The sequence below is a fragment of the Chelmon rostratus genome, chromosome 5 (genome assembly GCF_017976325.1).
Source record: "Chelmon rostratus isolate fCheRos1 chromosome 5, fCheRos1.pri, whole genome shotgun sequence".
NCBI classification, from domain to species: Eukaryota; Metazoa; Chordata; class Actinopteri; order Chaetodontiformes; family Chaetodontidae; genus Chelmon; species Chelmon rostratus.
Genome location: NC_055662.1, coordinates 12,430,383 through 12,574,561, shown reverse-complemented (window position 1 = coordinate 12,574,561; position 144,179 = coordinate 12,430,383). Strand labels below are relative to the sequence as shown.

Below are 144,179 nucleotides of genomic sequence, written 5' to 3'. Positions count from 1 at the left end.
GTTTGCTTTAATTTATTTAAATGCATAATGAATTAGCCAACTAGCAAATAATCTTAATTAATTTGGATAAATATGTGGTGCTAAATTTAGTGTAGTGATTAAAAATGCATCTTTGGCCCAGGTGTAGCTGCTTTGCCTGGGCAGTAATCCGTGATGCTAAAGCAGTTACAGCACAATAGTCTTTATGAACTTCATGCACTGATATAAACATTTGGTCCTGCTGTATATTAGCCTCATGTCCTCCCAGGAGGTAAAAGGCTGCAGCACCAGGATAAAGGTCACCTGTCAGCAAATAATTCTTATGTGAAAAAAAAACCTGTGCAACACTGCAAAGTTGCTAAGTGAACGTGTGTGTGTGTGTTTGTGTGTGCTGGCATGCTAGATTTAATTCCTAATGTGTGAAATCAGTGCACAATAAAAAATGCTTCTCCCATCAGCCAGTCTCCGGCTTTCAGAAACTACCGCCCCCCTCCTTCGTGTTTGTTATAAAATGAATTTGAGGCAGTGGTGCAACTGGACGCCAAACTGCTCCATCCCAGACTGCCAGGCGACAACAGTAGTGTGGGCTGCAGGTCCAGAATTTTGTGGAAAATCAACTATACCTGCCAATTAGAAGTCTGAGTGGCCACAATAAGCAGCCTTGAGTCAAGGTTTCTGACAGCAGGCACAGGATGACGCAGCACTTCAGACAGAGAGGTAATTAGCCACAGAGGAACAACAGACCACCAGGAGAGCTTCAAGAAGAGCTGCCAGCCCTCTCTCCTATATGCAGTGCAATTTGACGACAGTCGGCTGATGTGATGGTCTGATTGGTCTTCTTGCACCCTCAAGTGGTGCAACACTGGCAATGCAGGAGAGAGAAGACAGGGCAGCTGATGTTTGTTCATTATGGCAAGACTATAACACCAACACCACGTGGCTTTAGAAAGTGAGAAATACGAGAGCTGTGACTGTAAGACTGAGACATCAAGTTGCTTTTCAATTAATTGTGATTAATAACTGATACTGTTGGGGTTTTAGCAAAATGATTCTACTGTTATGTGCTCTTCAATGCTCACATACCACCTGAAAACCATGATGGATGAATAAATGAAGCTTTTATAATTGTGTCATGTATACAACTTGGCCCAACTGACACTGGCTTTCAAACACCATAACTTCATATAAGCTGGATCTAGAGGGCTGCATAGAACTTTTTGTTCTACAAATCAGTCAAGGATCCAACTCAATTAAAACCCTCAAACCTTCTATGTGTACAACAATAGCCATAAATCACTGGCAATTTTTTAAAAAACACAGTGGAGAAATCAGAGTAAAGACTAATCAAAAAGTCTTTGTCTCCTTTTTTTCTTCTCCAGGCTTTTAAAACACTTAAAACTTAAACTATTAAACTATTCCATTTTTTTTTATCATCTGCTCGCCAATATATTTTAGAGTTTTGTAGAGCAATTTCACAGAAAATTAGTTCACTTAAATCATCATTGTACAGTTCAAAAGAAAATTGGATTCATCTTCCACTGCAGCTCACACAGTCTGCGTTACTCCCGAACGCTGTTGAATCTGACAACCTCAGTGGCCAGAGGAGGAATACCAGTTCTCAGCTGTGCAAATGAAAGGTCTTTGATCTTCTACGTCCTATGTAAAATCCTATAAAATCCCAATGTAAAATATTAATAAAAACAAAATGCAATCTAGCCGTTTCCTCTGACGTGTTCTCTGCTCTTTCACTTTCCCATCACAGATTTGTCCTGCTGGTGAAATCAAGTCCTGCTTTTCAACCTTTAGACCAGTAATACCCAACCAGGGGTACTCCCTGGGGTGTCCATCTGCAGCTATCAGGGGGTTCAAAACTGGAAAAAAAAAGAAAGTCTAGAGTCTAAATATTGACACGTATTCCAGGATCATGTTTTCACAGGTGTAGATATGGATCCACCTCATCCATCACATCTGTTGAAGGTGTAGGACAAAGCGACCCCTGAGCTCATCCGATTCAATCGCCAAAAAAAGTTGTGTGAGTCACTGCTTTAGGCCACTGCTGCTTTATATTGGTTACAAATTATACAACAGGAAGAAGGGGAGGAAATGAAATATGTTTTGCTTCTTTGGTTCTTACATTGAGAGGCAGGATGAATGGTCAGTAATCCGAACTGTCCCCTGAGAGCAGGATATTACATAAGCTGTCTATAAAAGCCAATGATATATGGCTTTAACACAGCGTATAAACTCCAACATTAACAATCAATGTGTTCCTCACTTCCAAATATTCACAGCAACAGCTCATATTTCCACATTGATCATTGATGACTTTTACAAATCCTGGCCCTCAAAAGATGCTGAGCAGACAGGAATGACAGATCACCTCGTCCGCAAAGCTCAGCTCACGTAATGCATCACATCATGGACACCGGAGGGTGGAGGTGTGTGGCGAGCCTGTAATAAGCTGACACATTGCTTCAGTGAACATGGCAGGAAGCGAATGCTGGACTGCCAAGCCAAATACACTCAGACCCCCTATCAGTTTATGGATGTAATGGATCCAGCGGGCAGACGGAGCCCGTTGGCCTCCGGCGGCCCTTTGGATGTGCCATGGCACATAAGGAACTGCGCGGAGCCAGTGTGTGCATGCAAGGAGGGTCAGGCTTTTTGAGAGAGCTGAGGCATGAAAACAGTACAACCATTCAGACGGCTCACAGAGGAGAGATGAAGAGAGAATGAGCAGGTCTTTATGGGGCAACAGCAGGAAAATGCCTGTTATATAACAATAACACCATATGATGGCAAGCACTGTACAGTCTCCGGGTAACTGGTGCATGCTGATGGTCTCCCTCTCTAGGACAAAAGCCTCTTTTTTTTGTTTCGGAACAATGAGATTTTAATTGTTTTCATATGTTTATATCCACTGTTGGAAATGTCTAACTTTTCTTGGTCCTACTGATGAATGAGATGATTTCCTCTGTGTGTTTGCCTCAGCGTGTCTGTCAACAGCTGTGTACAGTCACAACTTCCATTGCACTAATTATGTCAGTCATCTATCATGTATCTAAAGCAGAGTCAGGTTTTAGCCAATTCAAAACATTCAAGCATTACATGATTGAGCTCCCTTTCTGACTGCAGCAGTTTATCTTCATTAAATTCAATCTTTAAACAGTTGTTGTTTGAAATAGTAGTTTGATAAAAAAAAAAAAACAATCCCAGTTCGGTGGTGGACTTTGAGTTGGGATTGTTGTGTAAAGTTTCTGAAAATCATTATCCAATTTTTCTCTTATTCTTTCTCTCTGTTTTTTATTTCCATGTAAATTATCTATTCAAATGCAGCAACATATTCCATAATTGCCCCATAATTAAATTGGGGCTGCCAGAATTGACCAGATTAAGGCCAGAAATGGAACTAGTCATTTCTGGTGTCCCGTGGTGGTCTGAATGTTGTATGAGAGGCTTTTCTGTCATGCAAAACCAAAACCAAATGCCTTAATTTTTGAGATGGAAGCGCGCAAATGTAAAACTGTCAAAAATTGTCACAGTGTCTCAGCTTTTGGCAGCTTACTGATAACTCAACAATTAAAAATACTGGCATCAGCATTAGCCATCCAAAAAAAAGAGAAACAATCAGCTGATGAATCTCTCATGATAAAAAAAAGTTGGGGGACAGCTTCGTAAATGACATGACAAGTGGCCGGAGCGTACAGAGCGAAGGTCAGGGAGGATTAAAGATGGATGAGGAACCAGAGTCAGTCGATATGAGCCGAAGGTGCCAAAGGTGTCGGCTACTCAGGTGTCGCTGGCCGGCCGTGTGAAGAGAGAGCAGAGAACAGGAGATCAACAGCTGTGCAGGTATCAGATCACCTGGTGGAAAGACACATTCAGCTCCGTACCTGCACAAGACAACAGGTAAGACCTCTGTCCTGTACAAGGGCGTTTTTTGAGTAAGTTATGGCTACTTTGAAATGCTGTAGGTGAATATGTTGTTTTTTCATGCTGGTAAGTTTTGAGATTTTGATCTATGTTGCTCCCATAATGTGTCTTCTTTTAGACTAGTTGAAAGAAACATTCAAAATACACAGTTTATTTTAGCTCAGATTTCTGTCCTGGGCATTAACCCAAATGAGCACATGCTTAATAGATAATGCTGTGTTTGCATATTTAAAGAGAACATTTTAGGAAACATAAAAAACGAATTGTCTTAATGTAAGTCATAAACTAGGGAAGTTTCACGGGGATATCTATTTCTTAAAATTTTTACATCCCCTTAAGTAAAAGAGCTGAGTACTTCTTTTCTGAATTCTTGTTGTGCTGACGTTCTGGTAGAAACTGCAGAGGTTTCTTCTGTTTCCAGCCATCAAAAGGATGCAAGCAAGAAAGGCTCTGGCAGCTGCAGTAGAGTGCTTCAAATGAACATTTTGGGGAGTTATGACAACCTTCAAGACAATATGCTGCATTGGCAGTGCAGAAGCACACATTTCTTAACCACACAAGTCCTATAGTTCTTGCTATTTGCCATCTGAAGCTGAAGTGCACTCGTGCATACACAGGCTGCTGATCTCAGGACATGGCTGTCTGCCTGCTGCCTCCTGTCCCAGATGCACTCAGCCCAGCAGATGACATGGCCACAGATGAAGCGATTAGGTTACAGATAGTGTAAGTCGCCGACAGGCTGCCGAGAAAACAATGGAGGCTTGTTAGCTTACAGTGAATAAGATCAGCGTCATCTTAATTCAGTTTCCCCAGGGTGGATTTATCTTGGTTTTAGCACATGAGGCCCAGGTGGGAGGATTTCGTGCCTGACTCTATTCACTGACCACAGTGCACAATGCACGTTCATCTGTAAACTCTGATCTCACCTCTTTATATCATCCTCGCCAGACTGAATTTTACCCCATGTCCTCTGTTCACTCTGACATTTCTATTTCTCCCCCCGATTTAATTTAATTCCTTTGCATTTAGTTATTGTATAGCACTTTACATTACAGTTCAGTAATAAGGTAATAATGGGGTAAAGTAATCCCGGTTTAGACCATTGAATCGCTGCCACGCCTCTGACTTTTTCCCATCCCGAAGTTCTACATTACACATGTAAAAGCACCACAAATTTCTGCATGTTAGCCTGTTGTTACCATGCTCTAGCTGATATTTTCTGCTCCATATAGCATGAATTTTTCTCCACCATTATTACCCTCATGTTTTGCTTCTTTATTAGCCTCTCGCAAAAATGAATGTTATTATTAGAACAGTCGGGCCAAAGCTCAGGTGCTCATAAATGCAAGTGATTGAAAGGCATTGTCTGACATTTTGGAAAACACACTTACGTGCTTTCTTGTCGAGAGTTAGATGAGACGATCGATGCCACTCTGCATTAAGAATGAAGCGAGGGGAGGGAGATAATTAGCCTATAGCTTAGCAGACAGACTAGAGGAAAGGGGAAACAGCTAGCCTGGCCCAAAAAGTTGCCAAACCGTAAAACCACAAACCTTTAAGGAGGTATTAAACAAATGGAACATATTAATTAGTGGAGGTGGTAGGCACGTCATGAAAGTGGTTTCAATCTTCTCACCTAACTTTCTGTCTATTCCTTACAAAGTGAATGCCCTTCATTACTTTGTCACCAAATTGTAGTGCAACATGCTGCTGATCATTGTGTGCTGAAGTCTACATGTTGCCGTTTCTGTCTGTGCTGATGCGCAGGTGCATCTGCATCCTGATCTGTATCAGAATCAATGAGAAGAATCAGGAGAAACAGCGAGACTCTCCTTCAGGATCTCTTCTACAGAGGGGTCCACGGAGGAGACCGAGACACTCCTGTAAGAGTCCAGCCCACATGTGTCAGCTCAACGGCTTTATCCATGTTTTTTTAAACTCTTTAACTCTTCTAGAGTTCATCATTAGTGTGAATATTACGTAACTGAACATCCTGTTTTCATGGATTGAAAGAGCTTTATTTTTTACAGATCCCAGCTCAGCCTGGTAGAGATGCTAAAATGATCCACTCCATCGCCAGTCTGATCAGAGCGAAGAGCAAACTCCTCCTCCTCGAAAACCCTGACACTGTGGAGATCTACAAGGTCAGCTTTCCGAACAGCGTGATGCTCTAACTTTTTACAGGTTGAGAGCTCAAATTTGAACTTGCAGCATGGAGGAATTTCTAACGGGGTGATGGAACAGATTTTATTTTCCCTCTACATCTTACCTGTGACACTCAGAATACATAAAGTAAAGACTAGTATTGATTGTTTTTATGAACATCCCAAATAACCTGTGTGTTGAAATGTGTGGATCTGTGTCCAGAAAGCAAAGCTGTCTCTCAGTTAGTGGAGCAAAAGAATCACTCACAGACATAATAATCTGCACACTTAAAACAGAACTTAAGGCTTAAATAATGCCTGATGATGTAAGAGAGATTCACCACTTTGATGATTGTACCCAACATAGCTGGATGATTCAACAGCCCGTCCTACCAGAGGTGCTAAAGATGACATTTACCTCCCAGCCATCACAGCGAAGGTGTCGAGTCTAAACTCAATCAAAGGGGCTCTGAGTCAGTCCTGTCCTTACCTGTACGACAAAAGAAGAGGATCTTTCTCCTCGGTTGCCTCTCAGAGAACTGGAGGTCCCCCCGGAAAACAGGTAATCTGGATAGCTTTCAGTGAAATTGTATGGAAAGTTCTTTTCGAAGTCAAACATCTTTGCTCTTTCCACCGTCTTCTCTCTTCACATCAGAGTAACCTGAAGGCACGTAAAGAGGCGAAGAAATCCAATGTCACAGTGACAATGATCTACCTGGGACAAGGTCATCGGGGGTCAGGGTTGGGGTCCAGCCAGGATGACCTGAAGGTAATGCAGCAGGTCAATGGAGGGGAGAACATCTGTGTCTTCAAGGGCCTGGTGACTCCAGGAGGTAAGGAAATTTAAAGCGTGCAAAAGAACATTTAGCTTTTTTTTTTTTACCTTTTTTTAAAAATCTGTCTGTCTTTGTTTTGCGAGTCATTTTTCGAAAACGGAAAAATGGACGCGTTCTCCCTCATTAATCCCTGAATAATTGAGTGAAATTAAAGGTGTTAAAACTGCTCCCTCTTTTCACACGTTTAATTACTCATCTGCCCTCAAAGTAGCATTGTAAAAAGGGTGATGAGGACGTCAGCCTGAGGCGGTAGCTGAGCTGAACAAGAGCAGGAAGCTGGTGTGAGACCTGACAGACTACCATCACGTAAAAAAAAAAACTCAAGACGAGTTATTTCATCTTTGCAGCTGGCACATGTTGATGCCGTCACTGCAGGCAGGCAGACACCATGTCGGACAAGAAAGAGGTTATGGTTTTCTGCTTGGAGCTGCCGGTGTGATCTGTTTACCAAATCTTCTGCAGCAGAGTGAGATGAAGGAGCAAAACAAAGGAGGAGACAATGCGTGGAGATGCACATTGCAAACCAGACTGTATAGGATTTATATTGATTTTTATTGAATCAATTGGACACTATGTGCTGTACTATCCACTACATCCATAAACAGTCCTACAGTGGCACGTGGCTTTGGTGTGAGGAGTGTTCGCTGGAATTCATTTTTAAAGAAGAAACAGCCGCTACAGGAAAGACTTTGACAGGCTGCTCTGAGGATTATTCAGAAATGCTGTTTCTGGGAAGAGATGTTGTTGTTGAATTTTGTTATTGGATGTCATCTTTCAGTGCTGTGAGCACCACAAACAAAATTACTTTCCCCCTAATTGTATTGGGGTTGAAACGCAAAGCTGAGGGAAGGATGTGTCACGAACTGAACGAATCAAACATAAGCTGTCTGTGTGCAGAGATAAAGTAGCGGTGAAGGTGAGGGACAAAATGTGCTCGTCGTAATGTGGGTGAATGAGACCTTTAAAGTCTGGACATTGAATTCAGAATTTTTTTGATTACCCTCTCTCTCATTTCTCCAGACAGTAACAATTGCTGTCTGTCTGGAGATGGTGTACAAATGAATAAAAATGACGGCAGAGCGACATAACAGTCTTGCCTTTGAGTCTTACTCCATCGATTGCTCCTAAATGGGACTTGAGAGAGTCTGATTTTGATCTTGATGTGGTTTGTTTTTATCATAATATGGCATACTAAGAGAAAAAAAAGAAAAGAAAGAAGTAAACACTCCCAATTACAAACCACCTTATGTTTGTTTTTTGGCTTCATTTTCATCATAATTTTACCTTTTCAGGCCTCTAATTCGAAATAAAGCAATCTTAGAGGAGAGCATCACTCTTTGGCTGCAGATTCTCAGGGCTCATGACATAATGCAGCACAGGTTTTCATGTATGAACGCATCATTATATCCGCAATAAATCCTCAAGCTGAACTGGTGATTCTGAATCATAATTTTCACTAGATCAGTAGATTTTTGGCACTTGAGCTCATCTCCCTGGTGACTGAAATGACTACTGTGAGCTTCACAGTGAAATACAGCATGTCCATGTCACAGATGATCACAGACACAATCAGGATGTGATAACTCGGTTGCAAATGGGTGATTGCATTGCTGTTAACAATCTAATCAGTGCTTATACAGGTCTGCATATACGAATTTCTACCTTGCAGGGAGCCCCTATTAAGGGTTTTCAAGCATTTGGTAATATCTCCTTGTGTCTTTCAGAGCAGTTCCAGTTTGTCTCTCAGAGACACAGAGGTTACCCCTTCAGCGCTACCTTGTACGTTAACGGCATGATGGTGGCCAGAATCAGCTCCTGCTGCGAGTACCGCTACGCTCCCGGCTTCCAGCAGGGCAGAAAGAGCTGCTTCAGGTTGACTTGGCTGGCTGGTGGGACACCCTGTTACAGGTCAGATTCCGTCCTCTGGGAGATGGACGGCACAGCACTGGCAGAAAATGAGAAATTAGCTCCAGTCAAAAAAGATTGGGTGAGCCCACTGCTCTGCAGGCAGAATGCATTGTGGGTCGACAGAGGAGGAAAAAGGATGCATATTGCATGACATGAGGGAATGATGTTGGTAGTGGTACAAGGGAGGAAATGTGAGTCATGATGAAAGCACATTTTTCATTTTTTCAGATGTACGAGTCTCCGAAACAAATACAGCTCCTGCCAGCAGCTGAACAACGGCACAAAGGAGAATTTAATTCTCCCTCTAGAGCGGAGCCCTGGCAATGGTACAAAGCCTGGCAATGAGTGTCTCAATTTTCCATTTCTTCCTAAAGCTTATTCATCAGCAGTTTCTGACATTAGGCCCAGTCCTTGATTTTAATAGACTAGTTTAAAGACAAAATGTCCCACAAAGCATTTGTTTCTTTCTTTCATTTTGTCTCTTACCGTCTCCAACGCAGGCACCACTGAGTCACGTCCATCATCGCCTCTGTTTATCCCAGCCAAACCAGAGGAGAAATTAGCGAGGAGAACAAGAAAACACATCAAGGAAGGAGGCGGTGGAGGAACTACAGACAGCGAAGACCCCGCCGTGGCTGGAATTAAAGAGACCTCCAAGAAGAAAAGACGCAAGGGTCAAACTAATCAGAAAGAGAGCAAAGGCAAGACAGCTGGAAATGAGAGAGAAGAGGGACGAGACAGCAAGGGCTCGGAGGTCTCGTGGAGGTCACCGGCGTCAGGAAAACGTAAAGACCAGGCGTCGTCCGCCAGTCGAGAGCGGAGAGCAACCAGTAATGTCACAGCGCTGCAGACAGAGCAGCAGCGATCGAACAAGACAAGCAGAGTCCTCGGTGAGCAATGTGTCATTCCTGTATGAGACGACGGAAAGATAGAGGAGGGTAAAATCTGCCAGATACAGATGACCTTCAATTCATCCGCATGTGGTGTTTCCATTTAATCGTCTTTGTGGGGGGAAAAAAAATGGGAAAGAACAAGAGTGTTTCTTTTTAAAGATTCATTGCAGGATGGGGAAGCACTGACTAAGCAGAGCGGAGAGAAACAGAAGGACCTGGGGTCAAATGGGAAAAACAGAGATGGGGAAAGACTGAAGGACTTCTGTGAAGAATGTGTGGAAATGAGCGCCGCGTTGGAGCGCCGCCCAAACAAACACAACTGGTTCAAGGCAAACAGTGAGTAAAGAAACCGCAGCACAGTAGGAACGAGCTGGAATCCCCCTGGAGTGCCGTAACTGATTTACATAATACACTTTAGCAGAAAATGTTGAAGTTGCAATAAAGTGATGCATTGAACAATGTCTGCTTGAAGGAAGATGGATGACGTGTGGGAGAGGTTATGCAGACATTGTTCACACAGACACAAACACACACACACACACACACACACACACACACACACACGCCGGCATGCATAAATCTCACAGCAGCAGATGCCTCCTCTCTATTGAACACGAATGCTCAAACTGAATTTTTGATTTCATTACTTGCCTCCTCACATCAACAGTCAGCATCAATATATCTGTGTGCACTTGGCTTCAGGAGAGACAGTTTTATTGCGTCTGTGTTGTTTTTCTGTTTTTTTTTCTTCTCTCTGCATGCCAAGTTCTGGAAAGGTGCCGGCTCCAGAAGAGACTGTCATCGCGCCTCAACGCTCCAGGCTCAGACGTGAAGCACAGTGCAGAAAGTGACACGGTCCCGCAGTCTGATGGAGAGCCAGAGGAGAGAGAGGACACGGCCAGCCAGAGTACTGGCGAGGACGAGCCCGTTAAAGAACAAGACCTGCAGGCGCAGGTGCGTGTACAACACAAATTACTGTGGTGAATCTGTTCTGGCCAGGAACGCTCTTGGCATTTAAGCACTGGCAAAAGTCCTTGAAGTACCCACATTCCTGCATTATGAGTTAAAATGGGTAATTTAATTGCCAAATTATATAATAAACTGTTAATAGAAAAACAATTTGTCTTTTAAAGGGATACATTCCCCATTAATGTCAAGTAGTTATTCGGTTTCAGCCATAATAGGAAAATTCTAATTATAAAACAATTTTCCACAGTGACACTGCAGAAATGATGTTGTGACTGGAAGGGCACCCAGAGAGCGATATGTTTCCAAAACTGTTCACGTCAAAAGGTGGCTGTGCCTAGCTGAAGCCTCATTATCCCAGCTGAGCATTTATCACATGCTTCTAAATATTTCACATGCTAAACATACATTTGCAGAATCATAAAGCACTTCATTATCATGTGCGCATTCGACTCGCTGTTCAGCCCTAGGATTTAGGTTTCTATAGCCACATCTTGGAGTCATCAGCAGTGTTCATCTGTCCCATGAGTTGGATCAGCCCCAAAACTGAATAGGTTCATCTTTGGGCCCGTGCTGCACGCCTCCACCAGGTTTCACAAAAATCGGGCCAGTAGTTTTTCTGTAATCCTGCTGACCAACAAACAAACACAGACAAATAGAATAGGTAGTAAGGATGAAAAAGTGAAAATTCAAGATGCAAATGTCATCCATTCACATTTTAGCATTTAGATAAGATGCAGCTTAAAGGGGATAAATCCCTATTTCAGTGTCAGTGTGTGATTAAAACTCAAAAATATCAAATTTACTTCAGTAACAGGAAATGTAACATTTATTTGGCTGATAAAAAGTTGACTAATTCACAAAACAATCATTGTAACCTAAAGGCCTGCTCCATTATCAGGAGGTTAATTCGCATGTGGTTTGTGACAAATGGTGACTGAGTTTTATCTGGGACAGGCAGCCGTTTGGCTCGGCCCTGCCCCTCACGATGAAAGAGCTTCCAACGGTGCCTGAAAAATTCCTCAAGGTCTGGCAAAGTGGCACAGCGGTTGTGGCCGACAGCCAGGCCATATGTCTTTCTGGACTCTCACCGCGTCTCCGTGTTGAGAAAATCTGCGCCACCTGTCCCGCTCCTGTCTCGTTCCCCGGCCAGCGACGCATTCTGGAGCTGTGCTGCTCTCGCACACAAACGGAAAATACTTAATGTTTACAGGGCTCTGCTCTCAGGGCAGTGATGCAAAATGTATTTCTGAGTGAGGGGAAAATATTTATTTGTCTGAGCTATGAGATGGGATTTCTCTGCTCCACGAGAACCTGCTGTCTGGCGATTGAGGAGAACTAGAAGTTGTGTTTTTGTTTTCCAATGTATTTGTTGGTTTTTTCACAATAAATCTCTTGTAAAAGTTTACACACAAAACCCTGCGATAGGTGACTTTCAAGATAATTAATAAACTGCTCCCGTATTTAAAAAAAAGAAAGAAAACCCTCTGTATCCTCCCCTTGGTGACAAGTTTTTCCATGGCTAAGCAGTTATAAGGACTTTTAAACCAACATCTACACACAGTGTTTAGCCTGAAGTCAGCATAAAATGATCTTTTTATTTTCACCTGACAGTCTGAACTCAGGTGGAAATAGTCCAAGGGTAAATGGTGGAGGGCAACCCAACAGATTTAATGTCAGATATAGTTTGTATGACCTTTTCCCAGAATTTTTTTTTACAGTTTTGGAAAGCTCCAAAAGCCAGTGGAATAATGTGACTTCCTCTAAGTCACATTTAATACACAAAGGATTATTATTATCAAAGCGATGTAGCAGGGAGGGAGTTATGTATGATCACATGATCCATTTAAATTCAATCAGTTTAATTATCTTTGTGCATCCTCATGTGGGAGATCATTTCCCACCAGGATTATAGAACTGAAAAAGCATCATAAATAAACAGAAAATCTTCATCTTGTAAGATGTTTCTCACTCCAACAGCATTTTAGTTTGCTCTACTGCTTCCGGTCTTATGAAGTCTTTTTTTGGGTAAACTTAGAGTGATAAGAAAACCTTTTGGACATCTTAAGTAGAGCGTCTACTGACATCTTGCACCAAGCCAATCCTGATGCGAAACACTTTGCTTGGTTTGTAACTGTAGCTCGACGCCATGATGACGGTGCTGAGCACATCAGACGAGGTGGAGCAGCTGGTTCTGAGGAACACGGACCTGACAGACGACCTTCTGCTGAGCCTCGCGGGGGCCCTCAAGAGCAGCCCGTCCGAGGTCACGCTGCTCAACCTCAACCTCAACCTCATTGGCCCGTACGGCGCTCACATCCTGCTGGACGTTCTGAGAGCGAAGCCCCAGGTCGAAGGCTTACAGTAAGTCCAAGCATGGCTGGCATGCCGAAACCCTGAGAAAGATGAACAATCACTCGGAGAACACGCTGAATAACAAGCCGGAACATCAGCCGCTTAAAAGTGCTCTAATATGACTTTTGAAAAGAACATAACAAAACCAAAGAGACAGTAAAGAGATGCCGCTAATCCAAGGACAGCCTCATCAGTGTGGTATAAAATCTTAACCTCTCACAGTTGAATCACACAATCCATCTGTTTTATGTGAACAAGAAATGCCACCTGTGCCTTACCTTCCTGAGTTATGCTCCTTTTCCCCATGAAATGCAGTAAATATGCGGGCGCTTGTCTTTGTGACATTTGCTCAGAGACATATTGACAGAAGTAGAGACTTCCAGTGCATGCTGACATGTGTGAGGCAGCGAGAGCACAGCTGCTCATCACATACAGGACAGAAGAACAGTGCGGCCCCAGGAGGAAAGTTTGAGACTTGCTGTGAGCAGTTGCCAGGCAACCGGTGGAGAATCCAGGAAGTTACAGGGTCTCACCCTAGAATAAGTCTCATAAATGACCCTTGTTGTTGATTAAACAAACCATTCCTTTAAAGGTATACTATGCAGGATTTCCCCCAAGAAATATTGTGTGTGTGTGGTGGTGTATTCATCTGCAGAGACCCTGCCCTCCACCAGCATTTTCTTATGCTCTTCTATATTTTTTTTGTGGTTGGGATGTTTCTGGGCTGCAAACTTTGGGCAGTGGGTGTGTAGCTCCCCCCAGCCAATAACAGCGGGCTTTACAAAAAGGTTGTGACCAGGTGCCAGACAGTGCGCAGCACACATCTGAGACAAAGCTTGGAAAATGTTGGACAAAGCGGTGGAAAAACGCAAATGTAGCGAGGTGAAATGCTGAGTGGATGAAGCTTGTTCCAAAAGGAGAAAGGTGAAAGGGTGAATCTGGGGCCGGCTTTCACCTGCTGGCGGGAATTGAATGAGAGGAATGCGATGAAGAGCAATGCAGAGTTGGCCTGTTAGGCACGTGGTAGGCGCTGGTGATTAGCTTAGTTTGCTTGCTTAAGTGTTGGCTTTTTATTACACAAATGTAGTTTTCCTAGAATAGCAGCTTGCAGTGGATGTAAAGCCTCAGAGCTGCAGAGCAAGCACATACAAAACTTACTATAAGTTAAACTAAACTAAATTAATGCTTAAAAAAAAATAAATCTTAAAATCAAATGCATAATGCATACCCTCTGAAATGAGCAGTTCATGGAGGGATCAAAATCTCTGGTAATCTGTGGTTACCACTTCTTTCTCTCTCCACAGCTTGTTTGGAAACAAACTGCGTGACCATGGAGTGCTGGCCCTGCTGAATGGAATAGCTGAACTGCAGGAGCAAACGGCGAGAGCTGCTGCCGCCATCCAACAGGCGATGCTTTTCCCATCGGAGCAGAGCGTGCTCCTGCAGCTCCCCAGTGGATGGAGCTCCTTCAGGGGTTTTGCACTTTTAGAACTGGATATTGGGGGAAATGGCCTGAGCAGCGACGGGGTAAAGGTGTTAGCATCATATCTGAGGCACCACTCGTATCTTCGGTACTTAGGGCTGGCGCAGACCAGCGGCGCAGATCTAGCGGCGTGGAAGGACCTTTTCGACAGCCTCAAGGGCAGCGGCTCATTGACTCAGGTCATCCTGGACGAGAACAACTTGGGAGACCCCGGGGTCAGGCTGCTGGCCGACACGCTGAAAGAAAACATGAGCCTGCGACAGGTGGATCTGGACGGGAACGGCATCAGCGACGTGGGAGGCAACGACATCATGTGGGCGCTGCTGTGCAGGACGCAGTTCCCGCTGAGGCATCTGAGCCTGCAGGAGAACAACATCAGCGCAGGGCTGATGAGCAGGATACAGGAAGAGGTAAAATGTAAATGAATCCTGCAGGAGTGGGAGAATCCACTCCCAAACCACGAGAACCTATGTAACATAATAAACACAGCACTGACTTGAGAACTTCTTTGTTTACATTCTGAGGTCAGGACGGAAAAAAAATGACTCATTTGACTTGTTGGACCTTCAAACACTCACACAAAGATCTCTCCTTCCTATGACTGGGTGGCCCTGCGAGCAAACGCTGCATCTGAGTTTAGCCCAGGCAGGTAGTGTAGGAGGCATGTTTGCTTTAGGGCTGCACTGTGGTCTGGATGCATTTTCAAAGAGATCTCAATAAACTGAACCTTTCTTCTTTGTGGTGAGGTTACATCTTCACCTTGAGGGTTTTTTTTCTTCTTCTTCTTCTTCTTCCCACCACCGCTACCCCTCATGACTCCACACCTCCTACTTTGCTAAAACTGACTTTGGCACTGACTTTGAATAATTTCCTGCCTCCCGACAAAAAAGAAACCACGGTGATTCATTCCACCCACAGTATTTACAGGTCATGGATGGCTTACTCACGACCCCCTCCCCTCCGCCTTCCCCTGCCAAACATTTCAGTAGCCATCGACAGATCCCCTTTCTCCACTTCTACAAATCAAAAGAGAGTTATGGACGGCTAAGCCATGCCACGTCAACTACCCTCATTTTGTCATTCTTGTCTCTTCATGTCCTACACAGGGCTTCTATTCACAATCTAAGCATGAAGAGGGGGTGAAGAAAAACTAGGGCAAACTCGTCTGAATTTTGAGGCCGTCATCTCATTGTTCTATCAACACCGACATTCTGAGAATAACTGTACCTGTGATCAAAGCTTGTCAAAGTGGCAATTATCTCCTCCTCTCAGGGCTGCCAGTAGTGATTCTGCTGAAACCAATCCCTCTATATTTCATCTGCAGTCTTTGCGAATTCCTTTCTGTGGAGCCCAGATAAAGACGCTCTTCGAAGTCCCGGGAGGATGACAGATAAATGAGACTGGCGCACCTGAAGATTACATCTGCAGAAGTCATCCCTCTCTGCCGTATCAGACTGAATAAGCTTCTATTTGCGGTGTTGTGGCGGCGTGCATTTAAAACTCCGTACAGCAAAGAAAAGATGTCTCTGCGGCTCGGGGCGTCTTATTTTGTTAGGTCAATTCTTAGCATCCAAAGTCTTGCAGACAAGACAGGAAAGAGTTTCTTATCAGCGATAAAAAGAGTCAAAGTTTCTTCTCTCTTTCTGCTGCTGATCTTTGAAGATCTCAACAGCCGCATTCGTAGCAGATTGAACACAAAACTAAGTGGTACACCATCATGCCCGGCTGAGCACAAGCTGGCAAACAAGAGCTACACTGTAATTCACAGACTCCTTCGATAAGGACTTTGTGCTTCTCTGTTACAAGTGAAGCTCAGATCAGTGACCCCATTGTCCGTCTGTTACCGTTATCGGTATTTGGCCTGAAACAAATCCTTCAGTGTAACAAGCTACTTTCAGTTGCTCTTCCAAAAACATGGCCTTCAATCATAGAAGCTCAATCTGTTAGGAATTTACAGGTTTGCTCGAGAAGCAGTTTCCCCCTTTCAGGCCTTTGTGAGCCACTGTGTTGTATCTCCTGTTGCGTCAGCTCCACAGTCACACGGCGCATCGCTACAACTGCAGGATCTACTGTTGTACAGCCCCGAAATAATCAGGTTAAACACATCGCTCATCAATGTTCTGCTGATTAAAGCAGATCTATATGTCTAATAGGTGAATTACTACTGAAAGGAAGTATAGATGCATCTTATCCACTGATATACAGGGTTCACACAGCCGACGCTGTGCTGGGAGGAGAGTAGAGAGTGGAAAGTCCTGGGATTTGAGTTTCTTGATTGTGACTTTGGGCAAAAACAAAACAAATGAAGTGAACAATGGCTACTTACCCTCATGGGAAGTTCAGTGATTCAGACTTCCTTTAAGTTTCCTGGGCAGGGTGATGCAATTTATTTCCACTTGCAGCCTATGAAGGACAGTGTCTTTGTAGCTCGCAGGGCATTAACTTTTCATGCCTTTGTAATCGTGCGCCTCAGAACGAATCACCTCTCAAGTGAATCTCAAGGGACGGCGGTGTCAGCCTGTCAGTCTTTACCAACTGAAAAGAACTCAGAGCAATCCCTGTGGCCCCCCCACCTCCTGTTGATGCTCTAGAAAGTATAAGCCATTCTCCTGTACTGTTCCCTGTTTCTTCACCATGTTAACTGTGTCCAATAGGAACAAGCTCATACGCATCACACACAACACACGCAGCGTTACACATGGAGGACACACCATAGCACATGACCCCAGGCACCGCCGCAACTCATTCATCACGCTGCTTCCATCTGGTCTTGGATACGGATCCCTGGAAACCGTGTCCCCTCTGCCATGGCATCACTCAACAAAACACACCGGTAGCTGTCGTGCGTGTAGGTGCTATGTGTGCAGTTATGTATGCATTAGTGTGGGCGATGTCTTTCATGTGTGTTGTGATGTATAATGCATTTATGTACCTTGTATTTATATGAGACTCTGTACAGACTTTGGCAACAAATTCACTTGGAAAAGGACAATAAAGACTATCTATCTATCTATCTATCTATCTATCTATCTATCTATCTATCTATCTATCTATAAAATCTATCATTCTATCGTTCTATCGTTACATCTCTATATGTGCATAAAGAACTACCTCTAAAGGGTATCTGGGACAAAAAACAGCCTTCATGGAGACGCTGTAGACAAGGTTGTATTTCAATGCATTTCCGCACAGAGAACAGCAGTACATTGATGCTTCTATACTGCGTCATTTCAACATCAACACCAACATCAACACCAAAGCCTGCTGGGACTGACTGGATCCACTTGGAGTGTTTGTGCCATGAGAACAGTCTGAGTCAGTGTATGACGTGAGGGAATGGGTGGGCAGGGGTGTATGTGTGCGTACAGCGGGCCCGCTTTCAGCCCACATGTAGAAAGCCAGGTGCTGTGTTTGTGTTTACGGAAGCCCGTGGGCGGCGGACCTCTGTCAGAACAGTGAACCCTCTGTTGGGTCCATTAAAGCTCTGCACTGACCGCAGGCACTCCCTGATTTGTTTTGTCTAGTCTGTCCAAATCAGATGTTACTTGTGCAGGTTGATCAATTGGAGGCCGTTTGTTATTAATTCAGTTTTTTTTTTTTTTCACATGGAGACTTGCTGCGAGCCCTGAAACATGGTCTGGCTCTGTGGCTGGCTAAATAGAATCACTCTGCCAGTTGATGCGGATGGAAAGCTAATCATGTAAGTTACAGAGCTCGCGGATGGCTGCGATGCGTTCTCCACTAACAGCAGTATTAAGATCTTTGTCTTCATCTGCTGAACTGCTGCAGTAAACAGCGAGAGAGGAGCAGGAAGTTGATGTTGGCTCACGCTCGCTGCGCGCGGCGTAGCAGAGGATGAATGTGGAAAGGCCTGGCTGAGGATGAGAGCGAAGGGCTTTGGATTTGTGAGATGTAGCGCCGCAGTGAAATCTCATAGTGGGGCCTCACCATAACAGATCTCCTTTTATTGTCCAGAATAGGAGAGAAATTTATAGACTGGATACCGCTGTGATGATGACGCATGCAAAGCTACGGTTACAGTGGCCGTACAGTTTGAGTGGTGTTTTATAGTCGTACTGGTGGGTCAGCCAACAGCATTTAAACCACTGGTTCCCAATTTAGAGCAAAATAAAGGGCTCATGAGATGATTAAGGGGACAGGAAATAATTAAAAACATATTTTGCTATGCAAAATTATGTTGTTTTTATAAACATTTGCTATTTTCTTGAGAAAAGCTGGACAGTTTTGTCACTTTAGGCTTCTTAAAATTATTAAACTAAAGGAATCTGAGAAGGGAAAATAACTTGTGGTCTAACACATATTAAACCTATATGACAAGGGGATTACATGTTTCTTCAGTTGATGTTCACACAAGAAAAAAAGTTGGGCAGAATTTGTTTAACTGCACAACCAAAAAACACTAATGAGTAAATGAGTAAAGGGGGTAATCAGTGAGGAGCGTCCGTTGAGTCTAATGCAATAGTCCTTAAACTCTTCAGATTATAAACAACTGTATACTCAGTGCACCCTTCATTGCCAAATTCTCTATAGTATGTGACACAGCATTGTGATGACGCTGAATGAAAAGTTTTGGAGTCCGCTCCTCGAACAATGGCTCCTGCTGCTGTTTGACATTTGGCAGAAAGAGCAGCTTTTCAATATGGATTATTCATCAGCGGTTTGATCCTCCACTCAAATGTCACCACAACAATGCCTCTGACTTGGCAGCAGCGTCTGTCTTTCTGCAGCTCTGCGGGGTAAGGAATTGGCAATAATTACCACATCTAATGTGGCCTTCAGAACGATTCAGACTCTGTGTTCTTTTGCTTTTCAGATTATTATTATTATTGCCATTTTATTGAGAAGTAAGGAAAGAAATGAGAATCTTGGCTCACCACATCACTGAAATATCGTGCTTTATGCTCTGACCCATTAAGTATTCTAAAGTTGTAAAGATCCCTAACACATTCATTTATGAACTCCTGCAGACTAACAGATGACTGATGGATGTAACAGACCTGTGGCCACAAAGAAAACATCAAATGCAGCTTGACCTCAAAACACATGTATGGACCCTCATGAAACCTTGATTTGAGCCGTGAAGTTTATTGTTCATTGTTTCTTTCTTAAGGAAGAATTTCGTTGTATATTTCCTGTATGCATTGCTGCCAGTCTTATAACTAAAAACAGATATCTGCATATGAAAGCAGAATCTGCAGGCATGGGAAAGATCTTGTTATCGGAAGCATCCTGGTTTCCATTTGTAGTCTGTTTGTAGTCTGAGCAGCACCGACCAATCACATTTGAGTGGGCTTTGGTTGCATGCAGGTAAACAGTCTGTGCGGAGAGGAAAAGGGAAATGCAATCTTTAAACCCATCGCCTATCATCTGACAACAATTTAGGTTTTTGTTAGCTTTTTAAAAAATAAATCTGCGTTCACATGCAGATATCTGTTTGTAGACAATAGCTGAAATGTCATCATCGGGTCTCAAGTTGCTAACTGGACTACACAATGATCAGCGCACAGAAGAGGAAGTCTTGCGTAAGAGGCTAAACTGTCACCAGACGATAGCCGATGGGTTCCAAGGCTGCTGTTTGTCTGATCAGCTGTTTTTGCTTACAACACAAATCTTATTGTGTAAATGATTTGTTGTTGAAAACATGACAAGCAGCACCTTCAAAAATTTGCTAATATAGTATATAAAACTTTCAAGAAACACCTTGTCGATATTGACTGTCTTTCTCCCGACTTGTTTTGTCCAACTTAACAGTCAAAATCCCAAAAGATATTTAGTTTTAAATCAAGAACCAGTGAATATTGGTTATTTGTACTATAAAAACAATCAACAATTAACTATCAATCTGTCACCGGTTAATTTTCTATCCATCTTTTTCAGCTCTAATGCATTTGTTCATTGGAGCTTGTGGCTTGTCAGTTGAGATCAGTAACGGTTATGCAACCATTAAACCTATTTAAAACATCCCTGCAGTTAGAGGTTATACTGTTCCATCCCGAGGCAGCGACATAATGGAAACAGATAGAAACAATTATATCACTCTAATTTGGTCTTACCCAACAAGAGTGAATAGACTTTTTCTCTAAATTTCCTGTTGTAATGTATGGTATGGGTAAACACAGCACCAGGGCTTGCCCTTATTGGATCCAGCTGTGCCTGGACAGAGGTTGATGCATTCAGCTGGCCCCAATTCCCAGAGACATGGGAGTAAAACAAAAGACTCTGTGTTTATCCGACAAGAAATTCGATCACTGGAGCATGACATGAAAGGATGCATTTTCAAAGTCCATATTTCGAGGCCTGTTATAGAAATAGAAAAGAGAGAGGGATAACCTAAAATGATCACAATCCCCTCAGGTCTTTTAACTAATCTCAAAAATACAGCCACAGTCAATGGAATAAATCACCGCAATACTTGGACTGTGCACAACCAAATGTTGCTCACAAATGATGGGACTGCTTTATCATTAAAGATGATTCATTTGCATATGGTATAGGGACACTATTACATTGACACTGTCTGTCTGCAGGAAAATCCTCCAATTTCCTGCAGACACTGAACTTCTAATATCCATCGTAATGTCGGGGTATACAGGCCAGCTGACTTCTATTACCCACCACTGGTCTGGAGTAAAAACAGTCACAGCGCCTATCCACACCTGTCAATGGTTATAGACGGGTTCCAGGATGGCAGTCATATGTGATGAGTGGAAGAAAATCAACTCATAAAACACTAATAGAAAAACTTGCCTCCGGATCTCTTTAAAAAAAAAAAAAAACTCTGTTTAATTTCTCTTTCCACCAGAGCTTTCATGGTTTCCATGAAACTGTCTGTTGGCCTCGATTGAGAGTGGAGGAAAGACTTTGTTCGGATTGGAAAGAGACTCTTGCTGAACCGCTGTCAGGTAGGGAATCAGTGATAAAACTGCACGCTCCTGCCCTGAGGCATGTCTTCCCATACGCCAGCATGGAAAGGCCCCTCAAACCTTTTGGTGTCGAGGACCACCAGCATATGTAGCAGACCCAAAACCCCTGTGTGCCCCAAGGAACCAGATCTGGGAAGTAACAATTACATAGGTTTCTACAGCCTATGTTACATAGGAAGGGATGGACACTGACAGCCATGACTGACCCCCTTCCTTCAATCGTTGTGCACCAAAGTATGAGTCTGGTGATATTCTATATTTTATTATTGTCAACCAATTCCATGAAAAACACAAGTGTCTGTGCTTATTCCACTCTGCCATTGTTGTCCAAAAACTATTAAAAGCACATCACCAAGCCACACATTTGCACTGTATGATATAGTCCCAGACAAATTTACCCCTGCTGAGTAACATTTAATAATACTAAATGATCCTGTTCTTCAACGTTTGCATATTCAGTACAAATAGATTTAGACAGACAATAGACACTTGGAACTGAGTGTCATACAGTCACGAACACATTGCTGGTTTTGGGTCTTTTGTGGAACTTACGGGATTTTTCCAGGGTTATCCTTCAAGTCAACGAATTTAGAAAAAATTACATAAGTGATTCAACATTTTGGGAAATGTGCTTGTTTGATTTCTTCCAGAGAGTTAGATGAAAAGGTTGCTACAGCTCTCATGTTGGCTGAGCTATAACCAGCAGGTGATTAGCTTATCTTAGCATAAAGATTAGACAAAGAAGCAAAATCCACCTTTAAGGCTCACTAATTAACATTTTGTGTCCTTTTTGTTTAATCCGTACAAAAACTGAAGTGTAAAAAGGACAAGTTGTGGTTTTATGGGGAGGTGTTTGCAAGACTTGGTGAAGTGACTTCCTTGCCTTCCTGAAAGCCACAACATGTCCTTTTTACACTTCAGCTTCTGTACAGATTTAACAAATGCGTTAATTAGTGATTTACTAGCTTACAAAATCTGAAAAAATGTGTTTCCTTTGGAAAAAGCCAGACTAGCTGTTTCCCCCAGTTCCCAGTGTTTATGCTAAACTAAGCTAACCAGCTGCTGGCTGTGGCATCATAATATTTACATGACATGAGAGCGGCGTCAATCTTCTCATCTAACTCTCGACGAGGAAGCATATAAGCATATTTCGAAAAATGTTTAACTGCAGATATTCCTCTAAACTGCTCCTCTTCTTACTTGGACCCCACTGGCATCCCTACAAGACCACTTTGCAGTCCCTGGGCCACAGTTTGAGGACCGCATCCATAAGCTGCTGCAATAACCATTACAAACCCCATGAAACATTACACCCCAGATTGGAGATCTTCCTCCGTGCTCTTCCACAGGCCGAGAGGACACTGCCCTTCTTGTCCGCCAACTAAAACTTGCGGTAACAAAAGCTCACATCCGACGTAGCTCAGACAGGTACATGGGAAGTATTCTTTCAAGGTGGTGAGCTCCCTTCCTTCCTGGCCCTGAGAGGACGAGCTGTGAGGGGGCTCTGTGCGAGGAGGAGGGATCCAGTTGCAGGCAGCTGAATCGGTGCTCTGTTGGGTCTCCACTGGACACTGTCATAGCGTGTTTGCTGAAGGCGGGTCAATGAGGACTTTCTTTGGCAGAGGAATTTCACAGCACACGACAGCACACAAACACACTCCTGCACACACACACACACACACACACACACTGGAAGCAGTGCTGTCCTGCAACCCAGATCTCCGCTGCTCTGGTGAGAACGGAAGTGGATGTTGGTGAAGCAGGAGGTGAAGGAAGGCTGTCACAAAAAGCTGCTCTACTGGTTTAACTTTTCACTTGATGAAATGAATTGGTCAATTGTTCTAGCAGAAATACGTCCTTCGAATTATATCACAGTTTGGTGGAACATGGTGGAACTACATTTTCATCTGTCTCTAAGTTAAAGTTTAAAACCATCCCTCTCATTTTAATTCATACATGCCCATTGTCACAAATCTCAATTTGCCTTAAGGGGGTTTGCAATCTGTACAGCATATGATGCCTCTATCATTAGACCCTCCATTTGAATAAGGAAAAGGTCCCCACAAAACCCTTTTAACAGGGAAAGATGGAAGAAACAGAGGAGGAACAGAGGAAGGATCCCTCTCCCAGACTTTCAATAGATAAAAAAAAGGGAAAAAAATAACAATACACAGAAATTTAAAAAAAAAGATGCGTGTGGACTGAAATTAAATATATTTAAGAAAGAGACAGTTTGTTGGTGAGGCGATTACATGAAGGTTCTTTATCGTGATTAGGCTTCACCTATACTGATGATACAAGGACGAACACTGCTCTGATACCAAGGACATGTCCTGTGTTTCTGGCTCCAATAATTTCAGGTTTTTGTAACGCAGTTTCTACTGGAGTGTGCCCAAGAAATTATCTTATTGCAAAACTAAACGTCGACACTCGTGTCTACGGGTAACAAGGAGTATTTGACAGTATGTTAAAAATATGTGGTAACTTAGAAATACGATGCTAAAGTTTGACCACAAGAGAGTAGTAACGAATTTGATAAAACAATCTCAGCTCAAGATCCACTTACTTGCTTGCTGTGGAGCTTTTGAATGCAAACAGAGCAAAGTCTGCAGATTTTTTTTTTTTGGTGTTTGGTAAAGTTTGCAGCAGGGGGCGTGGGGGGACCTGAGGGACCCTCAGTATTTCTAAAGATCTTGCTGCGGCCCTGAACGCAAGCTTGTACTCACTAATTTCTTACCACATGATGAGCAGCTACACACACGGCACATGTTGCACTCCCACATGCAAATCCGACAGGGTCCCCGAAAAGACACACCTCCAGCTGAAGCAGCGCTGCACCGTCTCTGCTGCAAATCTGCTTCCCTGGATGTCAGCTGAGGGCGACAGAGGGAGGTGTTCCCCCTTCCCGGTTCTCAAGATTTTCCTCAGTCCACAATAAACTTTCATTTTGGGAAGTCGACTCACACACATACACACACACTCACACACACACTCACACAGCGGAGGTCGTCATCCTGTCCTGCAGCGGGAGAGAAAGCCGGACGCGGCTTCACTTCACGTTCACATTGTACGTTCACAAAACGCGCGAAAGGAGGACGGAGAAGACGCAGGAAGCGCACAGGTGGAGCTCTCCGGAGCGTCTTTTTTGATTTTTTTTTTTTTTTTACTATCATTCGCTGTCATCTCGTGGAAGATCACTACAGGGACAAGAAGAGACAAGACAATGAGAGAGAGCAGCCTTCTCGCTGCCGGTCCATCCCGCAGTGTTTGACTTGCTGTCTTCTGTTTTTGCTGCACGTTCACTCCTCAAAGCGACACCTGGAATGGGAAAAGTTGATCTGCCTCGTCTGGACCGCAGCAACAACTCCCGAGAAAGAATGAAGTAACCGCTATGGAGCCGGACAATGCCCCGCACTCCAAACTCAAAACCACTGGAGTCGGGGGGTGAGTCGATACACTTTCAAGTCCAAAGAAAATAACTTTCCCCCCCTCAGGTTCAGAATGATTCGTGTGCTCGTGAACATCACCTGCGTGTGATTAAGCGTGTCACGTGCATTTGACATTGATTTTGGTGTAAAGCCGCTCGCAGCATCGATGGGAGTTGTGCGCCGCTGAGCTGCATCATGAGAAGTAACACAAACGTAAAAGTTCACGTTTGAGAAACTTGGGCAGCTCGACACTTGGACAGGTGGTGTAGTTTAAAAGGTTGCAGGGAAGCTTGTGGAAACGATTTTCTGGGCTCTTCAGACAGTTCAGTGGAAGCCAGTGTAGCCTGCTGCACTGTTCCTTGGAGTTGTGTCTCTGAAGCTTGTATTAGAATGAGCTGCCAGATGATCTGGGACTGATTTGAGGGAGATGTATGAGAGGAGGAGACCTCTCCTCCTCCTCTTCCTCCTCCTCCCCTTTGTCTCTCCTCCCAGCTGTGCATCTCACTCAGCTGGTTGGCCCTGCTGTCCCAATGGGAGGGGAAATAGAAGTTAAAATGTTGCATCATATAACCCTGGTGGACTCATGAGAGAGGGGGGGGGGGGGGGGGTCTGCTAATGTCACTGTGAGTGCAGTGAATGGGATGCAAAGAGGAGGCCGGGTAAGCTTTAAAAGCTCCAACCAGCAGTCAGCGTGTCAGTGTTTGACCAGTGGCTTCCTGCGGCCCTCTGGAAAACCACTAATGCAAAAGATGTCCTGTAACTGGCGGCGTTATGGCACTTGTCTCCGAGCCTGGTTCGCTTCAAACACCGCTCGCTCGACAGGCGTCCAGTTCCATCCGCTGCATACAGCCGAGTTATTACCTCTAAGAGTGCAAAAAAATGACATTATGACAATGACAATACGAGTCCACACACATCAGAGGTAATTTAACACCTTTGCAGCAGGGATGCTGGCATCTCTACACGTGAGCTGCCAGCATCCCTGTCATCGCTTGTCTTGAGAGAGAAAGGTCGCAGAAACATCAGTGGTCTTAAATTGGCTGTTACTGGCTGATGTGGGATGATGAATGTCACAGTTGTCATGTGAAAAGAGTTGATCTAATGGTCTTTTGCTCTGTGCCTTTTTACAGCCACACACACACACACACACACACACACACACACAAAAACAACAACTTTCAAAACCAGCATCCTGCAATTTTCTTTCACTTTTCACATGAATTGGAGGTTTGAAGGTGATGCAGTGTTTTTTTTTTTTTCCGGCTTGCCAGCGGTGGTCCTGTGGGAGCGCTCACTTAGCCCTGCTGAGCACTAGCTTATCTGGTCAGGCAGCAAGATAAGACAAAGCTTGTTGACTTGAAACGGATGTTAGACTCTTTGAACAGTGCAGAGCTGCTGCCCTCCTGCAGCAGGTCTCATCACCGTGGGAGGTGGAAATACAGGAGTTTATGGCTTTTAAATAGCGTTGTAACAGTTTACTGATTGCTAAAATAATCAGGCCCATCTGCTGGGTACAGCTTCAAAGATGCAAAAATGGTCTTGTCTTTTGATGGGAAGGCATCATTGCTTTCAACGCCTAAACAATCAGCTATTAATGAACTGTAAAGAAACGTCTCCTCGATGATCTGTAGCCTACCTCGACTATCTGCCATAATTGCTTCCAACCCTTTTGTCTTTCTCTGCAGGAGAGTTCTGATTCTTTGGACTATACTCTGTTGCACCTGCTCTCTAAGGCTAGCACAAGCACAAGGTAAGCACACTTCACGACAAGGATGGCCGAATGTTTGCTTTTCTTGTTACACAGAGACATTATTGAGCAGGCAGTGTCTGGAATGTGCCTCACAAGCAGGGGCTGAAAGAGGAAATTAAAATTGATTTATAGGAGGTTAGAGTGACACTTCCAGATTTGTCCTGTGCACTACACCTCAGTGAGACTGTCCAGATCCTAGATGAGGTGATATCAGCGGTAGAACACAAAATGGATAAGGTAAAAATTGCCCCTTGGGCCCCTTGTGCACATATTTATCCTTGTTATCCAGGGATTATCTATGACCGAAGTGATCAGCATCCTCGTTTTCCATCTTAGTCAGCTGTACCTCTATCAGCATCGCCAAAAACTCTGATTCAGTGTGATTATTCTTCCCTGGAAAGCATCTCAAGTCTTCGTTAGGAATTGGCTGCTCCTCTTCCCCTTTTTCCATCAGGAGGATGGGACGCTTGAACTGTTTTAGCTGAAAATGGCACACGTCCCTCAGAATATAGATTTCAAGTCAGGGCACATTCATGCAAATGTAGCATCAGAGGCAGTATGTTGCCATTTTTGCATTAAGTAGGGTATTTGTTGTACATTGCCCAAAGTGTGAGAAACACACACTCTGAACACTGTATTATTCGATTTAAGTGGAAACCTTTTACAATTCTCTCATAAAGGTTTCCAAGGCGTTACATGACCCATCAGCCCTGACTCCCAAAGGCTTCTCTGCTAAGTTAAAGTGCACTCTGTCTCATGTTGACTCGCACTCAGCCGCGTCTTGATGCCTGATGCAGTTAGCTTTCTGCTACGCGCGTTAAAGACCTTTCAGATTTTTCAGATCTCATTCAATCAGAGCTCTCGCCAGTTTCTAGATGCCGTCTGATCATGTAAGCCACTGCACTCAGTGATAACTGCTTCTGCCAATTGCTGCTTGATATTTTCCTCCAGTGATGACTGCTGAGTGCCTAGAGACCTAGGTTTTTTTTTACGCAAGGACCTACTCATTTGCAAACTCTCTCTCTCAGATTCCAGCGAGACTATAAATGTGTTCCTTGATGAAGCAGAGTGCCTGGGAAAACAGCTCTGCTGGTATTAAAACCTGCAGACAGCTCTTGCGTCATTTGCAGGATAAATACTCTTTGCTTTCTACTCGTTTCATGAGAAGATGACTCGCAGTGAAAGCCAAGCATATGGAAAGTGACTGTGCAATCACAAGCTATTGTACTGTTTGTTTGATTGTTGCTGGTCACACTCCAGTTTATTCAAGGCCAAATCCGGGACGGGTGTTCTTGCACCATTTTCTCTGCGGTTCTTCGACATGGGCTGTTACTTCTACATGTACTGTAGTTGCCACACAGGTGTCACATTTCACCAGCAGGGTCAGGGCCTGATCAAGGTCAGCCACAGTGCAGCATCCCTGCAGCAGATTCAGACCCAGATGGTGGCTCATCTGTCAGTGCTGGGAATCAAACCAGCAACCCTGTGGTTACTGCTCCCCCCCACACACCACTTTCACCTTGAAGAGAGAAACAGTCTAAATAATATACATAGACCCTGGAAATGCACTCACTGACCTAAGGAATTGTGCCCCATTGCTCATTCCAATCATCCATTTCAGTGTATCATGGAAAAAGTTTTCTTTGGTCATATCTGCTGCCCAGTCGATGCATTCATGTGCTGAGTCAGAGGCCAGCAATTCACTCCCTGTTTCTTGAGAAGGAGTGAAACCCAAAAACATCTTTGGGTGCCGAGTTCACTTCACTAGAAACACAGGGTTGTATTGAATGCTAAGAACCAGTTGTGCTGCGTGGTGTCAGCGCTTTTCCTGAATGAACAAATGAAGTGTCTCTACTAGAGGATTTTTACTGTGAAGCAGCTGCAGGAAATGTTTTATTGACGGTGTGCCGATATTGGACATGAATTAATCTGTGCACTTGCCTTCTTTCTGAGAACAGTGTGTTCTTTTTAGCTGTGTCTTCACGAAGTGTTATGCTCTGTTTTCTTTGTGTTTTCAGTTTACCAGCTTGCCTTCCTACCATTATGAATGGTGAACGTAATTCCTCATCCAGCACTTCATTTTAGCCTTGCACACATTTGTTTTGCATTAAAGGACAGTTCTCTTGGATATATATGTAAGCTACATTGCACGGACTGGGAGGATTGACGTACTGTGTTCTGGATATACTGATTGGTCAGGGATGATCAGCTCTTCTTTATTTTCCAACCTTGCTAAACCAAACAAAAAAGCTTTTGTTTGACATAACTGATGACTTGCACCGGTGTCTAACAATAGACAATAGTATGATATTGGGAACATTTCCAGTCTGTTTTGATGTTCGAACCAAAACCAGATTTAGCTGCCTGAGTGTGCTGAATGTTATGCTTGCATAAATAATAACCCAGATTTAGCATGACCTTGGTGCTGTTGTTTCAGTGGTTCTTGGCCTGGGATTTGGGAAACCGTGTTGCGTTTATGGATTGCAAAGACCATCGTTTTTTGGAGTTGAGAGATGATTTAGAGGCTAAAACTTTTTTCACCTCCAATTTTAGTTTTTGTGAAATACTGAATTATGTCAATTCAGGATCACAACCTAGAGAGGCATAACATTTTGTTATAAATGATATATATGTTGTCATTTCTCTCGTTGTACTGCGATGGGTGGTCACCAATAGCTAAAGCGATATTTCAAGTGAGAAGGCTGAGAACTACTCTTGTTCAAAAATGTGCATTTATTGTAAAGAATACTTAAGTGAAATAAAGGCTGGTTCTTGCTACAGTGAAATGTGGATTCAATTAAAGTCTTATATTCTGTAAAGGCGGAACCCAATTTGAAGCCATATACAGAACAACACTATAATGTGTGAAAATTAGCCACAGTTTCCTCCAGTGAGATGCAAGTGGCGATTAAAAACCTGCAGGAAACGCTGCAGTATGTTTACATGAGCTTGGACCCTGTCAGGGCCATCATGTTAAATCCATCATGTTTAATCAACAGACATTACCAGATAAAGTGAGATGGCTTTTCTGTCTCTGCAGGAATGCACCTCTTCAAACCCCACCACTGTCCTCTCCGGGGACCCGTTGAGCCTCCGTTTCCAGAGAGCGCTCTAATTAAGACTGATGTAACCATTACATAATTGGCGGCAATCCCCAAAACTGGATGTTGATGTGTGGCCCTATCGGAAATTTTATGCAGCCTTTTTAATTGCGTTTTGCTGCAGGATTTCCATTAGTCTAACTTTAAACTTGTGAACTCCCGGCCAGGCATCAGAACATAATTATCACTTATACTACTGCGCTATTGTTTTTTCAGTTTATGCTTTGCAAATCAGTGCACCACAGAGGGAGGTTGTTAATAGGTGCCTTACACAAATTAATATGGTATTGTCTTTTAAATAGCTTATTAAGTGCACATACCATAAAGTGAAATGTGTTATGCAATTAGCTTTTTTCTTTTTCCCTTTTTATCATCACATTTATATATTCGTTTTCCTTTTATGCTCCTCTGTAAAGCCCTTTGAGGGTGATGCCTTTGCCAAAGTGTTGAATTAAAGTTACTTTGGGGAAAGGCAGAGCATGTACACTTTCTGCTGTGTTGTATAAGCTTATGGATCATGATATCATGGTTTTTTGAAAAGTTAGTTCTTGTTCAGTATGTCTAGATGCTACAGAGCTGATAGTCACTGACTTCTCTCTCTTTTGTTTCTCTGAAGATGTGGATGTTCTGCAGCAGCTTGGGCTCTCTGGGCGAAGGGCAGCCGGGTCGCCATCTTCAGGTGCTCGACCCATCCCTAATGGCATCATCCCCTTCAAGTCTGGGGTCATCCTCACCCCGAGGGCACGTATCCAGGTGCCTCTGCGCACCGTTATCCCTGATACCTACACCTCCACCAATCTTTCCCTGATCCTCAGCCTGTCTGTTCATCGCATCAACAGCGCTTTTCTCTTCTCGGTTCTGTCCAAGAAGAGGAAAGTGCAGCTCGGAGTGCAGTTCATACCGGGGAAGGTCCTGGTACACCTGGGGCAGAGGAGCTCTGTGAGTTTCGACTACGATGTCCACGATGGCCAGTGGCACAGTCTGGCCTTGGACATCCAAGGCCACCGGGTGTTCTTACACACCTCTTGCGGAAAGGAAAGTGTACACGCAGATTTACGATCCAAAAAAGAGGAGACCCTGGATGCAGGTGGCTCCTTCCTGCTGGGCAAAATGAACCACAGCTCGGTGCCGTTTGAAGGTGCCATCTGTCAGTTTGACATTTATCCCTCTGCTAAGGCAGCTCATAACTATTGTGATTACATTAAGAAACATTGCAGAGAAGCCGACACATATCGGCCCGCGTTTCCACCCCTGCTACCTCTATTTTCCACAGACCCAAACATTACTGTCACTCATGTAACTCCGCCGTCACTGGCGGAGGCATCCAAAAACGCCCAGAGACCTTCTTTGGCCTTCACTGAGGAAAGCACCAGGACTACGTTTCTTGTTCCAACTGACCGCTTGCCGATGCTGAATGAAACATCTGTGTATCAGACCGGGAGCGCTCCAAAACCCGGTGCTGTGTCTGTTTCTCCAACGGTTCGTCCAGGGCTGGAAAGTCCGCTTAAATTTCCGACTCAAACAGCTACTACATCTCTTAGGATCAGCGTGACACCACAAAACCCCAAACCAACCTCACACGGCAGTGCCAGAAAGAACACAAAGCAAGGAGATGCTAATTCTCAGAAACCTTCTGTTGAAAGTGTGGATTTACCTGCTCCCACCGGACCGTCGGACACAAAGCCAAACCCCCAGACCACAGCTGCTTTCACACAGGGGTCCCCTTCAAACGCCTACCTTTCCCATGAACGACAGTTGACCACAGTAGCTTCAAAGAGACCTGAGCCAAAAGTGACCAGTGTGCAGGATGTCAAACCCACCTGGCTTCTTCCAGTCACTCCAGCTGCAACAGATGGCTTACAAACATTTGACCTGGAACCGACCCAGTTCTCGCTGCTGGCTGGACCACCTGGACTAAAGGGAGAACCAGGACCGCCGGTGAGTGTGTGAGCTCGAAAGAAACACAGCACCTTTGAGCCACAATAGGTGCTCCTTTGTGTGTTTATCTCATCGCATGCTTACAGTCTAGTCTTTTGCTGTTTATTTTATGAGTAAGTAGCTTATGGATTAGAGCCTTTGAATTGAAATAGATGCACATTCCTTTGCTTCAGGCCAATTTCCTAATACATCTTTGGATCACGACAATATACAAGTGTGAGACTATTGTTTAAAAGTTGTTTTTTCCATCCTTTGATGTGCGGAACTGCTGCTGACATGCCTCGTGTTTTTGCGGTTTTGTGAATCACCAATCACACCAATCATCTCTCAAGTGTTTGCTCATGTGACAGTAGTGTGTCAGCCGTGTTTATGATTCAGAAGTGCTCTGTTGCCGCCTCCTCAGTTTTTTCTTTCCCGACCTGCATGAAATCTTGGCATGTGGAGCCCTGCCAAATTGCAGCTGCGGTAGAAATAGTCAGGTTCATAGTTGGCCTTCGCCAGTTCGTGTTTGTCTGAGTGAAGGGGCTGGCGGTGAGGCGTTAGATTCCTCTGAGGGGGAGTGTGACTGCTCAGAGAATGGATACTTTTAAAGCAGGGTCAAAGGTAAAAACGGATTAAGCGCTTGCACACAATTAACCATTTAGAGTACAATTTAAAAGGCTATTATATATTAGATATTCAGGCAATTCTTTATTTCCATTAGTAAGAGCTGCAGTCTTTTTTCTCATTTTAAGCACCACAGACTGTCATGGTGGTCACAGTGTTCTGTGACATGCAGGAATTGTAGGAAATGGAAATTTGTCTTTTAGTCAGATACATCACAGTTTTTTTTTAAGTTCAATTAAACTTGTAATTCTTTGCTTTTAAAGTTCAGAGCAAAGTGTTAGAGACGAACGTATTTCAGGTTGTCATTGGTGGACCCGCGTCGACGGTCGACCGTGTACATTCACACTGACCACGTGGTCCTGACAGGCAGCGCTCCTCTGTCGAACACAAGATGGTTACCCACATTTTCCATTGTTAAAGGAACTTCTCTGTCTCGTATTAGGTCACGCTGGACCAGAAGGAATGCTTTAAGTAAAGCTTTCCTGCTTTGGCAATAAGGGAAACCGCAGCTCTGCATGCCCCTGAAGCAGCTCGTTTTTATGAGAGAGGCGTAACCGATGCCGAGGCCTCTCGCCATCCTGTTGCTTGCTAATGTTTGAGTACGAAGTACAGAGCAGATTGCTGAGTCAGGTATAAAATCCAAATGATTTTCAGGCAATCCTGTGTTCTGTTCTTTAGTGATGACTGGGAGCACGTTGTGGAGTTTTTGATCCTCTCTGCTGTGATTAGGGTTGACGTTAGCGGGCCGTGGACTGTTTAACAGGGCAGCTGCTTACAAGAGCAGGAATGTCTTTGATAGTATACACGACAGAGTCGACCGCAGCGTGTCAGCTCTGATAGATAAGAAAAGTGCTGATGAATACTTCAGTCCTGAAGGTGGGAGGACTGACGACTTGATAATCAAGAAAGGTCCTCAGTTTAGTACTAGAGACTATTTGCAGGTGTAATACTCGTTACGTATCCACAGATAAAAGTCTTAAGGTTCTTGGAGCTCCTAAACATACTCATTATGGAGGTCTTCCTCAAAACACCTTTTGGGATTCCTGTAGGCTGTCGACACATGATCAGCACTGTGTAGGGATTCACTGATATCAAATCAGGCCATTGTCTTACAGATGCTGACCTTGTTAACCAGATCTGGTATCAGCCAGATGTGACCAATCCACAATTAAGCACAGTTTCTGTCACGTCCTTGTAATTTCATTTACATTTATTGACTCACGGCCAGCAGCTGACGCTGCTCAGTAATCCCAGGCTCATGCAGTGAGGCATGCAGGCTTTTAATTTGGCTAAAAGAGAGCACCTGTAGTGGTTCGGCACTCTGCATCGGCAAGTACCTTGAGGTGAGGTATTATTGCAGTTGGTATTGTGAGAGGAAAAATTGGATTGGTGCATACTTTTCCACCCTTTTGAATTTCTGTTTTTGCATTGGAGAGAGGTGCTATCTTGACAGTTGAGCATCACTAGGATTTTACACCTTGTCTCTGCGAGCTGAAATGATTTGATTTTTACTCTCGCTTTGCTGCTGACAGAGTAACGACAGAGGAAAGCATCAGAGTCTTCAGAGATAAAGTAGTTGTCATGTTTGAAAATAAGTGTGTTGGATTTCTTTCACTTGAATTGAATAGTTATTTGTGACAAAACAAGCTCAAGCCCAAGTCTGACTTGACCCTAGAGTATAACGTCATGAATATTTATTGTTTGTGAACTGTGTAAATTCTATAAAGATGTGAGCTCTAGTGTTGTGTTGCCTTGCCGCCACCTTACAGCTCGTTCTGCTTATCATGTGTGGACAGCCTGATGGCTGCAGTCTAAAGGCTCTAAAGGTTGCTGAAAGCCCCTTGGCTGAAAGAGTATAATTATAGCTGCTGGTCCTGTCCGAATCAGACAAAAGTGCTCTATACGTCTGCCATTATTACAGTAGCCCAATTTCAGTTGGACTGCCTCGAGCTGTTAAGGAACATTTCTTTTTCCTCCTTCTTCAAACTTGTGGAGCCATGGGAAAATAAGTAACAAATCTGAACATCTCAAGCAAACTCAGGTTCCTCAAATTGACCCCTCATTAGATTTGACCTTTCAGAGCTTTGCTAATCCATGTATGAAATTGTTTTAAAGCTAGCTGATGCCCATAATTAATGTGATTGGCTGTGGCTGGAACCAGCGCCGACCTCCCTGCCAGTACAATGAGTCAGACTTACAGTCCATGCGCTGTGGTGGTTTTGGGCGGAAATCATATTGGCTGCAGGGGGACAGAGCTGCTCTAGTCTCTAACAAGACACCCTCATGCATGCCAGCATCTCACTGACAGCTCTGCAACTCTCAGCTAACGTCATTAAATGTGTAATAATAATAAAAAAAAGCTCAAGATGTGTTTGTTGAATGTTGCGCCTGAGTGACTTTTACACCATTTTTACTCTGAACACTTGAAATTCTCTTTTACTGTTCAAGGCTGTTCAAAAGGCTGCAACTCTTATTTCCTCCTTTGTATTTCTAGATCTGTCCCTCTGTCCCTGACATCTTTTATCTTTCTTCTTTTCAGGGCCTTCAAGGACTTCCTGGGTTGCCAGGAAAGCCAGGGAAGAGAGGCCCAAGGGTGAGTGTCTCCCAACCAGGGACAAGTTTCATATCTACCTTCCCACAGTTCCTCTTTTTTCCACTACTCAATCCCCGTCCTGTGTATTACAGTGCACCTTAATGATGCCTTGATTATGTCTGATCTTAGATTACGCCACTAGCACTGCACTGATATGGAGGACCTTTGAGCATTTTGATCAAGCACGCACTGACATCTTTGGATTACGGAGCATTATTCAGCCAGACTTGGTTTGCTTTGGCTCTGGGTTTGATCAAGCTGTGCTTCTCCGCTGCCAAGGTCCATTTGTAAAGCTGGAGAGCAAACAGCCATGAGCTACAAAGCTGTCGGTTGCCAATGTAAAATTAATCGAACACATACGATAGGTATCAGATGAAAATGAAAAAATAAGGTAACTTGCGCGAGTGTACCATGTACTGTGTTTCCAGACCAAGTACGTTCTATCCCATACATAAGCAGTAACACTGCTTGAATTAGGCACAAGTCCTAAATTAACATCGGCAAATGCTTCTCGTGTATGCTGGTGCCATATCTCAGTCTACAACTGTGAGCTCCTGGTGGAACCACATGGAGTGAGTGCAGCTGTTATTTTAAGCTCATGTTTTCATAAGAAATACAAGAAGAGAGAAAACACGAGGAGATGATTTGTCCCAAGGGACGGTTTGTTATTTTGATTTATATCTAACTGATGGTTGTGTATGTAGTTGCCGGCCTTTAAGCTGCCTCTCCGCCGCCCTCATTTGAGAATGATTGAAGCAGAAGTTGAACTTCGCATTACAGTGAGCGCCGGGCTGGAATAAGTATGCTAGAGGTAGGACTTAAGGCAGTGAAGAAATGGAGGGATACCCAGTTTGGTTGCTCTTTTGCAGAGCTCCCGTCGCAGCACTCCTGCAGAGTGCTTGTGCTACTGAGGAGTGAGCGCATTAGCTACCTGCCGCAGCCCGTGAGACCGTGCCCCGCGGTCAGGCCTCAGAGGGGTGGGCTGTGTGGGAACCCAATCTCTTTAAACAAGGAAGAAAGAGGGCTTTGTCCCCATCTTATTAAAGGCATTTAAGACCCTGTCTGGAGCTCAGCGGCTCTATCCAGTAGTACACTAAACTCTATAGAGTTCATTCATCATCAAGCTCTTGAGACCCAACTGCAGGCCACGCTGAGTCAAAGCAAAAAAAAAAAAAAAAAAAACCCAACCAGAGGGTACAGTTCAGGTTTTACTGATTGTTTTCCTGAACCAACAGAATTTTCCCAGATAGATCACATGATTAGACAGAAATACCTCACAGCTGTGATCTACGGGAAGCTCTACAGTGGACTCCGGTCTGGGCATAGCTTTACAAACACAAGTAATTAAAGTGACATTCATCGTGGTGGATGATTTTATGCTTCCATATGCAGAAAGTTGATGAACAGTAACTTGCATAATGCTTGAGAAGTTGTCTTTTTGTTTGCTTCCCAATAATTTGTTTTTAAAAGGTTGCTTTAAGGTATATTCCTTAAGCTAAAGTCCTCCTGTATTATAACTTTTTTTGGGGATTCACAGGTAAATCAAGGTTTGTTTGATAAATGCTAATGCATAATTGATGTGCGTAAACAGAATAGTGCCAAATCAGAATTTTGCTAGTGTGTTTGGGACAACACAGCAACCTATAAGCCTTCATTCAGCTGCACCTTTTAAGTCAGATATAGAGCAAGGTGCAACTCATGACGTTCCCATTGCACTGAACGTGTGCAGAGTGTGACCTGTGTGGGTATTCTGACTCATCACAAAGGCTTTCCAGCAGCGGGGATGACAGCGCACCATTAGGGCTTTACCTCTCTGACAGTAAGGTGTCATGTCTGACTGCGCAGACAGTCTCACTGCTGCTACCGCCGGTCGGCATCTCTCACACATGAGAGCTTCCACGTTCCCTGACACAGCCACGAGCCCGGCAGAGCGCCGGAGTTCACCCGGCCCTGAAGGGGAGGCTTGAGAGCGGATCAAAGGGGGCTTTGTGCAGAGAAAGGGACCTGCCAGTGTGCAGTCAGCATGCGCCGCTGGGTTTCTGTGAAATTGAAAACATTTGCATAATTTCTGTCTTTGCCTGTGGCTGATTGGTGCAGAAAACTGAACTGATTTATGTGTGTTTTAAAATGTAGATTATTCTGAAATGAATTGCGTGTGTGGGCATGAATGAGCAGTCTCTCAGAGGCTTGATTGGGTTTTTCTCCGTCATCATTGCTTACAGACGTTTCCACCATTGCTTGTACTTAAGCTAATGGGGAGCACGTTCAGAGAGTTAAGTGGCAGGGGGTCCACAGAGGATGCCAGCAGTCAGTTTGTTCATCACTGTAGAGTTGTTCCTGTGCAATGACTGGGAGCATTTGTAGCTCTCTACATATGTCAACCTGGAAACAAGTTTCCATGTAATGCACTGTAACACACTGGCCATTTAATCCCAGCCGATGAAAATATTTCCATGTGCTTCTCTCAGTATTCGGGTGGGTCGACCTACCACATACCAGCTCTGGTGCAAAGAAGGTAATGCACTTTATATTACACGCAGCAGCAACAATAGTTTGTTTTAAATAAGTGCCTCAAATAAAAGAGTCCCACTTTCAGAAACATGATTAGGATTCAAAAGCAGTCAAGAAAAGGCAGATTCTCTTTGTCTCATGAAACAACTGTTTAAATCGCCAGAAAAACTAATAAGTTATGTCATTTACTAAGCAAAAATGGCAGACACTTGCAGGTTGAAGCTTTTTTTAAAATATGTGCATTTCCGGACTTTGGGCTGATTTTGCCCGAGCTTTTGACTTTACAATGAATCGATTGATCGGAAAATGATTGGCAGATTGATCGTTAAGAAAACAATGGCTAGTTGCAACCCCAGTCGCACTGCTGGCCACACCGTTTCTCAGCTGGATCAGTGATCTTAGGGATGCAATCGGCACTTACAGCTTTCACACACCAGGGCTGTGATGAATAAGTGGCATGAAAGCCTGAAATACTCACCTGCGAATATTTTGCTTTAAAACTGTTCATACTGGCAGGTTGCAATAAAGGTTGCGACCTGCCACAGACGTGATTGGCTCATGCAAAAGAAAAATTGACCTTAATTCATGACAAAAACAACAGCTTGAATGATACAGTATTGATGGGTGAATTAATCACTTGTGAGGCCCGTGAGTTAGCAACACCAAAGTTCTTGCCGAAATGGAATAAATAAGAGTTAAGATCCTTTAAATGTGCATTATATGGAATAATCTTCAGGCAAAAGACGTAGTGTTTCCTTCCGTGCAGTCCAGTGAAGGTGTTAGCGGGTCTGTTCAGGGTTAACAGCCAATAAAAACAGTAGCTCCACGTGTCACTCCTGTAAAAGTCATTGGCCCACATCGTAAACCTGGTCACAGCTCTGGCATACAGGTGCTCTTCATCTGCAGGCCTCAGGTATGTGTGTGTGTGTCTGTGTGTGTTTGCGTATGTGCTGACCTGGCTTTCCATTAAACCCAATGCGTATGTTTGTGTTTTTTTTGCCTGGTCTCTAATTTGTTCCTCGTCAGTCACCCTTCGAAATAATTAAGAAAAGAGGTACTTCATTCCTCTTCTCACCCACGCCAAGCTGAACGGACAAAGAGACTCACTCTCCCCAGTACGCTCGTCTCCATCGGGATAACACCCGCCCACCTTGTCATCAGCGCCGTGCCTCCTCACCTTGTGTTCAGCGGGAATGCAATTTGTAATTTTCTGTCCTGACCTCCCTTTTTCTCTGCGTCTCCTCCTCCCTTCGCTTCCTATCTGAAGATAATGACTTCCATACGTTTTAATATCGAGCGAGGGAAAAGGGGAATGCTCTGCATGGAGGAGGAGGAGGAAATCTGTAGATGAGCTTCTGTTAAGTGTCTCCATATGCCCGGCAGTGAGCGCCTGCGAGGGGAGAGGTCTGGCCAGTTTGAGGGGAGGGGAGCCGCCTGGGTTGTTCCACTCCTCTCTGCAGTCTGATAATGGAAGCGCAGATAAATAACAGAGACGGGCTGGATCACCCGACTGTACACTTACACCTTTTGGCCTCCCCCGTCTGTTTGACTCAGAGTAATCCTATCCTCACTTTCACCTCCAGCTCCGGGGAAAAGGTCTCACAACCCACGGAAAGTCTGAACAAGTCGAAGAAGGGGCTGAAGATACAGTAGCTTCCTGTTCGGGCCATCTGAACATGTTTCAAGGCTTTCAATTCGGCTGGGGAAGATTTTCCATGCTCAGCACTTCGCTCCACACAGTTGAGGTGAAGACTCCTCACTCGGATGCCTCAGGAAGCTGTGGCTTTATTTTTCCAAACAATCCCTCTTCGCAGCTCGCTTGAATTTATCGTCCCTTCAGCCAGAAGAAGCAGATTTTGTCCCGTCGTTCTCCGCTCCTGCACGTCTTCCCGCACGGCCTGCCTTGCAGGAGATAGTCCGTTTTGATAAAGCGTTTGGCACAGATGGTGTAAGGGATGAGTGGCCTTCACTTTGTGGGACCCCAGAAACCAGTGGAAAAGTGTGGGGATGAGGAAAATCACATCCATATGTCACAACTTGGACAGGCAGGCAGACAGACAGGAGACGCAGTATGTCTCACAGAGCACCTACACATAAACAGGGCAACCATGACCTGTCCCTCAACACAAACAAGCAGCGGACAGGAAGTAATGTGTGAATGCACGTCTGAATATCGAACATATAGTACTAACCCAGCCCCCTTCGCTGTGAAGCGGAGGCCTGGTCGATAACCCCCGATGATCACCTTTACTCTGTGTCTTCTTAATCACGTGTGTCTCTGTTTTCAGGGTCCTACTGGCCCACATGGAAACCCTGGTCACCCTGGACCTTCTGGAGTGAAGGTACGACATCGGCAAATAAGTGGTTTTGTGTCAAATGTTTGTAATATGCACAGGAATGAGAGGATCCAGATCATTTTTAATGCTGTCAGCCAAAGTGTTGATGACACAGTCCATGATCCCAGATCCCTCTAGCAAAAGTAACACAGCACTGCAGCTTGCTCCAAATTAGTTGACAGGTATTTTAATACAGAGACTAACACAAGACAACACTTCTACACTTATATATGCTGTGTTTATATATTTTTGTCAGCTAATCCCATGAAAAATTACTGTGTTAATCCACGGTTGAAAATAGTTCCCTACAAATACACATTTTCCTGCTGTCTGAGTTGCAGTTTTCTAAAAACTACAGCGTCCAGCTGGTTTAGAAAATTGCTTCAGCAGCTATATATCTGTGGCCTGTTGTTAAGGATTTATGTCTTCAGTAGGAACTACAGGGTTTGGGGCTGAGAGCCACAGACCGAGTAGAGAAGCCTGAAAGCACTGAGAGATGGACTTACCGCACTGTTTGTTTTGGTCTTTTCATGGGATTTGTTGAGTAAGAGAAATACAGAATAACAGCCGCCCTTCTTGATGCTGTAAGTAGTTTGTTTACATCGAAAACACAGCGGGCAAGCTGGTCTGTGTTTTCAGCTGTGACGAACTGACAGAATGCTCTGTCATGGTCATGTTAAACTCTAAAAACAATGTGATTGCATATTCCTGTAATTTATGTGGTCAAAAAATGGACATTAAATGGTGGGTGTGTCACTCAACTAGTACTGTCTGCCTTCTCAACACAATGCCGGATCCTCAAAGTGGACTTTTAGATATGGGCAGGCAAGTAGGAATCCCGCCTAGATATATGGTAGAGCTTTTTTATGGTACATAAACCCTCTTGTGGTCCAGATAACTGATGTACGAGGGCATTTAAACAACAAAACAAATTTGATCAAGTATTTTTTGTGGTATTTCTGCTTCCTCCGATGTTTGTTTGTGATTGTACTTGGTTTGCATGTCTGAGGCCAGCTCCTCTTGGCTTCACAGCGCAGCTACTCTCTCCTCTTAAAAAGCCATTTGTTTCCCTTCAGGAGAGAACAGCAGTTTTAAGTCTTTTTGACTCCTTCATTTGCTTGACAACCGTCTGTGTTCCAGCTGATTTGAATTGTCAACAGAGAGGGCTGCTTAGCTCCATAATATGCCAGTCTGATATCACAAAGGAGTCTGTATGTTCGACTTTGCTGGAATGAAACAGAAAATTGCTCATATTTCAAGTCTGCACATAATCCATTTGAATGCATTGAAATTCAGCATTTTCCACAGTGTCTTTAAACATTAAAAAAAACATAATTGATACCACACTTTGGCCTGCCTCAACCAGGGAAAAACATAACTCTTATATCGCACATATGTATTACTGGAGCCGAACCAAACCTGGCCCGGTTTGACCCATTTGCCCGCAAACCTCAAACAGCGGACAGCTCGGTCTGGCGCAGCTCTCCGCTTTAAGAAAAATGAACAAGCCGGATGAAAACATGCTGTGTTTCAGCTGAATTTTGTTTTGAAAATGTGACTTCATCTGGATGTAATGATGATAAATTGAGACAAGATGATGTTCAATTTACTACTGCTGTAAATGGCTTAACATTAGGCTTAAAAATTACACGAATGAAGGTGTAAGATACGCCTATTATCAGTGGAACGTACACATGCTCATTAGCGTCTTGAGCTTTCAGTAGAAATGACCTCATTTAGCTCCTTTTTGAGTTTGAACTCCTCAGAGGATGTCGTTGGAATTAAAACCTTTCAGACAGTGAAAAGACACAGTGTTAGTGTGTGGATGTAGCTCTTGGCTGGAGTTGCACTCCTGATTCTGCTTTAAAAAAAAGAAAGAAAAAAAATTCCCACAAAGGCTTCTTACTGGAAAGATGGAGGATTAAACAGGCTCATAGTGGAGATGGGAACTGCTGTCATACTTTCACCAGTGACCCAGAAATGACTGAACTGCTGCCCTTCGAGAGGTCCGGGAAAAAAAAATGTCTATTGCTCCTTAAAAAAAGGAGTGTCGGCTTAAGGACTGCAGCAAAGTGAGTCACAATACAGGACTCTCTGTGCCCAGACGTCAGTTTGGTAAATGAATATATCAGAGCACTTGCAATCAGCTGATAACAGCTGGATTACAGTCCAGCCAAGTCAGCGCTGCTGCATTCTTCTCCAGATTCTTGTTTCTTTATATGATAAGCACTAACACAGGAAATGATCTATTTCTCCGTGGACCTCTCGCTTTATAATTGCACAGATAACTGAGCCGCTCTTTCACCAGTGCGATTGGCTGTCGAATGCTGACCCAGACTGCACTGACAGGATTCCCACTGCCCGAAAAGGGAGAAGAATGTACGCGATCACTCCCCATCACTTCTCGCCGGCTTGGTCCCCGGAGGGCATAAATAGACTGCGCGTTTGTGTAAATACAACTGCTAGACCCACCAATAAGTTGTATGAACTCATTACTACTCGATAGTGTAAATGCAAACAGCAGACTCCTCTGCGCCGTCCGAAGTGGAATGCAGGAAATATGCAGTGAACGCTGTTGCGGAATAGGATGTACTTGCGCCTACTGCGATGAAAAGTGTCTCTAAAAGTATGAAAGAGAAAATGTTCTTTGTTTTTATGTTCTAGGGACAAAAAGGAGATCACGGACTGTCCCCTGGCCAAGCCCCAAAAGGACAAAAAGTATGCATATTGTCATCTGTCATAGATCTACCCACTTATTAGCAGATATTCATGCAAATTATGTTGGCGTATGACCCAGTTTGTCCTTTCTTTAGGGAGAGCCGGGTGTCATCGGCCCCCCTGGACTGCCTGGCCAAGATGGACGAAAGGTAGAAAATCTGATTTGTCTCACAAACTCAAACAAGTGTTTGTGTGTAAATCTACGAGGAAGTAACTGATTTCCGTCGGATATCGCTGGCGCTGTTCCATATGTGTGTGGGGGTCTGCTCTTTCTCTGTTTTAAAACTGTTCCCAACGTAAATCTGACACCGTGAATGAGCGAGTAACCGAAGAATATCGAGGATTACTAAATCACACGAGTACGCTCAACCCTGTCCCGCTGTTAGCTGCCTTTAAGGGGGGTTCTGTGAAACTGCAGTGTTTAGAGGGTCCGGCCAAACGTGGATGTTTGAGCTCTTGTTTGGAAAGCAGCCTCAACATAATGCAGGCGTCGAGGAGCACACCTGTGTTCTGGCCCCCATGTGGGCTGAAACACCAAAGGCTTGAATATCTGGGCTGTTACATCATCGGCATCACAGGCCTCCAAAATGATGAAGGCACTTGAGGAGGAGAGCTGAAGTTTACTGAGTAAAAACACAAGTCTTACATGCTTCCTCCAAATGCATGTTGCGTCACTGGCTCGCTGGAGAACAGTTCTTCTAAAAAGTAGGACAAGTTATGAATGCGGTTTCTGTGATCTCGTCCCGCTCTGGATTGTTAGTCGACATTATCTGACTTTTCGACATACCGCTGAGCTGGGTTATCCTGACAGAGAGTGATGGTTAGCAGCAGAGCGTTCTTCGTGGCCTTGTGCATTTTATCCTTGGCCTTTTGCCAAAGCCTGTTATCCCACTCACAGTAATTACACATCTCAAGTAGACCAGAGCCTGCTGGCTTTCCTGCGATGCAGAGTGTGAAAATGACATAGTGCTCTGTAACCGGCTGGCTTTGTTTTAAGACAATATTTTTGCTTTAGTTTTTCTTTTTTTTCTTTTTTTTTTGACGTATGAATACTCATTTTGGTGATTGCGACACATTTTAATCAGTGTATCATAAAACGTATCTGCTTCCATTAAAGCTTAAGTTGCTGATACTCTATATGTTTGTTATTGTCAACAACTCACATGAAAAGCCCATAAGCAGCAATGTGGCGCTCTCAATACTCCCCACCTTCCCTATCCTGTCTGTAGCTGCACGCCTATTGATTCCCACCGAAAATGGAAATCATTAAAACAACTCACACATGCTTTATCTCATTTTCAAGCAATTTCTTAAAGCAGGTAGGCACTAGTGTCGCAGACAGGAGTAAATAGTGCACTTGTTGGACTATTTTCAGCTGCGGATTGATACACATTTGATGCTTTCGTGAGTATTTACAGCAGCAGGATGGCGGCAGGATTCATTCAAAATGAAGTACAGAGCCCACGTCATCATAACGAAGGAACATGTGTAACATTTGGCCCATCGCTGTTGTCCACGTTATTCCCAGGACTGTGATGCCTTGCGTGAACCGCTGCTGCGACGTCCAGTTATTTGTTTCGTAGAACTGGTGTCTGCAAGAGCTGTCAGGATGCCACGGGCGTGCTTCCTTTTTTTAAATAGGTTTTTGGGAAATGGGTGTTCAGAACAGAGCCAGTGGACGAGATGTTTCACACTGCTTGTAGTTTCACTCCAATCACCAGCAACACAACTTGAATGTTTGCTCGCTGTCTGTAGCGATGGTGGTGATTTCAACCAACAGCAGACTTCAATGTGCATTCATTTGCATTACAAATAAATCCACAAAAGTTCTCCACTGAGGCCCAAATGTATGAAATTCATTTATCAGCTTTTCAAGCAGGGGGTACCCACCCTACTTACTTGGCAGGGAATCTCTGAGGTTTAGATCAGGATGGTACTTCGTATGGTGTTCAAATAAATGCAAATTTCTTTTCAGCCGGTTTTCTCTCTGGATAAAATGAGAACGAAGAGGGGAAACTTTACAAAGGGCCTAACTGCTGAGTTACCTGACCTTTTGCAGCAACATCTGTTTAGAAAAACAAAGTCATAAAAGCTTGTGGAAAAAAATCCTCAGACAGGGCTTCTTCTAAATTACACTCGGCAGTTTATCATCACACTTCTCCTTTTGCGGTCTGCTGTCAGAATCACACTCTGCTGAAGATAGAAAGAAACAAAAGCTGTGCATCAGTGCAGCGAAAGGTAAAAGTAAGGCCAGGTTTTGAATGCCCGAAGAATGCTAATTAGAAAAAGACTGTCACAAAATAGAAAACCTTTGTAAGCAATTTTCTCTCCCACTTACACACACATATACACACCCCTTGTCCTCATTTGGGACACAATAGTGCGAGTGCAATAATGCCTTGGCAGGCGCTCCAACAAACCGTTATGCAATCGAGCAGCGCTGACTGTGAAAAACCATCTGGTGTGCTCAAGGTTCCTCCGTTCAGTGTAGTAGTGGGGAGGACCCCAGCTCGGAGAAACAGGACCTCTTCGCGCCTGTGAGTCATGGAACGTGGAGTCATGGGAAAAAGCTGATTGTCCTCCTGCTGATTTATGGTGATTGAGGATCTTGGCTGGGCGTGGACCGGCGTCCTGGCAGATCCCCTTTTCAGTTCAGGTGGGGTTCTGGTCCCTCTGATCAAGTCTGTGTTAACCTTAAATACGCTCCAGCCCCGCAAGTGACTGCTGACAGCCATACAGAGCATTAAAACACAGTTTGTATCCAGCTAATAAAGACGCGGCAATCAGCTTGGCTCTGCTGAAAGCCACCACACACCTCATTGCTTGCAGCTGTTCTTAACTCTTTTTTTTTTTTTTCGATCATACTCCGGCACTGGAAGCCAAAAAGCACAGGGCACTTTTGTATTCAAATTACACTGAAATTCCACCGATGAAGCCCGAGGTTCGTTCTCTTCTCCGTTCCTTGTCAGACCAGCCAGTAAAATGACCTGCCGCTGCTTTATGGACCCTTTTCGCTGAGTTCTGTGCTCAGTCCCTGGCCAGCTGCCAGAGAAAGCCTTTCTCACTGTGGGAAATGTGTAAAGATGTAATGGGGAGGTTGCCTGGGAGTCAGTCAGTGGTCTGCACTGTAAAGTCAGAAGAGACCCGTGTGTGTGCGCGTGTCTTTCTAACCAAAATACTCCGATGAGCGGAGTGCCTCTTACATGGCCAGCTCTGATCATGGCACGCTGGAACGGCTCTCAGCTTTTTATTAGCTGTGCGGCCCTCAACATTTTTCCCTCCTGCTCCTCAGCTTTCTACGAAAGTGCTCTCATACCTTTTTATTTGCTGAGTCTGATTCGTCCAAGAAAGGAGTGTGAGGCCTGCCAGGTGGGAATATGTTTTTGTGTTACAGTAATAATAAAAATCTATGGAAGGCACAACATTATTTTGCTACTTATTCTGTAAGCAGGGGAGACGACGCTGCTGCTGCTGCTGCAGCACTTTGCCTGTTGGCTGCAGGGTCGATCCGGTGTGAGTTACACTAATTAAAACTGCTCTTCATAGAAAGGGAGAACTAATGGAGAATGTGACCCGTTGCCATCTTTGTGTCACACGATGGATTTGCAGAGCTATGAAAGCTGTCCAGTTTTTTTGAGCCCACTTACAAGACACATGCAGATACCCATGCACAAGGACAGACTTCCTTTCTCTACTTTTACTATGCTCAGCTGTATCGGCCTTGCTGGAAGGCCCAGACACATTCTTTTGTCTTCCCGTGGCTGCAGTGCTCTGGCTCCAGCAGGAGACTCATCTGCTCCCAGAAACCCTGTCAGGTATTTCCAACTCCTGTCAGTCGATAAATACACAAATAATCACCAACGAGGAGTTTGATAGAACTGAAGCGTAACGGCGTCTGATTGAATCACTGCGGCCGCTGGACCAGCATCTGGCTTCGCTCGTCCAAAAGCTGCAGGGGAAGTGACAGAAAATTAGAATCTTTTAAAAAATAGTTGCCTTTCAAAGTGAGCTAGTTCTTTCCTTCCCTGCAAGGACGTTTTATTGGACTCAGGAACAAGCTCCGGCCATTTGTAAAAGATCAGCTCAGGGGTGTTTTTCATCTCTGTTTCACTTCCTGTCGATGTTTTGAGGATCAGTTCTCACATCATGATGGCATCAGAGGCATGACATTGTCGTGATGTGTTTTCTGAAATCTTCCACTGGCATGTTATTAATGTACTTCTGTGAGTTAAGATGATACACGGGACCAATATTGGCCTTTGATCAACTTGGGATGTCAGCCTGCCAGCATGATTTTACTTAACAGCTTCAGGCATGTCAGTCTCACTCTGCCTCAGCCTCTCAACCCTGCCTGACCCACCGGTGGGTCCATCATTATTAACTCACGTTGTGCGGCCGAACGATTTTCAAACCCAAAAAATCTCATTTGAAATTCTTAATATGGCTCCAGACCTTTTAGCTTTGAATGTTTTATTGATAGTGAGCCCTAGATCAGCTTAAATGATGTATTAAGAGAAGCAGATACAGATTACTGTACTCTGTATATAGTATGTGGTGTTTTAACACAAATTAGAATGTTTTTTTTCCAATAAAGGGGAAATATAAAAAGAAAAAAGATATGAAATGGGGGGATATGATAAGCAAAATTATCTGCCGACAGAGCAGGAAAATTTTGTTTAACAAGATTTTTAAAGCAAGTAAAAATAAGTAGTCTCAAAGAACCCACAGTTAACTTAAAAGTAAAGTAAAAATATTTGTCTGGATACAAAAAAGTTTGACTTAAACAAAGCAGTTTTGTACTTATTATTATGTGCTGTAACAAAAAACCAAACCAGATATAACATGTTAGTTAGTGACAGTTGGTGCACATAGGTGGAGTTTTCAGACTTTTGATGGAGCCAGGCTAGCTGTTTCCCCCTGTTTCCAGTGTTTGTGCTAAGCTAAGCTAACTGTCTGCTGGCTGTAGCATTATATTTAGCAGACAGACACGAGAGCGGTGGTGTCAGTCATCTGTCTCTCAGCAAGGAAGTGGAGAAACGTATTTTCCAAAATGTGGAGCTGTACCTTTAAGGGAAATTTAAGGTGGAAAATCGAGGTTTAAGAGGCTGTGACCCACATTTCAGAGTTTTTATTAGCATGTGCTGGCATCACACTGCATCCTGAGAGGTGTTTCAGAAATTTTAGCAGATTGCTAATGATTATTTTTTCACATAAAAAAAAGCAACTAATTTTAACAAACTAATTATCAGCACAAACAAAAGGACTGTGACAGTAGTGAAACTGGCCTCATCCTGAGGAATTCAGTTCCATTGACCTTCCTCATCACTGTCAAAAAGTCCTGCATAAAGTCATTGAAGTAGTCAAGTTGAGTCCTGCTTTCCATCAGGCCTACCGACTGTCTCGCAGGCCGTTCACAGAAGGACATTTTAATCCTGCTGTACACACTCTGGCCGCAGGCCTGAGGGTGCTCGGTGTGGGTCTCTTGATGTCAACTTGCTTGTTTACACAGAGCTTTTTGCATCAGCCTCTGGAAGGCCAGGCTTTACTTGTTCTGCTGCTGACAGGCCAACACAGCTGGTGGCTAATCATTTCACACTTGTGGGGATAGATGTGTTCTTCCCTCAGAGATAACTACACATGACTCTATCTGCACTCGATTGTGAAAAGATGAATACATTTCGTAGCCAGCTGGCATGCTCATTTGAGACGACGAGGCATTAAGGTGACCATTAATTACCCTTTTGGGATTCACTTGTTCCCGTCTAATTGGTTTACTGGTTTAATTAATGCAAGATTGTTCTGAATTGTGTTGTCAGAGTGCAGCGGTGGCAATAATTAGACAAACTCATGGGCAAGCAGCTGTGCTGAAACAATAAATAAAAACGCCATTGTTCTTGGGTAGAAATCGTAAAGAAGTGTTTTATTCAGGGTTAACCAGCCAATGCTGCTGATAAGTGGTCTATTACTTTCACAGCTATTAAGTTTGTCTTTGCCGTGAACCCTTTTAAGCGAAACCCTCCGGCTCTTTATTTAGTTATTTTATTGAACATTTTATAAGGAAACAAAGTCGAGTCCTCTAGAGGCAATTGGGAAATCGCTCAACATAATTTCAGGCCCTGCGGTGTTGACGGAGATGCTCTTGAGCACAAGGTGATAAACTTTCTAACAACAAGAATTAGATTAAATTTGACCATTGACTTAATATTTTCTACCCAAGACCAACATAATCTCTTTCTCTAAAGAGCATCATTTAGCATTCGCTGCGGCTTTGTGATCAGAATTTCAATAAGATGCGGTGGTGTAGTATTTTCCCTTTGACTTGTGTGCAAGATTCTAACTTAATGTTTCTCTATCAACAGGGACAGAAAGGTCACGCTGGTCCTTCTGGTCTCCCAGGTGAACCTGTGAGTACTTTATGGCAACAGTTTGATGTGTCATGTGTGATGCACAATATGTAGAATTTCCTTCTCAATATCTTCACCAGTCCACCACCAATTTGTAATGTCACTCCTCTTTGTAGTGCCCCCTTTAGGTCATTAAGTATAACGGGAAATTGCTAGAATGCTATTTATGCATGCTACTCTGACAATCCATCCAGTTGAGTCTGAGGCGAGGTGAACCAAGGAGCACCGGTGAATCTCACGGTGTCTGAGTGTTTTTTATCATAAGAGATAAAAACGATCATGACTCAAGCAGAGAGGATTGTCTGAACCGCAGAAGTGGCATCTGAAACACAAGCGAAATGTGATTTCTCTGGTTCCTCTGACACAATCCCTCCTCCGTCGCTTTGAAGTCTTATCATGCTGACTAAATCCACTACATGCTGTTTGTCTGTCTGATGGCTGCACTGTGCGTCAGCTGTATGTCAGCGTATGTTTACTCATTGAATGGAGGAGCCAAGGGTCCACGGAGACGGTTCCCATAAGGCTCCAGCATGTCTTTCCATTTATAGTTACAAAACAAGAGAAAGGGAGGGAACGACAGGGAGAAGTTATTAACACGAACTCATCGGGATGTTAAAAAGGAGGTGTGGGACTGGTGGAGAATTACAGTTCGAGAGGGGAGACATCAGACGTGAGCTGTTCTGGAATCTTGGCGGGAATAGAGGAGGAGAGATTTTTGGCAGAGGTACAAGTGGGCTAAATAGTTTGGACACCCCTAGGTCATTCCTCTTCCTCCTTCTCCTCCTCCTTCTCTCCCTTCTTCCTGAGCCCAAATCCTGTGTGCTATCTTTTAGAGGAATGTGCTGTGTCACAGCGCAAAAACAAACAAAAAAAAGAAGTAGGAAACTTTTCCTGTGTCCTGCGGTACTCCCCAGAGACGACGCTCTCTGTTTTGAGTGGAAAATTACTCAAAGGGCACATGGTTTAACATGCAGGACGGTCAGATATGATTGGCCCTTTCAGTGCATTCTGGAGCTTGTCACTGTTGTTAGTGAGCTCGATCTTATTGTTTTCTAATCCAGTAACTGGCGACACCTTGTGCCGGAAACACATTGTTCACTGAAGGCACTCATAATTAATTTGGTGGAACTTGTAATGCGTAAGTTATAATGTATAAGTTATCATTATAAATTGGAACGAATATCAAACCTCACGTTTGCTTTCTCAGCATTGTGTGCAACAAAGGTGTTGAATGAATTTTTTGTCAGAAATCGTTAAAGTACTATGTACTCCACTATATTTACCCTGTTATTTTACTGTATTGTCTAAATTCTTAGGCGAAATGTATTGACTATACAGTTCCTTCAAAAATTCCTACAGTGGAACAAAAAAAGTTTCCATGGCACATAGTTGCAGAAATCCCTGATGTGCAACTCTGTCAGATGATGCTAAACTTTCCAAATCTTGATCTCACTATCAACTAAAACGTGAGTGTCTGTTATGGGAAGACGTGAATGAGTAAACAGGGAGCGAGTTCCCGACACAGCCCGTGTTTACATTGCTTGTCAGTCTTCTTCCCTGCCTTTAACTAGCACGTTTCTGCATTTCTTGGCACGCTACTGCCACCAACAGTCCATCAGTGGAACAGCGTGGTTTGCATGCACAAAACGTTATCACCCTCCGCAGCTGGCAGGTGCTCGTGCATACTTGTGTGTCCTTGTGCTGGTTTCCTTACAATACAGGAACAAAACATGTACCTTAATAAAACATAACATTTTGACCGTGGTCATCTCAATCAGTATTCTGTTCAAAAAGCCCATAATTTCTTGCATACCTTCACTAACTAATCCTCTTTTACTCGTCCCATACACGTAGAGTTAAACCTTCCTCTCGGGGGGAAGCATTTGGTTTGAATGATCATGTATTATACTGTGCTGCTGATGAGGATAAACATTAAGTGGGAACTGTGATCACAGTAGTCTGAGCAGCATGTGGCTGGACCGCGACAGCTCTTAACTGTCGGATTAATCGAGCAGTTAGAGCTGCGATGTCTGCGGCAGCGCCTCTTTCTTTAGGACACTGACTAAACAAAAGGTCTTTAGTGAAAAGTTATGAGATTTAAATTCCTGTATAGGACCAGTTGACTGGTGTTTATGACTTTATAAACAGTGCTTGTTTTCAGTTTTTATTATCTTTCTTAGCTTCTTATTATTGCAATCAGAGAGGCCCCAGCAGAAAAAAGACCTTTTTCCTACTGCTTCCCTCCCTCTATCCTTCAGTCCTTTCTCCCCTCTTTCCCCCTCTTTTAGTCTCTTGGCCTCCTCTGGTGCTGATTTCTCTTCTGTCTCTCTCTCCACAGGGTGAACGGGGAGATGATGGAAGCCCTGGGGCCAAAGGCTATCCTGGCAGGCAGGTGCAGTAAATCTAGTGTTGCGGTGCTGGTTGAGCAGGGCCACACACACACACACACCATCACAGAGACACACACTCACACACAAAGGACGATAAAACAATAAATGGAGGCTGGGATGTCATCTCTATTGTGGATTCAGCTTTTTGAAATATTTTAGCCTTCTTAATAAATCAAATTTGAGCCAGTAATTTTTGCTTACTGTCAGAATGATGAATAAAATGGGAATTGTAGGGGGAACACCGAAGCCATGTATTTTTTCTGTAAAGATATTGAACGGTGGCAAAAAAAAAAAATAAAAATGCCATCGGCATCTCAAATGCCAGCCTCAGAAAACCTAATCTAGTAAATCCAAATAAAAAGTTTGTAGCAGCTGAGTGGAGGGGGAAAAGGCCTCAGAAAGAGCGACAAACAGCTCCAAGCTGGCGAGAAGCACCTGTGGTGGAATGTCAGCGACCTGCCCCTGGTCTAGAGGGGGAATAAAATGTCAAAAGGTTTCCATAGCGAGCACCACTCCGAAGAAAGAGAAGGTAATAAAAGTGTGACTAATGCCACAGCTCCCTGGGTACAAATAAGCTTCCACTGTCCTTCCAAACTGTGAGCGTCACTCTTTGCCCCACTTCTGGGAATAGTGTTTAACTTAAGAAGTCAAAGCTGGGAAGCATTAGGGATTCTCTGCATTTAAAATCTGTTTCCTCTTAGCTTTAAGCAAATTTCAACTCCACAAGCAGCTGGACAACTACTCGCTCGCTGGCGCTTCCTGAATGTTTATGATACCGTAGAGTTCAGGCACGGGTCTCACTGTTTGCCTCCGTGCTCCAGTGCACTCACTCCGTCTGCACTCTGATCCCTATAGACACTTAGTGGTGTGTGATGGATTAGGTTTTAGCACCCCCTACCATCTGTGGGCTGTGAATCACCAGGGCTGTCGGTTTATGTCAAGGCGTCGCGCTTTGCCGTGGGGACGTCTCCTGAGCTGAGACTTGATCTATATAGTTGCAGGGGGAGATTTTCTGCACCGATGGATTTGCTGGCAGCGTCTCTGAGAAATTGATGCGAACGCTGCTCAAGTGTTAATACAGCAAACGCCAGCCAAGACGCTATTTTGAATTTTTAAAGGGATGCAAAAATCAGTATAAGCTCGATGCTTATCATCAAGTATTGAGAAGTTTTAATCTGATTAGATATAACATTTTTTTCCCAGTTTAGAAATTTCACAGAGACACAGATGAAGTTCTGCTGCTGTTTGTAACCGCAGAAATATCTTTTGTCATCTGTTACATTCAGGGTTTACCCGGGCCTGTAGGGAAAATGGGGCCAAAAGGAGTGAGGGTAAGTAGATATTGGGAAAAAATAACAGCTTTGTTTTTGTTAAATGTAAACTTTTTAAGGCAGTATGCTTGGTGTTTTGAAAGTAAATACTGCACATCTCATGCTGGAAAGTGTTTAAAGCACCCTCAGAATGGCTCTGTTCACTTGTATTTCATGTTCATGTCACGCAGCCTCACTCAGCTTCCATTGAAGGCCACAGGGCAGAGAGGCATGACTCTTCTCTGTATAGTAAAGCTTTTTGAACTTTCACTTCCTTAAACGACCTGTGAAATGCCTCCTTAATGAAATACCAAACCAGTGTGGGTACATAAAAAGGCCATGCCATAAACACCACTTGTCCACCCTTGTTAACTCCATGATGATGATGACAGATGGTGCTGTATTTAAAGTGCTGAATGAACTCTGGCTCTCTTTAAATCACTTTCGTGCTTGCTGTTCTTGTTAATGTCAGCCAAATATCATAAAAATATACTGCTCTGTTGCAGAGCATAGCCATAATGCGTTCGGATGGAAGCTTCTCATTAAATGTCATTGGAATTTCTGTTTCTGCCCTTTTCGCCACTTTTTCCCCCTTTTTTCCGCCGAGCAGGTCTAGCGCGAGAGATCTTCAGAGATCCCTGATGTGAGGGTATGTGCCCTTGGACTACATCGTGGAAGCCAGCACCATGCAGTCCATGGGCATATACACTTGCCTCAAGGCTTGGCTCTTCAGTGCCGCTCCACTGTATCAAAAAGCCTGCGGTGCAGTAACAGATCAAAGCATCGCGGCTGAAGACGCTTTTAGACGTGTGTTAGTGGTGTTTGCATCAGTTCTTCACCATGTCCATCCTCTTTGCTCAGTCTCATTGTGCACCCGTGTCCACCTTCTTTTGCTTCTCCATCTATCTTTGCCTTATCTGTTCCTCCCCTCCGTCTTTTATTCATCTCTCTAGGGTCACATTGGCCTCCCTGGGCTTTTTGGCTTTCCTGGTCCTGATGGCGAGAGAGTGAGTATTAGCGACTGTGAGAGAAAATGCCTACCGGGTTGAATTATATGACGAGGAAATAGAAATAGATTTCATTCTCAAAGCACTGCAGGCACACTTCTCCCAATCACTATTATAAGCCCAACGTAGTACAAGTTCCCTTGTTCTGTAAATGGATCAAGCCAGGGGGCAAAGATGACCTACATCCCAAACCTCTCTACTGCCTTGGCTAAGGTTAAAATGTAGGAAGTGGATTTGGGTTTACTTAAACCCAGCCAGGACTCAAATCCCCATGAACCTCCAGGGCAGTGGATGAAAACAGTGGCACCAAATCACTCAGGGCTTTGAGATCTGTTTTTCGTTTTTAGCCACGCTACCCAAGTGGCCTTCAGTGCATCAGTCAGTTGATCCAACACTTAAGGCAAAACATGCCGCAAACATTGGGATGGATTTCCATGAAGTTCGGTACAAGCATTTTCGGCCTGAGAGGAGGAATCCCAGTTACTTTGGTAATTCCTTGACTTTCATTTAGTGTCAGTAATGACAGGTCAAAATTTCCTCTATGCCAGGATAGTCCTAAAACTGACAACTGAATTCTGTCAGCTGCGGCTGTGCTTTAAAATTGATGTGGACTTGGCATGCTACAAGGCTAACGTGCTAAGATTACGGTTATAAGATGCATGTGTTTCTGCATCGTCCCTCTCATGCTGACCCTTTTACCAACTCTTCGAAGCATTTGAGGAGATATTGACCATAAAACAAGGATGTATTCTCTGTGGCGTCACCCATACGTGACCCATTGTGAATCTCAGTGATTCCATCTTGGCAGTGTTGCAGTGTTCCTCACCCCTGACTAATCCAAAAATGGGCACAGAGGTGGAGTGTGGGTGGAGCTGAAGTGGCTGAATGAAGCCTGCCTTGCTGAAACCTAGCGGCTAGCTGTCACTCAAAGTGGCCTTGCCCATAATTATGCCTAACTTTAAGCCTTTTAATTTAAACAAGTGAATTATTTAAAGAAAATCACCCCCCATACAGGAAATTAGAGACCAGTACTGTTTTTTGTACCAGGCAGTTTACTCGGCTGTAAAGGTGGGCATTTTAATATGGGGTCTGTGGGGAGGAACTCGCGTTTGGAGCCAGCCTCAAGTGGCCATTTGTGTCCTTGTTCTCTTGGGTACACTGTTATAAACTGCATGCCATCACCGTTGTGTTATTGGAAACAAATACATTCATTTTAAGACAACGGATAGTAATAACTTATTCATCAGCAAATTAGCGTGCTAATGTAGCATCCAGCTCAAAGCACAGCTTTAAGTGAAGTGCAGCTGAGGCTGACAGAGAACAGTTTAGTCTGATGAAAGCTGAGGCACGATGTAGAAGTTAAACCTGAACCTGACAAGCCGAGTCTGAAATGTCTTAAATGGCCGTCCTACAGAAGATGATAAACTATTTTGAACTGAAACACGAAAAAACAATTTCAGCTCAAGGTCCATTTATTATTTCTTCTGATCACATTACGTGGTCTTCATCAACAATGTTCAAATTTGCATTTTTTTTCTGATCACTTTGAGGACTCCTCATCCACTTTAACTTAAAAGTTATTTATTCTCTGTTGAAGACCATGCTGTGACATTACTGAAAGTTCAAGAAGAGCTACTAAAGGGCCCTTTGAGATTGTTTTGTCAGCTCAAGAATGAACTTTGAGGCTCAGTGTTTTCATTTTTGCCTCGCTGGTAGTTTTCTGTTGTGAAAGAGCAGCTGTGTGGCTACAGACTGTTTTACATTATGCACTTTTATCTCTCCTTTAGATCCTTATCCATCTCTCTCTCTCTCTCTCAACTCTGTTTTCTTTCCTGTTTCCAGGGAATTCCTGGCGTTCATGGGAAGAAGGGCAAGATGGGTAGGCCGGTAAAGTTTTCTCTCAACATACTTCTCAGAGAACATTTTTAATGCAGCCTCATGAAAGTGAGGGTGTATTGTCTTGATCTATGGACTCTTTTTGTAGTGTAGAGCTACTTTAAAGTGTATTAAATGACCATTGCTCTGGCTCTAGTCCTAGTCTTAGCTGCAAGCCTGCAAAAGAAAAGTTGTGGTAGCTTCCACAATGGCACAGTGATGCTGGTGATTACTGCAGGGGTTGTTATAAGGGGAGAAATATGAAGCTTAAACAGTGCAGCTGAATGTACTGGAGACACAAATGTTCATGTGTCAGTCAGACCCCTTTTTAAAATCAGAAATTACTGCGCTCATATTAAAGCGATTGACTCCTCTGACATCTATAAATCCTGTTTGATTAACTTTCTCTGGCTGAAGCTCATTAGGAAACATTGTATGTTGTACAGTGCGCTTAGTACTGTGCTTGTTTTGCATTAGACTGATATGATAATGTGATGTGTCAGTTGTGGGTTTGGCTCTCTGGAGTCTCTACCCACAGATCAGGGAAGTCTATCGTCATTGGCGCCTGGAAGGAAATATCCCAGCTCTCCAGGCTTACATGGAAAATACTAAAACTGCACACAACCACTTGTGCAAATCTGATATTTTCCCATGCCTAGTCTGGTTGTACAAGTTGTTTTTTTTATGTGTGTATATTATTATGCCGTAACGGCCAGTGACACAGACTGAGGCTGGAAAATATGCTAATAAAGGCCAAGTCATGATCAAGCCATTTCTCTTCCTCTGTGGTGAAAAGTGAGGTCAGTCATTTTACGCAAGAGCTTTTTTTCTGTCCTGAATCAGCAGTAACGGCGTTTAACAAAATCTGGAAAGACGCACAAGAGAAGTTAGCGTGTTTGATCCGGCAGAGATGCATGAGATTCATCCCAGAGCCTCACTTGAGCCACAAGAAAGCGAATTCGGAGATTGCGTTCTGTGGCGATTAGCACCTCCTCTTTCTTCACGAATGGAAAGTAGGAAAGAAGTTTTTTTGTGTTATATTTTGCACACAGCAGACTGGCAGGACTTCCTTTGGACAGATCACATAATGAGAAGAGTCTCGCCAGCCTCCCTGAACGTTGTTGTCAGTATAAGAACAAAGACTTGCATGTGTTTCTGATCAAACCAAGTCAGTTATTGGAAAAGACGCATTTCTGCACATTTCCTGTGGGTTTCATGTTCCATCAATTACCGCTTGTTACTTTTATTCACGTTTGCATTTGTTGCCACACAAACAATCCGATCTCTGACATCTCTTGAAGTCTTCATACTTTGATTTGATGCTTTCCTCTCTGTCTGTCGACAGATAGCGAGGGATCTCTCCTCCGTCCTGCCATTTATCGTTTGTCTAAGCATAGCGTTCGCCTCCTGTGGGCGAGAGCTGAGCCGTGATCTGTGCGGCGGGCTGCATGTTGACCTTGGCGCGCTGACAAGCACACGTTGAGCGTGTGGCCTCGCGGCTGCATCACGTCTCTTGTTCTGCCTCCATAATGGAATTACTAGCACCAAGCGAAAAAAAAAAAAAAAGATGCAGTCAGCAGTTCCTGGGCCAAGCAGCTTTATTCAGCCATTTAGACAAGTCCTGAGGGTTTGGTTCGCGGGTTGCTGAGTGCAGCGCACGCACACACAGACACTCGGTCGCTCGGAAACACTCAGCCATGGAATTTCCTGCCGGTCTCCCAGGAATGAAGCACTGGGAGCACATTTGATGGGATTTGCTTGGCTTGACTCTGCAAAATTCTGTTTTGGGAAACACTTTGGGGGTCTGAGGATAGAGGGTGTCCTGTGCTGTACAGATCGTAAAGCCCCTTGAGACAAATTTGTCATTTTTGATCTTTAGCTATTGGAATAAAATAGACTTGACTATTTTTGCTGTGATAACTTCAACTGACAAACCATGTGACATAACAGCCTCTGATTCCCCCCTCTGGTTACATGACTGTCCTGTCTCTTTGTGTGCTCAGGGGTTTCCTGGTGACTTTGGAGAGAGGGGACCTCCCGGCCCTGATGGGAACCCAGTAAGTGAAATGATGTAGCTAAATACACCCTCCACTTCATTTTTAGCGCTGTGCAGTTCATCCCGTGTGGCCCTGATGTCCACACATTACACCTGACCGAGATTTCGCCAGATTTCAGACGTCATGTTGCACATCTCTCAATTAAATGCAGCACAGTGTGCTCCACAAGAAATGAAAAAAAAACAGTCATAAGGCGGGTGCAAAAAGTAAACACGATACAAAGAAATGCTACTACATCACTTGACTTTCTTTTGTCTCCGTCCAGTTATTCTATTTCTGAGAAATTCACAGTCGGAGCTTATTGTCATGTTGTTTTACAGAAAGAACATTTTATCCCTGCACAAGACTGACTTTGGGGCAAGTCCAGTAACTCATTCACCCGTCATAATCCATACTGATATGAGAGCAACATCAGCAGTTTCACTCACCTCTCCACTTGCTTTTGCTTGACCCTCACCGCTCGTGATTGACGGGGTCACTGTTGGATTGTGATTGGCTGACCTCCGAGAGCCTCCTCCAGGCCTCATTTCCTCTGCCTCCAGAGGGAAGAGGGGACGTTCCATTTGGCTGAATTCATCTCCTTTCATTCATGGAGAAATAGAGGAGGCGACAGGAAGGCCGCGCTGGGCTGTGTGTCATCCATCTCTCTGTTGGACGCGTAGCCCGGAGAGGATGTAGGCATGGCGCGTGGCTGCGGGGTCGATCATTTAGACAACAAGCCTCTCTGTGTGTCAGGTGCCAAGCGTGGAGAAACACAGTACTCTAGGCGAACAGTGGAGGAAAACACGAGTAAACAAACAAATATAGAAGTGCTGTATGCTTTCATGCGTATCTTCACCTACACCTCTATCTGCCTGAGCTTGTGACGCATCTTTTATTTATCTCTCTTTTTTTGTGCTCTTAGGGTGAGCTGGGAGCTCCCGGCCCATGTGGCGTCCCCGGTCTTATTGTGAGTGTATCCTTCCCACTGATTTCTTTATATTTTGTGGTTTATACACTTTAGTTCCTGTGCAGTCTTTGTCACTTTAACTCCCCCTTTGTGTTTTCTTTCTTTTGGAAAGCAGCTTGTAACTACTGTGCCCTCAGTTGCTATTCTTGTACATCTCTTCCACATCTTCCTGTTGAGACGCTCAGCTCAAAACTAGTGAAAACCCATCCTGAAAGCCAAAAGCTGGCATCGAATGTCAGGTTGACTTACTATTGCCCAATCAGATGACTGTGATTTGAATCAAATTTAATCTACATTTAACATTTGAGATGTCAGCCACTGACACACCAGAGCAAATGTTGAAATTTAATTATCATTTAAGGCTTTGAGGATTTATTCTGATGTGCAGCGATCTAAGTGTATGTTTTTTTGGCGGGGTGTTTGCAGGGAGACATGGGCCCTGTTGGTATTATGGGATTACCAGGACCACCAGGACTCAAGGTGAGTGATGCGTCTTTTTTAGTTCCGTCTCCACCTGGGTTTGATATGGACACGATTTGAATGGGGTACATTTTTGGTAATTTACGGTTGTTCATAACCAGAATGTCATCAAGTCACGGTTCAGCTCGCTTTGACAGACGTGTGGTTGTCATTCCACAGCGTGAGTGTGTCAATCTTAGTGAACATGGAGACATACACTGCCTGCTCAGTAATCATCTTTTAAATGTTGCTTTGCTTGCAAGGGAGTACCTGGGAACCCAGGGGAGCCAGGACTGAAAGGTGATAAGGTGATCTGCATATGTCTTTCTCAGTCTACTAACCTGTTTACAAGATTATTGGAGGTGACACAAATTAGTATTTGTGACTCCTGAGAGAGCTAACAGATAGCACAAAGCGCGTGTGGTGCATGTTAACCGAATAGTTTTTATTTTTATTTTTACAATCATTCGATGTTGTTTCTTTGTGTTTTCTCAGGGGGATGTTGGCTTATCAGGAGAGCCAGGAGAGTGTGGATTCCAAGGGGACAAGGTAGGTGTGTGTTTGTTTGTGTTGTGGTACAGCAGGTCATCCATAAATAATAAGGATGGGGTTTTGGATGCCAGGCTGCTCCTGTTTACATGTCCCGCAGCAAGACCCTGAACCCCAGATTGCTTCCGATGATTAGACCAGTGTCCTGCTTTGCATTTGTGTGCACTGAGGAATGAGACCTTTTGGAAAGCGCTTTGTTCTGCTCTCTAAAAGTGCTGTAGAAGTGCAGTCCTTTTACCACGTCTTTAATTCCCATCATAGAGGTACAGTTGGCGTGTCTCTCTATCTAATCAGCATGTATGCGACTTTGTTTTTTTACATTTGACCTACGTTTGTCTTGGCTTGTTTCCACTGAGCTGGGTTTTTTTGTCACAGGGTGTCCGTGGCTCACCTGGGTTGCAGGGTCCTCGTGGAAAACCTGGACCACAGGTACTTTTTATCTTCCATTCAAACACCAGTCAAGAACAGAGTCCACTGATGAGCTTTTATTAAGAGATTTATAGACGCAGCTTCTGTAAAATTTTGTTGTGAAGGCTCTTTACTTTTTTTTTCTCAGCTGCTTCATATAAGAATTTTGTCGTAGTCTACAGTAAGACTTTGGATGCACTTCGATAAAAATGCTGGTGCTCCTGAAGAGAAATGGGTGGAAGTCGTAAGATGTGCACAAAAGCAGACTTTGGCCAAAGAATATGAATGAATTCACTGAAGAGGAGTTTTTGCTGAGATAAGAACTCATTCACTGGTAGTTGAACTGTGGGTTTTCTATTGAGCTCTGACTGTCTGACAGCATTTTTTTTCTAGTAATCATTATGGATTTTCCATGTTTTTTAGGAGTCTGTTCACACTGATATAGGCTCATAAAAATAACATGAATTTGTAAGAAAGTTAAAACATTAAATAATATAATAATAATAGTAATAATAATAATAATAATAATAATAAATTATTATATATTAACGTAATTTTTGGCCATTTGAAAGTCCGGCCCCTGCAGTGACAAATGTAGTAGAGGGACGCTGGTTTAAGGTGTGTCCTGATCGAGCTGTGGTATTAACACAACAAAAATTTAGGCTATGGTATTGACAGTTTGGTTGAAGTCATTTTGACGTTTCTGATCTGTGTGATAACAAGATCTTCTGTGACGTTTCTCAGGGCAAACCTGGTGAAAAGGGCCCTGACGGGTGTCCTGGCCCTCCTGGCCCAGAGGTAGGAGAGATTATACTTACTCAGAGTTATATTTGACTGATGTTATTCCATCATTGTACAGTATATGTTAGTACAACACTGTGCTGCTCAAGTATGCTTCTGTGTGGTGATGAAGCTGTGGTTCGTTTCCTGTTACGTCCACAGGGCTTTCCAGGTGACATTGGCCCACCGGGAAAAAACGGCCCCGAAGGACCCAAAGTTAGTAGAGTGACATTAACGCTTCACGTATGAATTGTCAGTGAGTAGAGACGAAGTGAAGGTTCACTCTCAGCCTTTCATCCACAGGGAAAGCAAGGGACAAGAGGTTTGCCTGGTCCAAGAGGGACACCTGGACTTCAGGTTGGGTTTGACGTAATATATTTTGAAAATGAATAAAAGATACAAGCAGCTTGCCCCCCCTTGACCTGTTGTGACAATTTGTTTGTCAGGGTGATGAGGGACCAGTTGGGCCAGCTGGACCCGCTGGACTCGAGGTGAGTGATGATTGGATAAGCCCTGCAGCTCAAGACCGGTTAGAGAATACAATAACACAATTATCTTTTAAGATCCACACAGAACACCGCAGTATTTTTCTTCTGCACAAGTGCACCATGTGTTTCTACCTAAATGTAACCTTAGAGGAGTAACTGTGTCCTACTATGACCAGTAAGTCCTTTGGCTGACTGACATCTCTATTGTTCTAAAGCTGTTTTGAGAGACTTCCTATTGGACGCTGCATGCTCATATTACCAGATCGGTCAGCAAATTGCTATGCTCTTTTCTATCATAAGAAGCACACACTCACAAACAAAAACAACTGCCTTTAAATGTGAAACCAAAATGCACAGCTGTATCAGATGACTGAAAAAAAAAACCCCAACATAAAATCAGTTTCTTTGAATTCTTTTGGCAAAATCCACTCATCTTTTCTTCCCTTTAAACAAAACTATGACGTGCTTACGGAGGCACCCACCAATGAGTCTTCATTCATTCATTTTTAGCCAGCCAGCGACAGCATGGCACGTCAGTGTGTCTTCTGGTGATGCTGTGATGATGAGTGTGCAAAAAAAGCATTTTAACCTAAATCCTGACAGTGATTCATTATACTGGTATCTGCTCAGGAGGTCAGATGTGAAATAAAAGCTATTGAATTGATGGACACTATGAAATATGTCTTTCAAATCTCAAATCTCCACTGTACTTCAATTTACACTCTCAATTATTAGCATCATTAGCACCCGAACGTGGAGCGGAGTGGCTATAGAGGCCTTGCAAGACAAACTTAGGGCTTAATAAGAGACAAATTGGATGGTTTTGAGCTGTACTGCAGTATAGATAAAAGTCCACAGTAACAGTCTCGTTCCAAAAAAAGTGTTTGCTTGGAGTCATCCCAGGCTAAACAATAGAGAGGACTTTTCCAATGAAACTCTCTATTTTCTGTGTTGGTTGACTCCAGTCTGCCATCTCCCAAAAGTGTAACCCACAAGCGATTACTGAAAACAAACACAAATGACCCAATGACTTGTGTGAGTAATAAGAAGCCTTTGATGCTGCAAACGGCTCTTTGTTTTATGGATCATTAAGTTTCTTAAAGGGGCTGTTTTTGTTTTGGAATCAGTCGCTGCTTTGTTTTTGCGCCTCGACCTCTCGGGGGACGGCACACTCACAGACTGCACCTTTTGCAGGAGACATAGTGTTTAAAGTTTGCTGTGTGGAGCTGCAGTGCACTTCTCTGTGTCATTTTTGCTTTCTGTTCAGGGCAGGCCTGGGAGGCAGGGATTCCCTGGACTGACAGGCCCAGATGGACTCAAGGTCAGACCTAATAGTCGCATGTCCACCGCTGAAACACTGTCATCCTTAACCGAACGTTCTCCGCGGCTTTCTTTCGCGATAATCGAAATGAATGAAAATGTGTAAATTCGATGTTAATTCTCCGCTTCCGCAGGGGAACGGGCCTCTGAGCACATTTCAACTGATTTTGACTAAAACGAAAGGCACGACTAAGTTTGTGATGTGCTAATTGTCTGCTTTGCTGTAGGGCGAGACCGGGATAACTGGCGAGGTCGGAAAGCTTGGCGAGAGGGTAAAGACTTTTCTCCCTCTCTTTGCTGATTTCTGTCTGATGTTCACTGTGTGTGTGTGTGTGTGTGTGTGTGTGTGTGTGTGTGTGTGTGTGTGTGTGTGTGTGTGTGTGTGTGTGTGTGTGTCTGTCTGTTTTGTTGGAGTCCCAGAGCTGTGCAGCCTATTATGAGAAATCTAACTTCAATAGAACTAATAAGAGACAGTTAAGACAGCATGTTCTCTCTCCTTCAGGGACTGCCTGGCTTTGTCGGGCCTGTCGGAGAGACGGGCATCGCCGGAGAAAAGGTTAGCAGGCTCTCAGTTTGTCACAGTTGGCGAGGTTTGCAATTTGTTGTTGAAAACAATACGTTAATTGCAGCGAATTTGATAGCTGATTAGTTGTTTAAGTCATCTGTCAGCACTGCTGTCGGCTTCTCAAAAGTGCAGATTTGCTACTTTTCTCAGCATTATGTCATTGTGAATTTAATAGCCTCGAGTTTTGGACCATATTTTCTCTCACTGTGACACTGTGACTGAAATCAATTAATCTACAAAAGTATTAGACAGAAGAATGTATAATGAAAATAATCATTAGCTACTTGTTATGTTGCTCTAATCGTGGCCTGTGGTTCCTCAGGGGGATCGAGGGAAAACGGGCGCCCCCGGGCCACTAGGTGAATCTGGGCCGATGGTAAGGAGTAAGTCTGGACCCCGTCTCTCGTACCAAGGGGCATTCAATTCTAGATATATAAGGGATGGGGGTGTGATATGTGTGTAGAGACTGAGTGGTTAAACAGTTATCAGGTAGATAATGTGCAGCCACCCAGATTTGTCTGAAATCTGAGAGCTTATTTATGATTTCTTTGATATACCCCATCGATATCATTTGAGTAATGTTGTATCCATCAGGGTCACACTGGAATACCTGGAGAGACGGGGCCACCTGGACCGCAAGGGATCCCAGTGAGTTTTCCATTATCACTGTCACAGCTCCATGTGCTTTGATACACAAGGTTAATATTTGTGATACTTTTGGAAGGAAAACTAGCTGGCGAGAGGTGTGGTCAGACAGTGATGTCACCAGGAAGTGCACTGCGCCACGAGAGAAATTCAGCGAAAACAAACTTCCAGCTCGTGTTCAGTCACACTTTAACAGAAATCCATTATTGACTCAATATAGCCTCTGTGGAGACTCTGACAGAGCAGCCTTCCATAACTAACATTATATTAAAAAACTGAACTGCTGAGTTAAAATAGGCAGTTAGAAAAAAAGAGAGTAGTCCATGGCAGCTCTAATGGTGTTTCCTATTTTTTCACACAAATTCAGGGGCCACCTGGTTCACGGGGGTCCATCGGCATCAGAGGACCCAAAGGCAGGAGGGTAAGTAACTGAAATCTGTGTTGTAAGATTATGTGACCATTAGATAGCACATAGCTATTATCTATTGTCAAACACAATGCCAAAACAATTCAATCTGCACCCAGTTCATGGAATTAGCGATTGGCTGCTCCACCGGAACGTGCATTGCAGTGATTTGTTGTTGCATATTTTCGGTTCGAACAGATGATGATCGGCGTGTTCACAGACAATCTCTGAAAAGTGCTGCTTTAACCTTGGTACGCTCTGCGCCTCAGCCCATCTGAAAGATGAAAAGTTAGTGTGAGAAAAGGCGTGTTTGGTGTGAGATCTGTGTTCATTTCGCCCGAGTCGCCTGAGTTGGCAGCCCCACTGGTCCAGCAGTCTGACTGAAACTGCAAGACTAAAGACATTCCCATCAGCCTCAGCTGTACTTTGGGTTTAGTGTTAATTAGCAAATGTTAGCATGCTGACATGCCAAACTAAGATGGTGAACATGGTAAACCAACCAAACTGGTAGCAGCATAGTAGCCTCGTCATTGTGGGTGTGTTACCATGCTAGCTTCAGCATTGAGCTAACATGACTGTTTTAAGTCTTGTTTTATATTTGCTGGTAGGTCTTGAAAATGCTGTATGGATAATCATGTATTTTATATCCTCAGCAGCAGCAACAATAGTTTAGTTGGAATTAATGGAAAAAGACCTGTGTAATGTTACTGTAGTTAACATGAGCAGTGATGATCACCTTCACTGAAGAGACCACGAAGGAGCACAATGTAGAGATCCACCTCCAACCACCCACAGATAATTAAATCTCCTATAACCAACCTTTAAGAAATAAGAAATATACTACTGTAAATCTCCACATAGGAACAAGTTGAATCTAAATATGTATAAGATTCATGGAGATATTCCCAACATGTTGCCACGTACTTTACAACACCCTGCACTTTCTATGCACGCACATGTACGTGTGTTGCTTTGTCTGCCAGCTCGGGATAATGTTCTCTGGCTTTTCCATAATTGCGCTTTCTACTTTTGGAAAATAGCCCTCGGTTGCACAGCAGTATCATTGAACTGAAATGAATAATTGATCTAACATGAATAAGTGGTATAATTAAGGCATTTCATTCTGTGGATTGGTTTTACACGGCTCCCCTGATATCACAAGCAGTCACAAATGTAATATTTAATAAGTATAATAGCTGGAAATTACATCAAGGCTTTGGAATATAGAATTAGGACGATTAAACACCAGTCTCCTTATTACACTGTCTGAAGTCATTCCCAGTCAACAAGAATGGGGACAAACCAGTAACAACCTTTTCCTGCACCGAGTGTTTTCTATATAAAATTGTGATATTACCTCCAAAAAACAGAATACTAGTTTTATTGTGCTGGAAACATTTTATTTTGGTTTGTTTGTGTTCCTGAAAGCAATATTTGTAGCACAATAAATGAATCTAAGAAAAGGATTCTAAGAAAAGGGGTGAAAACTATTTGGAGGATGTGTCCAATCCAGTTACTTCACTTTTTGTTTCCTCTCGTATCTTGTTCAGTTTCTAAATTTTACTTCGAGGGGATTTAGTCATACTTCAGCATCATGTCACCCCGTCATTGAGTTTGGTTTTAAAGTGACTCACTCACACACTGAATTTAAGCAACTTTTCTATGCTAATGTGATGCATTTCTTCTCACGTATGCAAGCGAGTCATTACCATCATTTTATCTCAGGGTGTCAAGTAAAAAGCACTAAAATGCATGCTCTTTAAAAGAAAGCCAGGGAAAATGTGTGAGCTTCCTGCTCATGTGCCCGTTCAGGTTGAATGGATCTCAAAAACTAATAATGGAGGGATGGAAAATGTCTACATTATAAAACATGTCAATTTTAATAAGTCTTTTAAAAAAAGGCAATACATTGACAGAATTTCAGATTTCCCCATGCAGTCTCACCTGTCAGGTGCTTTTTCAAGATTCTGACATGACAATACCTTAAAACAACAATAACAAACTGTATTTGGCTCTGGCTCGGTTCGGATCACTTACATGAACAAGCAGCAAAAGACACAGTCAATCCTTTACTGCTTAACGACAGCGAATGCAATTTTAATGGCAAGGATGAATCAGCTAGAGGATTTGTGACCTTTTCCCAAGGCGCCTTTACAATAACTCCAGTGTGCGGGCGGTACCACCGTGTGTGATCGTGGAAAGATGGGGACAAAGTCTACACAGTGTGGATTGGGCAGGCTTCGGAGCTAATTCGTCGATGCCAAGTATTTGCAAAATCGCCACAAACTTTGATGATGCCTCTCCAGTGTGGGCTAAACCACAGTGCACAATGAAAGCAAGAAAACTGCCTCCCAGTCTCCACTAAATAGGGATGACTGAAATGGAGATTAAGTGCCTTAATTTATTGACTTAATATGTCAAGCAACATGTGCCTCAGGCCTGTGAAAGGCCAGATTTTCCAAAGCTGTACATCAGTGACTACATTTATTTCTTTGTATAGGGTCTGAGGGGTCCTGATGGCCCTTTGGGGGACAAAGGGTCTGCTGGAGGAAAGGTGAGCACATGGTCATAGGTCTCAGTTTTAGCTCAAGCTTATGGCTATTTATTGATAATGTTGCTTCATGTGCAGAACTGCCTTAGAACAATGCCTGGCTTACAACTTCCTAATTGTTCACATCAAATGTCTGTAATCAAAATGTCCCAAGTTTCTGTGACGTAGGGGAAAAAAAAAAAAATCTGAATAACTTTTACAAGCAGCTTTGTTCAGCAGAATGTAATTATTAGCTATTTTTAACATCTAAAGAATCTTTAGAGGACACTCTTTGTTAACTAGAAATCTAACAAGAGGACCTTAAATCAAAGAGTCTTAAAATATTGATGGTGCTGGTAGGGCCTGGCAGGCGGGAACATTTTGACTCTGGGGGATTTCAGAAAGCTCAGCTAACTAAGTTGGATGTTTTCTTTGCAGGGCCCTGATGGTCCACCAGGAAAATTGGGCCTCCCCGGGGAGACGGTAAGGAAAATTGGGCTTCTTTACTTTCCCCTTGTAACAGCACTGGAAGAAGTATTTGAAAATTGGCTCAAGTTAAAGCAGCAACATAAAAATGTGAAAAAAAGTCCATTACAGGTCAAAGTCCTGCATTTAAAGTCTTACTGAAGTAAAAGTATGTAAGTATTATCAGCAGAATGCATGGAAAGTGTCAACTTGGCATCAAAAAAGGCATCATTTTACTGTTGTTGCTGATTGAAGTGCAGCTCATGTTGCCTGCTGTACGTGCTGCCCATCTACAGCAATTCATTCTATGCTTTATATTTAACTATTGTAGCTGTCAAACAAATGCAGGGAGTTAGAAGTATAAACTTGCACAAAATGGAAACACTCAGCTTAAGTATAGATATTGCAAAACTGTACTTACATCCAGTGCTTGAGTAAATGTATTTAGTTACTTTGGACCACTGGTTTCCATTTGCTGTCGTTTGTGAAGGAAGACGGCCAAACGTTCACTCGCTCCAGTCTCTCAAATGTGATTTGCTGCTTGTCTCTGTTTGCTATCATTGTAAATTCAATCTCCGGGATGTGGAGTGTCTTTGGGACAAAGAAAAATCAATTTGAAGATACATAAATATGTAATTTGAAGAGCGCCTTGGGCTCCCTCAACTTGTGATTGTTATTTTGAACTGTTTTTTTTTTCAGTTGAAGACTAAACAATTAAAGTATTTGTGATTGACAGATAATAAAAATAATCATTACTCGCAGGTGTATATTTAACCATCCCTGTGTTCTCTTGTCTTTTTGTTCTCATGTAAAACCTTAAGGAGGATATAAGAGCACATAAGAGCCCGAGTCTTACGCTGACTATGCCTGTTTAACCCTCCATAACAACTAGTCCTGTGCTGTTAGGGTAGAACTTATTGTTCCATGTGTGTCGTTGTGCTGCAGGGAAAGCTCGGTGAGCCAGGTGAAGCCGGGCCTAAGGGATTTCCAGTAAGTGATTGGGGCTAACAAAGGTCTCTTTTAGGTCAGTCTTGATTTTTGGGGTGGACTCATTTTGGGGAACAGTGGTGGATCAGAGAGGCTTATGTGGCACACTGTTACTCTAGTGGGTGTTTTATCGTTTCGACATGTGTATGAATCGCGCGTGTGTGTGTGTGTGTGTTGTAAATGGCTGTTTTGTTTTCAGGGTGTTCAAGGACCCTCGGGACCTCCAGGAGCCAAAGGAATTGCAGGAGAGCCAGTGAGTTTAATAGTTGCCTGCATGAATGTTGGATCCATATTTGAGAATCAGCCTCATTATTAAAGACCTAAAATGTTTTTCTCTGTGTCTCATGTAAAATTTGGTTTTGCAAGTTTTGCAGAATCTCTTAAAGTGGCTTTAGACAGAAACTAGTGTCTCATTATTGTGTAATGACCTGTGGCTCTCCAGCGCCTACTGTGCACCTTTCTTCTGCATATAAACTCTGAATTTCCATTTTGACACCTTTTTATTCAGTGCTTTCTAGAAACCCATATCCTGGTCAAAAAGCCCTTAACAACCTAATCCTCTTTCTCTCATTCTGCCCGAGTCTCGCCGACACAAGCAGAGAAGCAGAGAGTCTGAGACAATTTGATTTACACCATCTCCTTCTTGGAGAGGCAGCTTTATTGTAGCCTGAATGTGTCTCTATAACAGCAGGCCTGTTTCCATCACTCGCAGGAGCTTTGGCTCGGTCTTTTGAAGACTCTTAGCCCTGCAGATTAACTTATCTCCACGAATCCACACTTTCTGCCTGGTTCTTATTTATTCTCTCATTTTTCCTCTTTTACTGTCACTTTCAGAGGTGTTTGTCCAAGATTAGAAAGTACTCTTAACCTTTTTATGGATGCCTCTGCTTTTCCGCAGGGACCAGCAGGGCCACCGGGAACGATTGGGCCGCTGGGGGAGATGGGGCCGAGGGTGAGTTTGATCACACAGCTGGTGTAAAAACTCCAACTGACTTTTACGTTAGCACTGAATACTGAAGGCTGTGACTGCTCTCGACAGGGGCCGCCGGGCAAGGCTGGGGAGAGAGGACTGGCCGGCGAACCTGGAGAGAAGGTGAAGATGGCGATATTGAGACATTGGACTGGTGGATGAGTACTCACATTTGTGTTTTACACACTGAATGTTTGTGTGGAGTGACGACACCACCGCAGCCTTCGGTGCAGTAAATGGGTGGAGCACCTCCTACTCTGTGGAATTATATGTGGCGCTCAATCCTGCTCATTTTCAGCAATAAGATACAGATACATTATTTATTTTGCAGAAAAAATTATCATCACACAAAACATTTGTTTTTAGCTCAATAAATGTGTTTGTGTGTTCGCTATTATCCACATAAGCACGCAATAAGAAGCTTTGCGCCCTTTCAAACTCTTGGAGATTCACTCACGGGGGTCTCTCGCTTGCTCTCTAAACGTCTCTGCTCCGTGCACCCAAAGGCCCTGTTCACACCTCGCGTTAACAAGCGTCTTGAGTGATGCAATCACAAGTGGAGAGCTATAAGTACAGGTGTGACTGCAACCAAGAGGCACTGAGGACACATTGAGATCCGATCGCTCAGGTTGTCTGAGCCACATATGGCCACGTTCTTTCAGCAGTTCGTACGTGAATGTGTCCTGTTCCACACTGATGGACTACTCTACTGATGTCCTCTACGAAAAAGGGACAATAACAACAGGCAAAATGGATTGATTTCCATTTGGCTCACTGTATCATAAATTACATGTTTGGGCTCTCTTACCTGCCGGGATTAGCAGCATTTGTTTGTGAACACACTGTCTATTTCATCTAGCTTTAAACTGGAAGGCTTGAGTCAGTCATTTTTGATTGGCTGTTTGTCTCCAGTCAGATTGCAGGTTGCATTACTGGTTTCTGGAGAAGCAGTGGGAGACTGATAAGTAACTGCTATTAGCTAAGTTTAGAAGTTCGCTACCCGCCTACTGAGATAGCTATGTAGAGACTAGCTACTTAGTGTGGCTGTGGTGTGCCTACATGCGATTGTCCCAGTGCTTCTACCCTACAGAGTCATCATTAATCCTACTAGCAGTTGTATTGGAAAGAAAACAGCCAATCACAAATCAGCTACTCTAGTTTTCCACAAACTGCAGCAAAGTAAAACTGAGGTTATTGAACTTATGTGGATATCAAATTATATTATTGTTTTCTCCACAAAATATAGTGTATGTGCTTTAAAAAATGTTTTTCTGTACTCAAAATGTCCATTTTGACACTCAGGATTTAAAGTAAAGCCATATTAGTCTGCATTACTAAGTAGGCATCACTGGTAGAACAACTGTGGCGGAGGCAAAGGTTGCACATGAAGAGGTACAACACATCACTAATGGCTTAACCTTCATGTTCTACTCCTGACAGGGTGCCATTGGTCTACCTGGCAACATCGGGGAGCAGGGTTTGATTGGCCAGAGAGTGAGTATCCTGTGTTTTCTTTCTGTGCTGGATATATTTTGGCAAAGCCTTAAAATTCCTCAAAAGTGAACACGTCACTTGCAACTCAGAGTAAACCAAGCGGTAAATTTGTTTTCAAAATGGGCTGTTTTGTCAGTGTTTGGCTTGCTCCTCATCTGTTTTTGCTTCCTGTGATTACGGTCCTACTGTAACACCAAAACGGATTGCAGCCGTCATATTTTTATGATGTTTCTAACAGGGTGAGCCAGGCATTGATGGGGAGGCTGGAACAAGTGGGCCTGATGGAGCCAAGGCAAGTTCAAAAAGACATGCTGTGACTTCAGATTTGATTTATTCATCACTTGGAAAAAAAAAAAATGTATAGTCAAAGGAAAAACATCGCTTCAAGACGTTGGCCAGTAATCAAACTGTCGTCAATAACCATGGATTAATTCTTTCCTGCAGCTTTACGTCTGCGAACCCAGTGAACTATCCTGTTTACTGTAGCAGCTAATTGTAATCAGATCAAGCCAAGTATTGTTTGTGAGATACTGGCCTTTGTACAGCTGGAGCTGCATTGTGTTGACGCTCAGTGAAAACAGAAAGCGGCGCTATTTTAAGAGCTCTTAAATCTGCCGAGTATTGTGTCAGGAAAAAAAGAAAACTAATATGGAAAGCACAAAAAGCCCGCCGATTCTGGAGAGCCAAATGGCTGGAGCTACGGCCGAAAACCCCACAAGCGACTTTTGGCTTGGAGAAGGTGTGCACCGAGCGTAAGAATGGAATCAACCTGAGAGTGTGGTCAGCTCTGTGCTGCACAGGACGTTTTCTGTTAGTCAGGAGAGTAAACTACTTTGAGTGCTTCTTGGCCACAGGACAGCTCCTGGATGGAAAACGGCAGCTCAAGAGGGATTTCCAGCTTGTGCTGTTAACTGTTATGGGAATGAAAACCAGCGCATTGTCATGCTTCATTGTCGTATTGGTAAAATTGGGTAAAATAAAAGTTCAGCAAATAATCAGAGGATTATAACAATTACTGAATGACTCCTTCCAGCAGTAGGTAGCAAGTCAAATACCTGATTATTGTTTCCAGGCTTTGATAGAGTATTAAATGAGTCTGTGTTACTGTATATCTGCAGTATCAGCTGTTTCTTCAGAGAGGAGCCGTGTTTGTATCTTAATAAACCTCCATTAGGTTGTGACAGTAAGGCTGGGTTGAGCAACAAGGTGGATGCAGGACAGTAGAAGCTATTGAGAATTCAATGTGATTTCACACTGAGGGGGGCATGTTGGGGGAGGTGAATATAACAGTGTTGTAGCAATAGATGCTGGATTAATTACAATAAGAGCTAAGCAAACATTATTTTTCCACTGTCCACATGCTGAAGTGTCTAATGGTTTTGAAGTGATGCTGGTAAGTGCTCCGTCATTTTACTGCAAGAGCTCGAGTGCAGCCTTGATGCCGTTCCCTAGAATATTCAGCAGGGGGGACAGCATGGCACTGGTTCTCATCCTGCTTCTCAGTCTCTGTAAGGAATTATCACTCGTCTTCTCCTGCTCCTGGTGTCCACGGTGTTCCTAAGGGCTCAATTCTTAGTCCCGTCTTGTTTTTTTTTATTTATATTTTCCCATTAGCTTTCACGCTTTTGTCTCTTACCCTTATTACAGGCAGGCCTTGCTACTGTACACCCTTTCCTTAAACCACCCAGTTGGATATCTTGGCTGTCTACAAAACTGCTTGCCTGCTGCGAAGGCTCGGCTGCTCAGCAGTTTCTTTCAGGAAAATTGCACCAAAACTAAAGTTCTGATAATGCAGCATCAGCTGTACCTCTGAGCCTCGGCCCACTTTCAGGCAACAAGTGATGCTCAGAGAGTGTCAAGTCCCTGTGACATTCTTTTTTAATCTTGGAAATATTACCAAATTACAGCCTCTTGTGTCTCTCAGAGGAATCAGTCGTGCTTTTGTGTCATTCTGGCTAAACTCCTGGAAGCCTCTGTTTACATGCCGCAGCGGTCACTGTAGAAACTGAAGCTACTTCAGAATGCAGCAGACTTTAATGCAGAGCCAGCTGTAAGACTTGGATCTCCCCTGTCTTGGCCTCACATCTTTGTGGGGTGTGAATACTGGATTTTATGTAGAACTTGTTATATTACCAGAACCAAACTCTGACTCAGAGACTCTCACTGACTCTACTGTTTCACTGTAAAAATATAGGTGACCAAGCTTTTGTCGCTGTTTTGCAATATGCTTGAGTGCTTGGGTCAGGTTATAATGTGGAATATCATTAGCAGTGTATGAAATTTAGTGAAGGTAGTATACCATTTATGTATTTCTTTATTTTCAACTTGTGAAACACTAATGTTTGTATTGCATATAAATAATAATGTTTCCAGTCTGAATATTTTATTCAAATGTGTTCCTGCCTAAGGTTGCCTGTGACTGCGCTACAATAGTCCAAGAATATTCTAACTCGGCTGAATGATCACCTTTTTCATTGGACTCGTACGATTCCTCTCAGGGTGACAAGGGGGATGCTGGTCCAGAGGGCGCTGGAGGAGACAGGGGTGAAATCGGTCTGAAAGGAAAGGAAGGACTCCCTGGGCCTCCTGGACTGGTGGGCGTGAGGGTGAGTGTCAGGGCAGCCGACTCCTAATTCCATTCAGTTCCCATGAAAAGGCAGCTCTTTTTGTCCACTTACAACCTGCTTCGATTTTCTTTTACCAGGGGCAGGAGGGCAAACCTGGCAAAATTGGAGAAAGAGGAAAACCAGGAGAAAAGGTTTGTCAGTTCACTTGCTTGGAGCTAAAATACACCTCCCATTCTTCAGTGTTTGTCAGTTTGTTCTCGTACAAAGGCTTGAATAGCTCTCTGCTGTAGTGTTAAACAATAAGCACTGGAAACGCTCATCAAATAGACTTTCAGTATTAAATGTTTGAAGTTTGCGCACTCACTGCATACCTGCTCATTTATGGCCTTTCTCCAGGGGAGCAAGGGTCACCAAGGTCACCTGGGTGAGATCGGGCCAATCGGAGAGCAGGGAGAGATGGGGTTCGTCGGACAGAAGGGAGCGAGAGGAACCATCGGGCCAGTGGTAAGACACCCACAGATGGTCTGTGGAGGACTTGCTCGGTGCTTGCTGGATGTGTGCTAAATGTATGCATCCCCCTAGGGAGCTCCGGGGAGAATGGGCCAACAAGGAGATCCGGGCATATCAGGTTACGAGGTGAGCACTTCTTCATAAATACTGATGGAGTAATACGTTTCATTTCAGGATGCGAGGAAGGTGAGGGACCTACAGCACCTCCAAAACCTTACAAAAGTAGTTAATCTGCTGTCTTTTTTATGTTAATGCCACAATATAATAATGGGCAAAGCAAGTCAGTTACCTTGTTGCTATGTATGTTACCTGATGAAGGTGGGATGTCCAAACACCATAGCTGTATTCAGTGAATCAGTTTGAAGTCTGTTCGGTGTGGGCGGGTTCTTCTTCTTGACATTATCTCTATATTTCTCCCCGACCTGTGTTTGAAAAGCCTGGAGGGATTTTTGGAAGGTGTTTCATCTACATTTCATACAGAACATCACTGAATGACACTATTGACGTGTGAGTAGATACAGCGCTTTTATTGCCGTAGTGTTGTTGAGTCATGTAGGCTGAATCTCATTTGCTGGTGTTTCGTGCTTCCTCTCCTCTCCACTCCACGGCGTGGGGACTCCTCTCTCGTACTCTGATGTGTCAGCAACTCCTTGTGTAGTTTTGGTTCATTGCTTTTTGTTTTGGAGCGCAGGTCAAATCGCTGGTCTGTCTTCGGCCAACGACTTGTGAGGGATATGAACCAGGCAAAAGTTTTAAATCTTTTATTTTTTATTGATTAATGGCACTGTGAATAGAGGTAAAAGCAGTTTTAATTAGTTTTTCTCTTAAATCTGACCACTAGAGGGCAGAGAGTAGACACCAAAACAACTTAATGTGCTATGGAGGCCATAGGACAAATCCTGCAAAGCTAAATAAATAAATAGAAGTTGAATAGCAAAAACAGAATAATGTGTCATTTTCTAACAAGCCATGCTCGCTAGCAGCTCGCTAAATGTGCCTCTCCTCTATCTAACCACGGCAATGAAGACACTTAATGGGTCTGAGTTCAACGGCCGGGGTGGTGGTGAAGCTTTCCATTTGCACTGGATTTTTAACAACAAGCTTTCTCTGTCTTTTGTACGAAAGAGAAACTGGCAGTGTTACTGGTCCGTACCTGTGTGTGCACACAACACTGTAGACTCAGGACGAGATTGGAGTTGAGAAATCGATCATTGCAGATTTAACACTACGGCATAATCAAATTGCTGACACGCATAAGCATGACTTGATTGATGAATCACAGAATTGCGTTCTCCGTGGCAACGGAAGATGAAGCGAAGATTGATGACACTGTTGCACCTACAGAAGTTTCAGCCCTCTCTGTCTCTACCTCAGTGGAAATGTGTGTGCCTCTGCGCTGTGAAGAATATTTCACACGGCAAACTGGAGTGAAGGTTTGGAGGTTACATCCGTGAAATGAGCCACAAACTCTTTTTCTTGTCATAGGGTCACATGGGACCGCAGGGCCCCCTGGGACCTCCAGGGCCAAAAGGTGAAAAGGTACATTCCCACACTTATTTGCTGTCCTTTACCACAGTCTGCACCTTGATTGCGTCTAATGAGCTCTGGGGGCCTGTAATGGTCGAATTACTTAACAATGTAAAAGTGCCTTGCGCCTCATTGTCTTTGAGTGCACGGTCAGTCTTTCTGATGCTCTGGAACTTCAGTTGTGTCCCTAATTAGTGCTTCCTCTGTCTGTCTTGCTGTCCTTGCAATATTCCTAAAGTCACCCCTAATTTGATCAATGATATGAACTGGGACACATCCAATTAACTCATGCTGTCAAATGGATACAATTAGCCGAGCACCTGGACTCTTCTGCTCGTGATTTTGGGGATATTAGCAACATAATTTGTGTTTTTTGCGACAAGAGCAGCACACAATAGAACACACTGCCCCAGAGTTCAGCGAGATGCAAATTTGCATTTTTTTGAGTCCCTGGGCAGGAGCCATCTGGATGCGGATATTTGTTATTTTCTCTTTGCCAATACCCACGAAATAATGGCTGCGTTTGAGCTCGAATTAAATCAGTATCATGCTATCACACGAGCCGTTGCAAAATGTATGATAGTCGCTTGAGAGAGCCAGGTAGCTCTAACATTAGAACATGCTGCAGAGTCTGCTAAATACAGATCTGTGTCACAGCTATGCTAAAAGCCCTAATGCTACAATATGTTGCTTTTTAGCCACGTAAGTGCCAGTTTTGCTCGGCCCGTGGCCACCACCAGTTACTCTTCTACTCTTTCTAGTCTGCTGGGCTCTTCGTTTATTTATTTCATTTGACACGTGCTCAACACATGACTGTTAACATCATACACACATCCGTGGTTAATGTTTAATGAATCCCATAAAGACCTGGGAAGAGACATTAGCTCCATTCATGTGAAATGGGATCATTGTGGGTAATAGTGCGTCTAATGACTTTCCATTCATATGAGGAGAGGGGGCAATGTGCTGCCATTGTTATTCGCGTTCAAACAAAACATGCATTGATTTTGCACAGACTATTGGTTTTAGAGGGAAATTCCGTTGATTGCGGTTGTTTGTCTGTTTCTGTATTGCTTGTTTAGGGTGAACAGGGAGACGACAGCAAGGCAGAAGGTCCTACAGGTCCCCAAGGTGACAGAGTGAGTTTCTTACGTGCACCAGTTTTTCCCGTGTTGGTTGTTGGCTGTGATCTGGACTGTTTTATTAATTTGTTTCCGTATGAACCCAGGGTCCTCCCGGAGACCGAGGAGAGAGAGGAGAGCCAGGTGACCCCGGACACATTGTAAGTGAAGCGAAAAAAAACTGCCATTTTGTTGGCTTTTGTCTTCAGGTGTAGTGTCAGTTTGTTTTAAGAGATGTTCTTTACATTGAAATGCAGAACATGATGTTTTTCAGGGTCAAATAGGTGTTGATGGACACAGAGGTGAAGCTGGCCACCCGGGGCTTCCTGTAAGTATCCGATTAATGTCTCTTGAACTATTAAAGGATATAAAGACACTGTGTCAGCTTCTGCAAACACAATCAGTGTAAGTCAAATCAAACAGTAATGATCTTTTTAGGGACATCCTGGGCCAAAGGGACAGCCTGGGTTGAAAGGATCCAAAGGTGATCAAGTAAGGGCATAAATAATAGTGGCATGATTTTTTTTTGTATGAGAAAACTTAGTTATTACATGCAATATTATTGGACTGTATTTCCTGTCATGCAACCATGTCAGAACTGTGAAACATGAACTCTTTATGCTTCAGGGTCAGAAAGGAAAATCAGGGGCGAGAGGCGCATCTGGAACCAAAGGACCACCAGTGAGTTGGATGCATGATATATGTACACAGAATATAATCAAACATAACTCGAGCCAAATGCTACTAAAATGAGCTCTGATGTAAACATTCTGTTTGTCATTTCTAAGGGTCCAGAGGGTCCTCCTGGCCCCCGGGGAGTTGTGGGCAGAGAGGGACTTGAGGGCCTGCCTGGCATGGATGGACTGCCTAGTAAAGATGGACCTAAAGGAGTCAAGGTGAGGACACTGTCTGTGGCGTATCTTTCTAATGAATGAAAAAAAACAAAAAACAGCTCTGATTATTGTTCAACCGCTGTGTTCAGGGGGAGCAAGGAGAAGATGGAGAAGTGGGCTTACCTGGCAAACCCGGTCAGCAGGGTAAAACTGGTGTGACGGGGCTGCCAGGAAGTCAAGGCTCCTTTGGACCAAAGGTGAGAATGATGGATGAGCAATTTGTGCTGTTATCTTCATTTTAATGGTGCTTGAGCTAAGAGTGGAGAAGTTTTGATCTTGTTCACAAAGAACTTAATGTTTATTTATGGCCTAAGCTTCTTTATAGATCACATTGCCAATCTCAGGTGGAAATTGCCAACTCAGCTTTAATCTGCCAGGGTTGCCTCGCTTGGCACCAAAATGCTGCCTTTATGTTTACGAGTGTTTTCTGGCACAAAGGCCAAACTCGGCACAAAGTCTATATGACCAGTTCTCAAAGGACCTCATATTAACTGTAATACTTTTGAGGAGTTAGTGTTGCAAATATTGATGACTTGGCACAGTCTTGATTTGCCTTGCCTTTCCAATATTACATAAAATTTACATATGCATGACTGTGAGAAAACAGAGGCTTTATTTGTTGGACATGCACTTTTTGACATCACTGGCCATGGCGAGGTTATAAAGTTACATTCTTCATTCGGTCATATATTGATCAACTGACATCTATTGAATTTGGACAGTTTGTTATGAGGTAAACTGTTTGATTCGACTGCATCTTGTGATAATGAAGTTTTCAAAACTGATTTTAAGGAGCACCATAGTAATGTAGGGAAACAGGCACCGGCCCAGCACTGCTGAGCAATTAGCAGTGTCCATTGGTGGGATGCCAGTGAGGGATGATGAGGGTGCCGCTGCAGTAGCGCCGTCCACTGGTTGTCTAGAGGTTATTGGGTGGGATGTTAGGAAGATATGTGTGTTTACCCGTGTTTGTGTGTGTTCAGGGGGAGAGGGGTCTTCCAGGACAAACTGGCCCATCAGGAAAAAGAGGCTCTACTGGCGGGACAGGGTTGCCAGGAAAACAAGGAGATCCCGGACCTAAAGGGCAACCAGTGAGCACCGATTTGTCAAACAACTTTAAAATCCTTTCCTTGACACCTTCTTTGCTTGCTCAGCGATGATACTTTCACCTCTCTCTGTTTATCAGGGGGATACTGGTCAACAAGGAATTCCAGGGGTGCTGGGCCTGTTTGGACCAAAGGTGTGCGCTCACATTCACAACCTAAAGGATGACCTCAGGTCATTCGGACCTATAAAGTTTTCATTTTCCAGTCTGAAGAGAGGTCTTTACTCTTACACCAGACTTATGATAGGGCTCAGAGAAAGTAAAATGACCCTAAAAGTAATGTCTGGGCTTAACTCACCTTTTGGTTGAAGTGCTTCTGTGAAGTTTGAACGTCTGAAATTCTCTGGAGGTGCATTACATTATATTGTCTTGAGTAAAAATTGGTATGAAAGCTGTTGGGTATTACTGTAACCTGCCCCAGGATGAGATCTGCTTCGACATAAGTCTTCTTTACTTACAGCACTGCTGCACTATAGATTATTTCCAGCTGAAGAAACAGAACCGGCTTTACCAGAGTCTCACTCTTAAACTTAAAACCCTGAGAGCGATGTTGGATGTTTTGCTGCACCCAGAGTTGAACAGGAGTGTGAAGCAGATGAGCTTTGTGTCAGTATTGTAAAGAATGATTTCTTACAATAATAAGTTGTAACTAAATGAGTAAGGATAATTGTAGTGAAGTCATCAGATAGTGGTGTAAAAGGCTGTGAAACAAAATGTTTAAGCTTGTCAAACCCCGGAGTGATCTTGAATGGTTCTAATTACGTAACGACAACAATATTGACCTTATTCTAAATAAGGGGAGAGATTAAGCTGCTTACATGAGTTTCTTGTAAAACTTTTCCACTTCCCAGAAGTATTACAAAGCTTAAGTTGTTTTTTTTGTTAGCGTAGTATCATGATTAATTTAGCAAAAACACTGCCTTGCAAACGACTTATTTCTACAGCTGTATTAGAGCAGAAGAACAGTGGCAGCACATGTATCTTTCAGCAGTTTGGTAACTGCTTGCTAGTGCTTCATCTCGGAAACAACTGTTTTGTATGGGATTGCCCATAGACAAACTGTAGGAGCATCAAACCATATAAAGACATATAACTGAGGAAAGAGTCAGTGTAAAATCCTGCTTGTTGCCAGTGGAGGTCATAAAGGTCATCGATTACTTGACACTAGTTTCACTTTTAAACTTACCATACTTTATCTGCCGATTTATAACAACAAATGTGTGTCCTTCCAGGGACCCCCAGGAGACGCTGGCCCAGCAGGGATTCAGGGACCAAAAGGGCCGCGTGGTTTGATGGTAGGATTGATGATAGTTTGGTAACTTAGTGCAGTATTTTAGCCAATGCCTGTGCACCAAACTCCCACAAACTGAACACTTCCAATGAAAAATAAGCAGCGCTCCATCAGATGCTCCATCATATATGTCCTCAGTCACTAACATGCCTGTGCTTTCCAGGGTATGGAGGGAGCTCTGGGCCCGGTTGGCATCATTGGCCCCAGCGGTCATCCTGTATGTACCTCATATCTCATCTTATCTGCCAAGCTTTATGTGGCGTCTCTCTGCTTTTTGGCAGTGATGGAGTGATCCTCTGTCTCCTTTCTCTCCATCAGGGACCTCAGGGTGACAAAGGAAGTCGGGGGGAGACGGTGCGTGGCGCTGTTTTGATGAATCCTTTTCTGTCTGTACTGTGAGCACAGAATAGGATACTTAGTATGGAGACAGCACACCACTCAGCCTCCTTTGCCCTCAGCACTTTTCATTTCCTATTGTGCTCCACTGTTTGTTGTTACACTCACAGTGACACTTAGCTGCTGTGGAATTCCTGTCAGGGTGATAAATGTTGGCTGCATGCTCATCTCAGGCTTTTTAAGAGGTTTGTTGAGCGCTCATACACAGGCATAATTCACAGTTCACTCCTAAAATGCCAACATTCATGTATGGGTTTGCTGCGTTGAAATAGGATTTGCTGTGTAGAAATAAGATTTCTGAGTGTAGGCTTGCAAAGAAGCAAGAAGGCAATTCGACATACAGTAGATAAAGAGTCTCTATTGAATTGGTACACAAAGATGCTGTTGCACTGTGCATGATGGAATAATATCTGGTCTGCTCTCAAACTCATTCTCTTATTGTGGGATTGTCCACTCATGAATATTGATTTCTTTTTCTTTCATCTGCAACAGGGGTTGCAAGGACCAAGGGTGAGTAATTATTCACTTCTGTAGCTTAATCATTATTCTGTGCCCAGGCCTGTGGCCCGCTGAGCACTCGAAGAAATGAATTAACCACTTTATCATCATCTATAAAGGCCAAGTTCTAAATAATTTGAAGGCTAATTCAGCGCTGCGATTTTTCAGGGCTCCCCTGGCCCTCGTGGACCACCTGGACCACCAGTAAGTTTTTCATTTTGTATATGTTACATATGAATAAGACATTTTATGTAATTCACTGCAGATTTTGGTGCATAATCAAGTGAAAAGGAAATCACCAGTTAATTATGCTTGGTTAAAATGAGTTCTTCATGCATTTTTGAGAAATGTGCAGCTGAATTAGATACATCTCATCAAGGAGAGACTGGAAACACTCATTTGAAGTCTTTTATAGTGACACACAGTAGTGGACTCTCCTGTGGAATACAATGAGTCAAAATGTACTAATCCAAATAGCAATACATAAGTAGTAGTGTTGAAACATCTCTCTCTCCCTCTCTCTTCTTCTCAAAAATGGCACTTTTTTTCCCCTAAATTCAGATTTTTATTAATTTAATTGTGAATTTTTGGCATCTTAAGAAGTTTCATGAAATAGCTAACAGTATTTGTCGTCATGTCGTATCACTTCACTGGGAACACGATGCTGTCATTTTTTTGTCATTATTAAAATAAGTTTATCTGCAATGAACACACATGAGATTACGTTACACCACTGGCAGTTTTTTCCAGTTTGTATCCATCCTGAAAATGGTGCTTCTCATGGTGGATCTGACAACCTGAGGGGGTCACATTCAGTTCAGTTCAGAGGAAAAACAAAGGTAGACTGAGCTGAGGGTGGGGAATATAGCCTGCTGGAAAATCATTTGAAGAAGACAAACCAATTTTTGCATCTACAGCCTAACTGTGAGCATATCAAGTGTGTCATTTAGAGAATAATCTAACTAGTTACAGACGAGCGTGTTTTCCACTGAGATTTGAGTCAAATAGCTGTTAGCCAGCGGCTCTTCTTTTCTGCATTTGACATGCCTCATTTCCTGTGAGTTCATGCCTCATTTCCTGTGCATTCATGATTGTTTCTGTGCATATCTGCATATTGGGTGAGAATGGCAGAACCCACCACCAGCAGTGGAGATTAGGATTTCTAAAAGTGCTTCATGAACACAAATACACTGAGTGGCTGTCATTACAAAAGTGCCGACACGAAAACAAAAAAAGTGTGTCAGTATAATACAGGAGTCTCTCTTTGGTTTGCAGGGTCTTCCAAGTTCTGCCCTCTCACTTGTAAGTATACCTCTCTGTCTTATCAATTCATCGTTTTGGGATTCACGACATGTAATAGCACAAACAGAAGTAAAAATGATCATGGTTGTGGTTACCTTATTGTCTTCTTGGGTAGACAAATGAGGCTCTCGGTTCTGCCTTTCAAGTCATCATCGATTCCCACGCTGCACTGAGGCCAGAGGTTAGTTTTGAGGGAAACAATGCTCATTGCTCAACACTTGACTGTTGTGTTAATGGTCACAATTAATCAGAATGAGTCTGCATAAACCTGAAAAAGTTAAAGACTCAAGTAAATCTATCAAGAAAGTTATTTGATCCAATGACGGATGAATATTTAATAGAAATTATGTCCAATTATCAGAGCATGGACCTGCCCATGTTAGACCAGGGCACAGAGATCTTCAAGACCTTGCAGTATCTCAGCACTCTGATCCAGAGTCTTAAGAACCCGCTGGGAACCCGCGACAACCCTGCACGAATCTGCCGAGACCTCTACAACTGCGAACAGAGGATGTACGATGGTGAGGAGACGTTTAAACTGCTCAGTCGCTCCTGTGCACATGCTCATTCTGTTCTTGCTAGTTAAGAGCCGTTTTCCTCCTCTGCTGCTACTCCTTCCCAGGCACTTACTGGATCGACCCAAACCTCGGCTGCGCCGCCGACACCATTGAGGTGACGTGCAACTTCACCAGTGGAGGACAGACATGCCTGAAGCCTCTCACGGTATCCAAGGTTCGGATCACATCTGTATTTACCCATTTGCTTCAGCCAAACAAAACGCCCACTGAAATGTAAACTCATATCATCTAAATGCAGATAAGATCACTGTGGGAGCTTGTTATGTAGACAGTGGATGAATATCAAATCCATTATTGCTTGTGTGCATGTGGAAAACCTTCTCTGTTGTCTTTCTTAAGAAGCAGAGAAGCTTAGAGTTGAATGTTGTTCATGTGATAAATGAAGGTGCACAGCTGCATTTCTGGCTCTGTACCATAAACCAAAGCTCTTTTTCAATGGATAATTCTCGCAATGAATCTTAAGGCTTCCCATTTAGTCCTGTTGGCACCAGCAACGGCGGGCTCAGTTGGCAAGCAAACCTCCAGAGTCTTAAACTCTCCTTTCATTCCTTTGTTTTGGAGTTATACTTCAGCCATGAGATACTACAACAAAACATAACAGCGCTCACAAATACAGACTCAACGGCTGCATAAACTGTAAATGAAACAAGGGGGACAGACAATCATACTTAAGGCACAGTCTGTGATCCAACAGAACTGGAGTTTCTCATCAACTCCCGAACGGATTGTGCTCAAGTTCGTCTATGACAGAATACTTGCCACGCAAACACAAACTGGCTCAATGAAATGATCACACTTTTCTAAATTATGGTTATTTAAGAGACACAAATTCTTCACCTCAAATGCTTCAATCAATCAAAAACTCACTTTATAATCTGCTTCACAGTTGGAGACGGGAGTGGGTCGTATCCAGATGAACTTCGTGCACCTTTTGAGCACCGAGGCGACGCAGCACATCATCATCCACTGCCTCAACACGCCCGTGTGGGCAGCAGGACCCTCCCTCCAACCTTCGCCCAGGGCTGTGAGCTTCAGGGCCTGGACGGGGGAGAAGATTCAGGCCGGCGACCTCCTGGAGCCGCTCATACCCATGGACGACTGCTGGGTACGTGCCGTTACCTCTCTGGCACAGATTCAAAGCGCATCTTCTAAGTGAAAGTCTATGCAGAAGTCAAGCCTTTGGTTTAAAAATGTAGACATCCTTGAGAGAATAGTTCAACATTTTGGGAAATGCACTTATTCGTTTTCTTGCTGAGTTAGATGAAAACTTCAATGCCACTCTCACGTCTGCGTGAGAGTACAACGCGGCTTTACCTTGTGGAGTTTTCTTGTAAACAAACAAAAGTTAAGTTCAAGTACGTTCACCGTTGCTCACCAAAATGCCGTGCTGTGTCCTTGAGGTTTTGAAGGCATTTCCTTCCCCATAAAACAACATTTTTAAATATTTTAAATCTAGCATTGTTTACATCGATGTTTACTTGCTAGCAGTCTTCTTCTTGTATGCTTTTGCTGACGCATTGCAGCACATCTACTGTGCGTTATTGCCACCTGTACATTACTGGAACGCGTTAACATGTCGCTTAGGTGCGTGCACGTGTCCTTACATATCAGATAAACAAAACAGGGACCCATACATTAAGCAGCTCCTTCAAGTATGGAGCTGAGGCCAGGAGGCAGGTAGCTTAGCTTAGCATAAAGACTGGAAGCTAATTACCTTCTTGTGCTAGCACTAGTTAGCCCAGAAGAAAATTCTCACTTACCTCTGATGGTATGTGGCCATGCAGGTAGTTTTCGTTGCATTCGTGCAGGTTTTGAGAGATTTATTTCAAACATTTCTGCCTCCAACCCCTGACCCTTACATGTTTTCTTTGTGTTCCACCTCCTCACTTCGTGTGACATTATGCAACCCTCACAGATCAAAGATGGCCGCTGGCATCAGACCCACTTCATTTTCCAGACCCAGGACCCGAACTTACTTCCCATAGTGGATGTGTACAACCTACCTGCGACAGAACCTGGCGCACACTATCACCTTGAGGTTGGACCTGTGTGCTTCTTATAGGGCCCTGTGGAGGGGCCAGGAGTACTCCTCAAAGGAGTGACTGCATGGAGGAGGGTGGACAGGGGGCCGGGAGACTAATACTTCTGTGGTTTACAGACCGCCAAACCCCAACCCCATTTTCTCTCCACACAATATGCTTGGACTGCAGAAACAGGAGGGGGCGCCAGAGAGAGAAGGCCCATTGAAAATGCAGAGATAAGACTTCTAGCACTAATCAGCCTATGGAAAACAATAATAAGCTTCTTTTTCAGAGACTTGTTTGTGTGACACAAGGCCCCTCTTGGAAGGAAGTAATATGACCGTGTCATTCTGTCATCTCTCGGACCACGTTGTATCATATTTTCTTCACGGTCTGATAAACCTAAAACGTTTTTTCAAAAGAGATCTGTACAGAAAAATGAAAACAGTTACATCTGCAAATGCAATAATTCCTATTTTAATGTTTAAGTATTATTTATACATGTATATGTACTGTATATTGTAATATAAAGTGCAATAGTTATTGTTCCACAGCCTTTAGGCATATACAGTATCAACATCATATCACTCATTCAGGTATACAGTGTGCCTCAGACACACAGGCGTACTGTCTCCAGGTAAGTCTTTTTGAGCCTGTAATAACTGTCCAGTGCTGAGAGACCCCGCGTTTATACAGAGATCTTCACACAAACAACTGCTGTGTGGTACTTTTCGTGTTAAAGTGGATCGAAGCGCTCCACAGTGTGAACCGAGAAAAGTGTGTCAAGATGCTACCTCGTACCGCACCTCCCATCTCACAGCGAACGAAACGTAATAATCCGAGATGACACGGAGGTGACACCTGGTGCTGCAACAGTTGACACGCATATGCTAGACTCTTGTCAGCTCTCAGCAAAGCTACGTCTTAATGCAAAAAGGGAAGATTGTAACATAAACACGCAGGCCAAATTCATTAAATTATATTTTCAAGGTATTTTAACGTTTTCAATACTCTGTACTATCTGACACTGAGTCTGACATTCTAAGTTGTTTTTTTAAACTAAATGTAAATGTCCATAATTACGCAACCTTTATTATCTACAGTGGAATCTATTTAAATTTTATTTAAATTCTAACTAGCTTTCCAGTTCAAAACCAGGCGTCATGTCTTATCACTTTTTTTTTTGTCATTGGGAGCTTTAAGGATTCTGGTCGGTCAGTCTGTATTAAACTGTCCTAGACACTCAACTGTACTTTAGGACATTACCTTTTTTTTTAATTGTTCATGCATTTGTCACTCAAAGGTGCAGCAATGATGGTTGGTTCCCCGCCAATCTATAAACTCAGAGGATTTCTTACAATACACATCACTAAACTACACATGGTACATTGTTTGGTCTGTACAGACGTTTTATGCTGCGTGAATGAAGTCTAATGACTCAGCAGGTAATTTCAATAAATGTTTGAAACCTTTTGTTGATAAGCAGCTTTCAGGTTTTTTTTTCTCCCCATCAAAGAAAACTTCATGGCAAAGTGAGAAAATAAAATGCATTTAAACTGCCTACTTGTGGCAGTGAGTTTTAGCTTCCTTCTATTAATTTCACACCTGGAGCTGTCGAATCCTGACAGCTACCACCATTGTAAACATGGAGAAAAGTTGTGTCCTTGAAGTAATGCCTTGTTTGTTTTTTCCAAACAACTTCTCCCCCTTCGTGGCAACAGGAGGATTCCTTCACCTGCAGCCTTATTTGATACAAAAACACAGGCAGACTTGGAGTTTGAAAGCACTATATTAGCAGGCGGCCATATATTAACATACATGATCTTATCTCGGGCACATGGCATGGCGGCCCCCATCAATGGGTAGGTTGACTCCAGTTATGAAGCTGGCAGCATCGGATGCCAGGAAGGCGATGCTGTGGGCCACTTCCTCTACCTCCCCTGGTCGACCGAGGGCATGGGTCTGCTTACACTTTGCAAGAAACTGGTGGTAAAAAAGATTGACATAATTAGCTTAAAAGATATTTTTTGGGCATGTTTGTCTTCATTTTGTGGTAGATAGGAACATGAAAGATGAGGGGGGACTTCAGGATGACCTGCAGCACACATGCCAAACCAGAAGTGAAAACAAATGACCGCAGTTATATGGTTGAGGACCCCCAAAATACTGTATATAACACTACTATGCAATACGTGGTTCAAAGTGTTCTTTTGATGCATTGCCTACTGCCATTTACACTACTGTCTTCTGTGGGATCAGATCAGTCAGGATATGACAGATATAAACATGGAGTCCAACACTCCTGTACAGAACCACTGAAGGAATAAATCTGTTTTAATGGCAAGATAAAGTATTGACATGATGTTACCTGGGCATACTGCTCCTCGTCTAGTCCTGCTCTCTTGTGCACATCTGTGATGATCACACCGGGGCTGACGGGATACAGCAGGAGCAGGGAAAAAAAGTACGGTATGTCATGAATGTATTTCCACCAGAAACAGAAATTCACAATCTGCTTTAACTAATTGTATATATCCCCAATATGAATGAGGTGAACTAGTGAACACAATAAAAATACATGCATTTTTCATTAAAACACTCACCAGACAGAGTTCACTCTGACTTGCTTACATGCAAGTTCTGAAATAAAAGAATCATGTCATTTATACTGATAACTTTATCAATGCTGAACACACACACACAGTATGAGATGAATAACAGCTGACTCACCAAGTGCTACACAACGTGTGAACTGATCGATGGCGGACTTGGACATGCAATAGGCCAGCACACCAGGGAACTACAGAGAGAAAACAGTCATACTTCTTACAGTCACTAAAAGCAACAAAGGAATGTGGAGTAAAACATGTGGCCAGCTGCTTAATACCCACTGATCTCTGTCCATTGACACTGGATACATTGACGATGGAGCCTTTGGTCTTGATCAGGTGGGGCACGCAGAGTTGAGTCAGGTGGTACACAGATCTGGAATATGAAACAAAAGTTAGGGGACATACTGAATAAAATACACTAAAAATATACTTAAATATAATATAAACACTAAATATCAAGTTGGGGAGTAAGTGTTACTAGTGTAGTGTCTTCTTAAGGCTGTGAAATTGCATACAAATGTGTGATGGAATTCACCAGCACAATAACAGCAGAGTCATACTTAAATCCACACATTTCGATTGGTTGGCTGGTGAAAAGTGCCACTGATCTAATGTTCCTGTGGATTTTTGACAGCGCCTCCTGACATCCTCTATCATAAAATCTGACCAAGAGCTCTAATACTTTCCACTTCTGCACTGGAATTGTGTATTACTGTTCTCATGTTTTTGCAGCACAACTGAATGTAACACATCAAATGTAAAGCAGTGTCCTATATAAGTCACGCCCATACACATTCATGCATGCACGTGTTCAAACAGCCTTATCAACATTCAGTCAAGCCTGTATACACATACTGAGCACACAGTGAGATCCAGACAAAACAGCAAGCATTAGTCCGTTTTTTTTAAAATGCCACTTCTTGTTCGAATAATATAAAAATAAAACAGAATTTCCAGTTTTGTTCAGGTGCTGTAACTAAAAACAGTATGACATATTTATCTATCCCAAGTCCATTTCGATGCATCTTCCATCCATACATAACTTTAGCCTCTATCAGACTGATGCTACATGTAAGAGCCTTCTGGCATATCCCATCTACTGTGCACTCAGTACTACTGTCTACTCAGTGCCAGCATGTCTCTATGATGTTATGATGTCAGCTGAAATCCTACCTGACATTGACGTTCATGACCTTGTCATACTGAGCCAGGTCTGCTGTCTCGATGCTGCCCATGGCCAGGATACCAGCACTGTTGACCAGGACATCCAGCCGGCCGAAGTGAGCGACAGTTTGCTCCACTGTCTTCTTCACCGTCTCCTCGTCAGTGAGGTCTCCAGGAACAAGCAAAGGCTGAACACATTCAGCGATCCATTATGTCCTCACAGGTTCCAGAAAACTATTCAAACGATACTGACCAAGGACTGATCAAGCCACTTAGTGAAAGGCAGAAATGTCTGGATGGCCACTTTATATCATGTAAATGCACTTAACGTCTATTTACATCCATGCTACAAATGCCCATTTGACATAAAACACATTTAGCTTTCGGCTGAGGTATATGTCTACGATTAAAAACATGTTTAAAATATGCTTTGTGCTCATCCCACAATGCATCAGGACTTCTTATTTTGATGACCATCTTAATAACGCTGACTTATTTTTGAGTTACGTCCCCTGTCAACTTAACGTGAAAGGCTCTGGTGATTGTAAACGTATTTATGCAACTGAATGCTGTTACGCCAAACCCCATTAAAAAAAATGCAGATTAAAGGTGTAGAATCTTAACAAAGTCACAATGGTCCACCACAGTGTCAACATGTCTGTGCTCTGTAAGTCGCACAGTGTTGTCAGCGAGAGTTACCTCTGCAGCTCCAGAGTCGGTGCACTGTTTGGCTACTTTGTTGAGGTTTTCCACGTCGCGGCCGTTAAGCGCCAGCAGGGCTCCGAGTTTGGCGAACAGGATGCTGGTGCCGGCCCCGATGCCCGAGCTGGCACCCGTAATCAGGGTCACCTTCCCCTTCAGAGAAGACACCTACCCACATACAAACGCCAAGGCTGTCAGGCGTCCACACAGTACCATGCCAACAAAACATGACATGTCGTTTCATTTTGATTTAATTACATACTGGACAACTTAAAAACCACTAAAAGCACAAGGAAGCGACGCTAAACCACGTGCAAGCAAGTAAAACTTACTTTAAATGCATCGTCTGAGGCCATTATTTCTGTGCGCTTTTCACGTAGTTTGCAGAAAAACTAGCTCAAGCCAGCGTGCGTCGTCCACTAGTGATGACGCAGTCTGACGCATCAGGTACTCAGCTGTAACTTGTATGACTGAACGTAGCTCCTTATCCAGGGCCGCTACCCCTTCAGCATCCTTGTCTTGAAGTTGAGACATTACAAAATACTTTTTTTTTTGCATGCCGGAAAATATTTTTAAATCATGCCAAAACTAGAATATACAGGATTAATTATAAAAGTTTTATTCAGTACAAAACATTTGGTAATTTATTCATATAGCCTATCAAGAAAAAAAAGACCAGTCTGTGTAACAGTGCTGTACAAAGTCAGGCGTTTTTTGTCTTTGGACAGAGTTGTGAATGCCTGAAGATGAATAGGTGAAAAATAACCTAAACTTCTCCATTACAGAGACTCTGTCACATCAAACCATTTCTTGAAATTTATAATCATACGTAGCTAGTAACTGAAGACAGCGCACTCCTGGATTTTGCTTTGGGACTCCATGGACAGTAGTTGTAAAGGTGACAGTTAAATGGCATTTAAATTCTTGGGCATACCTATTAGAAAATGCTGATAGAAAAAAAAACGAATTCTGTTAATAAAACTCAGCATTTTACAGATTCAGAGTCAGTGTTCTGTTCATTGTTGATGTCTGGGGGCCCCTTCCTCCACTTTAACTCTTGCAAGGTACTCTACACTGATATTTCAAATAAGACAATTGGTACAGAGTCCAGGTCTGTCTTAAAGGTATATCTGCATATGCAAAGAGAAAGTCGTCTATCCAGCAAAAGGATTGGCATGAATGGTCACATCCTTTATCCGGGTTTCAGTCAACGGTCGGAACGTCTTTTCATTGACAGGCAGTTTCTCCAGCTCATCCAGTGTTTCCAAGCCATCGATAATTCTGCATTGTGAAGAGAGTAAGATGTCAGCTGCAATTCTAAATTATATTTTATTCAATCAGTAACTTTCAAGCATGCAGCAGTATAAAGGCTTCGTACTTTCCAAACACTGTGTACTTCATGTCCAGATGGGGCTGTTTTGCATATGTGAAGAAAAACTGTGAGCCATTCGTGTTGGGGCCATTGTTTGCCATCGAGACAACTCCTCTTACATTATGCTGAAATAAAAGAAAGCAAAAGTGACAATGTTAAAGACTGAGCCCTGACAATATACTAGGTGAAACTTCTTCCTAATGGAGGCAAACAAACTAGAGTGGGTACTCACTTTTAGGTGTTCGCTGTACTCATCTTCAAATTTGCGGCCCCATATACTTGTTCCTCCTTTGCCTGTGCCTGAATGGTTTAATCATAATACAGGGAACAGTGAACAGGAAATGAGGATATGGAGTCTGACATTTCAGTAATGAAATGCAGCAGGTGAAACAACAATTCTGTACCTGTAGGATCCCCAGTTTGAACCATGAAACCTTTAATATTTCGGTGGAAGATGCAGTTGTTGTAGAACCCACTGGCACACAAAGCCATAAAGTTCTGCAAAGAGTGAAAATATGCTATTCCATGACTTTGTTTGGGGAAAATATTTACACATCTGTGTTAAGACCTTTAACATTACAGCAGCTTAATGATCACAACAGGTGTCTGCAATACGTTTTCTAGTAAAATTAACCCAAACATGAAAAGTGTGACGCAAACACCATGTCTGTATTAATATGTAATAAGCTAGGGATGTTAAAACAGACTGTAGAATTACTAATAATATAATAACACTGCTTAAATGAATTCACATATCTCTTAACAAGTCTCAGGTGTTGCGGGCAGATTCTCATACCCGTTTAGAAATGAACGAAAACCAGGAACATAAGAGCTGGAGCCTGTAGTTAATTCAGCTAAATGAACATTACTGTAGTTCACTCACCTCACATGTTTTCGGTGCGCGCTCACAAAACAATTCAATTTTAATGTCTCCTAGATCTGTGTGAAGGGTAACAGCCTGTAAAGCAAGAAGAAGAAAAAAGGAAGAAAGCTGTCAAACGTTAACTTTTAAGAGGCAGAGGAATGTCCAATTGTTTGCTACTTAGCTTAGCCTGCTACCCAGAATCAAAAATTAGTTTTCATTACAAGGGAAACAAGGGAAGTTTCAAGGCTTGCTCTGAACAATCGTATCCGTATGAAATCACCTTATTAGTTAATAGCTTATTAAACTGTTTTGTTACTGTCATTTAGACAGCTACCTGATGGATTTTTTTACAATAAAATTTACCATTTCAAACGTCGCGTCTGTCAGCAAGTGTGCCGGAGAAACAGGTCCGTCTAGGTACACTAGCCCAGCGCTGAATGGTTCCGCAATGCGTTTATGGTCGGGAACAACAAGAATCATACAGTCTATGCTGTGAATTTTGCACTTGATGCTGCTAGGACATTGTAGGATTAACCTGCTATGGTGTCACTGGACAAACATTCTGGGCCATTATAGGGCCAATAATTTCCCCATTTTCTGTGCAGTATTACTGTCCATGTGATAATTCAATTAACTACATTAATTTAGGAAAATGCAAGATACAGACACAAAACTCAGACAATGAATGTCTGAAAAAGTAGATTCTGATGCAGGGACCATCAGTAAGTAAGCATGATGCACCTTGAGGCCCACATCATGTCATTTACCATTTGATATTGTGCTTTAATTGGGTATAATCCCAAATGATAGACTTTGACAATGGCAACTCTAGTTTAACTCAAAGTGGCCATGTGTTTAAACTGTCACATAACCAGACGGCCCCTGGTTTCGCCTAATCAAAAATGCCTGCACAGGTGTTCTCTCGCTACTTCTTCATAACTAAGGATAATACTATGACCATTACAGTAACTAATATCTTATATGGAAGGCCTACCTGAGCAGTTAACAGGTTCTCACACTCAACACAAAAATACAACATTCAAACACCTTTAACAGAAACAAAGACAAATGTGGTTGACCAAGTTTATTTTATTTTATCTCTATTGGATGGTGTGCAGAAGGGGATGGGACACATGTTCAAACAGAATATTCACTGTCAACTCATTAATGCAAATACTGATGCACTGATGATTTCCTTATTAATGAAAACCTTTTGGCAACCAAACACTGTATTAAGACAAATTTGTACATCACCTATAATTGGACTTGAGTTGGGAAATGTTGAAAAAAAAAAGATTTTGTACCCAAACATAATGATTTTATGAGGAGTCAGAACAAAGATAAACATCAAGGGGTGAGAAAGTCTCATCATGCCAACATACACACACACACGGATAACACTCACACTAGGTTTACACATGGTCACTGATGAGAAACACAGAATCAAGGTTAAACCAAGCGGTTTCTTTAAAAACACAAACACATTTTGTTTAAATCAGCAGTCAATATTAAACACACAAACTATAAAAGAATGTATAGAAATGCATATAAAACTTTAACTTTATAAAACAATTGTTTAAATTAATAGAAATACCGGGTGTAATAAAAATAGGCAATCAACTCAAAAAAGAAGTGAGTACTAGCTGGCTTCCTGAGAAATTTAGTTATACTGTAATATACTAACAGCTGTCAAAATGAAGAAGTGAAAAAATGATAAAAAAAAAGGAGGGAAAAGGAGAAAATGACTCAAAAATAACAGAGACCAAAAGCTAATCTAGTTACTGATACAACTTTACTAGCAACGTATACAATGTATGTTTTAATGTACTGACCATTTAACTTGCAGTGCTCTCCATTTTCATGTTAATCTTAATTAGAGTAGTTGATTGTCTCAATTGGGTGTATTGCTGAGTTGTTCTGGATGTCATCTAAAATGCTCCAAGTGAAATTTGTTTTTTTTTCCCACCAGTTTCTCTGTAAAACAAACAAACAAACAAAAAAACCCCCCAAACCCTTTGATTAAGCAATTTGATAAAATTTTAATCTCATGGCTGGCAGTCATTCAGTTGAACCTTCCCATACCGCAAAACATACAAAACGTGTGTTGTATACATTAAGTTGTATACCATAATTTGCATTTACCTAAATGTAACTTGTGGAGAGGTGCTGTAGTGCAAAAGCATTCTCTACTTAGCTTGAAACTCTCACCATCACCTTAGTAAAATAAATGTGACACAAAGAATGCCCATGCACATTAGAAAACTACATCACTACTAACCTTTACATAGTTCAAATAAAGGCGATATTGCACAATATAGCATAGTTAAACATGTTACTGAAATAAATGTACATAGCTTAAACTATTCCTATGCTTTTCAACCCAGTTACTGTACTGCATATTGCTACTGTCCAAGTCTTCTTTGCAGTTAGGTTTATTAAAACATAAACTGATGTTTTGTTTTGTTTTTCCCATCAGGGCAAACACAAGAAGCTCTGTTGTGTGTTGCACTGTGTCAGAGCTGTTCATTGATCTTGAATTCCGCACTTTTTTTTTGCATCGTGCTGCTTATTGTGGCAAAACACAAGAGCAGAAGAGTCACTCTCAGGCAAAAGCTCTTCAACATTTCTCAACAAATGACCACGCTATGAAACCAGAGGAATAAATGGCAACAATTAGCTGACTGGACCTGGATAGTATAACGGCCCATTTATGAAAAAGAGAAAAAATGAGAATGATTAAATTCTCACATCTACCGCAATTATAAAAAACTAAAACACAATGTTTACTTACTGATGGGTGTGAACTATCTTATATGTCCAATTTGGTTAATTGACATCAGATCTTACTTTGTAATTTTGACTACACTTTGTTTTTTTTAATTCCCCTGGCAGGAAAGGATACCATAAGAGGTGAGTGTATCTGGCACAAAAAAAACTCCCACTTCCAACAAAAAATCCATCACACAACAGCAATAATAATAATAATAAACTTAGATTCCCAAAATGAGATTGTGTCAGTCCAAACTGCTACATATCTAGATCACTTTTACAGATAAGACTGGTTGAAATTGTGACTTGCACTCTCTATGTAAGTTGTCAGCAGTGAACAGTAACACTGGTTAAGACTGTTAAAGCTGCTTTTGGGCAGACCTTTACGTAAAAATTAAGTTAACACAGCCAATGCCACAAAGTGAGGCTACAGCAGAAGAAAAAACGTCTCATTAATCCCATTTGAGACATCAAATGTCTCTTTTATTTGCCCAAACGGATTACTGGTGTCAAGTATGGTCACTAGTAAAAAGTCCACAGGAAGTGATGACATGAAACATGAGAGCCAACTGTAAAACAAACAGCAAACTGTCCTATTGCTCCCGTTAGCATTTGGGCCTGCGCAGTCTAGTGCAGCTTTAGACATTTCTATGCATTTGTTTCGAACTCAACAGATGCCACAGCCAAACATAACAGAAACAGTACAGAACACAGAAGGAGTGAATTAAAGTTAAGGCAACTGACCTGAAAGTCAGGCTATTTTCCAAAATGCCTTGTGATTTTTCTTGCCAATGACAAATGAATTCCAATTTTTCAAATGTTGTTTTAAGCTTTTTGATGTCAAAGCTAAAACATCAAATTTCACTAGTTTTATTAAAGGCCATTTTTGACCTTATTGAAATGTTTTCTTTTGTTGTTTTTTAAATAAAAAAAAATCTGATTAAATTTCATATTGGCCTCATCTTAGTGAATCTAACATAGCAATTTAAATATGTTTTTATGTTGTAACAAACTGAAATTAACACAAGGCCAGGAGCTTAGAAAACATATTTGAAAACATATTTGGGTCCTTCACTTGTCAATTGCAGACAATTACACTGAACTATCAGGACATACAAGTAGACCAAGCGCTTGCTTTCTGTTACACCACAGAAAGGGTAATAAACCAGTCTAGTGTTTCAGTCGAGTGTGAGTACGTTTGAGACATATAATTAATGTTTTGAGGCTCCATTTCAGTGTCAATACTGTGTAGTCCTGTGTAAACCTGTATAAATTCTTTTGACACAGATTCATCTCATTCAAAACTATTTTAGCATCTTCCTCACATTTGTTTAGGTTGTTTTGTGCAATTCCTTGCGAACAAACAATGTGGATGCAGCATGACGATGAAATAGATTAGAATTAGATCCCACTGGCATACTGGCAGTAAGGGTTGGGTATCTGCACACTGATAGGTTGCTCCACCAATATAACTGCATGGGGGTGACGTCCTGTAATACAAGTCCACTGGGTAGCATTCAGGACTATAATTGCTTTTCCTGCACTGCGCTACTACTGTAGGTAAAACACACTACACATCTTTCCCCAGAAAGTGGACATCAACCCTTCCACTCTGCCAAACTGGCTTCATGAAGGGGTCACACTCTCTTGTGTAATACCACGTTGTTGCACCGCTGCCAAGACTCAGGCCGACCAATGACAACTCCTCTGCCTCTACAGCGCTTGCACTACCAACAGTCTCCTCAATGACCCTCTCAGACACAAGGATCTCAGAATCCACATGACTCGTCATAAGTTATCCCTGATTTGTGATTTCATGTCATACTGTACTTTTATGATTTTCCAATCAGTTTCAAACCAGGCTCACATGAAGGTATTTGAAGGCCATGGTCATCCCTCTACAGCAGAAAAACAATGACCACCGCAGTTACGACTTATGTCAGGTCAGTGCTGGACAACAGCTAATATGACTGTGCAGTTTGCTCGTGATTGATATCGTTTATACAAATATGACATGTGGTGAAATAATCATCTGACTTGTTAAATACTGTGAGTGAACATCAGCAAAATTTTTCCTCCCCAAAAAAGAAAAAAAAAAAAAGAAAAGACAGAGTTACAGCCTCTTGCCTGTCATGAACTTGTGATAAATCCTTTGAATTATAAAACAGGATTGGATATTTGATCCAACTTAAAATAAATGAAACAAGTGATGGCTGTTCATTGGCAATCCATACACAGGAATGAAGAGGGCTCAGAGATCCTCTTGCCATCTCATTTGTAACACTAATGATAGTGGACAGATTATTTTCATGTACTCTATCTTGACTCGCCCTGATGTTATCGTTATGCTAAACAGTGGAAAACTTTGTTCACGTTATTATTCTGTCTGAAGCAAAGTTGGCCAACAGTTTTTCATACTTGAACTGCTCCACCACTACCAAGAAGCATATAATGTGAATGCATGCTGCTGCTCACAATGTGACTGTGATCTTACTGCTAAAAAGCATCACCACTGGGTTATAATGGGAAGGCCTGAGAAGTTGTTGTAAGGGACAGAAAATCAAGTGCACAATTAAGAATTAAAAGACCACCCTGACGCTATCAGCACTACACACACTACCAAGCTGGCACTGGTTCTTGATACCCAACCTCACTGGCAGCACACTGCAGCAGGACTACTGCCTGCTTCAACATGCCCTCTAGGACAGTATAGGCATTCACTCCTGTGTCAGGGCCCAGTTGGTCAGAATCCGTTTTTTCACTCATAGCCACAGACCTGTTCAAGCCTGTTCTTTGTCGACTTTCCATAACTGTTCCTTGACCTCCGTGGGCAGGGTGTTGAAAAGGTCCTCCTCTACCACGAGACCGGTTCTCTTCAGCTGTCGGCACTCGCCCAGCTCCACGGGCAGACACTCCAGACGGTTTCCTCTCAGCTCCAGCTGTGTCAGCCCGGTCAGCTCTCCAAACCGTGATGGCAGGGACTGCAGGCAATTGTTCCCCAAGTTCAAAGTGCGAAGCTTCTTGCACTGGAACAGCTCATTGGGCAGGCTCTCAATCTTTATTTCAAGGTGGGGGGGGATGTTGTGACAGGAGAGAAATGGAGATAAATTTGAATTTGTGACTTTAAAATATTTTCAGCAGCAGACAAACTGTTGCAAACAAGCCACACGGGTAAAAAACTTGCCATGTACATAAATTAAAATGGTTGGAAAACAGTGATTATTCAAGTACTCACCCTGTTGGCTGTCACTGCCAGATACTGAAGATTCTGGAGAAAGCCTATATCTGTCGGGATATAGGTTAAGTTGTTATGGCTCAGGTCCAGGAAGCGCAGCTTGCGGCAATAAAACAACTGGCTGGGGATTTTCTCAATCTTGTTTCTGTTCAGGTACAGTTTCTCCAGATTAGTCAGCGTACCAATCTGGATGGGAATATAGGCGATCTGGTTGTACCAGAGCTTAAGGCAGACCAGCCGATGAAGGTGCTGGAAGCTGATGATCTCCTCGATGGTCTTCAGGTTGTTGTCCTTCAGATCAATCTCCTGCAAGTTGTGCAAGCTGAAGATTGAGTGTGGTATGCGCTCTAGATCACAGCGAATGAGCTCTAGTTCCGTCAAGTTCACCATCTTCTTCAGGCTGTTGAGCACCATCAGCTTGGTGCCTTCATTATTGATGGAAAGCTTCTGGAGGTGCATGCCCACATCAGTCACCACCTGAGGTAGCTTGGTGAGATTGCTCTTCAGACGAAGGACTTTGAGCCTCTTGAGCTCCCGGAGCCCATCGATGACAATGTAACGGTTGTTCTCCGCACTGAGATTCCCTGTCAGATGAAGTTCACTAAGATTCTTCAAACTGTAGATCCATAAGGGAATCTCTTTAATGTCAGTGAACTTAATGTGTAGAGACTTCAAGTTCTCACGCAAAAAAGCCAGTGCAGGAGCTTCGATTTTGGCTGGCGTATGGTAGAGCCACATCTCTCGCAGGTTAACCAGCTGAGCGATGATTGGGGGGATGGTGACATCGGGGATAAGCTCCAGTTTAAGAACCTCCAGCTCCATCAGGTCAAATACTGTGTCTGGAATGCCACTCAGCATGAAAAGGTGCAACTCCAACTTCTCCTGAGAGTTCTTGGTAATCCTCTGCCTGAGCTTGTCCAGTGTCCACTCATTGTTGAGGTTGAGCTGCCTCAGCTTATTTTCGCTTACTTCTGATAGGAACACCGCAAAGCGTTTAGAGTACAGAGGGTCATATTGATCTATCATGTGCATCATGAAAGCAAAGTCATTCTTCACATCGGGTATGTCGCTGTAGCTGCTCTCTTCCCGTATCGACTCAAAGGAGTACTTCTTTAGAGAGCGCCGAAGCATCCAGCAGAGTGTGTACATGCAGATCAAACCGTACACCACCACTAAGCTAATGTAGAAACAGGCTAAGATTTTAAAAAGTGTAGCCAGCGGGTGAGCACAACGGTACACGCTGTAACCTGTCAGGCTCTCTATATTTACTGAACAGTCAACACTGAATTTAATATCGTGCACGTAATACCCTGTATAGCAGATTATCAAAATAAACTTGATGACTTTGATGATGGTCTGACGGATGTACAGTCTGTACACAATGTCTCCTTCTTCAACGTGTATACGGAACTTCTTAACTTTTTCAAACAGGGCCTTCGCCTGTTCGCCCTCTTTCTTGTCCAAAACCCCTGTTTCTGTTCTATCTACTATGCCCTGCTCAAAGCGTGTCTTTGTCCTTTGGAGCATAGGAACACTTGCTTCAACATCCTCACTGATAACAGACTCCTTGTGGTCCATTGAGCCATTCATTTTCATTGGTTTTGGGTCACTCTCTTCAACCACTGTCTCTGACAGTGCCCTAGTTGTCCATGGCGAGTCAAAACATTTCAGCAAGATGGATACAAAGTGCTCTAGTTTGGAACTAGTCCGTGGGAACTTAAACCAAAAGTTGCTGCATGCTAAAAAAATAAGGGTGTGAAGTAATACTAGGTAAGGAAAATACTTAGCAAACCAGTGCAATCTATTCTCATAGCACACAGCATCCACATAATTGTACTGATGGCGGTCCAGATCATACTGGATCCCCTTGGGCTCCAAGAACAATGATGCGGAGAGTGTAGAGTTGAAGTTCTTCTTGCAGGTCTGATTGACCACCCATTTGCAGGGTAGGCAGATCATCTTGTCCTGGGTGACCTGCAGTGTCCCCCCAAACACAGAAATCATAAGCATAACAATGGAGATGTAGTCTGTGAACACATCCCACCATGGTTTCAGGATGCGGTATGCTGGCTGTGTGTCCACAAAGTACCGCAGCTCAGTGATGGGGATCATGGCTTTTCTGTGGAAAAAAAGCAGTTAAAGAGATAATCACAAGTGAGTCCAGTGATATACTGAATTACATTGGCTTGACAAACATCAAAATGCATCAGATATGGCTTTCAACAAAAATAAAAGGAAAAGGCGCCCCCTCCATAATGCAAAGCCTTTATCTGAACCACAACACAATACCAAGACGACAAATCAATACTAGAATGCTAACTAACAAGGTCATACATCAGGACTTTGCAGACGGTTAATTTGAAGGCTGCCAGCAGTAATGAAATAGAGATTCATGCTTGTTGTGACAAAGAACTGCCTGATTGACTTCACTGAGTGGGCTACCATGTTATTGATTTACCTATTGTTTAACAGACACAATTAATCTTGCTTTCAAAGGGGGTGTCATACTGGACATAACATTTCAGGTGTTTTGGACAAATGGCAAACCAGCCATCAATAAAATATGATGTTAATTTGTCTGCATTTTAATGTAGTCCCTACAACCCATTTAGGTGAAGAATTAAAGGGTTGCTGAAGGAAAAAAAAAAACACAAAAATGCCTTGAACGTGTGTGCAGGCTATAAACATAATAAATGAGCAAATTAACAGAACAATCATTTCAGATTGGCTTCATCGAGAAAAACTTATGCGCCTTATTTCCATTGCTAGGGCACCATAACTAGCAGCAGTGCACTGATCCTAATTTTCCTCTACTGATGATGATTATGAAACCAAAAGTAAGTACTTCAAACTGTATGAAGTACAATATTAATGAAATTAGTAAAAGTTGAATAAAGTCTCTAACAATGTATTGTTACACAATAACAATAGCGATGAAGAACCAGTAACATAGATGACTCACTATCTGCAAACACCCTGTGTGTCAGTGATGGTGCTGATACTGATCCAGGGTATAGATGCATAACTATTAACTAGAAGAGGTGATACAATGATACATACCGTGAGACATTTTACACTTGCCAGCCATCAGATATTTTGCAATACTGTTTATACCATGGTATCTTTCTCTTAACATTACTGGGTGCATTAGGCTAAATTAAGCTCTGTTGCAAATCAATGAGCAGAACTGTTTCATGACAGAATTGGGAATTTAAATAATTTATGAATGAATGTAATGAAGTACCTTGCCAGGTATTAAATTTGCTGGATTAGGCTACACCTCACATTCCTGTACGGTGATTTTATCCATTAAAAATCTTTAATTTACAATCCAGAAACTGCATTAAATCATGACACTATGAAATAAAATTTCATACACCATACCATAGGACTTAATCTGTATTGTAAAGCCTAATTAGGAGAAAATCTTTCCATGCAACCTCACAAGTACATTTGGCGCACAGGCAGCAAGACCCACTTAAGTTATTACTCCAAGCTGTCGGTGTGAAGTACAACCAAACTAAAAACAACACACATCAACAACATAATTTGTGCGTAACGATCGATAAAAACGCGCTTAAAAAATGGTTCTACTTACGAATCCAAACTGCTGAGCGCGATAACTCCATACATAAATAGTTAAAAACAATCCACAAGTACTCCTTCGCCTCTGCTGTACATCAGGGCCAGATAAAGCCATCCAAATCAACCTCTAGCCTTGTGTGAGTGTGACACACCCTGCATGTAAGCTTGAGAAGTCACTCTTCTAAAGATGATGTTCCGTTTTGGCTTGTTTAATCCAAACAACACGACTGCCAGAGGAGCCACCTTGCTCCGCTGCTCTCTATTCTTAGCCATTTCCGTTAATAATACCCAGAGTATTGTCTGTGGGGGCCTTGAGAAGCACCTCCCTTGACCTTCAGGAGGAGATCCTGTTTACCTTATGGAAGTTGCTGTCTCCAACCAGTGTCTCTCTGGAATACTCTACCATCACCTTTTGCACCCCCACCGCCCCCAAAAAACACACACTGACACACACACACAACAGGAGTCTGGATTTGGCATTCATCAGAACTTGTACTTTGTTAGGAAACTGTAAAGGCGAGGAGTCACGATGCCTAGTCTGATCCTTGGCCAAATAAGCATATTTAGGCTGGCCCCAGTTCAGAGGAACTTTTGCACACATAACAGCTATTCCAGTCTGGTAGCCTGGGTTGGATTAGATGATGTACCAGCAACAAATACACTCAGTAAATCAAATACTGACCAGTTTGGAGGTGTTATCTGTGCTCCAGTGCCTGATGATGTCTCTGGTGGACAAGCCACTCTCTGTGGATCCAAAACTCTTCATGGACCACTGCCTCTCTCATCGTTATGGGGTTGAATAAAAAACCTGATTTAGACATTAACAGATGGAAATGTGGTTACAGCTTTTTCTAGCACATTCAGGAGTGATATACTTTACCAAAAGCGTAGAGAAAGTTGCCTGCATGTGTATTACAACCTACGTTCAGTTCACAATAAATTATGTTGTTCTTTACGGGCTATGGCTCTTTTTGAGGAGCGTGAAATATGACACGACTAGTGTTGTCAGATAAGCGTGTTAATGAGATGGATGTGCTGAGTATCCATCGGTCACCGCTCGTAATGTTAGCGTTAGCATGGGATGTCTTTGTCATCTGGCTAGGTGGCTGAGCAGGCGCTTCTCAACAGAAAGTTAAAGCTAGGTGTGTTTTTTTCTGTATAGCGTTACATAACGTGACACCCTAGATTTGAGGAAGTACGCTGCCATCCGACAGCAAGGTACTTATCAGAACCGCTCACAAACAACCACAATCTTTGCTGTTAAAACATGTTAGCAAACTAAGCTATGCTGCTGTTAGCTAGTGCGCTAACCCAGCTAAGTACATATTGAGCACCGGCTCTGTCATCGAAAGTTTACATCTCATCAAACGCTGACATTAAAATTACAGTTATACATTGCTCGCATGTCTTAAAACTACCATGATGTTCAACTTACTACGTTTGGTGTGCTACGGTCAAATCCAACTCTAGTCTATTATCAATAGTTGCTAACAAATTGCGTTCACCGCTGCTAGCAGCTCAGCTTGCTAGCTGTTGTTTTTTCCAGCACCTCAGGAACAGCTATTCCCTACACCGCGGAGACGATGGGTGGCAGTGTGGTGGATTTGCCAAACGTAGAGCAAGAACACTCTTCCTCTCCGTCCCGAAAAGATGTTCCTGTTTTTGCAGTAAGGAGAAGATTTTAAGGTTTGAATGATTCTACAACTGCATCAAATTGTGTGATTTAATTTCGCTGATGTTGCCATTGAAATCCTGGCGGATTGTGTCCGCATCTCGGGCTTTACTCCACCCAAACTGGCCGATGACGAAGCGACAGTGTGTTTATAAAGCTGTTACATGTTCAGCACAGTGTTTGTCTACCAGCTTCCCCAAGGAGGACATATGGGAGAGCAACACGAACTTCAAAGCACCGGGAAAGGAAAGGAAGCTAATTTCCTACACCAATCCAGTCAGTTCACCCAGGAATTACTGTACAGGTCAGGATAAACTGAGCTGCTGGAACTGCAAACAGACTCTTGACAAAACACCTGTATTCTTCTGCATGTCATGCAAAGTGGTCCAGCCCCCCGAAGAAGGGACATCCTACTTTAAACTTCTGGATTGGTAAGCATCTTATCTCAATTATCATTACGCGCTATCTTACTTATGAACATTTCATTTATGAAGTCAGTCTGTGAGCCAAACATTTCACCTTTCTATGTGTTGCCTCTTTTCAGCGACTACACATTCACACTGGACACACACAAGCTGCAGAGAAGCTACTTGCAGCTCCAGCGGTCTCTGCATCCAGACAACTTCAGCCAGAAATCTGTGGTAGGGAGGGGGGTGTCAGGGGGATCTGAATAGAGATCAGCCGAGTAACATGGCTCATGACTCAGCTGAGGCTGTCCTAGCCTGACAAGTGCGACACAGGAAATTGGGTTTGACCCTGTGTCCCTATTAAGCCAGTTGACTGTGCATATTTGTTTTGTTGGTGTGATTCATTGTGATTTGGCCAAGGGAATAACTCTGGGCAAAGTTGAAGGATGGGTTTGTTAAAAGGAATTGACAAATTTAGGCAAATTTAAGCAGCTTTGCGTATTAAGCAATCAAGCAAACAAGGTCAAGGCAAGCAAGTTCAAGGAATCAAAAGCTAAACAACTGCGAAGCTGATAGGGCATTGCTTTGTAAAAGAAAGGAGAAAAACACAAGTGGAATACTTGGAATTACTATATATATACACAGAAATATAGTAGATCTGAATAAGTGGAGTGCAAACAGCTTAATATATATATATACATATATATATATATTTTTTTAATATGATCAATTATATTTTTACTTGTATCAGGAAAAGCACACAAGATTTCCTACTTAAATTTCCCCAACTTGTCCACATCCAAGATGAGCTCTACAGGACTGTTTTCAGTGCCCACACTGATACATGTCCTCAGATGCTGCCACCCAGGGGAACTACGTCAGTCTTGAGGAATAAACATCGAGAGTGGCAGCATACATAAGCAAATGTGTTGACGATGTGGTGATCACAAAGACAATGAAATCATTACACAACCAGAAAGCCTTTCAGTCAGCTGACAAGACAGCATACAGCACTGCTAGAGCAGCGAGACAGAAAGCTGGCATCCAGCAGTAAATATGAGTAGGTTGCAGCTTGGTCTCATTCCTAGATGTTGAACACAGACACTTTGTCACGCCCCTCAATGTCTCGTACAGACACACAAGGTATGCTTCAGGGTCTGTATGATACGCACCAGGCTTTAAAATAATTTTTGGTTCCTGTATCTAACCAAACTGCGACCGTTTCACAACATTAACCACATGTTAGGAAAGCTTCCTGTCAGGAAGGCTTTGTATGCCACTAGGATGTGAACATGATCTGCCGGAGCAATTGCTCTGGGTGTTTAATGCTGCTGCAGATGGGTTTACAATAGAGTTAGTTAAAAGCCTGGTGCATCTCATACGGACGCTCAAAGGTACCTTGTAATCCGCAGGGTGAGTCAAAGTGGTGGTATTTGATGCTCTCGGAATGAGAACAGGTTGGTAAAGCTGTTCCTATCTGTGTACTAAAAAACATGTGCCAGTCACCTAGTTGATGTTATTACTGTAAAGATATCACTGTTGCAGGAGAGTGTTCCCACGTGCTTTAATGCAGCCACCATTGTCCCTGTGCCTTAAAAGTATGTAGGGTCTAGTCTCAATGACTCACCCCCGTTCTGATGAAGATATTTGAGAAACTTGTTCTCCATCACATCAAAGACAGCATCCCAGCCAGCCTGGACCTTCACCAGTTTGCATTCAGAACCGGCAGATCCACAGAGGATGCCATCTCCACTGCCCTCCACTTAGTCTTCACACACCTTGAAAATTACAACTTAGACTTCCTATTTATTCATCCATTTAGATGAATTAGTTTTGTGGGTAGCATAAAGGGACTACAACTAGCATTTCATTACCAAGCCTGTGTTGCAGAATGATGAATTAATGAACCTCGTACCTTGTACCTTGTACTCACAATGGCTCAGTTCCACTAAGTAAGCCAGCAGGTGATTCCACTAAGCCAGCGTGCACAATACTATTACACCATTAGTTATAGTGTGATTTTTTTTATACTGTGCTTTTCCTGCTATGAGATGTCAAGATGTCTACTGTGAAAAGGGAGAAAGGTCTATTACAAAATACCATACATTGTTACTTAAAGATCTACAAGGAAGAAAGAGAAAAAGTTTAAATGACCTTAATTTCAATGATAAAGGATAATGTATGATTAAAGTTTGCAACACAAGTTGAATGGTAACTTTTGAGTGTGTAAAAGTCATTACGAATTAAAGTTTAAGAAAGCCAAAGTTAAACTCAGTAGTGGTATTAACAGCTGAACTCACTTAAAGAGTTTTTAAGGGAGAAATAATGGCTTACATGTCTCAAATAGGATGTGCAGTTGAAGCTGAAATCCAAATTTTGATTTAAAAGCATATTTGGGCAGAGGAGGAACAGTGAGTTGTGGAAAGTCTACCTCAAAACAGCTGGCAAAATGACTTATTTTCATTAATGTTTAATCCCAGTTATATTCTTGATTAATTACATATTATTATATTTATGAAATGGTCATTAAATGTATATAAACATACATTTTGTGAACAAAAATAATATGTTTGTGACTCCAGCTGCCAGAAAAAAAAGGCATCTCTTAACTGAACTGGAATTTTAAAGTGGCATCCCATTGATTTCACACGTAAAGGTCAGTTAAGGTGAGAAGCACTGTGAGAACAGTTGTATAATGTCCTGTTTGGCTCTGGAGGAGCTTTGTCAGAGAAAATAACCACAATTATGACACATCAGAGTCGTAATTGGGTTATTTCGTGTTAGGCTGCGAGCCTGCGGAGCAGCGTTTTGGGAGCTTGACCCATACTAGGCACCAAAGGACATCTCAGCCTCTGCTGCTTTGAGCACCCTTTTGAAAAACTATATAGAATGTCGTTAATGACATGCACACAGAAAACTAATGATGATGGTTTATACCGAAACTAAAGGGAAAAGCAAGGAAAAGAGAGATGATTTTAGTTTTTCCACTCATAAATTTGGTCTTCTCTTTGTCTTCACTTTTGATTTGTCTCTTCTTACAGGTAGAAAAGTGCACTCTTCTACCACCAGAAATTGTGGAAAAATAGGTTTGATGTAGTTGGTAAATCACTTTAGCCCAAAGCTGGGCTGATGAGACAGGTAGGCCTATATTTTACATAAAAACGTCCACGAGTGCGGCTTTAAAAACGTCACAGAAAGAAATAAGACTTGCCCCAATGCGTCTGAGCAGTTTAGAGCGGAATGTGTTTATAGGTTATTTTACAAAGCGGTGAACAGTTGACAAAATTTTCACATTATCCGGTTTCCCCCTCGTGGATCATTAAAAAAAAATTGCATGGCAGTTTGGAAGAATAAGCATTATGAGTATGAGGAGGCGCAGAGGTGTGTTGCTTCGCACGTAATTTATTCTGTACACTCAGGTGGAAAAGCACAATGCAGAATGTTGTCATGATATGATATGAAAGCTGAACTCATATTCAGCAGACTGTGAGAGAGGAGGGGCAGCCTAAATGGTTTCTTCACACACAACCTGTCCAATATTGTCCCGGCTCTGTTTTATTTATCAGCACCTCTGGCCATTTTTTCTTAATTAGACATCTTCCAGCCTCTGGGTTCTTAACATATATAGAAAACTCATTACTTATACAAGGATACAAGGCAGCCACCTACTGCACTGGTTGTTATTACAGAGACAGCTCCACTCGATGGGCCCATGGGCCAGAGCTTGAGACTATTGATTTTCACAAGAGCTGACAGACCTGATAGCTGCAAAATGTACTCGGATACGCCAACCAATTCCGAGATATTTTCCTCCCCGGCTCGTTTCCACACATCTGTTGTGTCAAACTTACACCTGCATCCCTTGAAGGGTCCCAAACTGCTCGACTACAAAAGAGTAGCTGGATGTCACACACCTAATTGTCAGCATCACCAAGGATTTGGTGTTTAGAAAACTGACAGTGGTAAAGATTGGGATGGCAAAATAGCTCAGATGTTATTCCCTTTTGTGACAGTTTGCTGTGTATCTCTGAATAATGTGAATATTTGTTGTTCCAAATGCACAGTGTGTTAGTTAAAAATCACAGTAATACAGATTTTCCTTCCCTCTTTTAATGCATGCATATGGACTGAGCTTCCCGTCATTGGAAGCGAACTTAACAGAACCCTCTTTTGCAGAAAGAACAGAAGTACTCAGAAATCCAGTCGGCTCTTGTGAACAAAGCATACAAGACTCTGCTTAAGCCTTTGAGTCGTGGTCTTTATATGGTGAGTTTGAAATCCCTGACTTAACTTCTAATGAATAGTTTACTTTCATAACTGCAAGCTCTGTCTGTCTGATCGCCTTTCCTCGACAAACGTCTTCACCAGCTGACAGTCAAACGTAGTGACATGCATTTAAAGGAGCAGCTGAGTTTAATGATCTCCCATGCTATGTTTCAGCTGGAGCTGGAGGGGATGCGAATAGAAGAGGGCACGGACTCCGGGGCTGATTCGGGGTTTCTAATGGAGTTGATGGAGATCAATGAAGCCCTTGATGAAGCACAGACTCCAGAAGCAGCCAATAAGATCGGCGAAGACACAAAAGGTAAACAAATATGTCTGTTCAATGTATCGAGCGAAAGTCTGGTTGAGTGATTAGAGCTGATTGTTGATCATAAATCAGTAATCAGTTTAATACTACACCGGACACTTGTTGAGCAGCTGCTTTGTCAGAGATACGACGGAGAAGCAACCGGTGTGTCTGTTTACAGCTTGATTCCACCGGGCATCGTTGCAGCGCGGCTTCATACCCCACTGAGAGCGTTTCAGAAGCATTTTGCCAGACGGATTTAGTTGACTTGCTCAAATTTTGTGATTTTGATTTGATTTTTCCTTGATATTTGTGCTTTTACATAGATAATTAGGGTAGTTTAATGGGTTTTTTTTTGTCTATAATTGTGTTTATTCTTGATCTACAATCGGGAGTCTGCACAGGGTGTTTTATTTTGAAAACTAACTAGATTCTCCATGCCGTTCCTGTGTCTGACTTCCTGCTCCATCTCATCTGTGCATCTTGACGCAGCTTCTGTAAAATGTAGACTTGGCACATATTTTCAGCCCGGTGGAAGCTGCAGGTTACAGTGCAGCCAAACAATCTCATGTTGGAGGTATGCATGTGTTGGTAATTTGCATTGTTGGGCAAACTACTCCCAGAGAAATGTAGCAAGCTAAGCTACAGCAACATGGCAAACAATGAACCAAATTCATTCCAAGTCAGTGCTTTCTCAGTGATCAGTCAAACTGTCAGTCAAACAAAAAACAGGTAAGTTCAATTGCTAATTAAAGAATGAACAGTGGTCTCTGTTCTCACTAATCCAACACCACCAGGTTTTGAGAACATGTATGTCCATTTATGTCTTTGTGTGTGTGTGTGTGTGTGTGTGTGTGTGTGTGTGAGAGAGAGAGAGAGAGCCAGCCAGCCAGCCAGCCAGCCAGCGTGCACACCTGTGCTTGCATGGGTATGATCGATTCAGACTTGGGCACATATGCAGGACAAACTGTTAACTCAAAATGTAATGACTCAAACCGCTGTAGAAAGGGAATAAAAATCCAGACTCCCCCAGGATCAAATTCCTCTCCGTCCTCACCCTCTGCCATATTTCCATCATTTCAGCTCAAGCTCGCGTGTCTGTACTCCCCTGCAGCAGAGACGTTTTAGGAATGAGCCCAAGGATTGATACACGATATCACCGTCATATTGAAGAGCTCCTGTTGACTGCACATGCACGTCTGTGTGTGGCGATGGTGCCACTTACTGATCCCTAGCAGTCTGACTTCAGACTGCAGCAGAAAGCTCCGCTGCATTTGGGCTTCAGAAATGCTTGGGTAAATGTAGCTTGCGTGGATGCTACTACATGATCGGTGACAGAGTATAGCTGCTGAAAAGCTTTTTGATTCAGAAAACAGCACCGGTATCACCATGCTACTGAGAAATGTAGTTAAACTTTTAGCTACTTTTAGCGCCGCTAAAGCACAACACTTAATATAATCAGAAACAGGATATGCTTTCCTGAAAATCTTAAGGATTACAACCCCTTACAGAATGGACATCATTGCCTACTGTTCATATGCAATGAACAAGAAGACTGATAATTGATGCAGACATGACAGATTTGTGATCTGTTCCACTTGTGTCCCCTTTTGTAAGCCAAAATGTTTCATTGTGCTAGATGGTGCGCACGTCAAGCTGTGTTAACACAGTACGTCTGAGTTTTCAAGTGTGGTTTGCTGAACTGGAACTTGTTTCGTCCTCACTTGCAGGGAAACTGGCAGACTTGACAAAGGCGATAGACGCTGCCCTGCTTAAAGGTATTATATTCAGATGTTGCAGTGAAACATTTTCTGTTCCTCCCACTCACTCCTTTGTCTGTTTTGTGATCTATGCTGAAACATTTCCTTTAAGTCGCTGAGAGTGAGTCAATGATTGAACTTCCGTTTGCACTTTCTTTCTTTCTTTTTTCCTTTCTTTTCTTTTTTATCAGGAGAGCTTCAAGCTGCCAAGGCGCTGCTCGCCCAAATGAAATACTATGCAAACATTGAGGAGAAAGTGAAGGAAAAACTTAGTGAATTCATGTAATTCTTCCTCCTATTTAATGTCACTTTATTTGATATTTTTAGCAACTTTTAAAAAGTTTTGTACACAAGCGCACAAATTATTGTACATTTGTCATGGGATTATGTAAATTTATTGTTTAAGATGAATAATAAAACCTTACCTGTAATGCACAATGCGCAACTGAATTAATGATGATTTGTTCTTAATGTTATTTTTTTGATTAAAAGCTGTGTAGATATGAGGGTGTAATTGGATGCATACAGTATCCCCCTTGAATTCCACTAATTTCACATTCGTAATCATATCCACTTGTACCTAATGCATCATTAAATATGGCAGAGATCTATAACAGACTGTGATTAAAATGCCGCTCGGAGTGTTTATATGATTATCCTTATCAGTTCAGCAGTTGTCATGTGGGACTCAAACACAGATGCAGCACTCTCATTCAGTTCCTCGGGTTACCTTTAGGTGGAGACATAACACCTTGACAATCATGCAGAAGAGCAGTACATGTTGTACTAACTGGATTTGAGAGCAGAAGGAAGTCCTTTATTGAGGCAGACAGCCTTTTGAATTATTTATAATGGCTTCATAGTATGTAGCATTAATGCTATGATAATCAGGAAGGCCCCACTGAATGATGATTACTTGATGAGCCAAAGATCTGTGATCTGTGTAATTTCTAGCTCATAAATTGATGTACATTGACCCTGCACACCTATGCCTGCAGCACACTGATAGGTGCATCAGAGTGTAAATTCATCCATTTCCCATGTTTCATTTTTCAGAGGTTTTTTTTCAACACCATAGAGAAAATTTGTGATAATATGTAATTGCTTTGCAAATTGGAGCTCCAGTCACATCAAGGCTTTTGATCCGAGAAAGTGATACAGGTGTAATCACAATGAAATATGGGAGGTGTCACTTAATCTGATAGCAGAAAGTGAACCGTCATATCACATAGCATTTGAAAAATGTATTTGAGACACACTGGCATCGTGTGTATTCGTGGTTTTACACTGACGCTGTGTCCGTTTGTTGCACAGCCCACTGGAACATGCCACTGTAACACATCCTGACTGGTTGTTTATTAAGTCTGGAACAACAGTGTCATGTGTCTGAAGCTGTTTCGGTTTTTCACCATGGGGAAGCAGTTTCCTTAATACACATGGATAGACAGTGAATTAAACAGGACTTCTTCCACCACAAGGAGAATAATGGGCCTGTTTATTATTCATGTCGTAATCGGAAGGCATCTACGGCGCCTTTAAATTAATGAGAAAATGTGATCGACCAACGCTGAGGCCACTGCTGTCTCCCAGAACTCTTTGAAATTGAGTTTGAAAGAGACGAAAGGGAAAAAACTCACCACAGCTGGGCTGTGAAGTTGACTTGGATGGGAAAGCTTGGCAAAATGAACTAGGTACATGGGACCACCATGCAGCCTCTGGAATGAGATAGGTCATCGTCAGGCAGAGTACACAACTTACTGCTGCTGTTGGAGTGTTGACTTAGATCTACTGGTCCTGGTTCACTGGGTTAATTCAAATATTCTGAACAAGTCGACATGACCCAGTAAATGAAATTCCTCTTAGTTATGGTATTACTGCGGTAGTTTGACAGTGTGGGAAATAAGCTCATTCAATACTTTGTCCAGAGTTAGATGAGAAGATCGATACCAATCATATCTGTCTGCAAAATATGAAGCTACAGCCAGCGTCTGGTTAACTTAGCCAAGCCTAAAGACTGGAAACAGACCCCAACAGCAAACCTAGCTCTCCCCCAAGGTAGCAAAATCAGCCCAACACTCATTTATTTACTGTACAGAAGCTACATGTAAATACAAATGTGTTTATTTTTTGCTAGGATTATGGATAGGACTATTTCTTTTTTGGTGACCTTTATTACCTTTGAACTGAGGCTTTTTTCAGTGTTTATGCCAAGCTAAGATATGCTAAACTAACCAGCTGCTGCTGTAGCTTCACATTTAGTAGACAGATATGAGAGTGGCATCAATCATCTTGTCCATCTCTTGGCAAGAAGGTGAATATGCTTATTTCCCCAAAAAATCAGCGACTCCTTTAACACCGTGCAAGTCATATTGAGACTTTCAAGTCTTCATGCATTAATACCTAAATATTTAGGAGATAGATGGGACAAATTTCGCACATCCATTTTCACGCTGTCAAGAATCCTCCCTTTTGTATTATAGATGTTGTTTTCTTGCGACCCAAAGTGAGACCTGTGAAAAATCTAATTATTCGAAGCGTATCGGGCAAATGCTCCAAGATGAAAAATCACTGGAGAACATTTTTACCTGGATTAAGGAGCCTAAATAAACCTCCAACCACGTGACTAATAGTGCACCTGGTAATTGCAGTATTAATCATCTCCATATGGCCTTAACATAAATATCATAATAAGATTAACGTGTTCTTGTGACCCATGTCTCAGTCATGATGATCTCTTAATCACATTAGGCCATTAAAACACAATTGCAGTGCTCTTGACAAAAACCTCATGGGAAATGATAGCCTATTTGGCTCATAAAGATTATCATAAAGAGTACAAACATGATACAGACTTCAACTATGGACACAAACAGTAGCCAGTGACAGGTCTGATTGACAGAGGTCTAAACCAGTAGAGGATGAGTCACTGGAGCTGAGCAGCAGTCTTTATGATCCTCACCCCTCTGCTCAGCTGCTGTGTGACTCAGGCATTGAGTGTCTGTCCCATCATCCCACAGACACCTCGAGCCCGCTGTGTGTACTCGTGTCTCACCAGGTAGTAATGCCATTATAATCTTCCACTATTAGGCTTTCTTCCCGCCCCTTAATCCATGTTTTTATGTTGTTTGCCTCATCTCTTTACCAGCCCGTGTCTGTGCCTCCCCATAAAGCTCCTGAACTATAGCCCACTTTGAAACCTGTTACTCTACAAACGTGCTCTCTGAATTTCCTGATGCGTGCCATTTCTTTTCTCAGCTGTGAATGTGTGTGTATGTGTGTGTGTGTGTGTGCATGTTTTGATAAGGTTTTCAGCCTGTACCCACTCGCGCTACTTGGTGTCACCGTGCAGATATTACAGAGAAAAAGATCAAGAACGCAGCTGTAATTTACACTGCTGGTGACAACACAGCACCTGGGATCCCATATGTCAGCTAATGTGATATTATACAATAAACATATTGGGAAAAATAGAATCTGGCAGCATAAAACAAATACTATTTTTTCCCTTTTGTTTTTTAAACATGCCGGTAGGTCTTCATCCAATTTCTCAACGATCAACTCCATTTTCTTCTTATTGTTAACATCTTGCCGTCACCTTCAATCAGTTGATTTAAAATATGGATGTGATATCTCAAGCACTCCAGATTGCCTTGTTTTTTTTTCATAATTGAATTTAATTATGAGTCAAATCAAAACACACTTTGACAATAAGTGTCTTTCTTCTCAGCTACATGTTTGTGCAGATAATTCCCAGAGGTGTGCGCCTCACTGCAGCAGGCAAGCCGCTCCTCTAAGCTTTTGATATAGGCCCTGCTGAGAGATTTCTGGGGGGAATCTATTCTCTTCTCAGCAATACGAGGCAAAAGGCCTGTGCATTTAGACGCTGCTTGTTTGTGTGTTTGTGCGCGCGTGGTCGTAAGTGTTTGTGCAGACCCAAATCCAAGAGCTGCCGCATCTTCAAATCCCTTTGACTTCTCAGAATGGGTAATTGGCCTTCCAAAAAGCAGTTGTCAAGTAATCCCCTTATCAATTGCCTTCCCCTGAACCTCATGTCACGTGTATTCCTCCAAATGGTATTGGATTTGATCTGATAAACTGCACCATTTGTTTTTTGCAGCAATGGTATCCTGCAGCCCACATCATGTTACTGTATAGTCTAGATGGCAGGGTTTTTTTTTTTTTAGCTATCTCTCTCAATAACTCAGATCAGTCGTATTTTAAAAGTATGCCATTGGTGCATAGTAGTTGTATTCTATGCACCAGTGACTCCTAGTTATGGCTGCCCAAAAGCCTATATTGCCTTTGCATGTTGACATATTATACATTTATTCGTAATAACGGGGTCACTAATGTAACTCAATATTCTCTACTGATTTTTTAAGGATGGAGAGGTCCTCAGACAAACCCAACTTTCTATTCCAGTGCCTGTACAGGAAACTTATTTTAGACTGAGCAAGGTCTTGATATCCCATATTATACAGCTGCAATTCTTTCACCTGGATGTGTGGCTATGCAAAAATAGAAGATCCAGTGAAGGCAAATTGATATGCTGTTTGCATCTACAAAGTCAAATAGTTCAACAAAATCAAATATCACATCTCTTAAGTGTTTACAACAGTTCTGAGGAGTATAATCCCCAAGAAAAAACAGGGGTCCAGTTTTAATTAAACATCTGTGAAGCAGCAGGCTGCAGGTGGATCTGCAAGTTTACAGGATTTTTTTGGCGCTCAGCTGTCCCATTGAAACACCAGGAGATATTGCTTCAAAAGGCTCCTTTGTGGTTCTTGAGTTTGGAAAGCCTTTGAAGGCGAGGAACCGGGGGTTTTAAACAAGGTGTATTCGCGTGGAAACACAGATCAGCCATTCACTTTCAGCTTAGTTGAGTGCAAAGCACTCGCCTTTGGTGAGATTGCTCTCCTCACCTTATCTCCTCTGCCATGCTGCAGATACTCCCCGCTGCCTATCTCGCAGCAATCACATTGTCCACGGTTCAGATCTGGATTGTTTGTTTCTCATCTCATCTGAATACCATGCACAGCATTGAAACACTGGTTTCCACTCTGATTCCACCCTGGCATTGTGGCTCTCAAAGGACAAACTTTAGTACTCCCTGCACTTGTTAGCGCATCTTCTTGTCTGTGTGAGGAGTATAGCCATCAACAAGAAACATAGGAAACAGAGAGTGCTTATAGCCATGCAGCCCCTCTTTTTTTAAAATTTGAGTGCTACATTGGATATAATTGATTGTGGCATTTTAATCAATTGACTTAAGAATGGGTGGGTCTCTCTGGCACAGTGCTTAACTGACTTCACTCATACTCTGAAAGAATTTTTTTTGTTAGGTCAGGGGACTTTGTGTCACAGAATTTTTTCAGTGAATATGTGTTCCTCAAGGAAGCATTCTAGGTCCTCTTCTTATTTTCTTTATACACGCTTCCTCTGGGAAACATAATTAGTTTAAATGGACATAAAACAGAAATTCTACACATAGGTTCAAAACCTGAAAAGCAGAGACCAGAGTCAGTGTTTTCTTGCCTGTCCAAGCAAATGAAAACACGCTACAAATCTGGGAGTGATTTTAGACTCTGATCTTAATTTTCTTCACCATTTTAACTAAAATGCTGATCCATGGTTTTATAACAAGACACTTAGATTATTGCAACTCTCTTTACTGCTCTCCCTAAAAAGTCTTCAAGAAAATGACAGATAATTAAAAAAAGAGAGATCAAATTATCCCCCTGCTCGCATCACTGCATTGGCTACTTGTATATTTTAGAACTGATTATAAAGTCCTTTTACTTATCTACAAAGCCTCACATAATCCCGCACCCTCATGTATCTCACATTATGTCCCAACAAGAGCGCTCAGGTCTTCCACTGCCTGTCTTTGAGAAGTTCCTAAAGTGCCCCACAAGAAATCTAGTGAGGCTGCTTTCAGTTTTTATGAGCACACTCCCCTTGGATCTTAGAACAGCTAACTCCCTTGAATTTTTACAAAGAAATTAAACACCTGTCTTTTTCATTTGGCTTTTAATTTGGGTTACTTTTGCTGCCATCACTGTTTCTATTTACTTGTTTGTTAGCTTCTTTGCTTTTCTCTCACTTATTGCTATTCACCTGTAAATCGCTTTGACCTGCACTAACCTGTATGAAAGGTTTAAAGCTTTACAAATTTATTTCTAAATTGACTGAAATGGATTACCTAACCGGCTCAATTGAGCCACTCTGCTGCATGAACCTTAAACCAGCATTAAATTGATTTTTTGGCCACCTGGGGGCAAAAAGCAGTAAATACACCACTGACATATTATCACCTTATATATTTGATATGGTGAGAATGTGGTTTCCATTTATGGAAATGGCTCTTCACATCGCAGCCTGTCTTATATGTAATATTGAAATAAAATGCAAATGCTTGTTCCAAACAGCCTAATGTCTTAGAGATTGGGAGCAGTATTGGGGACGCTCAGTAAGCTCACCAGTTGGTGTGAATGCTAATGTGGAATCCTCGTGCAAAGAGACATCACACTGTGCAGCGGCTTTACTGCAGGTGAGCCAGACAGGATTCATTTCTGAAGGAAGGCAGGACAAGGTGATTGCATTGTGGTGTCGGCACAAACCAATTGTGAGCTCTGAAAACAAAATTCTATCATTGCGTTTTATTACTATGCAGGAATTCAGCCAAATCCCTGCACCTGTGGCAGTATATTGCCTTGACTCAATATTGTCGGTGAGCCCCACCATATTCTCCTGCATTTTCATGCAGGGAATTTGCAGTCACCAGCACACATTAATTTATAAGACCTTGCTTTTCAAGCAAACAAAAGAAGCAACAGTCCCCTCTCTGCTTGTGCTGCTGATATCTCACATAATGATGACTCTCATTACTCCATGCATCCTACCAAGTTCAACAACAATCTAACCTTTTTCTACTGCAGCTGTTTCTATGACAACATGAGCCCCTGCTGCAACTTTAAAGCTTGATAAACACAAAAGCCAGAAAATGGATTTGATTGATCTCGCTTCTCTCCACGGGACTGATATCAAGACTGATAGTGGTGTTTAGGCTAACAGGCAAAGATCAAAAGGTGATAACGTTTTTGCTCCACTTACAGATTTGCCGCAGTTGAATATTTCTGAGCAGTGCGTCAGGATCATGACTGGATTTCTCAAGCTGTGGTATTGAATGTGCATTTCAACGCAGATTTCTTTTGCAGGGAGGTCACATACGTATTCAACCACTTACTTAACGACCAGGTGAATCTGCTTCTGAGGAAATGATGTAGACCCATCTTCCCATGATATGAAAGCAGCTTCATTATTGCCTGCAGCAGGTATTGGATCTCTGTGTTATATTAGGCTCCGGTCACAAACAAGAAAACACCGGGCTTTTCTCTGCCTTGCTTTCCTTATTGCATCTGACAGGACAGTGCCACATAACTCAATCCTGTCACCGGCTCAAATTGAGGCCTTTGAGAAAGTGCATTGCTGTTGACCCTTTGCTTTCACTCAGTGCCTCCTCAGCTAAAAAAAACACCCAGGAATATGTTGTCCACCTCACCACTGCCCCAGCTCGCAAAGTAACAGGATTGGTGCTGTAATCCAGATTCTGAAAAAAACAAGCATGTGATGATGCGTGACACGATGATGATGCACCGGCCTCAGTTTGAGTCTCTTGCCAATCACTGAGTGGAGTGAAATTAATCACTCTCAGGGCTGTCAGTTGGCGTCAGCCAGGAGACATTTATCTTTGAACCCATGTCAGTAATTTGGCAATAACGGTTCCTTTGATTAATTCACTGCCTGAATGTCTGCCAGGAGAGCAGGAGTTCAGAGACAGTGACAGATTGATGATGCTTGTATGCTGTAATTCTGTGGCCCTCACTCTTTACAGTGATTAGACTTGTGCAAAAAATAAAAGACAATAGAGATTATGGCATACTGCTAAATGTGATAATATACATGAATCACATTTTGAGTGAGGACCCGTCTTCTCAGGTGCACTGTCTCTGTCTTTGCTGTCTCCAAGGTGTTGTCAGGAAGTTGCAGGTGATTTCCAGCTAGTTACGGAGCGGCACTGAGGACTGTTTGCCCGCGCTAGCTCAGTGCGTCCTCGGATTAGCTTCAGTCATGCTGCTTAAGCAAAACTGTTGACACATCTCAAGCTAACAAAGTTCATGCATCCAAAAAATTTCAGCCAGGAAGAGACGACATCACAATATTTTGTCAAACCTGCAGCAGAAAAAGCTCATTCAGCAGCTGTCGACCCACATATTGCCACCTCCGGTTGATTTGTTTTTTGGACAAACTTGATGTTTACTTCAAGGCCTCTCGAGGGGTTTGCCTGTGAGGTAAACAACACGCTTAGGATATCTTATTCTTTTTCATTTGACAGCCCAGAATGCAGTCCCGCTTTCCTGGGTATTGTCTTTTGCACAGTTTTCCCACAAAACTCCTCTTCACCAAGCTAAATGGAAATTAATGACTGTTATCTTCCACACAATTGAATCTATTAGTGGGAAACATTGGAATCTTAATTTGAGAATCACGGGTGTTATTATTTTAATTCAACCATATGTCAAGATGACAAATTGCCGTCATTACTACATTTAATTGGTGTTGTGAATTTAAAAATGTGTTTTTTCCACAAGTCTACCTGATTCATAATTCCCTTCCAAAATAAATATATATATATAATGTATAAATGATAATAAAAAAAAAAACCTCTTTAGGCCACTTGTCAAAATTAGTAATGTAATAACCTCAAACTGTCTTATATAATTGGTCTCAGAGCAAGGGGGTAGGGTTGTTTTGAAACTAGACACCCACATACTTTTGAATGGAAGTCATGTTGCATAAAATGAAGGAAAATAAAGCTGATCGTTAACAAATACTGCAGCTATATCTGACTGGTTTGTCAGTGTGTTTCCGCTGGGCCCTGTGAAATCTTAGCAGCATTTCTGCCAGTGCAGGTCATGGGAAATATATATATATTTTCCCCAGCAGATGGTCTCATCTGGCTAATCAGAGTTTCCCACCTCAGTTTAGATCTTTCCCCATCACTCTTTCTCTTCCTGCAGTCCTCCCTCCACCAGAACATCTCGGTAAAATATGTGCTCATCTCTTTTATCTCACCTGTTTATTTACTGCCTATTTAAACTAATATCATCCTCTGCCTATCCATCGATTATATGGACTCATACTGTGAGTTTGACTAGCGTGGCTCCGTCTGTTTTCTCTGCCTGACGAATACTTGCCAGTTGATAGGGGAAATATTTTGAAGTCTTGAAGCTGTGTAGTGTGCGTGGGCGTTATATTCCACTCTATATTTCATTTAAGTGTGGGTTTCTGACTGTAGCCATGGAAACCTAGCTGCACCGTGACCCCTCCCATGGTAATACCTTATTAAAGCGAAATTTTGTAATTTAATGTAATGGGATAGCTGTAATTGGATTAGTGTACTATTACAGCCATTACACATATCTTCACAGCCCTCCCTGAAATCTCTTAAATGTTCCACTCACTGATGTACTTTCTAACACTGGTTAGTCCCCTGGCAGAGCAAATGCAGGCGCTCTAGCAAGCATATCATTCGCACATTCTTGAAGAGATATGCAATAGCCATTACAATCACTGATAACGACCTGTTGTACATTACTGGCCCGGACAGAGAACACTTCATGAAAAAGGAATTATAAAAAAAAAGGTTGTATTTTCAGAAATATAAAAAGAGTTCTGAATGGCTGCAAGGCTGCCACCTGCTTCTCCATCTCTGGAACGTCCTCTACACTTATTCCAGCTGCCTGCTGGAGGAATTAAGGGGGAGATTTGGAGAGCCCTGGCAGATGTAACAGCTGAGTTGACATTAGCCTGCGCGGGACAACATGTTGTTCAGATAGAGAGAAATGCTCTGCACTGGTAACTGGGAGGCTTAAGGATGTTGCCTGCTTCATTATGTCCCAGACAAGCTTTCCGACTTGCTAGCCAAAGTATATTTTCTGCCCACTGCCCACGCTTATTCTAAGGGACGGAGATTGAGGGTCGGTTTGTCCAGGTGTGAAAAGTTGCTAGACCTGCAAAATTTGACTACCTGGGCTGACCTCAAGAAAACCAGCTGTCACCTTAGTGGCGCAAAACTGGAATTCCAATGAATCGAAGCTCTGGTAAGTTGGAATTGAAGAAAACTTTTCCTCCAATGTGAAATGAGGGATGCTGGGATGCCTCGTCACTCTGGAGATGAATAATACATACAATATGTTACCCAAGTGAGAAATAAGCTACAAAGTCAACATGGTGATGTTTAATCAACTATTTAATACTTGTTGGCAGAGCTCAGGGCTACGCTTTGTGTTAAGGGTATGACTGACATATACTGTCTATCAGGATGAGGAGTTACTGTCCAACAGGCCGGTCTGTCTTTATTCATTCCAGCAGCAAGAGACCCTGCTCTGTAAAATACACTGTGCAGGTCTTATGATAAGGAATAAAATGATCTGCTACTCCACATACTGCAAGATTTATTTCCCTATGTATGAAATTACTACAGATAACTAAGTTATTCATTCCACCTGAAAGCCGTCCGGGTGGAAGTACGCACATGAAGATACTGATCATCCTTATTCTCTAACTGTTCATTTCTCCTTTTCCAATCAAACAGAGCTACTTATTTTCTGTATTTTGACCATGCAAGGGCAAGATGTAGTGCAGCAAGTTTGCCAATATATCTGAAAAGAAAAATTTAATATTCATCAAGGTTACGGGGCCCTATGTATAAATGTGAGAATGCAAGAGAATTAAATTTGTTCCAGTTTGTGGACTCAAAATGTTTGCTCTCCGCTCTTTCAGCTCTTCTGTGAATAAAATGACGCAAGCTACCCACCCACGCTCTATTGAAATTTAAATGATCAAACATATCTTTATTAATGTCATCCCAATGGACTTTCACATGTATAGAAAGCACATAAATTAGCATTTCCTTACTACAATATACAGAAATCCTCAATTGTATGGTGCAATTACACACACTCACTTAAACTACATAGTTGCCTTTGTTTAGGTTGTACCCTCTGTAACAGCTAACATTATAGAGTGCAGTAGATGCACGGGGACCCAAACATTTCTAATGGCCTGTCTAATGGCTGGCCAGAAGATTTACAAGACTCCTGTTCATGTGGTTGTTGTGAAGAGTGGAGCCACAAGAGGTTTGATACACGATCCACTGGCGCTATTAAATTTTAACATTTCCTCACACACACAGATTGATGAGATCTGAGGTACAGGGCAGCATCTGTAACAAGCCACTTCCACCTGTGCTTGCATGTGCAAAGATAGTGTTTGTTGACACTGTTGCATCTTGATAGAGCTTTGATTGGCTTCCTTCTATGTCCCAAACATGAATTTCATTAGACCCCAAAAGCTGCTTAAGAACTTAAAGGCGCATCTCCGTCTTGCTTGATGACTTACGTAAATCCACCTCTGGAGACAAGCAGTGGGAATTACAGCATCACCGATAAATCTCTACATCCTAAACCCATCTCAAACTCTGGAGAGACCATCGACTGGAATAGACAAACAATTAAGTCACATTTTCCCATGAGAGATTCGTGAGGCAGGTAATTAAAGCAGAGATCCCACAGAAACATCACATGAAGATGGAATAATTATCCCAGTGACAATTGCTTTAATAACTTATATAAATAGCGTTTTGCCCTTGACAGTTTTGCCTTGGGAAGAATAAACCTCAGGACACTGGTGTCTTGAGATGCCAGTGGACTTTTGGGAATTTAAAGTTTTTGCTTTAAAACAGAGTATGAGGCAGAAAATGAGTTTTTAAAGCATAACCCTATCAACGCTCTGCGGATATATTATGGTCGTTTTGTGCTATGGGGCAGTAAAACCATACTTATTGCCCCCTTAAAGGGATAGTTGGGGTCTCCAATGAGTCAGTCTGTTTTATTGTGACCTGGAAGTCATTTCTGTCCATTCAAAAACCTCAGTGTCACTGGCTGAGAGGAGGCGCCTATGTTTTTCAGTTGAGCTGTTCTAACACTGCTAAGAAATGCTGCTAATTCCAGCATTAGCAGATAAAAGTGCTTTTTTATTGAACTGCAAGGACTTTTGTGATTAGATCAGATTGGCCCCCTAAAATTCCCATCCCTCTCAAAATGATCCTTCCATTCTTTTTATGCAGAAATGACACAAACAGATCCGCAAAAGCTAATTGAAAGATCAAACGCGACGTTTCAACAGAAGAGCTTGTAAGCTGACATGAAGACAAAAAGCAGAGACTGCAGTTGACGCATAATCATCGCTGGTGAGATCCCTGCAGACTGAGGCGTTTAATCACAGACACAAAACATCTGCTTTCCCTCCACATTCCTCTCTGTTTTCTCACCTCTTAAATTCCTGTTTTATTTCACATAACCAAACAGTTTAGCCACATTAATTTTGCTTGCCTCTCAGCGTCGGTGATTATGGCCGTGCTGCGCTGGTGTCCATGGCTGTGGCCACTGACATTATCTTCATTGTTTGGCGGATTAATCTGCCAGCAGGTCATGTCTCTGCCTTCCTTTTTGCTCCGGCTACACTGTGTTAACGATGCGTCAGCCCGGGCAGCAGTGTCACCGTTTCTTAAGGCTATATTGCGATGATTCACACGAGTGAGCCATTAGGAAATGGATGTTTTCATGACCCTGTGAGGAGAAGAGCGAGTAGGTTGAAAGTGCAGGCTTTCTGCAAGACAGCCACCCTAATGGCCCACATACCCTTTCCATGTGTGTGAGGCAGATATCGTGCGAGAACACGAACACAAATCCATCTTCTTTAATTGTGTTCAGGCTTCATTAAAACCCATTAGAAAGTTCACGTCTTTGGTGTGACTTGTAAAAATGTAATCCATTTAATATAAATAAGACAACAAGAGCTGTTAGGAGCATGCTTATGGTTCACTTTTCATGGATAAACCCTCCGACAAGGATTCAATTCTCCATCTCTTGTTCGGAGACCCCTGTTAGGCATTCAGCCTGTTAAGAGCTCTGTGAAAACATGAGGAACACTTAGTCCTTGAGAGGAAGGATCTGTTGTTTACAAAACGCCTCAGCTTTTACGGATGCTGCATGTTTTTCTTCCCTTTGACTCTGAAAAGCTGTGGGGAGAAAAGGTCTAAGGAGCTAGGAGCACAGCTCTCCGATCTGCTCCATTTAAATGCTTAAAAGGGCATCTTTAGCTCAATGTGTTTAATTCATTACAGCCTCCCTTTATATTTGACTTCACCAGCATCTTCTCCCTCATGCTCCCGCTGCCCCGTGGCAGCGGCTGGCTGGGCACAGCCGCAACCCAGCCGACAAATTCACAGTCAGGGCCACCTCTCCGGGCTGGTATCCCTCCCACTAAGAGCTGAGGTCTGCCATGAGGCTGACCCATCACACACTCGAGGAGAGGCGGTGGGGCCAAAGAGTTTATGGAAGTCCACATGGGAGATGCCTAGGGGGGAAATTACCCCTCCTACTCCTCCTCTGTGCTTTTGTACATGCTTCCTATCTTCTCTTTTCCCCGCTCTGTCCTGCACTGTAAAGGCGTGGCTGGGACCCCCTCAGGGACCCATTTGCCTTCTATAAAGCCTATTGCCATGGAAATTGTGTGTAATTTCAGGGCCCGTTAACGGTGGAAGTGCAGGCATGCATATAGAGCGCGACTATCATCACACAAGAGCAGAAGAGCACCCAGGGCAGAATCTCATATTCGTCGCTCCTTTGCCAGTCTTTGCCCCTGCGACATGACATGCATCACCTGATGCTAGCAGAATAAGGAATGGACAGACCGTGGAGCGGGCAGCTGGGGAAGGGAGATGAGGGATGGATGGACTGAGAGGGAAAATGAGTGCGTGTCACAGAGCGAGAGAGAGAGAGTGTGTCAGAAAGAGAAAAGGTTGGAATACTATATGAGTAAGGTGGAAGCATCAGAGGAAGAATAGGCGAAAGGGATTGAGGAAGGGAATCTGAGGAGAGAGAAGCCTGAATCAATATTTAGACTGTGAGGCAAGACAATTCTGAAGCAGTAATTAAATTGGTGTGTCATATTTCATTCCATTACTAGGCCGAGCTTGCATGCAAATGATCCAAAAGGCCTCCTTTTCAAGTGGATTTCATTTCTTTTATGACAGTGAATAGAATGGAGGCAGGCAGAGAAAAATAAAATACTACTTCAGTATTCATGAGCTTATTGTTAGGAAGTTCGGGACCATTCAATTGCAATTCAGCGGGCGGTTGGGTGGGGGGTCTGATACAAATCCCCCTTTGAGGCAGTCAGCTCCGCTGCAAACCGTTCTACGCTCAAACTAGCTGCAGGGGTGGGGAAGCAAATCAATCTCATTTGAATAATGATTAGTGAAATGAGGCAACGCTGTTGTTGATTGGAAACACGGTCTGATTCCCAACATCGCCACCCCTTCTCCCCTCTCTGGAGTCAAGGAGAATGAATAAAACATATCAAAGTAAATGTTACATTGGAACGCTGCCTGTGCAGATATTTTGGGTCAGACATATTCTTCCAACATTAATTTCATATCCCCTGTCATTTTCACAAAAATGATAGCAAACAATTTGAATAACTGCTCTACTATTGTGTTGGTTAGTTAGCATCCACAGGATATTGGATGGATAAATCTGGAAGGTGACCGCCCCTCTGTAAATCCTGTCGCCAGTGTTTACAGTAAGTATTAGTTTCAGGTGCTGCCTCCCTATTACAGTGCTCTGCACTTCTGACAAATGGAATTTGGGGGGGAACAACAAAACACAGCTGCGCTCTGTGTAGCCAATTAAAAGTTTCCCTTCCACCTCTTTGCCTCTCAGTATTGGCTGTTCTTTTTCAGTTTCAACTCCACTGTGCAAGAAAAAGGATCAAAAGATAGAGGAGGGCGTCCAAAGCACAGCATCAGTGATTTTTTTTTTTTTTTTTAACTAACTCAAATTGCCTTGCAGGACCTTTTTCTACTCTTACCCAGCGTGGTCGATCCCCTGTGAGGGAAAAATGACCCTGACCTGGGAGTGCAGGCGGAGACACTAAATGGCAAGGGATGGAAAGCCTCTGGAGTAGTTCCGTGTTCAGAGCACAGGTTCTGCCAATGGCATCTGAAGTGCTGCCAATGGGAAACTCGACATTAACGTCTATAGCTGTGGAAGGAACAACAGCTGCTTATATTGTGTGTTTCTGTGCCAGCGCCCATAGGGAAAAAAGTTGTCAGATTTGATGTGTTTCTGAAAGTTCCTGGAATTTCTGCATTTGTGTGTGCTACTGCATGCACCTATTGACTGCTGGTTGCAGAAAATAACAATCTAAACAGCAGTGGTAGATGGGTACCACAGTGTACTGTAGGAATACTCCACTACAGGTGAAAGCTCTCTCAAAATGTACTTGAATAAAAGTACATACGTGTATCATTTTCAAAATATAATCAAGTATTGAGTGAAAGTGGTCATTATGCATGAGAGTCCCCCATAATATTATATCATTTGAGTACCGCAAAAGCATTGCACATGCAAGCAGCATTTCCATGTTATAATTTAAGAGAAGCTAAATATCTAATCTATATTTTGTTGGGTTCTTTAATCTATGTAAATACATCATATTTCTAAATTGATTATATGTTTCGTATTTAAGCAGCTGCTTTGGATTTATGGAATCAAATATGTTTTCCTCAGAAATGTAGTGATTACGTACAAGTACCTCACATTTCTATTTCAGTACATTGCTTCAGTGAACATACTTGATTCCATGACATTTTCATATTTAGCAGTAACAGGCTATCGACAACAACAAAAAAAGACTACATATTATTACAATAAAACAGTTTGTAAATAGGACATGTCACCAACAGACAAAATCCCCTTTGATAAGACAAATACCTTCAGGTTCTTTGCACAAATAAGTGAGAGAGAGAGACAATGAGGAGAACCCCAGTGGTCAGTGTCAAGTGATGGTCTCCGAAGCTGTTAACACGCTCAAAAAAGTCAAAAAGAAGAAATCAAGTCATGCAACAACACCAATGCGCTGACAGATAATCATTCTGCTGGTGTTGACTGCTGATAAAACTTCATGCATGGCTTCTCGCTTTGTCAGGAGCGGCCAGCCGGAAGAATGACGCATCTACTCATTATTAGCGAGAGCATATGGGAGACCACACAGCTGCCAGACACGGGGACTGGTGCATGCCGGCCCTCGGCGTGCCCTCTGCTGTTTGCTGGGCCACAGCTGAGGGTGAGCAAAAAGCTTGTGCGCTCACTGGGGCACTGGATGCGACGCTGACTAAATTCACAGTATTTTCACATTAACAACCTTTAATCATGTACAGCTCGGATAAAATATTCATTTAGTCATTTACTTTTCTGTACTTGCTTCTGCCTTTTCAGGGTCATGATTGGCAGAAGCTGCATTGAGTGGAAGACACAGAAACAACTGACAGTCGCTCATATCTATAATGTGAGTGATTGTCACTTACTGGCAACTGGAAGAAAATACATATAGACTTGGTGAAAGCATGCAGACTCCCAAACTCCTTTCTTACTTTGAGCTACCATGACTACAAAAGCCTAATATTAGCATTTTTTCATGCACAATTCTGCAAAGAAACTGTAGATGGCACTGGAGACTACTTAGTGGACTACCCCCCCCCCCACGTGTGTGCGTGTGTTGCGCGTATGTGTGTGCGCATGTGTGCACGTGAATGTGTGTGCATCTGTGTGTATGCCTCCCAGATTCAATTATTCATCATTTCCAGTGCAAATATGGTTTGGCTTTTCTACGTCTCTTCTTTTTTTTCCCAGTTTTGTTTATTATTTATTATGCTGAGCTGCACCACGTTTGGGCAGAATAGAAAGCCGGGTAGCAATAATGTCACTGCGTGGGTGTCATAATTATGATCTGCTACAAACGCACGGGGAAAGGTATTGGCCGTGTGTTGCAGTACCCGGTGCTGCCGAGTCAGACACATTTGTTTGCCTTGTGTCTCAGCACTGATAGCCAGCGTCTGCAGACTGCATTATTTCACCAATAACTGCCAGACATGATTTTCAAATACCATATGAGTCTCTGGCCTTGCCTGGATATCTGTCAATATATCATCCAACGTGTTCCCACAGTCCACTGTGGTAATGATTCATTTGGCTTTCTCCATTCATGTTTTCTATCTATGTTAAATTCATGAGTCGCTCAGCACCCATGGTAAATACATTTATCGATCATCGCGATTTATGGTGCTTTCCAGACACAGCATGAAGAATGTTTCTCGTTGTTGTGAATATTATTAAGATTTTTTTCGGGGGGCAAAGTTCATAAACATTATGAGAAAAAAAACCCTGCAAAGAGCTAAAAACATCGCCTGAAAAGAAATCATAGCAAGGTGTGTCAGCGTGGGAGGTGGTAGAAACGCTCTCACAGTGACTCGGAGCAAGAATTTCTATAAGTGAGGAGGTATTTTGTTCTTTTTCAGTCTCAGTCAGAAACCTCACCTCCTTCAGTCACTCATGAACGCTCACATGAATCCATTATAACACAAGTGAGTCTGCGCTGAATTGTGGTTTTGTGATTTCCTCACAAATGAAAATCCTTCTTCATGAAATATTTACACTGATTAAATATTTGAAATGTAGTGAACGCGGCTCTCGGTAGTGAAAAGGCTACATAAACAGGGCTGCTAAATAAAAGCAGGCTAGCAATGATGATGTGTCCTATCAGTGACCCCCACAGCACAACAGCAGGGATGTTCCATATATCCATTAATACTAATTTCCTGCCTTGTACACATCAAGTGAAACTGAGGCTGAACATTCATGACAAGAGAGGATTACTACAGTGACTACAGAACCCAAATACATCTCTAAAGACATCTCTAACTGGCGGTTGTTCAAGGTTTGGAGCACTTTCCTCCCGTCTCTGCTTTCTGTAGACATTCGCTTAAAAGGCTCCAAAGCTCCATAAGAAACCTCCTCTCTTTTCCACCTTAGGAGCCATCGTCAGAGCTAAGAGGCTTTGTGTTAGCTTTTAGTCTTGCTAGGATTTAATCTTATTTTTAAGGTGAGATTCTCAAAGGCTTACTTTAGCTTCTAACCGGCCAATTTTTGAAGAAACTCAGTCAGTTCCACACGTTGAGACTCCGAAGTTTGCGGTCTGAAAGTGATTCAAGTGCTCGCTTCTTAATCTGTGAAACGTGAGGGGCAATCAGAAAGTACCTCTAAATAACGAAGCTCAAACTGTCCCAAACGTGACTTCTGCTAGGAAAGTGTTTCAGCTCTGTACTATTTTATGCTAGATTCAAAACACCAGTTAAACTAATACATGTAAACTTTCAATTTTTTGACTAATTTGGTCCTTTTGATGTGCTTTTTAGCTATATGCTACGTAGCTTTAGGGATGGCGGTTGGTCACCACTTTGGTCCAGACACAACTCAATAATTGCTGATAGTAATGCATTACTAACAGATGACAATGAGATTTTGTTCAGACATTGATGGTTTCCAGATGATAAATCCTACTGACTTCTGCTGATCTTCTGACTTTTCCTCTAGCGCCACCATGACATTTTTGGTTTTGGGTGAAATATCTCAAGAGCTTGGGAGCGTGGGAGAAAGAGGTGTTGACATGCAGCAAAGGGTTCGATTCCGCTACATAAAGGACTCAGCCTCGATAGATGGTATGTGCTCTACCAGACGAACTACCGGGGCACTTAACGGTCTCGATTTCTTATTGATTTTTCATCTAGCACCATCATCAGGGCAAAAGTTTTTCCAGCGCTTTAGTTCCCACTGAACACTTCTGAAAACAAGGCCATTCCCATCAACCTCAGCTGTACTTGGAGTATTGCTAACTAGCAAATCTCAGCGTGCTGACATTAGCATTCAGCTTCAAGCCACGCAGGACCTGAAGGTGTCATGTAAACGTCCTGTGAAAACTTCTGCACTAAATTCACTGATACAGACTGATGTCCCTGTTGAGCAGTTTTTTCGGGCACATTGTATATAATCAGCACAATGTCATTCATAGCAACAAGGTCAACCCTGCCGAGTCTCTTAGACTTGATTTTAGCTTGACCTCCTCCGAGGTAAACATTGCTCTCAGCAGGGCTGTGAATAAGAGCATTCGCTTTCTTATAAAGTTGTAGTGTTATTTTGAAGAACTCTTGAGGCCAACATGAAATGCTTTTTCAGAGTCTGCCCTCAGGTCACTCAGAAACTGAGTTGTCCCTGTCTATGCAAATCTTCACACACTGTATACGGACACAGGCGTGATAACTGAGTCGACTGCTTAAACTCCTGCAGAGATAAGGTGTTGGAGGTGCTAATCTGCCAACTCAAGGCAAGGTAAAGCAGGCCCATAGCCTTTTTCTTTTAATTTTATCCCTCCTGCAACTCTTTGCTGGCTGGCAGGCAGATACATGACCCGACTGAAGCCGCGGGGAAGGAGAGAGGCAGTGGGGATGGCAACCAGCCAAGGAAATGTAAGTCCTCGCTGTGTTTTGGTCATGGTTGGCGTCACTACATGGAGGCTGGAGATAAGATGGGAGCCAGGATTTTTTGCTTAAGACTGAAAGAGGGAAGGATCGAGGGAGAGATAGACTGGAGAGGCAGAAGTGGAGGAAAAGGGGAGGAGACAGAGGGAGACAAGGGAAGAAAGAGAGACAGATGGAGGGAAAGAGAAAGAGAGCAGGCTCGGGCAGGAGGAAGCAGCAAAACAGGCCGGGAGAAATAGATTCAGGGGAAAGAGGAGATAAAGCTGAGGGATGGAGGAAGAGGATGAGTTAGAAAGGAAAAGGCTGGACAAGCTGGCTGCCCTGCGTGAACACGGAGGATTTGTGAAAGACATGATTCTCATACATTCAAATCTACCATTATTTTCACTTACAAGTTACAACAACAAACATGTGATTTACCATTTATCAAAATAGTTTACAGCTTTCTTTTTTTTTAGTGGCACTCGGGTGAAAAGAGCATGATTTTATATTAGAATGTAGGCACAGACTGACATTTATGGTATCTAATATTTAAAATGACAGATTGTTTTTTATGTAAAGATTGAGCCGCACTCCCTTGTAGTTAATATTTAAACTGAACAGTTGTAATCTCGCTGAAAGAGTTCTGACTTGTGCGTCTTGCCTATGGAATAACGGCAGACAAAAGAAATTAGGAGAGAGTTGAGGAAAAGGTTGCATTGCTGAGTCGTTCTCTCCGAGGAGCCGTCGGGACGGAGGATTTCAATGAAGATTTGATGCGAGATCTTACTGTGGAAACTCCCAGCGAGGCTTTCTGGGTAGGAGAGTTTGCTTTGAATCACGCTCATTAAAAACTCCCGCTCAAAAAATAATAAATAGATAAATAAAAATTCAAGCATTTACTAGAAATATTTTTTGCCCTGGAAATCTCAGCCATGCACTTAAAATAACAAAATTTCATGGTGAAAGTGTTAATGCCTCGGAGGTGGTGGAAATACAAAGAGGAGAACCGCTGTATTGAGGTTTGAAATGTGTCATCTCATTGCCCTAGGAGAGTTCAGCCTGTATTAGTGAACAGTGAGTGCTGTCTGCCATAGACAGAAACAAGAGAGAAGAGTTTGTTCCTCCCTGTTATCATAGTTAATGGAGCAGCTCCAGGCTGTACATCGATGTGACAATGCAGATTAGAGTTTCAGCACTCCGGTTTTGAAGCTTTGTAGGAAAGTTTTTCCAAAACCCCACATGAACTTTCTGGGGCCGAAAGAAGAACACACATGAATTCTCAAAATGAGTCTTATTTCCATTTAAGAAGGCTCCTGCACGGGAGCGAAAAAAACAACTCTTTATAGCCTTGTTATCTGGGTGTGCAAAGTTAAGGCATGCAGAGAGCATAGACTATAGTAATGCTGCTGGCGTCTTTTACTGACACTGTGACACGTGTTGCAGTGTTGACAGGAAGTGTCATTCGCTCCCGTCTATCCTCTGCGGGGGTCCAGGCATCTCCAGCATGCCTGTATAAGCCACAGCGGGAACACTGCAGGGACCAAAATGTGTGGAAGATATATGTTTTCGATATCTGTTTGGTGTGTTTTCTCCCAGCGTGGTGCATTTATCACGACCTATGTGTTAATAGAGTTTTCGCACATGAACACAGACGCTGCTTACCTGTCTTTAGCTTTCATTTGCTGCACAATGTAATTATGTAACTGGGGTCATTCAACCATCCAAGGCAATACATGTCAGAATAATCACTTAATGCAGTCAAGTCCATTCTGTGAAGTCGGCTGTTACAGCTGATTTTTATCTCATTTTGTCAACAACAAATACCATTACCATCTCCATCTTGAGTGTTCAGATTAAATGGCTGAACCGTGTGTTATTCCCACCTTTGTGATTGCTGATTAATTTCACCTTTCCCTCATTATTATAGCATTACCTGCTGTTTATGTGCAGCTCTTTTGGATTTTTGCTTTGTTTCTCTGGACTCTTCCTGCACTATTGAACTGATTCTTGCTGCCTGCTTCCTTTCAGTTTTGTTTGTATTGCTCTCCCATTTCATCTTCCTATGCTCACATAGCATGAATAGAGCTTAATATAAGATCGGTACAACCCTGATTCCAAAAGAGGTTGAGATGCTGCATAGAATGTAAAGAAAAACAAAATGCAAGGGTTTAACAAAGTGTTCCTGAGCCCATGCAGTAACATCCTTCATACAGTCATGTGTTCACAAAGTAGTGAACCTCGCTCCATTCTTGCTTGTGAACGTCTGAGCCTTTCCAGAATGCTCCTTTCATACCCAATCATGACAATATCACCTGTTACCAATCAACCTGTTTACCTGTGGAATGATCCAAACAGGCGTTTTTGGAGCGTTCCACAACTTTCCCAGTCTTTTGTTGCCCCTGAACCAACTCGCTTGAAACATGTTGCTGCATCAAATTCAGAATTAGCAGATATTTGCAATAATCAGTGAAGCTGATGAGGTAAAACATTAAATATATTGTCTTTGTTCAATGGAGTATATGTCAAAAAGGATGAGTAAATGATCACATCCTGTTTTGTTTACGCTTTACACAGCATCTCAGCTTTTTTGGATTTGGGGTTGTATTACTTTCTACTACAGGCAGAGGTCTAAATTTGTTGCTCCCAGAGAATCTCATCACACATTGAACCTTCATCCATTTAATCTGTCATTCATTATTAACTGCATTGTAGTGAGGTATTGTGCTGTTGTGTGTTCTGTATGTCAGTGTGGACAAGCACCGATTTATGGTTAGATAATACCCTGCAGCAAGATGGAGCTTCACTTACAAGCCTCAATGATGGACTTCTCAGGTCATCTCAGCCCATCCCTCCATCCCCACCCGTCTACCAATCGTCCATCATCTTTATTGCTTTCATATGCGTAATTGCTGGCATCATTTGCAGTCATTATTATGGCTGATGTGACATAAATATGAGTGTAACACACCTATGATTGGAAAAATAATAATTTCTGATAAATACAAAATGTTAAATGTAATTCAGTTTAACAACCTAATAGATGATTACATTGATCATTGGCTAGAATTACAAACACACAATAATGACTATTATCAACACTGCAAGCAAAGCAAGAGTCTAATTAAGCTGTTAACATAATCCTCCACGCTGACAGCTCCCTATAATAATCCTGTGTATGTGAGTGAAGTACGTATCTTGAGAGACAGCTGCAGGAATTGGAGCGAGTTTTGTCAAAGGCAAAAGAAAGGAAAAATGGGTTCTAATCCTGCTGCTATCAAATTTTACCCAAAAAATAATTACAGCAATGACTCTGCAGAAGCACAGAAGCTTTTAATTCCTGTGGTTTTCCAGCAGAGTTGCTCTGACATTGTGTCTACCTTCCTTACTCTTGTTAAAATTCCACCAGCATGGCACTTACACTTGTTTAAAAGCTGCATCGCAGCCATGTTTTGCACCATCTGCAATGGAAACCACATGACTCCAACATCTGGCCCTACAAACCATCTTGGTCATGAACACCTGTACTGTATAATGTAATTGAAAACAGAAGCACTGCGATCAACACCACCTCTGTGAAGCTAACAGTGCTTTTGGTGAGACTGTTAGACAGGCTGATGGAATTCACTTAGTTGTGAAGTCCTGTCATTTTCTGCCTCCTGTATACAGGGCACAAAACAACACCCCTATCACTGAATCATTTGTATATTTAAGCTCCACTGATAAATATTTTCTGTATTCAATGGATCAAATTACTATGCTAATAAGAAATGTGAAAGGAGGCGCACTGATAGTCATGAATCAAGACTAGACTGCCCCCTAAGTCTGCAGCTCTGCTGACTTTTTTAGCCTCTTTCAGGTAATTGTTCTTGGTGTTATGACCCCCAGACTCTTATCAAATCAATTTCCAGATACTGAAGACCAAAACCGAGCTAAAATGACAGGCAGTTTTGGACTTCCATGAAACGGGGACTAGAAACACGATTCAGAAATTATATTTCATGGTTTAAGGTATTTGTTTGTCATATGCACAACAATTACAGTGAAGTCGTCATAGGCAATGAAATGAAAAAAGGGTCCCTCTGGCAATGCTCATACAATACATACAATACAAGAAAATCATGCAAGTACATGAGAAATGAGAAAGAGAGAATCCAAGGCATAAGACATAAAATAGTGCAAAGGTTAAGATAAAGGAATATAATATAAAAAAAATGCAATATTAAATATAACACTTCAGTGGACTGGTGTAGTGATAAGACGAATAAATTGTAATGCAGACAGGTGGTCCACAGTGTACCAGTGTGGCAGGTGTAAAGTATATTACTGAGGATGAGGTCGTGTTAAGATCTTGCTCTCTCTGAGCTCAAGACTGAACTTTCACAGCGCTCAGTGCTAATGCTGCACCATGTGTGCAACAACACAAACATATTAACACCTTTTTCAAGTCGACAAGGCTGTTGTTAGAAAACAGTTGCCTATTTACACACATTTACAGATACAGAGCAACGTTACAATTCACAAAGGGTCGATGAGGATGAATGTCAAATACTTGTAGCTCGAGTTTTGTCTTCACCAACTCTTTCGGGAAACATCTGGCCCTTTAAAGGTTACTTCTTTTTGCTTGTTTATTTTGTTGAGAACAGCTAAGCCAATGAGAGCACTGAGAACCAAAACAGAAAAGTTGTGGGCCCTAAAACCAAAGCAGTCTGCTAAAAGGCATTACAAAGCTCCATTGAGCTGAGGGAAGTTGGGTGATAAACCTCTGTAGGTTCAACACTACAAGTGACATAAAAAGTAACCAATGTGAACCACAGTTAACCCCTTGACGCCTGAATTTATTTAGAATTATGTTAAAATCTTAATTCTGTGTGTTTTTGCTTTCATATTGATCCCAAATTAAGAGGAGTTTGTTAATTTGTCTGTAGCACATGCAGTAGTTATAAACTCAGGTAGGTTCACACACTAGAATAGGGTTCAAACAAACAGTATATGTTCACTTTTTTCAATGCTTAAATGCAGTAAAAACATCTTTTTTGTGTATTCAAAATTCATTTATTTCATCAAAACAGCCACAAAATTGGCTTACAACCATTACATTGTAACAACAATTAGAACAGAGGGTTTTTCACTTTAACCGGTCTGAAAAGAAACCAGTGCTTGCAAAAGGTTCCTAGGTGTGTGTTGAAAATGCACAAGCCTGCATTAGAGGAATGCATGCGGAATGCGATTCACCTGCAATGTGGATTAAAGCAGTATGATGCGAATTCGTGACAATCTACATTAATGGGTTAATATTCGATTCATTTTTAATTCAATTTTATTTGTAAAGTGCCAAATCACAACCACAACAGGACACTTTACATTTAGAGCAGGTACAGACCAAAACTCTTTATCTACAGAGACCCAACAATTCCCTCATGAGCAAGCACTTGGCGACAGTGGCGAGGAAAAACTTCCTTTTAGGAGGCAGAAACCTCGAGCAGAACCAGGCCCAATATAAAAAAATGTTGATTTTATAACTGCTTTAAAATTGTAAAATTTCCAGTAATTAAGCTTCACGATATTTGCAGCAGACCTGCATGTTATACAGGTATATTTCCATCAGGCTGATATAATTAGTGTTTGCCTCTTCTCTGCTTACTGCATTGTTGCATGCTGTGTGTTGAATTTGTGCATGCACAATTAGAATCTGGAAAATACCTTGAGGGCAGATGAAGCGTCCCTTGTCAGTTTTGACCGGCCCTTGCGCTACCTTCCTTCCTACCTGTGCACCCCACCTTTCTGCATACTGCCTCCATCCTGCTCCTTTGAAGTCCCTTGCAGCAACATTCAGCACCTGCTCTGCACGGCTTGTGCATGGTGCTGGGGGGGCCTGGAGGTCTGGAGTCTGGGGGCCTGTCACTCCAGACCTCCCTGGCAGAGAGGGGAAGGAGCGTGGCGAGCGAGCACCACGCAGCTGGTGCCAGGATCACTGACTCTCTGACTGTTGGCGTGGAGTGAACAGCCTGGTGTGGGAGTAGATCTCCCCTGCGTCTGGGGTCCCACACCCCACCCCCCCCCCCTTTCTCTCTCTCTCTGCTTTTCTGTCTCTCACTCGTCTCAGCTGCGTAATGAGCACTGCTGGCAGAGAGAGCAGAGGAGAGAGAAAGAGTGAGAGAGTCAATGCGATTGTGTGTGTGCATGTGTCTCTGTGAGCGATTGCTGATTGCTTGAATATAAATGGGATGTGCTCATTCACCTAAATCAAGGCCACATGCTTGGGCCCAGAGTAAAGTGCTCTGAGCGCAATGAAGCGTTGTACTGTATCTGCCACTCAGCTCAGGAAATAAAGCCGGGCACTTTCTCTGCCCTACATGAAATACTCAGGGTAACCTTCAAAGAGTCTGTTGTTATAAACTGACTTCATGACTGACCTGATTGTCAGCGATTTTGTTTTTTTTTTGTCATGGATGGAAAACTGGATCCATTTGCCCTCATTTCCTTTACCTCATGTATCTTTTGCAATATATTTTCTCTATTTGCTGTTTCACGGCTTTGTTTTTGATATCTTTAAGGAAGGTCCCTTAATGGAAAGAACGAGTCTGGTGATATTCTCTATTTTTCTTATCAACAAAAGACAAAAACCAGAAGGGAACTGACCTTTTGAGCAAGTATTGCCTGTGAAACAGTTTAAATCTTTGAGCTGTAGACCTCCATTGTTGTCTAAAACCTACTGAAAACTCACCACTTTTGTCACATTGTTGCCTTCATTAAGATGAACATAGGCACTTTAATTTATTTCAGGTCAATCCCACCTACTCCCAAATACTCACCAGCACACCAAGTGTGATTGATTAATCCACGTCTGAAAATAGTCCCCATCAAACTGCCTACATGCTCCTGGAGGAGTATTGTTTGCTAAAAGCTACAGCGCCCAGCTGTTTCAGGAAATGTCTTTGCTCTTCTTTTTTTTTTTAAATTGAAGGTATATCGTTATGATGCCTCTTCAGTAGGAGCTAGTGCCACAGACAGGAGAGCGAAACCAGAAGTCATTGAGAGATGGCTCATGATGAGTGAGACAATATGAAAAATCTATAATACTGCCAGGCTTATCCTTTGAGAACTTACCGCCAAAGCTTTTTTTTTTTTTTTTTTCAGTTGGCAGTCAATGCCAAGCACTTTCTGACCTTAATTGATTCTTTTATCGGAAAAAATTCAAGATTTCACTTCCCCTTGTAACATTAATTGCAAGGTTTACACTGAGCAAATTGAATGCTTCATGTCTGGGACCTTGCCAGCGATTATCAGAGACACAAAACGGTCCAGGAAACATCTCCTGAGACTAAATCATTGGCTCCGACTTTACATTGATGCACTGACAAAGTTGTGTTATCGATAGCACAACTGTGTCAAACAGAATCAGCTTCTATAAACAGCGAAGGGTAAGGTGACTTTGAATAATACATTACAACATGCTCCGTCCACTAACGACTTGAGACGGGTATAAAGTGGCGGCAAAGTGATGAAAGATAAGAAAATCTCCACCACACTGTCATTTTTCTTTGCATGAAAATTGCAGTTTTTTTCCTCATGTCTCCCCTCTAAAGATGTCTCTAGAAATAAATCATGCCACAAATATTACAAGCTGCACTGCAGGTTTTGCATATCTCAGCACATTTCTGGCATGGTTAAATATTGGACTCTGCATGCATAATATAGGCACACAGTGGAGAGAAATGTGGAGCAGTCATGTGTCTGTACTCAGTCTTTGCTGATTTTCAGCTGACAGATTGTCTGCCTATGGAACTGAACGCCTAAGAATGATAATGCACGTATTTTATCTGAGCTTGCATCATTTGAAGTTATATTTTCCAAACAAGCTGTCCCGATCAATGCCTGTATCAGTGTAACAGCAGTAAATATGTCTTACTGCATTACACTTACAGCAGGACTGAAACGTCCAGGAGAAACATTTTCCTGTCATGTGACTTGTTTATGGTAATATGAGCAGACACTTTTTACAACAGAGGACGTTGTGTCGAAATCTATATGAATTATAATGATTTAGGAAAAAGTACATACACACTGTGTGTTCATATTTCACGTTTGTGAACAGACTCTCAGAGTTCAATCATTCATTGACTTATTTATGTACTCATGTGTCCAAATACTGCAGCAATGTGTGTTCAGCCTCTCTGATATTGTTTAAAGTGACACAGATGGAGATGGACACGTCATCCACCTTGTACAACATGCAGACCCACTGAAATGAATTAAAGACAGAGGTCGCACTACACACATGGTGCTGTGGACACTCAACATTTGTTTTTTTCTTTAAAGACACTTTGTGTTAGCCTGGATCCCAACGGCTGGATCGTCAACCATATTTGTTCAGTTTTTCCAAGTAGGTCAGGTGTTGTGCTGCGTGACAGCTGTTTCTGATGACTGCAGGAACACTTGACCTGTTGGGAGGATTAAAGGACGTCCTCTTCCTAGAGCTACCTAGCTACATCCGTGGAAAATGCTGAGAGAAAAAAAAAAGAGGGGAATGAGATTGATGCGGTGGTACAAACTGCTGTAAGCTGTCTTTGGCATATTTCATTAATTGTCATGAAAAACGCTCAGTTAACCACCTCTACCAACTGCTACCACAGCTTTCCTGTCAAGACCAAAACAAAACAAGCTGCTGAAATACAAATCAGCTAATCTGAACACAGGTTTAACTTCATTCATGCTGAATGAAGCTAAAGAAAATTACTGTTTGGTCTGATTGTCACTCTGTGAAGGATTTTCAAATTTCCAACTTTGGTGGCCCCCAGTGGTAACATCTTCCACCAGGATTGTCTCATTCTTATGAACTTATGCCAACAGAATCATCGGAAAGATGAGCTCACATAAAAATTCTGCACATAGTGGCTTTAATTTACACTCATTTACATAACAGATTTCCCCCTCCTTGTTTGTTGAACTAGAAATGATCTAGACACACAGTATCAGTGCATTGAACTAAAGTTCCCAACTATAAGAAAGACCTTCTGTGTGAGCCACTGAGGTTGATAACATAAATCCGAAGTCATTTTTTTGACCTTTAACAGTTTTCTACTGAATTCTGTAGGCCAACACAACTTTAATCAAATCATGTCCGGTCAATTTCAGACAATGAAGTCGACCACCCTTTCCACTCCCGGTCGAAATCACATCATTTAGCACAGACCATTTGGCTCGGACAGAGCTTCCCCAAGCACACAGAAACTTTGCCGCATCTTCAGAAGTGCTCTCTCCAGTCCTGATCAAAATTGCTCAGTGGGCAGAGAGTCCTCATTGTATCTGTGTGCAATGTACTCTGCTTGACGAGCTTTTACTTGGCCCCTGATATATTTCACTTTGCATCGAGTGGCTTGTATTATTCATGGGAAATTATTTTATAAAAGGCTTTTAAACTCATTTTGTATTCACCAGAAAATCAAAGCTGCAGTGTGATTAATGAAAAATTGAGCTTGATGTCAAAACAAGCTGTTTATTTTCCTCCTATATATTAATGGAAAAACAGACTTTTTCTCTATCTTTCCATCCTCTGTCTTCTCAAAAACAAATCCACATTATAGACGATAAATTTGAATATCAGCGTCTCATCCGTTATTATAATTCTTCCAATGGATTTAAGACAGATCCATAGACAATGATTCATAATTATTCAACTATATCTCTGTTGTAAAACAATACCACAATGCCATAGCTGAATATTAATACTGCATTTCATTTTTACCACTGGAAGGTGTCAAATAACTCCCCAGGTGTACATAATAAATCCTGAATCGATTTCTAGCAGGTATCCATCACTAAGAGAGAAACTGTTAAGCAACCCTCTGCTAGTTTATTGCCTGTCTAATTTAGGAGATCTGGCACACTGATCACAGGACAGTAATGAGTGATAAAACACAGAACGCCTCTAAAATACTGCCTTTACAATGGTCTTAAAGCAGCTAAAGTGACACTCTGAATTGGCATTCAGTCTTCCAATCGCTCTCTGCATCTCGGCCTGGTAACATTTTCAAAAGGACAGCGAGTGGAGGAGTGAGCGCTGACCTATTCTGTAGGCCAGCTGCTTGTAAATAGACACACTGCTGTTGTCCTTCAGAAGAGAGACTTTCTCGCCAGTGTAATTTATCCATGCTGTTCTCTGATTTACGAAGTGTTGCTCGCAGACAGTCAGGGTGGCGCCTTATCTCTACCTTGTCTCGCTAAATGAATTCCGAATGGCACGCTGCCCAGTTATTTGTCAGTGCATTTGTTATTGCTGACAAGCGCAACCCCCTCTTAAACAAATATAAATCTGTGGAAAACAATCGCTGAGCAAGATGCAGCGTAACCTTTTGAAATATCACGCTTGCCATCAGTTTCCATAGCAGATCATCCCCCCACCCCCACCCCCACCCCCCACGCATGAAACATGAAAGTAATGGCTGCATAAGTCGTCTTAGAAAATACTCAGCCATCTCTTTTTCTAATGTCAGTAACTCGAAATTTGACAGGATAAGTATGCCAGCATCATTAGACAGTGGGAGCTGCTCGGGGGTCCGATGACAAGCACTGCAGCTGCGGTAATAAAAGTAGTACATTTCATGTGCCACCTCCGCATGACGTAGGCTGACATGTGACGGCATTTAATACGCCGAAGACTGAACTGTGGAGAAGCACATTTCATTTAGAGGCCTTGAAAAAAAACGACAACTCACTTCATTTTCATACACTGTTGTGCACTGTTAGGTGGGGTTGATAGGGAGCTGAGCTGCCTCCGTGCCTGTAATTGTTTGTTGGTTTACAGAGGGTGTAATAAACCGAAACATGCTCACAGGGGGCAAAACAATCCATAAGAAAACATCTTATCATTAGCTCAGGCTTCCACTGGCAGACAAACACGGGCGAGTAAGTAAAGATTTACCACTTTTTAAAACAAGAGCGACAAACAGAAACATTTCATAATCAAACTGATTAAGCATAAAATGTCAAATAGACACAATGTGAGAGGCACAAAGCTGCAGCAACACCACCAACAAAAAAATCAAATGAATAGAATCCAAGAGAAACATTTTGACATTCATGGACCCCAGAGGATAAACTCTACTGACACTGATCGGCCCCTGACTTTTCCTAGGTTGGCATTTTTGTTCTTAAGTTAAATATTATACAATTGCATTTGTGGTTCCCCAAATAACATCGGCGAGCCCCACCAACTCCATTTACTACAGATAGTCATGGTAACCAGAAGATGTATCCTAAAGACTTGGTTGACTTTTTTTTTCTTGAGCTGCCATGAGTTTGTGGTTTTGAGTGAAATGTCTCAAATGTCAAAAGGTCACTACAGACATTCATGTGCCCCTGAGGATAAACTGTAACACCTCAGCATCAGGGTCAGCTTTTTTATTTGTCCAATACTTTTTTTCTTGACCAAATGCCTGTAAATGAACGACATTCCTATCAGATTCCAGCTGTACTTCGTGTTTAGAGCCAACTGGCAAATGCTAACACGCAAAACAAAGACTGCTAACACGGTAAACCTGCTAAATGCTCACATGTCAACATTGTAAGTGTGAGCATTCAAGCATGCTGAGAATACCATTTAGCTCAATTAGTTCTGGGAACTTAGGATGGATGCATAATGTTTTATCCGTAAAGAATCACTGGTAGCACCCCTGCCAGTGAGCAATTACAACAGCAGCAAGGCACACTTGGCTCCTCAGCCATGGAGCCAAAAAAAACTGCCCCCCCCCCCCCCCCCAAGTTCTTGCTGGGCATTGGGGACAGTTTTTTTTTTCCTCCCACAGTTCAATGAGCCGACTGCTCACACCAGCCTTGAGCCAAGTTAAAAGTATTAGTCTCAGTTAAAAGCAGCATGTCCAGCCTCTGAGAGGCTGTAAAATCATGTAGAATAAAGTCTTGTTTGTCATGGATTTTACATTTATTAGTGCCACTTTAGCAGCCATTTGTCGGTGCGCCATCATCGAGGACGAAAATATGCTGGAGATTCTTGAACACCTGCAGAATTTAATAAGAGGGGTCAGCACACCCCAGACTATCACAAACAAACTAAACACAGGGCAGATAAAGCAACTCAAACCCTTTAGAAGAACACTTCAGGGGGTGAGAGGAGGTGGAACTAATCCCGTGGTCAGCGGGGGGCTCAGTCTAAGGGGACATCATTTACAGGCGGACACAGAGGACACAGAGGCGTGTGGAGAGCAGAGGCTGTGAGACAGGTTTTCAGATAACAGTCTGGAGGGCAGATGCCGTGACATTGGTTGCTGGTGGTGCGCCACTCTTTAAGCCACAGGCTGGAATGTCATCCGCTTTCTCACTGGTTGCATCATACAGAATCCTAGCGATGGCAGCGAGTGATCAAACACAACAACATCAATAGCGCACTCACCAGCAAGGACTGCCTTGATATGTTGAGTATAGAAGCCGCAGCATCTTATATAAGCGTCGATTCTTTTCTCTCTCCTCCCATCCACTCATCATTATCAAAGAATCAGGATTCTGCCTATTTAAATATGCATAAGAAGCAGAAATGGCTCAGACTGATTGATGGGACCACACTGAAACAGATACAATTAGGCGTAATTAAATCTTGTAAAGCCTATGCTGTTTGCCAATTGCTCATTGGGAAATGATTCTATTTGCTGAGGGGCTTTGGTAATGTTGCACAAAACTCCCAGTCAAACAAAAGAAACACGTAATCCCCCTCTTCTTATATCGCGGGCCATTCGTCTGAATTCCATCTGCGGCTCAAACAGATTTCATTTACAGAGAAACCAAATGGCAGGAACAAATTGACAGCAGAGCAGAGGTGATAAATAATTCAGCAACTTCTTGATAGGCGTTTATCAGTTTTTTCAAGAAGCCCCCAGTCTTCTTGGGTGAACTCGAGCCTTATTAGCGTTATTGTTGAGTTTCATAAAGTTCTGGGATTCGTCCCCCCTCACGAGACTACACCCTGACCTTGCCTAATGTGCAAGAAAACAGAGCTGACTCCCAGAGTTTTTCGAGGCAGGGTGTTTGGACATTCATGTATTCATCTCCAGAGGAGTTCAGATTCTGAGATGCTGGGGTTTTTTTTGCAAAAAAGACTTCATGCCGGGACCAGACAGGGGCTGGCCGGTGCTCATTCTGATCCGGAGCAACTAAAAAGAGAGTAAACAAGCTGACAGAAAAAGCCCAGTTGAGAAAAGGACTACGCTAACAACACCGCTCAAATCACAACAGGCACCGAAGCTGAAACCAAGAGGCTGAACAAAGAGGTTCGCGGCTGTTTTGAGGTCTCCTTGGCTCAAGTTTTCCTCTAAAAGTAAGACATTTTGTGGCAATAAATCAAAACTTTAAAATACAGCCAAGGTAATTCCTGACCAGCGGTGGTTGTACCCCAGGGGTACTTCTGCAGGTGGCAGGGGGCAGCTGGAAAGAGTGTAGAGCAGCTCAACTGCTTTGACAAAATAGGAACTACAGTTTGTGCACACATTGAGGCAGCTGTAAGAAAGTCTATGAAACCCATTTATCACGTGAACAGAGAAGTCTAACATTTGATTAGCTAAAAGTTGGGGATATAAATGGTTGAAATAGCTAGGTAGAGTTATGGATAAATGTTGAAACAGGTGGATGAATTATTGAAATAGGGAACGTGATGGATAAATGGTTGCAAAAGTCATGTGAAAGTAGTGGAAAAAGCTAGAAGTGGTGGATAAATAGCTGAATGCTTAAAGCAATGGATAAATAAAATGTCCATGTGGTAGTGCTTGACCAAAACAGTGACAGCTCAATTGTAAGGAAATAACATTGGAACAATGTCCACCTTTATACAATTAATAGTGTTAACAAAAGCCCAGTTTTAAATTAATTCACTGCTACATCAGATGAGGTTGGGAACCACTGCTGCAGGGGTTGTCCCGAAAGATAAATGCACTAATAACTGTCCTTGATTTGCCTGATTGGCTCATAGAATGATGAGGCCACCTTTGCCTCCCATCCTTGAGGCCCGGGGTAGTGGTGCCCTGCATCTCCCCCGTTAGGGAAGAATGCACTCACTCTGAGTGTATTCGTGACTATCTGAATGGGTTTTTAACCTCTGCTCCTGGAGAGGAGCATTTATTCCAAACAAGCCCTCCAAGCTGTCCTCTCTGGCACTCAGAGAAACTGCCACCGCTAATCAGGATACAAGCAATGTGTGGATGGGCACGCTTCCTGCTGTGCCTGTTGATGCAGTGTGAGAATGTGATATAGAGACACGGACACAGTTTCTATGTGAAAGTGTCCTTGACTGTCTGTGCATGCTGTCCCTGTTAGCACATATATGCCTCTTTGTGGCCATATGAAGGGAAAGATCCTATTTATCAGCATTTAATAGGGAGAGAAACAGAGACAACACTGCAGACTCCCCATTTTTAAGACATGCCTGCTAATTATGCAGTTATCCCTCAGGCCATTTTCCATCAAATTGGCTCATTGAATTGCAAGTGAAGTCAACACTTGGTTCCCCTCTCCTGAAAGAATGCAGTGTTTATTGCATGTATCGAGCTGGGGTGCCATATGAAGCATAAACAGTATTTACCTGCATTCACAGCTGGCTCATTTCAAAGCTGGCCCAGAGTACTGCTCAGACTTGTTTAGAGCGCTCGACTATTGTTGATGGCAATTTTGTGGGAGGCGATTAAAGCAAGGCCTGACACAAATTAAAGTTAGAGTCTATTGCTGATTGTATTTTGACTTGTAACAAGGCACAGGCTTTCGGATAGCCGGGTATTTTCATTAAGTCTGTTTTTGAACAGGGTGGAAATGGAGGAGCGAGTCTTTAACACTCGGCCCACATAATTGACTGGGAAGGAGCTGAATGTTTAAGAATTGTCCCTTTGGCCCCCCCAGACTAAATATCTTTCTGCAATGCCTAGTAATTAAGCAACACTGATTGCTGTTTTAATGACTTCCTTCCAGTGCTCAATATATTGGCAGTGAGCGAGGGTGGCTGTGTCTGTGTGTGTGTGTGTGTGTGTGTGTGTGTGTGTGTGTGTGTGTGGGCAGGTCTGAGTATAAAACGGCCATTGTGACAGGCTCTCTGGGGAGTTGAGGTGTCATTCTCAGTCCATTATCAGACCGGATCCCTTTCATTCCCTGCGTCCACACCTGTGATTCCTCTCTCTCTCACACCCGCTGACACTCTCACACTGAGGTCCCCTGGTCCACATGGCCCCTCCTCCAGAACCATTACTAAGACTGAAAAAATTAGGCTTATTATCAATAAAAACACAAGGATAAACCAGTGTTTCTATTATCTGTTATTGTTCCCGATGTTCTAAATGACTATGTCTGCATTAATGTGACAGAACTTGACAGAACCTAAAAACTAGAAAACCTAACTCTCCAACTAGGACGCCCCTGGGTGCTGAGCCAGTGCAGCTTTCAGATGCAACACCATTGTGTCTGATAATTGCTGTCAGACTGGCAACATGACTTTTGTAAGGTAACAGGAAACTATCAGTGTTAAGCTAGAAACTCACAGAGGTAACCCAAATTCAACACTCACTCCATGTGGCAGCTTTGTTCTTTGGAAGTTTGGACATTCAGGCAATTTACAGCAATTCGAATGTGTGCGCAGCAATAATTCACAATATTTTCAGCTGCATGATAATGCTCATCTGTCCTATTCATTTACTGCAACACAATATAG

The 144,179-nt window shown here is 42.7% G+C and overlaps 5 protein-coding genes across 7 annotated transcripts; 2 read left to right on the top strand and 3 right to left on the bottom strand.

The window, feature by feature from the left end:
- Positions 1-24,752: 24,752 nt before the first annotated feature.
- col27a1b (collagen, type XXVII, alpha 1b) lies at positions 24,753-85,844 on the top strand. Its single transcript, XM_041937383.1, has 61 exons — positions 24,753-24,885; positions 26,555-26,619; positions 30,337-31,658; positions 34,804-34,857; positions 39,657-39,710; positions 42,369-42,422; positions 42,518-42,571; positions 48,782-48,826; positions 51,165-51,218; positions 52,503-52,547; positions 53,480-53,533; positions 55,376-55,420; positions 57,412-57,465; positions 58,370-58,414; positions 58,841-58,894; positions 59,137-59,181; positions 59,369-59,422; positions 59,798-59,851; positions 60,575-60,628; positions 60,773-60,826; positions 60,914-60,967; positions 61,057-61,101; positions 62,366-62,419; positions 62,646-62,690; positions 62,921-62,974; positions 63,306-63,359; positions 63,578-63,631; positions 63,996-64,049; positions 66,535-66,588; positions 67,003-67,047; positions 67,975-68,019; positions 68,216-68,269; positions 68,915-68,968; positions 69,056-69,109; positions 70,427-70,480; positions 70,719-70,772; positions 72,979-73,086; positions 73,185-73,238; positions 73,444-73,551; positions 73,630-73,683; positions 75,043-75,096; positions 76,167-76,223; positions 76,313-76,366; positions 76,480-76,533; positions 76,644-76,697; positions 76,833-76,886; positions 76,994-77,101; positions 77,188-77,295; positions 78,082-78,189; positions 78,285-78,338; positions 79,436-79,498; positions 79,658-79,711; positions 79,813-79,848; positions 80,383-80,400; positions 80,557-80,592; positions 81,664-81,690; positions 81,806-81,871; positions 82,052-82,211; positions 82,313-82,422; positions 83,155-83,373; positions 84,184-85,844. Exons 1-61 carry the CDS (start codon positions 24,833-24,835, stop codon positions 84,328-84,330), a joined length of 5,106 nt encoding a protein of 1,701 aa, XP_041793317.1. The 5' UTR covers positions 24,753-24,832; the 3' UTR covers positions 84,331-85,844.
- A 201-nt stretch (positions 85,845-86,045) lies between these two features.
- zgc:101858 (uncharacterized protein LOC449555 homolog) lies at positions 86,046-89,185 on the bottom strand. Its single transcript, XM_041937385.1, has 8 exons — positions 89,100-89,185; positions 88,765-88,935; positions 88,075-88,253; positions 87,181-87,274; positions 87,020-87,089; positions 86,893-86,929; positions 86,658-86,721; positions 86,046-86,272 (listed from the first exon to the last, which is right to left on the bottom strand). Exons 1-8 carry the CDS (start codon positions 89,121-89,123, stop codon positions 86,114-86,116), a joined length of 798 nt encoding a protein of 265 aa, XP_041793319.1. The 5' UTR covers positions 89,124-89,185; the 3' UTR covers positions 86,046-86,113.
- A 178-nt stretch (positions 89,186-89,363) lies between these two features.
- Positions 89,364-91,412, bottom strand: ppil3 (peptidylprolyl isomerase (cyclophilin)-like 3). Its single transcript, XM_041937704.1, has 6 exons — positions 91,368-91,412; positions 91,023-91,097; positions 90,544-90,637; positions 90,372-90,439; positions 90,146-90,264; positions 89,364-90,048 (listed from the first exon to the last, which is right to left on the bottom strand). The coding sequence occupies exons 1-6, from the start codon at positions 91,368-91,370 to the stop codon at positions 89,922-89,924; spliced, it is 486 nt and encodes a 161-aa protein (XP_041793638.1). The 5' UTR covers positions 91,371-91,412; the 3' UTR covers positions 89,364-89,921.
- A 663-nt stretch (positions 91,413-92,075) lies between these two features.
- Positions 92,076-102,160, bottom strand: lrrc8ab (leucine rich repeat containing 8 VRAC subunit Ab). Its single transcript, XM_041936513.1, has 4 exons — positions 102,029-102,160; positions 101,276-101,401; positions 97,009-99,127; positions 92,076-96,829 (listed from the first exon to the last, which is right to left on the bottom strand). The coding sequence occupies exons 3-4, from the start codon at positions 99,118-99,120 to the stop codon at positions 96,554-96,556; spliced, it is 2,388 nt and encodes a 795-aa protein (XP_041792447.1). The 5' UTR covers positions 99,121-99,127; positions 101,276-101,401; positions 102,029-102,160; the 3' UTR covers positions 92,076-96,553.
- Positions 101,671-109,431, top strand: hscb (HscB mitochondrial iron-sulfur cluster cochaperone). 3 transcript variants are annotated; one of them, XM_041936514.1, is made up of 7 exons: positions 101,671-101,811; positions 102,111-102,696; positions 102,810-102,906; positions 106,849-106,938; positions 107,113-107,257; positions 108,973-109,020; positions 109,194-109,431. In XM_041936514.1, the coding sequence occupies exons 2-7, from the start codon at positions 102,329-102,331 to the stop codon at positions 109,286-109,288; spliced, it is 843 nt and encodes a 280-aa protein (XP_041792448.1). In that variant the 5' UTR covers positions 101,671-101,811; positions 102,111-102,328; the 3' UTR covers positions 109,289-109,431. The 3 variants fall into 3 exon arrangements, with proteins under 3 accessions (XP_041792448.1, XP_041792450.1, XP_041792449.1); XM_041936516.1 differs by having other exon boundaries at positions 101,688-101,735; XM_041936515.1 differs by having other exon boundaries at positions 101,695-101,735; positions 102,108-102,696.
- Positions 109,432-144,179: the final 34,748 nt, after the last annotated feature.

Excerpts from the sequence above, each read along its gene's own strand:
- lrrc8ab (XM_041936513.1), bottom strand. The coding sequence starts at position 99,120 with ATGATCCCCATCACTGAGCTGCGGTACTTTGTGGACACACAGCCAGCA. Across the intron at positions 96,830-97,008 it reads TGGCAGTGACAGCCAACAGG|ATTGAGAGCCTGCCCAATGA; the intron begins GTGAGTACTTGA and ends CTTGAAATAAAG.
- ppil3 (XM_041937704.1), bottom strand. Across the intron at positions 90,638-91,022 it reads GCGCACCGAAAACATGTGAG|AACTTTATGGCTTTGTGTGC; the intron begins GTGAGTGAACTA and ends CACTCTTTGCAG. Across the intron at positions 90,440-90,543 it reads TCAAACTGGGGATCCTACAG|GCACAGGCAAAGGAGGAACA; the intron begins GTACAGAATTGT and ends TAAACCATTCAG.
- hscb (XM_041936514.1), top strand. The coding sequence starts at position 102,329 with ATGTTGCCATTGAAATCCTGGCGGATTGTGTCCGCATCTCGGGCTTTA. Across the intron at positions 102,697-102,809 it reads TACTTTAAACTTCTGGATTG|CGACTACACATTCACACTGG; the intron begins GTAAGCATCTTA and ends GCCTCTTTTCAG. Across the intron at positions 106,939-107,112 it reads TGAGTCGTGGTCTTTATATG|CTGGAGCTGGAGGGGATGCG; the intron begins GTGAGTTTGAAA and ends GCTATGTTTCAG.
- zgc:101858 (XM_041937385.1), bottom strand. The coding sequence starts at position 89,123 with ATGGCCTCAGACGATGCATTTAAA. Across the intron at positions 88,936-89,099 it reads CCTCAGACGATGCATTTAAA|GTGTCTTCTCTGAAGGGGAA; the intron begins GTAAGTTTTACT and ends GTATGTGGGTAG. Across the intron at positions 87,275-88,074 it reads GTCATGAACGTCAATGTCAG|ATCTGTGTACCACCTGACTC; the intron begins GTAGGATTTCAG and ends TTCATATTCCAG.
- col27a1b (XM_041937383.1), top strand. The coding sequence starts at position 24,833 with ATGGAGCCGGACAATGCCCCGCACTCCAAACTCAAAACCACTGGAGTC. Across the intron at positions 62,420-62,645 it reads CAGGCCCAGATGGACTCAAG|GGCGAGACCGGGATAACTGG; the intron begins GTCAGACCTAAT and ends GCTTTGCTGTAG. Across the intron at positions 76,887-76,993 it reads CTGGAACCAAAGGACCACCA|GGTCCAGAGGGTCCTCCTGG; the intron begins GTGAGTTGGATG and ends GTCATTTCTAAG.